This window comes from Ursus arctos, unplaced genomic scaffold, assembly GCF_023065955.2.
Source record: "Ursus arctos isolate Adak ecotype North America unplaced genomic scaffold, UrsArc2.0 scaffold_9, whole genome shotgun sequence".
Taxonomy (NCBI): Eukaryota; Metazoa; Chordata; class Mammalia; order Carnivora; family Ursidae; genus Ursus; species Ursus arctos.
In genome coordinates this window covers 79,331,578-79,475,756 of record NW_026623111.1, presented here as the reverse complement: position 1 = coordinate 79,475,756, position 144,179 = coordinate 79,331,578, and the positions used below count along the sequence as shown (strand labels likewise).

Sequence of the window (144,179 nt, the reverse complement as noted above, 5' to 3'; positions counted from 1 at the left end):
AAGCAGAAAAATAGACATTTTTTGTATATTTCACAAACCCTAGCTTATTCTGAGTTTTAATAGTTTTATAATGAATTTTCTGGTTAGAATACTTCTTTATAGTCTTTCTTTGAAATGTGTCTCTTCTTCATCATTTGTGCATTCCTAGATAACTCCCTGTAGAGCTACACTGATTTCTTTAGAAGTCATCTTCTTTTTCTTTTTGAGGGCATTATTTATGATTGAATTATCAGAATTTATTTTCTCAGAGATTCCTGGTCTTTTTGAATTACCCTCTTCTTTTAAGTTGCTAAACATAGACTTATGGGGTTTTTTTAATGAATATTTTGAAGCTGCTTTCCTAAAGGTCAGTACACAGATCAGACTATACATTGTATATAATCTTCCTTTGATTTTTTTTGCCACTGTTTAAACACCAAAAATCACCTCTTCATTTTGTCTTGCAATGATTTTCAAAGTAGCATTCTCTATAGCTGCTTCCATCATCTTCTAGAAAATGAATCTGTTAGTGAGAAAAGTCAACAAGGTATCAGGGTTTTTTCTTTAAATGAAATGAGGCTTCCAAAAGACATCTTTTTTGTATAACGGCTTTAATACACTTCCCTGTATCTTTTGTATATTAGCTACATGCCTCTATCCCTGTATTTTGATTGCATTTTCCAACTCAGCCAACTGGTCTAATATGTTGACTCCTACAAGAGCAGTTGCTAGTGCTTTTGTCTTCCAGCATTTGTTTTCATTCAAATAACCTCCAAACGCATACTACCACAATAACCTCACAATTCCCCCACAGATGAATGCTATGATAACTTGGAGGAGACTTAGTTATGCACTCAGTGAGATTCTTACCCAAAAAATGTACGCAGGAAGATACTGGGTCAAGCCGAAGTGACCCAGTGTGACATACTGTGATCCACCCATATTTTAGGGCTGACCCTGGGGTGGGGATGAGATGAACAGACTTCATCATATAGTTTTCCTTGGAGTAAACCAAGCTTCAGTCCATCTGCTGGGGAAAAATTTGACAGCATTAGTTCAGACTGTAGTATGGAACTGGAAGTCAGATGGACAGAGAGAACCTTCAAGTCTAAGGAAAGATGGGAGAAGAAGGAGCAAGTATATCTTCTTACACACCCAAGGAGGCCACCACTTCTTTTTTTTTATGTCTTTTTTTTTTAATGTTTTTTTATTACATTATGTTAGTCACCATACAGTACATCCCTGGTTCCCGATGCAAGGTTCGATGATTCATTAGTTGTGTATAACACCCAGTGCACCATGCAATATGTGCCCTCCTTACTACCCATCACCAGTCTATGCCATTCCCCCACCCCTCTCCCCTCTGAAGCCCTCAGTCTGTTTCTCAGAGTCCATAGTCTCCCATGCTTCACTCCCCCTTCTGATTACCCCCCTTTCTTTATCCCTTTCTTCCCCTACCAATCTTCCTAGTTCTTATGTTCCATAGATGAGAGAAATCATATGATAATTGTCTTTCTCTGCTTGACTTATTTCACTTAGCATTATCTCCTCCAGTGCCGTCCATGTTGTAGCAAATGTTGAGAATTCGTTCTTTCTGATAGCTGAGTAATATTCCATTGTATATATGGACCACAGCTTCTTAATCCAGTCATCTGTTGAAGGGCATCTCAGTTCCTTCCACGATTTAGCTATTGTGGATAATGCTGCTATGAACATTAGGGTGCATATGGCCCTTCTCTTCACTACGTCTGTATCCTTGGGGTAAATACCCAGTAGTGCAATGGCTGGGTCATAGGGTAGCTCAATTTTTAACTTTTTAAAGGACCTCCACATTGTTTTCCAGAGTGGCTGCACCAACCTGCATTCCCACCAACAATGTAGGAGGGATCCCCTTTCTCCACATCCTCTCCAGCAATTGCTGTTTCCTGCCTTGTTGATTTTTGCCATTCTAACTGGTGTAAGGTGGTATCTCAGTGTGGTTTTGATTTGAATTTCCCTGATGGCTAATGATTTTGAACATTTTTTCATGTGTCTGTTAGCCATTTGTATGTCCTCATTGGAAAAGTGTCTGTTCATATCTTCTGCCCATTTTATGATTTGTTTATTTGTTTCTCGCGTATTGAGTTTGAGAAGTTCTTTGTAGGTCTTGGATACCAGTCTTTTATCTGTAGCATCATTTGCAAATATCTTCTCCCATTCCGTGGGCTGCCTCTTAGTTTTCTTGACTGTTTCCTTGGCTGTGCAGAAGCTTTTTATTTTGATGAAGTCCCACATGTTCATTTTATCTTTTGTTTCTCTCACCTTTGGAGATGTGTCATGAAAAAGGTTGCTTTGGCCGATGTTGTAGAGGTTGCTGCCTATGTTGTCCTCCAGGATTTTGATGGATTCCTGTCTCACATCGAGGTCTTTCATCCATTTGGAGCTTATTTTTGTGTATGTTGTGAGATAGTGGTCAAGTTTCATTCTTTTGCATGTAGCTGTCCAATTTTCCCAGCACCATTTATTGAAGAGACTTTGGGCAACTAATCTTTGATAATGCAGGAAAAAACATCCAGTGGAAAAAAGACAGTCTCTTCAATAAGAGGCCACCACTTCTAATCAGTTTAGTCCCATAAATAAAGATTTCGTTTCTATTTCCATAGTGTAGCCAAGTGCTCCATTCACCATGTCCTATTGATACTTGTGGGATAATATATATCACCTTCTATAATTTCAAGTTTACCTTGTTGAATATCCGTATCCTGATGCACAGTCATCTCAAGAAACAAACACTACTCATGGGTCTTCTGTTATTTTATCCTGAGAATTAGTGGACACTCTTGTCAATATTGTTCTTCCATACATTTTCATTGGATTGTTTTATTAATGCATCATCTTTCTTGAACTCAAGTTCAGCTTCAAACAATAATCAGCATAGCTAGTTGTTAAGAATAAAGAACACACCATCTATTTGATGGCATGCAGAGCAGACTAACTGCAATAACATCAAAAATCTCAGTGACTAAATACATAAAGGTTTGTTTTCTTTTTTGTAGCCTAATGTCAATACAGACCTCTGTACCCTGTGATCCTTAGGGACCCAGCCTACTTGGATTAAGCGGTCTACAATTCTTTAGGGCCTTGGAGTCTTCAACTGGATCTTCAGTGTCAGGTTGACAGATGAGTGAACAGAAAGAGTGTTCCACTTTTCATCACATTAACCTAGACATGTATTACTTTATTCACATACTATTGGAGAGAATTCATCACATGGTCCCCAATGAAAAAAATTTACAATGTACTTTAGTGGTTCTTGAAAGCCTTCATATATACACAACTTTGTACATCGGGTAAAGCAAGATGTGATCAATAGGTTTGAATTGTTTAATGTTTCTCTCCATCATCTCTTTAATATAGTAAAATTTAAAAAGCCATATTAGGTAGTTATTAAAAACCATATTAGGTGGGTCTCTCTAAATGTTTGTTTGAGTAAAGGAATCATCACCTAGCACGATAAATCTTTAAAATATGAAGATTGAAACATATTTTTCCTGATTATTCTTTTGAGTAGAGTACAGGTTCCTCCTCACAAGATTTCTTTCATCCTCCAAAGACATCATTTTATACCGGTAATGGAACGTGCTTTTGACTCAGACATATCTAGGCTTGAATTCAAACCCTGACACTTATTAGTCACATGATATTGGCCAAGTTACTTAAACTCCCTGAACTTCAATATCTTCATCAGTAAAATAGAGAAAATAGGTCAGTTATTCTGGGTTGGTTTAGAAGGATCTGAGAGCATGTGTGTGAACATCTGATATCCATTTAAGGAATGGTGTTTGTTTTCCTATTTCTCTTTTGAGTTACATTTTTCTTTTGAATAATTTTTAATTTTATTTTTGTGTGCTTTCTGAATTCTCTGACTCTTCCTTCTCAATTATTTCCTAGAGCCAGTGCCTTGAAAAGTTTGAATCAAATCTTTCACCTTCTCCTTCTATAGGAAAACCAGCTAGACTGTTTACATTAGTGCTCTTCAATCCAAAAAAAAAAAAAAAAGTTTCTAGAACATGCTTCTGGGAAATTGCTGAGGAATTCTGATGACTCTCAGCTACCTTTGGTCTCAGGTTCCCTGCAGCCCTTTGCAGTTCTGCTATACATTAACACAGTAAACGGTCTATTCTTTTTCTGCTCATTTAATGGGTTTTGAAAGTTTGACTTCTTCATTTTCCCTCCATGAAACTTGGGCTAGCCTTAACTATTATCAATTACTTTGATTTAAATCTCCAGTGTCTTGGGGCGCCTGGGTGGCTCAGTCATTGGGCATCTGCCTTCAGCTCAGGGTGTGATACCAGCGTTCGGGGATCGAGCCCCACATCAGGCTCCTTGGCTGGGAGCCTGCTTCTCTTCCTCTCCCACTCCCTGCTTGTGTTCCCTCTCTCGCTGGCTGTCTCTCTCTCTCTGTCAAATAAATAAATAAAATATTTAAATAAATAAATAAATAAATAAATAAATCTCCAGTGTCTAATGCCAAGGGTACTTTAGAAATCATGAAAGTGTGATCATCTTTTTCTTGCTACTAAGAAAGCTATAGTACACAATGATCGGTCCATGGAAATATCTGTCTCTTTATTAAGAAACATGCATTGGATGTAAATTCTAATTTATAATGTGCACTTCTTTAAATATAATTCTAATTGAAGCATTAACACATATTTTGCTTTCAACTACAGTTTTACATCTGAAGAGAGAAAAGGCTGAAAACTTACAGTCATCATCTCATAGTCAAATTTTATATTTTTAAAAGGCCTGACTTCATTGCTAATTAACTGTTCTTTAACATTTATATCACACGTCAATTTTTGAAATCTCAGTTATATTATCAAATATGTGTGCAATAAATCATTTTAGTTATGTGAATACTAATTTTAAATATGACTTTTTAACATTTAAACACTATTACTTTAACATAAAGTATTATTTTACATTGACATTCATTTGTCCAATTTTCTGGAGTAAGTCTTCTGTGTACACTCATTAGATTTTTCCATAGTATACTTTCTATGGTCCAAAATGGTAGAATTTAAAGAATTTACACTTGGAGACACAGGCACTATATTTTACAATCCTACTTAGTATTTTATCATTTGTAATCACTATTAATAAAGGAAGAAAACAAGCTAGTGAAATTTACATGATGATCTCTACCAGGAATTAAAGTTGACAGTCAGGAGAGAGAAGAAATGTGGAGCAAATGCTGAAATACTCTTGGGATCACACCTTCCCACGCTGCCCATTACAGCGGACCCAGGCCCAGAAGAATGAACTCTGTGATCAAAGAAAAAGAACAGGAGATTTGCATCTGGGTAGATAGTGATTGAATTCTTCAGTCTTCTGGAAAATTAAAGTGTGACCCAAATATACACTTCTGTGTTGTTTCCTTTGAGACGGCCAAGAGTATGAGATAATAATTCCAAGCGTCTCAAATACCAGGAGATGCCAAGACTGATGCATTGTTTCCTATTTCATGAGCTCGGGACAGGATGCTCAGCTCATAAACACATTTAGGGAGCTTTATAAGACAGAAAATCACTTACACAGCCTATGAGTCTCCATTTTTAATTCCCTTTCAAATTAATTTTATGACTTCTCAGGGAGTCTGTTCAATTCCCTACACAGATCATGATATTTTGATTAAACATTTAATGAGATTCTTTGCATAGATCTGTCTTATTTCCCAAGCTCCTTTATTCTACCATGTCTATTCAACTCAGTGGCCCACCTCTAAAATAAACTATTAAAAGAAACTCATTATCCTTTTATAGTTTTACATCATACAGTCTTTTCAGTCTGGTTTCCAAAGTCACAGGCATTTAAAAAATCTGTATCTATCCATTGTTGAAAGCCTACTATGTGCTAGTCAATGTGCCGAAGGATTAATAAGACAGAGATGAACAAAACTTGTGATTTCTTCTCTCAAATAAGTTACAGTGTATTTGGAAACCTCAAAAAAGGTATTTACAATATAAAGGTGAAATGAACACAAATTACTACAAAATACCTGGTAGATTAGTTCTTTCTGGCGCATAATATTTTTCGGCATGGTATGGATATAAATTCACTCAAAAAAAAGTATTCTAGATTTATCAAGTCAGTGCAAACGATAAAATTAGTCACTGCATGGTCCAACCCTGTGAGCCTCCTACCACTAAATAAATATACAGGATAGCATATGAATACATATACAGAAAGTAATCTTTGTTTTATATTATAATTATGGTGATAGTTATTAATGTGTCTGATATTCAATATTTTAAGCATATGCCAAAGATTTTTCTGTTAAAATAATGATGGAAGAAGAAATTAAACCATCTATGATGTCAAAATAGAGAACAGAGGATAGTGAAGAGGAAGCAACTAACTCTGCATGGGGCTGAGGGGTTAGGCAAGACTTGACAAGGGAGTCACATTTGCATTGAGATTCAAAGAATAGACATTTAGATTAGATACATAGCTGACTAGCTGGCTAGGAAATTAGATAGATAAATGATTAGGTGATAGATGATAGATGGATAAATAGATTAGTAGATAGACAGATAGATAGATAGATAGATAGATAGGAGTTCATGGCCAGAAGAAATCGGACAGAATACCCTAGTCAGTAAGAGTAAATGCATGAAAGTGTGAAAGATGCCATGGCAAATTTGGCAATGGTGAAAATAATTGGTTTTTGCCAAACTTAGAGAGCCATTATCATGCAAGCAAGGGAGGGTTAAGAGTGTGAACTTTTTTTTTTTTTTTTGGTCAGAGCGGCAAAAGATTTATAGATTTGGCTAAGCTGGTTATCACTGTGATTTTTGAAGGAGAATGTGGCTGAAGTAGGAGACCAATTACAACACCCTTGCAAAGTACTTTACCACCAAGAAGGTCAGATCGAATGTTTTGAAAAAGCAGAAATTGGCACAAGAACTATTTTAAGTAGAAGGAAAAAACATTGGTGACAAGAGGTAGGAGAAATAGGGGTGCTTGGGTGGCACAGTTGTTAAGCGTCTGCCTTTGGCTCAGGGCATGATCCCTGCGTTCTGGGATCGAGCCCCACATCAGGCTCCTCCGCTGGGAGCCTGCTTCTTCCTCTTCCACTCCCCCTGCTTGTGTTCCCTCTCTCGCTGGCTGTCTCTCTCTCTGTCAAATAAATAATTAAAATCTTTAAAAAAGAGAGAGAGAGAGAGAGAGAGAGAGAGGAGAAATAAATAAGAAACAAAAACTTTGGTGGGTGAAGGTTGTTGATTTATTTAATCAAAATAAGAAAAAACTCATAGATTTTATGGACAAAAAAGATAAAAAAAATAAAATTATGTACTTGTGTGTGATGCCTGTAACAATCTAAATAGGAATATCCAACAAGATATTATAAATATAAATTGGAGCTCAAAAAATAGGTTGAGGTTAGGTGTAATGGTTATTTTGCTGTGATAACAGAGTTATAGTTGAAACCGAATTGAGAGGCTGATAATAAGTCATAAAGCGTTTTTCACTAACCTCTGCTGTGTTTTCTGTTTTAGGCCAAAATCTCTTTTGATAAATCAAATTTTTAATTATCTCATTCAAATGGTACAGTATTAGAAGCTAGAGTACCATTATTTGAGTAAGTTAAACTTCTAAATTTTTTCCATCTCAGTTTCCCCATTGATAAAGTATTTATAAAACTATTTGTTTTACTGGGCTATTGAAATTTTCGAGAAAATATAAAATGAGGGAAAAAAACCTAACTAAAGTATGTTTGCAAGAGGTTCATTTTAAATTTAAAATCCAGATATATTGAAAATAAAAAGGTGAAAAAATATATGTTGTGCAAATAGTAAGCATAGAAAAGCTGACATGACTATATTAATATTGGACAAAATTATCTCAAGAGAAAAAGCATCATAAAGATATTACATAATGATAGAATGAAAAGCTGACATAAGAGAAAAATATACATTAATCCACAATCATAGATGGAGATTTTAGAACTCAACTCTTATCAATTGATAGGCCAGAAAAAAATCTGAAATGATACAAAAGGTTTTTTTAACATTATTAACTACTTCGAACTTACTAACATTTATAGAACACTTCACCCAAAAACTGCAGAACACACATTATTTTCACATGGACATAGATTGTTCACTAAATTAAATCATATGCTAGGCCATAAAACAAATGTCAATACATTTCAAAATAGTGAAATCATTCAGAATATGCACCGAACAGAGCAAAATTAAACTAAAATCTGGTAACAATATTACTAAAATTCAGTAATATAATATATCTAACCTCACCCAAAGTATTTTGATTTTAAACAGCACACTTTTAAATAACCCAGGAATCAAAAAGAATCACAAAGTTTCTGAAAATATTGTTAACCAGATAATAAAATGCACTATATCAATATATCTAGGGTGTTTCTTTAGAAATTGAGAGAAGTTTAACATCAGTATTATAAGTGTCCATCTTAAGAAGTGACAAAATGAAGAGCAAATCAAGCCAAAACAAAGGACAAAAAAGGAATAACAAGAGAAAAAAAAACTAATGAAATGTAAAAAAGGCAAACAATAGGGAAGATTAACAAAGATGGTAATAGGCTCTTCTGCAACAGAATTGAAAAAACACTAGCAGGATTGGTTGGCGGGGGAGAAAACTCAAATTACTAATAGCAATAATGAAAGAGAGGTAATCTCTATAGGTCCCTCAGACATTAAACAGATAATAAAGGAATATTATGAACAACTTAGGTCAATAAATTTGACAACCTAGAAAAAATGAACAATTTTCCAAAAGACACAAGTATTCAAAACAGGTTTTTAAAAATAGAAAATGTAAATAGCTTTATCTATTAAAGAAATTAGACTTGTTTTCAAGAATCTTCCCATAAATAAAATTTCAGATCCGGATGGTTTCACTGATGTTTCTTACCAATTATCTAATGGAGAAATAATATCAGTCTTCTACAAATTCTTTAAAAATATATAGGAGGAAGAAACATATCCAAATTTGTTTGGTGAGGCATGCTTAGCACTGTTACTATAACTTGGCAAAGACACTACAAAATCTAGAACCCATTACCCTTCATGAACACAGTGACCAAAAAATTTTAATAGTAGCAAAAATAATTCAGTAATATATAAAAGGAATAAGTAATTATTAGTTACTAGGATTTCTCCCAGGGATGCAAGCTTGGTTTAACAGTAAAAAATCAGTCAGTGTAATTCACTATATTAAGAGAATAAAGAAGAAAAATATATCTCAATAAATGCAGCAAAAACATTGGATGAAATTTAAAACACACTTATCAAACCTGGAATCAAAGGAAATTTCCTCAATCTAATACAGAGCACCTACAAAAATACCTCAACCCATCACATTAGTAGTAAAATAATGAATGTTACCCCCTACGATCTGGAAAAAGAGGAGTGAGACCTCCTTTCACCATATCCATTCAATATTATATTGGCAGTTCTAACCAACGTAATAAGGTAAGATGAAGAAATAATACCCATAAACTTAAGAAGGAAGAATTGAAACTCTCTTTATCATCAGATGCCATAATTATTTACATAGAAAATCTTAAGAAATTTAAAAAAACAGACTCATAGAACTCAGAAATAATTTTAACAAGGTCATAAGATACAAAGTCAATACAGAAAAATCAGCTGTATTTTTTTTATGCTGGAGGCAATAAATTGGAAAGGAAAAGTTAAAAATCCATTTAAAATAACATAAAAAATACAAAATACTTACGATTACATTTAACAAGAGATGTTAAATCACTGCACATTGAAAACTATAAAACATTCATGAGGCTAAAGATCTGAAAAAATGGAGCAATGAACCATGGTCTGGATTAGAAAACTATTGTTGAGGTAACAATTCTTTCCATTGATTTTAAAGTGCAACTCAATGTCAGTCAACATTCGAATAGGCCCTTTTGCAGAAATTCAACAACTGATTTTATTTTATTTTATTTTATTTTTTAAGAACTCCAAGATTTTTTTTATCAATTTTAAATTCCAATAGAATCAAGTTGTTTTATCTAAACATTTTTATCACATAACCGAAACATTGAATTATTTTTTCACAGAGTTAAATACATAAGTCTAGTTTAAATTCTAATACAAAGAGGTTAAAATACAAAGGATCTTAGATAGGCAAAATAATTTTTAATAAGAACCAAGTTGGGGGGTACCTGGGTGGCTCAGTCAGTTGGTTAAGCATCTGCCTTCGGCTCAGGTCGTGATCCCAGGGTCCTGGGATCAAGCCCCACATTGGGCTCTCTGCTCAGTGGGGAGCCAGCTTCTCCCTCTGCCTGCTGCTCCCCCTGCTTGTGCTCTCTGTCTCTCTGTCAAATAAATAAATAAAATCTTAAAAAAAAAAAAAAGAACCAAGTTGGGAGAACTTTACTATCTGATTTCAAGACTTTCTATGAGGCCACATTAATCATACTATCATGAAAGCAAAGTGATCAGTGGAACAGAAAAGAGAGTTCATTGATTTTTAACGAAGTGCCAAGATAATTCAATTGGAGAAAGAAAGTCTTTTTTAGCAAATTATGGTGGAACTGGCTAACAAATAGAAAATTTAAACATTTACCTCATCCTCCTGCCCCCACACACATAATTCAGATAAATCATAGATCTTAAATGTAAAAGCTAAAATCATTAAGCTTCTTGAAAAAAAAAACACAAAACAAAACAAAACAAACTTCATAAACTTGGAGTAGCTACTACTTCATTCAAGATGACAAAGAAAGAATTAACCATAAAAGAAACAAATAATAAATTGTACCACATCAAATTTCAAAGTGTCTGCTGACCAAACTAATCATTAAGAAAAGGAAAAGGGAAGTCACAGACTGAGAAAAACATATTTTCAATACTTAGAGCTGACAAAAGCCTTATATTCTGAATATGAAGTTTTCTTACAAACTGTTAAAAACAAAAGCAATCCAATTAAAAATGAGCAAAGAACTATTCCAGTTGTTTATCACTGAATAATGAGCCATACCAAACTTAATGACTTAAAACAAAGACTATAATTTATTTGCTCACAAATCTTCAACTTGAGCAAGGCTCAGAAGGGAGAGCCTATATCTGCTTCATGCAGCAATAGCTCAGATAGCATGAAGAGGGAGGGTAACTCCTTGCCTGGAGCTTGGAATCATCTAAAGCATTGTTCACTTAAATGTATGGAATTTGTTTCTAGATGGAGATTAGGTACGTAGTCGGGGCCGTTGTCCATAACACATTGCACCTGTCCTGTTCATGTGTCTGCTTGGCTTCCTCACAGCATAGTGCTTGGGCTCCAAGAGTACACAGCCCAAGAGAAAGTGGAAGCTGTAGGTTATTAAGGTCTAGGCTCAAAAGCTGGCACTGTGGAGCAAATGGTATCTCTTGTCTATTGTCAGGAGTAGAAGTCCGAACACGTCTGCCCATCTTGGTATCAGAGTTGCCAAGAAAAACACAACACAATCAAGCACTCAAACAGAGAAGAGGCAGAGCTTGGTTCAGTAATCGGTATCTGTAACCCATTGTTACTGGGTCCCTGCTACAGCCAATGTAGAGTGATTAGCCTGCCCACACCCCTTTTGTGTTGCATCAGAAGGGCCCTGTCTCCTCATAGCGGACAGATACAGCAGTGGGGTTAGCCAGGTGCTGTATGACACAATTAAGCAGAACTAAGGAGTACACGTTGAGCCTGAAACAGGGAAAGGTCTTCCCACACAAGGTAAGAAGTCCCCACAGGTTGTGAGGACGCTTCATCTCTTGGTAAGGTCTCTTTTCAGGAAGCTGTCATAGTAGATTGGTCTGACAGTCGCAGAGCCTAGATTCAATGAAGAGGCTATAGAAAATGTCACTTAATAAAAGTGCCAGAGAATTGGGGGACTACCTTTTAAAACTACCACAGCCCACACTCTACCCACAAATTACTTATATTCCTTTCACAACTAAAATAACTCACCACCTTCAAAAAAACCTTCGAGTATCTCATCTATTGCCTCATTGAACTCAATTGAAAGTCCAGGATCTTGTCATCTAAATGAGATACTGGGGAAGCTAAAGCAAATTTATTTTAACTTCTTACATATGATTTCTTTCAATACAAAGATCTGTGAACAAAAGATACAAATTATCTGCCTCCCACCTACCCCACATATATTGGGGAAAGAGGCTAAGAGTACTGCAATAAACGCCACAGACACATTCATCGGGGAAAAATATGTGAGATGCAGAGCAGCCACTGGTCAGTAGCAAGTGGGAAATCTAGCCAGCTCTATGTGGCCACTCTCGATTAGGGTCAAGTAACTGCTCCCTGAAAATGATCCTCCATAGCTCATGCCTCCGTTCGTTTTTGTTGTTGTTGTTGTTTTCCCTTATTTCAAAGATTCTGTGAAGCATCTCTTTAAGCCTTCCTCAGATCTTAGCAATGGATCTTAAAGTACTGCCCAGGGTTTGATCTTTGCTCTGAACTTTTTTCTTACTGTGAGGATCTTTTGCCATCTGGAAAGGCTGAGAATGAGGAACAGTTTTATTTTGAAATCCAGAAGTTCTGGCTCCTTTATATGTAAGAGTTCATGCTTTAACTCATTTCTCTTCTCTCGCATTTCATCATAGACAACAAGAGCACCCAAAGTGAATGTTTCAATATTCTGCCTGGCCATCTCTTGAGCTGTATGAGGAAGGGTCGGCAGACTGGGCCCTAGGAGATGGCGTCTATTCTTGTAAGTATCGTTTTATCGTAACAGTCATGCACATTTATTTGTGTATTTTCTATGGCTGTTTTCACACAATAATGGCATAGTTCAGTTGTTGTAACAGAGACCATGTAACCTGAGAGCCTAAAATAGTTACTATCTGACCCTCTAAGAAAAAGTTTGCTGACCCCTAATAAACCGGTCATGGAGTTCACTTGGCAAATTTGGCGAATTTCCTATTTTCCATGCTACTTTAGATGCTGCTATTGCCACACATCTCACCAGTTCATTACAAATGTTCCCTTTCCTTTAGATTCCGAAAATATTTTCTGCACACTACTTTAAACCATCACTGACAGGCTTCTAGATTCTCCTAAGCTGGTTCTTGAGGTCCTTATGATTTTACTCATGTCCTTTGCTTTTCTTTCACCATTCAATCACAAAGCCAACGCCAAATGTTTTAGTTTGTGCTGTGTAGCAATTAGTTTCTGTTTTAATGCTGCATAACAAACCATCCCACAGCTTAGTGGTTCAGTGCAACAACCACCATACATTTTGCTCATGAATCTGTAACCGGGTAAAGCTCAGGGCACACAGCTTCTCTCTTTTCCACTTAGTAACGGCTAAGGCAGTTCAAATGGGGCTAGAGGATCCATTTCCAAGATGGTGCACTCACATGATGCAAGTTGGTGCTGTTTATCAGAACGTATCCACATGGACCTCTCCACAAAGCGACTTGGGTTTCCAAGCTGCATGATGGCTGGCTTTCAAGAGAGAACATCCTTAGAGATGTAAGGCATATAGCCTTTTGTAATCTAGCCTCTGAAGTCCAACAGTGACACTTCCACCATATTCTGTCAGCCAAGGCAGTCATAAGCTTCACCCAATTTTAAGATAAAGTGACATACACCTCACGACAGGATTGTCATGAAGGCATTATATGATAAACATATATTAATGCTCCCATATGTTGTGGCTATTTTTGCTATTATTATTTTTTGGGAAAAGATCTGCTACAGACCTCAACAGATCCTTCACAAAATAAAATGGATGAGAAATAAGAACACACACAAAAAAGTGCTCAACATCATTTGTCAACAGGGAAGCACATGTTAAAACCCCAGTGAGACACCCTTTCACAACCACGACCACTTCACATGGCTAAAATTAAAAAGACTGATAATACCACTAAATGCTGGCAAGGAGGTGAAGTGATTAGAATTTTCATATACTGCTGGTGTTTCTTAGAAACTAGATATTTACTCAAGAGAAATGAAGCATTGCCCACAAATACCTTGTATAATTTTTTATAGATGCTTTATTCATAATAGCAAAAAAACTAGAAAAAAAATGTCCATCAATAGGAGAATGGATAAACAAATAGGGTATATTCATATGAGGAATACTATTTACCAGTAAAAAGTAACAAACTATTTACGTGCAACAATGTAATTAACTTTCGATGTAACTCTCAGAACATTATATTAAGGGAAAGGGTCCAGACACAAGAAAGTACATAGATTTGGGTGTGTGTATTAGTAGTTGCCTATGTGGATGAAAATTATTTTGGGGTGATGAGTATGTTGTATATCCTGACAAGGGGGTAATTGCCTGGGTTATACACTTACCAAAAGTTATTGTGGATTTTATTGCATATAAATTTTACCTCATTAAAATAGTTTCAAAATTTTGTGCATTTTAAAATATTTGTGCATTTTTAAATATTTATGTTATGTCATAGTAAAAACACTTTAGAGAAAATTTAAGATGAAGCTGTACGATTTTTAACATAAATATGGGCAAGATATATGTCCCGATTATGATTTTGATCACCCATGCCTTCTCTTTAAGAGCTATACGGATACCCCTGAGTTATTCTTGGCAGTTTTATATAATCTGATATAATTATAATTTGATATATAATTTGTTTTTGAATTCCCACTTTCTGTGTTATACTGAACTCTGAACTCTCAGATTTTCATCATCAACTACATCCTTTGACGTTGATATCCCAGCTTTTACCAATGTAACACTTTTCAAACATAAGGTGCCCAGGAATCTTACCAAACTGCAGGTTGTGACTCTGGAGGTCTGGCGTGGGATCTGATAGTCCTTTTTTCTTCTTCTTCTTTGTCTTCATCGTCATCTTCTCCTTCTCCTTCTTCTTTCTTCTTCTTTTTTGTTTTTATGTTCAGTTAGCCAACAAGGAGTCTGTACTTCTAACCAGCTCCCGGGTGAAGTTGCAGCTGCTGGTCCGGGGACTGCCCTTGCAGTCGTAAAGCTCTGGTGCCCACTGGTGTGGCTTTCCTCTCTGACTCTCAGTGCCCTGTGCTCTCTCAGGCATGAATCTTCCCTAGTTTCTGGCACCTTGAATATAAACTCTGACACCACCCATCAGACCACTTCCTATGCCAGGCCAGCCCCAGGTCCGACCTAAAGGCATTATTTCGCCTCTATTTACACGGAAAATATTTATCTCATTTATCTGGAGAATAAGCTTTCCTGCTTCTGTTAATTTTCCAAATACCTGAGATTTACTCTAATCTATATTTAATATTATTTTTGTGCATCTAACTCTTTGTAAGACTCATTACACCTCCTTGAAGTCTTAAACAGAGAATACTAAAAGTGACTGAATCTTTCCTTATTAACTCAGGGACATTATTAGCCTGTAATGCAGTGATACGCTCGGGAACAACTGAGATCTGCTTACCCCCACCTAAGGAGGTCCTAAGCTGCAATTCTTCCTGCGCTTTTATGTGCTTTTGGAAATAGCTCTTGTTTTCCTAAGTCCCTGACAGACTCTCAGCTGTTAGTTTTTATTATCACACTTCAGCTTCCCTGGCTCTAGCAGGCATCTTTCTTTCTTCTAATTGCTGTTTTGATTCAATTATAGAAACTTAAAATGAATAACCAGGCAATGGTATTATACATTTGTTTAAAGTACAAGTAAGAAGAGTTTAATGTGAGCATCAACTTCCTCGTGTAGGAAAATGCAGGAGCTTTAGTGTCTCACTTTCACCAATTTGGTAACTTAGAAGCTGATTTCGTTGGGGAGGTGTATTATTATTATAGGCTATGTTCTGTAACAATGTTGGTTCATGCTTGGTTTATAGACAGGTTACAATAGAATCAGCTGTGGTGTTCACGAAACATTAAGATTCTAGGGCACAGCTTTAGAGGAGCTTACCCGTTAGATCCTGAGTTGGACTCAGGAGTTGGCATTTAGCAAACACCTCGGGGCTTCTGGTGCCCAGCAAATTTGAAAAACCAGCTGTTTCTGAGGAAGGGCCATTCATCAGATGAGGATCACGGTATCTTCTTTTAATTTGCATTACGGTGACTCCGTATCTCCTGTCTTCTCCATTCTGGCTGGGTCTAACTCTGCATACTGCTCCAGAAGACTTGTTTGTCACCATTAGGAAGCTTCTTATCACGTAATGACTCAATCTTTTCCATTTCTTGGGAGTGGAAAATTAGACGGGAATGTGCTAACATACCAGAACTCCAAGCCTGGTCTGTGACCCTTCAAATTGAAACACTTACTGGATAGAGCATCTGAGCTGCAAACCCACAAACCTGCCAACAAATACAAGACGAAAAAAACAGATGGACAGCGTAAGGTTTGAACTTCAGCACCTTGTAGACACAAAAAAAACATTTCTAATTGAAAAAAAATGATCATTTATCTAACAATAACTCCCATCTGAATTTTAACAAGCCCCTAAAATTGGTTCATCTTTAATTCCCTTTTATCTAAAGATTCATGAAACATAACAAGTATCTACGATTTTGTCTAAGGTAGAAAACAAGAGAGAAAAGACATCTCTGGGACAAATTCTGGTGGAAGAAAAGCTCCCTCTCTACCTCTCCCTGTTCCTATTCCTTAGCAGTTGACAGGTATAGAAGAAAACTCACGGACTCATGCTCACCACCCCACCTTAGGGTCCTATATTGCCTAGATATCTTAGCACATTTTACTAAGAGCTTGATTCTCCCACTCTCTACAACGATTCAGTCATTCAACAAATATCCATTAAGCATCTATGAGCCAGGCATGATGCTAGCTGTTCTAGGGATACAGTAGTAAAAAAAGCAGACAAAAGCTCTCCTCTTAAGGACCTTTACATTTAGTGAGAAAGACAGACAATAAAGACAAAAAAAATTTTAAGTATATCACGTGACTTATAAGTACTAAGAAGAAAATAGCAAAGAAGGGCTGGGGATAAGAACTGCTGGCAGGGCAGTTGAGATCTTAGTGTAGCCAGGGAAGACTCTCTGAGAAGCAAGTTTTAAGCAAATCCTGAAAGGTACTAGCCACCTGGATGTCTGAACAAAGAGAATCCCAGGTAGAAGAAGCACTAGGTGCCAAGGTCCTGTACTGGGATCATGACTGGTGTTTTCATGGGAGGCTGGAGCTGAGTGAACAGGGAGAGAGAAGTGGAAAATCTGAGAGAGGAGACAGGTAGGGATAGAATTGAATGGTGTGGTGCCTTACATGTCTCACTAAGAATTAATTGGTATCTCTCCCTGAGCCAAATGGGAAGTCACGGGTGGGCTTGAGCAGTGCGGTATGCTCTGACTTGAGTGTAACAGGATCAGTCTCTAGCTGTGTTGAGAACAGACCAGAAAGAGATGAGGCTAGAAGCAGTATGAGTAAGTTGGAAGTTATAGCAATTACCTAGACTACAGGTGAAACGATTTATAATTCTCCACACTCTTGTGGAATCCCCAACACACCTTTTTCCACTTGCTCTTAACTGTGGTTCAGGCCACTGGGAAATCTGGAGCAGTCTGATGCGAACTCCCTCACCTTTCCACCACAAACATCACATCTGTGCTGAACCTCTCTCCCTTTCTTCTAATCACAGTGGGGGAAATGATCTTCTTCCAATGAAAGATAAGCAGTAAAATACACTGAGTGAGAATATTAGCTCTGAAAATAGATGCTTGAAATACTATTCTGTCTCTTACACTTAAATTCTCTGCAACTTGGGAAAATTCCTGGGTTCTAAGCCTCAGTTTCTTCATTTGCATTATGAGGACAATGATGAGAATTACTTCAGCAGATGGTGTGAGGAATAATAAAAGTAATAATAATAATAATAATAATAATAATAATAATAATAATATATTCCATCATTGAGAAGAGAGCCTGACATGATTAGAGCTTAACAAACTTAGTTCCTCCTCCATCCATGCTATGGAGCCCATTCTGCCTCCTAACTTGAAAACTACATCCCAGTGATGTCTCTCCCTTTCTTCTGCATCTTCAACATTTTCTTCCTGACAAGATCCTTCTCTCTCCAGCACAAAATATGCTCAGGGCTTCCCCCATCTAAAGTGAAAACAAAGCAAAACAAAAAAACTCTCTTGGACCCTTGACCTTTATTAGCTCAAGATTTAAGTACTGATGACACTGTATTTGAGAAGAAAAAAAATAGTGAGGCAGGTTAGCATATAGAGCAACATAAAGTGAGATGCAAACAGCCATCCCTTCACTGTAAGCTCTGAAGTGTATACATAGCAGGTTACTTAGCAGATATGACTACTTGACACTTGTAATATCTCTGGACAGGCGACAAGAAGAAAAGGGGCCCCTAGTAGTCCTGGGGAGAAAGAAAAGTGAGGGAACTCATTTGCCTAAGTCCCTTCTAGCTCTTATTTTCAACTGGGCAATGTGTGACCCTTTAGAGGTTAACTTCTCTGTTCTTTTGCTTCTTATGGTCTGGTACTCTTGGATGCCAGAGTCCGCACTGGAATCTGTTAGTGCAGTTAGAATTCATCCAAGTTCAGAAGTGAGAAGAGAAGCCAGAACACCCAGTGGTGCAACTGGTCAGCCTGGCTGCATAGAGTAGCCATGAGGAAGAGTGTGGTGCTCCCAGGGCAAGTTGACTGATGAAACCCAGATGAGGAGCCTGTGTTGGTCCAACAGAGTTGGTAGGCCTCCGCTGAGGCCAAGGATCTGAGAGGCAGGCAGTGCCAAAGGAACATGAGTCACGTAGCATTGATGGCTGATACAGCCTTATAGCTTCTCTTATTCCTGCCTCTTCAACTCTTTATGAACTTTTGAAATGGTTGTCTGTATACTGAGTCTCTTCTTTACATACCGTTAACCCTGAAATGCGGTTTTCAAACTAACCCTAACTTTATATTCAACTGGCCCCCGGTATAGCCGTGAATGACCTCCATGGTCCTAAACCCAAATAATATTCAACTCTCATCTTATTTGACTTTTCAGAGTCATTTGGTGACTAGGTATTTGTGTTCTTTTCAGATTTTTTCTTGTGGTTGATTTCTAGTTTCAGAGCATTGTGGTTAGAGAAGATGGATGGTATGACTTCAGTCTTCGTGAATTTGTTGAGACCTGTTTTGTGGCCTAATGTACATGGGGTGTTCAAGTTGCCTATTATTATTGTATTACTATCAGTTACTACCTTTATGCTTGTTGCTAGCTGCTTTTTATATTTGGGTGCTCCCGTGTGGGCTGAATAAATACTTAGTTGTTATAAACTCTTGCTGGATTGTCCCCTTTGTTATTCTGTAGGGTCCTTCATTGTATCTTGTTACTGTCTTTGTTTTAAAGTCTATTTTGTTTGATAGAAATATTGCTTTCTTTTCACTTTTATTTGCATAATAAATGCTTTTCTATCTCTTCCCTGTCAATCTGCATGTGTCTTTAAATTTGAAATGAATCTCTTACAGGGTCTTGCTTTTTAATCCATTCTATCACTCTGTGTCTTTTGATTGGTGTGTTTAGTCCATTAACATTCAAAGTAATTATCGATAGGTATGGACTTACTGCCATTTTGTTACTTGTTTTATGATTGTTTTTGTAGTTCTTTGTTCCTTTCTTCTCTTACTCTCTTCTCTTATGGTTTGCTGGCTTTAATGATATACTTGGATTCTTTTCTTCTTATTTTTTGAATATCTATTACCAGTTTTTGCCTTGCGGTTATCATTAGATTTATATACAGCATTTTGTGCATATAGCAGTCTATATTAAGTTGATGATAACTTAAGTTTGAACCCATTCGGAAAGCACTAAGTTTTTACTCCTCCCCACCACATATATGGTGCCATAGCCTGCATTCTTTTATCTTGTGAATTCCTTGACTGATTTTTTTATAGTTATACTTAGTTTTGCTGCTTTTATGCTTCTCACTTTTCTTACTCTTGTATGGTCTTTCCTTTCCATTCAGAGTCCCCTTTAATATTTCTTGTAGGTCTGATCTAGTGATCATAAATTCCTTAAATTTTTTTTTGTCTGAGAAACTCTTTATCTTTCCTTCTTCTGAACGATAGCCTTGCTAGGTAGAGTATTCTTGGTTGTAGGGTGGGTTTTTTGGGGGGGGGAGTTTGTTTTTGTTTTTGTTTTCTTTCAGCCATTTGAATATATCATTCCACTCCCTCTGGCATTCAAAATTTCTGCTGAAAAATCCGATGATAAACTTATGGGGTTTCCCTTGTATGTCACTGTTTTCTTTTCTCTTGATATGTTTAAAATTCTTTCTTTATCATTACTTTTTACCACTTTAATTACTATGTGTCTTGGCATGGACCTCCTCCGTTTGATTTTGTTGGGGGATCTCTGTGCCTCCTGGATCTAGATATCTGTTTTCTTCTTCAGCTTCAGGAAGTTTTCAGCTGTCATTTCTTCAAATAAATTTTCTGTCCCTTCTTCTCTCTCTTCTCCTTCTGGGATCCCTATAATGCAAATGTTATTATGCTTGATGGTGTTGTTGAGTTTCCTAAGTCTATTTTCATTGTTTAATTATTCTTTTTTCTCTCTCCTGTTCAGCTTGATTGCTTTCCATTACTCTGTCCTTCCAGGTGACTGATCTGTTCTCCTGCTTCCCCTAGTCTACTATTTAATCCCTCTATATTATTTTTAATTTTGTTATTGAATTCTTCATCTCCTATTGTTTCTTTTTTATGTTTTTCCCAACTCAAATTCTCCTTACCATCTATAGTCCCATAATATCCATTCCAATACTATCCAGAAGGGGAGGAAGAGAGATAGTGGACAGAGAGACAATAATCTAAACTGGTTACAGTTAAAACATCTTCCTTTTGCAAATTTTACAGCGAAAACGTAAAACTACATGAAAGCACTCCTAGGTCCCACCCAGATGACCTTGAAATTAGCATATGAAAGTGAAACTCTCTGAAGGGCAAATTTCATTAACTTTGTGGTAAATCTCCTTCTGCCACCAGATTTGTGTCTGGTGGAAGTCTCATCTATCAATCTATGTTTTTTCTTGCAGAATAAAGACTGGGAGAGAATGGTAGGGGGAGAGGAAGCCTGGCCTCCTGCAGAGTAGAGGCTCTGCATGGTCTCTTAAAAGGCCATTAGCCCAGAGACTCATATTTTGTCTTCTAAATCTTTTGTCTCCTGAAACATCAAGGGGAAAGTGAATTTATGTTTGATGTAGCAAGTGCTTCTATTTTTCATATTTTCATCATGAAGAAAATCAACAAAGGCTCTACTATTTCTTTTTTGGAGGTTAAGTTTTTCTTCTGGACACAAAATGATAGCCACCATAATAAGCACATGTCTAAAAAACAGAAAACACAAAGTTTTAGTAGGCTATGAGTTCTTTTCATAGCTCCAATGATACCTTCCTAATGTCAGTGTTCTCCTCTATATATAGTCCTTGTCCCCCAAGAGTCTCAGATCATTGTAATAATCAAGCAAATAATTTCCTTCTGTAAGACAACTACTCATCTCAGCCTCAGGTCTACCTATGAACAAATTTCCCCAAACACATATTTTACTATAATGCAAGTCTGAACTTAGTGAAATGTCTGAGTCTATAGTGAATGCGGCTTTGTTTTCTCTATCCCATAAAATCACTAAGTCAGCACTTAAGTAAATGGAAGCATTCCCTTTTGCTTTACTCCTCAACAACATTCCTACACTTACTAATGAGCTAGAGAGGACATGCGTAGGGCAAGGCTGCATCCTGAGTATTGATGGACCCCCTTATTTTGGAGCTGATCCAGAATGTCCAATATGGGAACACTTAGTAAACCCTGGGGAAAACAAATAAATAAAAATGAACACAGACACACAAATACAGCTATGTTTCCAAAACTTCAGCATTCATAAGAATTACATATGTGAGCTTCTCAATAATACAATTTTTAGGGTCTTTAGAGATTTTGACTATCTAGTCCAGACAAAATGTATGCTCTTTATTTTTTAACGAGAACTCCTGGTGATTTTTATACTTACAGTCTATCGCCACACTTCGAGAAGCATTGTGCTACAGAATTTCCAAGCTCAAGTTGATACGGGGACTCTTGATGGCTATTGCTTGGGTCAACACCAAATTAGGTTAAAGTCAATAGCTAACTCTATATACGCAAACAATGGATCATGGAACACTACATCAAAAACTAATGATGTACTGTATGGTGACTAATATAACATAATAAAAATTTTTTTTTTAAAAAAGTCAATAGCTAACTCTAGTGTATAAGTATTGTATTTTCTCTTTTTTGTCTTTCCACATCCAAAACTTCTTTCTCATTTTTGTTTGTTTGCGCTATATTTTTGGTCTTGTAATCCATTTAAACATTTTTAAATCCTGGATTAAGATCTTTTTCAGAAGTTAACATTGGGAATTGGGATAAACAATTGGTTTGGATAAATCTTGCTATTTTCAACGATTGTGAGCTATCCTTCTAAATTACTTACATCTTTCCCTTTTTCTTGACTTCTCAATAAACTATAAATGTCTTCCAAAATTTACACTCAAGAGAAAGAAAACCATTGGGAAACAAAGTAGCTACTAAGATTGATTGTGCCTAGCCTGCTGTGGAATTTGGCATGGATTATTTTATTTATTTTTGGACATAAATTATTTTATTTTATTTTTTTAGATTTTTTTTTTAATATTCATTTGAGAGAGAGAGAGCATGAGCAGTGAGAAGAGGCAGAGGGAGAAGCAGACTCTCTGCTGAGCAGGGAGCCCAATGTGGGGCTCAGTCCCAGGACACTGAGATCATGACCTGAGCCGAAGACAGACACTTAACCAACAGAGCCACCCAGGCGCCCCGACATAAATTATTTTAAAAAATCAAATCAGTTTTGGAAATTCAGAGCTACTCAATTCAAGACCAGTGTCAGTTATGAAATTTCTAGGATCTTCTTATTCTTGGAGTACAGAAGAAGAATGTAAAGAAAAATTTCTGGATGAAGCTCTTGATTGTAATGCAAACAATGGTTACCCCTTACATAGGGTTGTGGTACTGTGTGAATGTTGTGTTTTTACTTATGCTTCTCCACAATGTGCAATGAGTTTCCACCAAAAGTGTTTTAGATGTTAACAAGAGTACAGAACAAAAACCATCTTCCTTTAGAAGTAAATGATTTTTAAAAATCAGAGTTTTAATGGAATGGTACTTAAAGAAACAAAATAACTACCATCAGAGTTTGTAAAAACAAGAAAGCAATTTTAAAGAAAAATGTGAACTTTTTCATTTAATTTCATTAAATTAAATTTCAATTAAATTCAAGGCTTAGTGAGACATTCTTGAAGCTTAAAATAGTCATTTGAGGAAAATGAAGAAAACAAAAAAGAAGAAAGTAATACGTTCTATAGAATGCAGTGGATAATGAAATTCAGATTTTTTTTTCTTTTGTGACAGAGGCAACAACAACAATAAAAATAGAGATATTATCCAGCAACATGCAGGCAGGGCTTTCCCAGAAGAATGACTTGGTTGGGTCACTATGGATCAGCCAGCATCTGGTTTTTGGTTTCCTAGACCCAGAAATTCAAATTTGTCAGATCTGGAGAATTAAGTTAAACTAGTCATATCCAAAAGACACTAGATGTATAGAAAACACAAATGCTAATGTATTAATTTAAATAGAACATAATGACTGCTGAGTATCTGAGACACTTGCCTTATAGATCGGCATGTTTTGTTTTTTTCCAGGAGGAGAATTCTACTTGGGACAACATGAAATAAAACATGGTGTTTAATTAAACAGATGAGGCAGAATGACAGCCTGAATGGAATTACACCTTGATAACCATGTCTCAAATTTGAGTGTTCACAAAAACACCTTGACCAAATAGAAAGGGAAAAAAAATCTGAAACCACTTGGAATATAATCATAACCTCAAAAATTGGAAGTATTTTATTCTTATTCTATAAATCAAGATGCAAATATATTGAGATTCAGAATAGGACTCATGAAGGATTATTCAAGGCAGTTTGGAATGTTTGGGATTTAAGGGCTCAAAATCATAAAAACTAATTATATCTTCTCATGGGCTGGAGTCATTGCCACTTGAAAAGATCAAGCCAGATTTAATTAGCTGTGAGTTTGACAATATAAATGGAATTTATATTTTAATTCAAAGCAGTAAACATTCTGTAGAAGTGAGCTTCTGAAATATTGTTACTGCTTTTTAAAACTTCATTAAACTGATGTTGAAAAAGCTTGGTAGGAGTCAATTAGAAACACTTAAAGAATTTGACAGTGAGACTTTGGCATGGATGCCAACAGTGAGGATCAGAAAATTTAGCTGCTTCCTTTTAAATAGTAGCAAACACACATTTAAAAAAATATTTTTAAATAATGATCTAAATTAATCATTATTGACTGAGGATAACCATCCAAATTACGAGTATATGTATTTTTTTCTCATCTGTATGCCTGGCCCCTACCCTGGACTTCCTAAATAGAAATTTTATGGGTCAGGCTTAAACATATATGTTTTGTTTTGTTTTTAAAGAAAGAGAGAGCATGAGTGGAAGAGGCAGAGGGAAAGGGAGAGAGAATCTCAAGGAGACCCTGCTCTAAGTGCACAGAGCCCAACGCGAGGCTCAATCCCAGGACCCTGAGATCCTGACCTGAGCTGAAACCAAGAGTCAGATGCTTAACTGACTGTGCCACCCAGGCACCCCTAAACATATATGTTTTTGAAAAGATCAGTAGAGAAATTTTGATATTAAAATTCATGGATAAGTGTGGGCAAAACTGCTAGTGCTGTAGGGTCAAGCCAGTCCAGGATATCAGAATCTAAACCTCCTAAAGCAGGAAATTTGAATTCTATGGTTGGAAATGTGCTCAGATGCAGCACTCGCTGCTTGTGAAAGCCATGACTATGTCATTTCCTCTGACCAATATCTGGATTTAGAAGGATGGGTTGAATTGGGTCCCGGCTTTGTTGTTAATCCAAGATATTTTTATGTTTAGTTGTACAGGATGAGAAAATACTAAGTCAATGCTAGTTTAATGAAGTTGAAAACACTTTTAAACAATTCTATTTGGTGATGAAATGGAAATGATTTATTTTGAGAAGCTTGGTGCAAAGACCATTTGCATTTTGCTAAAATTGTTTGCATTCTGGCAAGGCAAGGTATTTAATAACGGCCATGTTCTTAATTATTAACACCCTGTTTCTAAACTATTTGCATTACTTTATGAAATATATTCATAAATTTCCAAAAACTGTAAAGACAGTATCTTATTTTTATATAGAAACTAATGAGTATGAGAATAGTTTTATTCAAATCATCTTTAATCTTTGAACCAAAGCTATCAGCTAGAAGTTTCAGAAATAAGAACTGTCGGGGCGCCTGGGGGGCAGAGCGGTTAAAGTGTCTGCCTTCGGCTCAGGGCATGATCCCGGCGTTGTGGGATCGAGCCCCACATCAGGCTCCTCCGCTATGAGCCTGCTTCTTCCTCTCCCACTCCCCCTGCTTGTGTTCCCTCTCTCACTGGCTGTCTCTATCTCTGCCGAATAAATAAATAAAATCTTTAAAAAAATCGTTAAAAAAAATAAGAACTGCCATTGTCATTCTATAGATGAGTAAACTAAGACTCAAAGAAAAAGTTACTTCCATTCTAATGCCATGTAACAGAACTGGAATGGGAGGAGTGTCAATTGCTTCAGGTAATTTACATATATGACATCATGTATTATTTCAACAGCTCCACAAGAAAATTATTTTTTTCACATTTTTCTCCTTTAAGGATTAGAGGGCTTTATTAACTTGCCCTTAGTCACATAGAAAAAATGGCTGAGCTAAGGCTATTTTCCCCCAAAGCCAATGCCTTCATGATATACTAACTTCTCTCAGTAAAATGAGGAAACCTACATCTCTAAACAACTGTCTGGACCTCCTTTCTCCCCACCCAACTCCTGGACTAATAATGAGCCTTCAACTGGAGCAATAAAGCTTCCATTGCATTTTATTGCTGAAGGAAAAATGGACCAGGTAAATGCAGGAGAGAAGTAGGATTCAATATAAGTCCTTCCTAAAAGTTTAGGATCAGAGCTGAGGGATCAACATACTTGACATAAAATTTAATTATTTTGTGTCAGGAACTCTGCTAAACTATGGGGATAAATGACCAAGACAAATGCTCTGCCATTGGGGAGTTTGCTGTCTAGTATGGGAGGCTGATGATGTCTACAAAGTAGGACCAATTTGATCTTAATTCTATCAAGTTAAGATTTTCAAGAGAATGTAATAAATAGGGTCCTTCACTGGTCACGATCGGCCTTGGTAATCAAATAACCTTGAAATAATCTCAGTGGCTTAATACAATAAATGTTTGTGTGTTGCTGAAACAAATTCAGAGCAGATCTATGGTTTGGAGGTGGAGGGCTCTGCTCCATACCATCACTCAGGGATCCAGACTGCACCATAGGAATCCATGGTCTCAAAGGTTGCCATGGAAGGGAAATATAAAGTATAGAAGATCCATGCTTTCTCTTTTATGCACTGTCCTGGAAGTGACACATGTTATTCTGCATATATCCTCTGGCCGGAACCAGCCACGTGAACCTACCTGATCCAAAAAGTTGGGCATTCAGTAAGCAGTAAAAGCGTGGCTACAGATCTCAGCCAGTTTGACAAGAGTCAGGATGGAGGATGCAGAACATCGTCATCCGGGAAATCTCTCCACAGTTTAGCAGAACGTTGATCTGAGATACAGCACCCAGGGGAAACCCAAACTAGAACACCCCCAGGTGGAGTCTCTTCTGAAGAGCGTTTCTGAGGTTAAAAGTCAGATTCCTGGGAGAGAATGACCAAAGAAGATTGGGAATGAAATATAAAGAGCAAGCAACAGATTCTTAAATCCCTGAGGTATAGTCCAGAAGCCATTAGTAAGGTAACGCTTTAGCTGAGTTGTGTGTGTGTAGAAAGTGGTTTATTAACAGGAATGAACCAGTACAGACACTCCATTTCTAACTTTAAGTTTATAGGTTTCTATGAATACCCAAAAGCTGTGCCTACAGTTGGCTTTCTTTATTTGGCAAAAGAGAGAGGAAAAAAAAAAAGTCCACAGTTTTTAGATAATTAACTTTAACCTCCATTTGTCTGGAAGTTTAGAAAGGAGAAGTAAATAAATCACTTCATCATGCTTTTAAACTGGTTCAGATCTGGTCCTGTGAAAGATCCCTTTGAGAATTACTAACCGGCCACCGAGATGAACAATGCAAAAAAAAAAAAAAAAAAAGATTTGGAAAACTAAGAACAAAAGCTAAAATGGGTGAGAAAAAAGGAGCAAAATCTAAACAGGTAAATTAGAAAAGCTAGATGGATCATTTATAGAGTGAAAAGTGACAGACCGGTGATGGGTAGTAAGGAGGGCACGTACTGCATGGTGCACTGGGTGTTATATGCAAGTAATGAATCTGGAACTTTACATCAAAAACTAGGGATGTACTGTATGGTGATTAACATAATATAATAAAAAATATTATTTTAAAAAAAGAAAGAAAAGGCGATTCACTCACAAGTCACAATTTTGTATGAACATAACCTGTGAAAAATCCCTGGTATACACTGCACACTATAGGCATCTTTTGACATAAGAAAAGAATATTTCCCTAAGATACTACTATTTCTGGCACACCAAAACTGAGACATCTGAGCAGAAATCTTGGTCATGGGGTGTATGGCAACAGCTGAGCAAAATGTAAAGTTAAGTAAACTATTAAAGAACTTTATACTTGCCTGCTTATTTCTGAGTTCATTGACATGTTCCATAACTTTATAGAAGTCATCATACCTATTCTTCATTAGATATAATCAAATGAATTATATTGCATTTTATTTCAAAAAAGTTCGGTTCAGTCAGTTAAGCATCGACTCTTGATCTCAGCTCAGGTCTCAATCTCAAGGTTCTGAGTTCAAGAGTGATCAGGAGAGATAGATCACTATCAAATTAAGGAGTGGGTTTGAGGTGAGAGAATTGTCTTTATATATTGAGGAGTAAAATTGTGATGAACCATTGGCGAATGTGAAAGATAAACTCTTTGGAAACTTCAAGAATAAGCTTGTCATATCTTCTTTCACTTGAGCAATATGAAATAGCACTGATTTGGGGCCACTAGAAGTTGATTGTAAAAGAAATACAGTAATTAAAGAAGATATTTTACTGGCATAAGTTTGGCCAAATGGTGAGGCCCACGCATCTTCAATGCTCATTGTCCATTTTGGCTCCATAGGAGGGGAACTTTATAGCTTCAGTATCATGGACCTTAAATATCTGTCTGTCTTCATCTCTGATCCCAATACCTTCAGAAGATTCCATGATTCCCATTTCAGATAGGCAAGTAATAAAAATAAGCCGTTAGTTTCTCTCTCCATTGAAGAAAGTACTTGATATTTAAAGTACCTTAAAGTGGAGCATGGAATGAATCCCTGAAAATAGGAGTTAGAAATCTGTTTAATCTGTTCTCAACAGTATTTTGGGATTTGCATCATCTGAATATTTCTTAGGAAATTGGTCAATCACTCTAGAATGAGATGGTTTATGTAAAATCCTAACAACCTAAAATATATCACTGAACTAAGATAATTTCTTTTAGCCTATACATTCTAGAAGTTTAAGGTTAAATTGTTTGCTTGTTTGTTTCAATATATACTTTTCTTTCTGAACTCTCACCTAATTCTCTGAACATTTATAGTTGCCATAGTGATTATCCCCATTTTTCCCCGGGTAAAACCAAGGCATAAAAAGGCCAAGTAACTCAGACAAAACACATATGATTAAGGGAGGGAGTCAGAATTTGAACCCAGGACTCATGTTCTCATCCATTCTAGATGGTTTTATTCAGTGACAAGCTGGCAGAGAGGAAGAAGGCAAGTATTGGAAGGAAGTTTAATTTAGGGCCTTCATAGTGGTGACAGTTGAATAAATTGTCTCAGCACCACAGGAGTTAACAAACTCATCAGCGTTGGAGTCTTCATTATACAATTTCTTCAGTGTCAATGATGGCAGTGGCAAGCCTTGATATGCGCACTACTGGGTATTTATCCCAAAGATACAGATGTAGTGAAAAGAAGGGGCACCTGCACCCCAATGTTCATAGCAGCAATGTCCACAACAACCAAACTGTGGAAGGAGCCAAGATGTCCTTCAATAGATAAAGATGTGGTCCATATATACAATGGACTATTACTCAGCCATCAGAAAGGATGAATATCTACCATTTACATCCATGTGGATGGAACTGGAGGGCATTATGCTAAGTGAAATAAGTCAATCAGAGAAAGACAATTATCATATGGTTTCACTCATATGTGGAACATAAGAAATAGTGCAGAGGATCATAGGGGAAGGAAGAGAAAACTGAATGGGAAGAAATCAGAGAGGGAGACAAACCATGAAAGACTCTTGATTCTGGGAAAAAAACTGAGGGTTGAGGAAAGGGAAGTGCATGAGGGGATGGAGTAACTGGGTGATGGACATTAAGGAGGACACGTGATGGGATAAACACTGGGTGTTACATACAACTAATGAATCATTGAATACTCATCAAAAACTAATGATGTACTATGTGTTAGCTAATTGAATTTTTTTTAGAAATTAAAATATTTTTGGCTCAACAGCACACCCTAAGATGAAAAGGCAAGTAAAAAATCTTGTAAAAATGAATACAAAATTGGGGCGCCTGGGTGGCTCAGTCGTTAAGCGTCTGCCTTTGGCTCAGGTCATGATCCCAGGGTCCTGGGATCGAGCTCCACATCAGTCTCACTGCTCAGCGGGAAGCCTGTTTTTCCCTCTCCCACTCCCTCTGCTTGTGTTCCCTCTCTCGCTGTCTCTCTCTCAGTCAAATAAATAAATAAAAAATCTAAAAAAAAAAAAGAATACAAAATAAAGATTTGATATCCTTGATATGTAAAGACCTCTTGCTAATCAACAATAAGCCAATGAGTCTGTAACTGAAAGAAAAACAAAAGAACATCACAAAAGGAGAAATAGAAGGCCAACAAAATGGAAAAAAATATTCACGTCACTAGAAGCCAAAGAAATGAATATGCAAGAATTGAGATAATACTTTTTGCCTATCAAATGTCAATTTTTCTCATGGTTTTCCTCTTTCTTTTTTTCCCCTATGATCATTTGTTGTGTTTCTTAAATTTCACATATGATGAAATAATATGGTATTTGTCTTTCTCTGACTGACTTATTTCGGTTAGCATTATACACCCTAGCTCCATCCACGTCAATGCAAATGACAAGAGTTCATTCTTCTTTATGGCTGAGTAATATATATATATATATATATACCTATTTTTTATCCTTCCATCAGTTGATGGACACATTTGGACTCCTTCCATAGTTTGTCTATTGTAGATAATGCTGCTATAAACATGGGGCTGCATGTATCCTTTCAAATCAATATTTTTTTATCCTTTGTATAAATCCCTAATAGTGCAATTGCTGGGTCATAGAGTAGCTCTATTTTTAACTTTTTAAGGAACCTCCATACTGTTAAAAATGAATTTGCTTAGTTGATGTTTTAGTTCTAATTTTTTTCATCTACAGATCCTGTCTTTTAAATAGACATCATATTCTATTATCAAGCACTCTTGAAATAGGCAAATCGCCTTTTTCATGGAAATGCCTACCAGTTAGGGCTGAGAAGTCAAAATGCTCTTGGAGCCAGCATAGCAACAAGCACGGTCAACACCAGTGGTGCCGCCGTGTGCTGAAAACGCCACAGTTAGAGCAGAACAAGGAGCAGGAAGTGAGGCAATGAGAGTGCTCCACTGTGAATTCATGGCCACACCTCGATTTATTTCTGGTAAGTGCATGTGACAACTATTCACATACATTACTATCTTTATACTCTCCAGGATATGCCAAATAAAGTAACGAGTCCAAAGGCAGTCTGTTTTAGAAAATTAATTACAAGAGAGGGTAAAATCCAGTCTTGCTTATGCACAAAATATAAACTTGGAGGCTCTTCTGAGGCTTGGTATAATTTAGGAAGAAACAAGCTACTGTTTGGGATATTTTGATCAGTTGACGCCCTAACTACTTTTGTAATGAGTACTCCTCAGCACAGTGCGGCAGTGAAATGTGTGTCTTCCTTGTAACCAGGTAAAAAAGTATACTTTTGGAGTACTTTTCATGGTGAAGCGGATAGATCTATACTGATCCACTGACACTCGTTTGTCCATGAGGCTTCATGGATAAAGGTTTATAAAGGATCATCGGCTGTGGTTAAATGTGTAGACCGTAGCTAAGGAGAAGTGTTGAGTTACTTGGCACACATGGGGATTATGGCTGTGCTATCACCGTGTCTTAGTCAATTGCTAGGAACATCAAAGACACCCTTAACATACCCGAGGTCTTTCCTGGTTGGCGTTCTGGTCTGAAGAATCTGTGTCTCCCAACCTCACTGACTTGTTGGGAGACCACTCTACCCCACTGCCATTTCAATCATATTTCTTAGAGAAGAGTATCTTTGCAGGGCGGGCAGGTTGGGTTGTTACAGGTTTCCCTCTCTATCTGCAAGTAGAGCTTTCCTGTGAAAACGTCCCTAAGTGGAAATGGTGTAAAGTGAAGAAGCAATTATTAATTTATATGGAGAAATTCTTGAGCATTCCCAACACCCTCCACCCAAAATAACCTTTTGTAGGCTTTTCTCGTGCCTTTGGACACATTGTGCTAATGGAAGCGCAAGATCGATGGAGATAAAGCCCAGAGGATGCCAGCATACAGCTCAAAGCTGACGTTGCTTGACGCTGCTGAGTGTGATCCCAGGGTAGGAGCTTGGCGGGACCCCTCTGGCTGCTCAGGGGCTTGCTGCCTCTATGCCAGCTCACCGCAACGCAGACACCGAACACTAGTTTCCAGAAGCAGGAGAGACTTGTGTCATTAATTTCTCTTTATTCTTCACCAAATTCCAGCAATAAAAACCAGGAATGAGCAGCGAACGGTCACATCGTTGCTTAACTCTATTAGAAATATCCTGAAACACCTGCCTGGACACCCCTAAGGAGTCTTTTTGCTTTCTCGAGAGCAGAGCAGGACCTATTTAACACGGTTTTTTGCACTTATCTCCAGAAGGTGGTCTTTGCTAATCTGGCTTTCAAGTTGGAAAAAAAGAAGAAAGTTGATTCCTTGTGGATTTTGCTCTAAACTTTAACCCTGAGGCGATTAATGCCTCTTTATCCAAGGCAAGTCTCTGGTTAATAAGGCCCTTTTTATAACCAGTCCGAAACACACTTTCAAAACAAAAGTTAGAAAGCTGTATGATCCATTCTCAAGAAAGATCTGTTTCTGTTCAGAACCCGCCCTGACCTTTTTGTTGAAGAAGAACAAAATAATGTAGTAACAAAAACACAAGTGGCTGCCAAAGGAAGAGAAAAAAAAGTTCCTGTAAGGGACTGAAACAATAAATCTCCTCTCTGCTGAACTCCCAAAGGGAGTGTGTGTATTTCCTCCCGTTCTTTATCAGAGCCCCCGAAATAAGTGGGAATGGGCCGCGGCTGCTCACATGCAGCACACCTTTTCCATTTGCTAATAAGGCCCTGCCAGGCTGGGAGGGAATTGTCTCGGCCTGACTCTGGAGAGAAGTGCCACTGCGACGATCCACGGGCACCATGAAACTCCTTCAAGTGACCATCCTTTGTCTTCTTCTGCCCAGTCTTTGTAGCAGTGAAAATGCCACAGGTACCATTTTCTCTTATTCCTCGGACGGTGTGGATCAGAAATCACTAGTACGGGACTCTTAGCCTCAGTTTACCTTCAGGGACCTTCCCCTGAAACTTGGATGCAGCAATTCATTTGCTGAGTCGAGTGTGTGGGTGTTGACTGGGAGTGTGTGGAGAGGATGTTTGTTTTCACTGAAAGGAAATGTTTGCTGGTGCAGGGGCCTTGCAGTGGATTTGATGGCACAATAAAGGTACTGAGAATACACGATAGTATTTTGGGGAGCAGAATCTGGGGATAAAATGCTGGTTACAGATGTATTCTTTCTCAAAAAACTCTTTCTCCGGCGTTAAGTCTGGAAATAACAAGACTGTCAAGTATGGGTGAAAGGCTGTAATCAGAAATACTGCATTGCAGATGCTGGCCTATATTTGTCCCAACTCTCTTTTGGTTTTGATAAATTGAGAGGCTGGATCAAGCTGCCTGGGGAAGTGAATATTAATATCTCAAGGGGGCACGGTGGGTAAAAAGGAGAGTCATTTGATTAAAGTTAATAACATTTGCTCTGGAAATAAGCACATATCTACCCATATACACACAACATTTTGCACAACATTTCAGAAATTTATAGACATAAAAATCCTAGCCACTGATTGCAATTTCAGAAATTCAGATAAAGGATATATATGAACCACTACAAGTCCTGACTATATTAACGACCAGTTGCAAGAAATTATTATATATGACTGCATTAGCCCTTTCTGAGGGATTCCCTGTAAGCAATTAAATTTAATGACTATTTATTAGGATCCTACTATGTACTCATCAGTGTAAGGAATACATAAGTGATTAAGACATTGTCCTTACCCACAGTGATAAATGTAGTGTTGGGAAAAACAAATATGTAATTCTAATACAAGGCAAATTTAATAAGTGTGAAAACCAAAGTACAAGCTATCATAAAAGAACACAGTTGGGAAATATTGATTCTGAGGAGACCTGGAAAACAATCAGTTCTAATTTTACTTTGCATGTGCTCTTTTCAAAATTTGCTGCCTACAAAAATTCTAATTTAGAATAATAGTGTAGGAAAAATTATGCACACTCCTCCAGCGATATTTATCATTAATTTCCAAAAATACATATATAAATTTAGAACAGATTCCCAAACACTTCAAAATCAAGTGTGATTGCTTATCGTGCACCTTGGCATTTCCAGAGTTAAGTTGCAGCACGTATCAAGGCCAGAAAATCTAACTTAGAAGAGTTACCAAGCATCTGATTTTTTTAAAAATAAAGAGTATTTATGAAGGGCTGCAGAAATCAGTGCATAAGCTTTAAGTAACTCTTCCATATGCATGGGAAATCCCAATGCCAGGAAAAACACTGCTCTCAAACAGGTGTCGGGTCAATATAAATTTGAAAGTCTGGGTTAAGGCTGCTCACCATTCCAGGTCTGTAAGCACCATCAACTACACGACTTTCCTGGCATTGTTCAACTCCGACTGGATTACGTGTCTTTCTGAAAGCAAAATGGAGTAGGAGCAATAGAATCAGCCTGCAAAACCTAGCCGTAAGGAAGAAGGAAAGGTGGAGGACAACCCAGAGATGACCTGGCAGGTTTTCCTAGTATGAGCATTTTGGGAAAATACCAACTTCTTTGACCTCATCGATAATGAGCCCAGCTCATTAATGGTGTCTTTTTTCTAATGAACTATTAACCCAAGTAGGATAATTTCTCATTTAAGCAGAGATAATAATTGCATAATGACTATCTCCTTCAACTTCTGCCAACAACCCTATCTGTTAACTTAAGGAAAGTGTCTGCAAAAACTACTCCATATTTCTGAGAAAAGGAAGCTGTAGCTTGAGAGGATACGCTGACCACCCGAGTGGTGCCTAGAAGGAACTGGAAGAGATTTTCCATCCAGGTGTATGGTTTTGTTACACCTGGCTCTGCCTGTTTTATGTTTCCCTTCCCAGATAGGGAGCAGGAAATGAAGCATTTCCTAAGCTGATTTATTAAGTTCTTTCCTTAACCCCCTGTACCGGAAACACATTGATTTCAAAGCTTTGTATGTTCCCCAAACTTAGAATTCTTACCATATTTCATCAGCAGAGTTGATTATTAAGGATGAGGAGGGAGGCATTTCATCGGCCTTAAATTCACAAGTTGTCAAGGAGATCCATGCTTCTTTGCATAGTAATTTATTCCTAAATAATGATCTTTTAGAGAAATTGACTACTCTTCTTTTTTCCTTCTGACATTTTTGTCAGTCTCAGATTTAAATACATACAATGTAGTCTTTTGTGCTCGTTGTGAAAATCAAGTGAATCTTTCTACACAGCAGTGAGTGACTTTCTATTACTTGGTTGGTGGTATAATATTTTACCATCTCCAATTTGGAAAGCTGTTCTTTTGAAATACGTAGGGGAGTTTCCTGAAAAAGAACTGTCATTCTTTCCCAAGGTTTTCTAAATTGTATTTAAAACTGAACAGCCCCCTCCCGTGGCTTTTAAGCCTAGATCGATGAGCCTTTGACTGTCAGGACAAGAGAAGTTAAATGAAGAGGGATCCCAAGAGAAGGGAGGCCCAGGAAAAAATGTACTTACCCAGCGCCATGTGCTTTTTGAACTTTATGTTAATTTAGGAAAGATTAAAATGTATCAGGCATTTGCAAACAGGAGCAAACATCATTTTACTGGTATCTGAAGAATCATTGCTTGGAGACATTCGTTTGTTAGTGATGGAACATTCAGTTTCGTGGGGGGAAAAAAGGATAGAACAGATTGAAAGACAGATATTATGCTAAATGCTATAGATTTGCAGAGATCAGTAAGACTTAGCCGTGGCCCTTGAAATGAGGGGGGAGAAAAGGAGTCTGGTAATTATGAGTTTGATTACATTGTAGGTTCTTAAGTGGTAAATAAAGAATGATCTGGAGCTTAGTTTTGGGTGTGGGGCATCAGTAAAGGCTTCATATAAAAGTGGAAATTATGATAAACTTCAAAATTTGAAAAAAGGTTTCAGATCAATGGAATTTCCTGAGTAGGAACATGAAAACTTCAGGATATTCTAGGGTACACAAGGAAGGAGGTCACAGATTGGACATAAATAAGTTTTGGAAAATAATGTTGGAAATAGAGCCTCAGGATATATGTTGACTACCAGAATGAGAGATATTGACTAGCTAATAGCCAATAGTTAAAATTGGATAGTTAATTAGCTTAGAGCCTCTAAACGTGTTTGAGTGTGGGAGTTAAATGATTGGGGCTATAAATTGGGAAGATTAATCTGTCAGCAGGATATAAATTAGACTAGTGCAATCAGGAGAGACAAAAGATAAAGAAAATAGTGCAAATGCTATTGCAAGTCTGAAAGTCTATCAATAAAATGAAAAGAAGGATCTGGGGAAGCGCTTAAAGGAAGTAGAAAGTTGGTGATTTGACATATTCTTGACTGGCAATGAGGAAGAAAGTGACTGTGATATACAGAGGATTATCTGAACACTAGGAGTAGGGAAACGGTTTGGGAACAGAGGGAGGGAAAGATAGGTGGAGACAGTTTAAGGAGAAAATGATATATTTGACTTCGGACATGGTGAGCTTGAAATCCTAATAAGATATTTAAATAGAGATGTTCAGGGTAAATTAAAATCCATGGGTAGTTGGAATGCCCCTGCAGCTGGATGAGGGGGTGAGTGTTCTTTACTCTTGAATCCCAGGAGTTCTTAGTCCTGTTATCGTAGAATTGATAACATAGAAAAACAATTTATTTCTCACCTAGATGCTCGTATTTCTAACTCTCTTATGGCACTTGTTTTCTTAATTCTATCATAATTATTTAAAGACATATCTTATTTCCTCTACCAGATTATAAGCACCTTGAAAGTAAGGGCCATGTATATTACCATATGTACTTCGTTTGTCCAATAACAGTTCTTTTTTTTTTCCTAAGATTTTATTAATTTATTTGGCAGAGAGAGAGAGAGAGAAAGCACAAGCAGGGGGAGCAGCAGGCAGAGGGAAATGGAGAAGCAGGCTCCCTGCTAAGCTGAGACCACCGCTCCCCCCAAGCAGGACTCCATCCCAAGACCCGGGGACCATGACCTAAGCCAAAGGCAAACGCTTAACTGACTGAGCCACCCAGGTGCCTCTGTCCGGTTCTAAATATATGATAAGGACATAGATGAATGTACATTTAAATGAATGATACAATTGCCTTCATTTTTTTCATTTTTAATTTCTTCCAATGACAATAATTTACCAGTTTACTGCCTTGTCCTTGTGAAAAGATTATGGACACATATGACTCATAGCATATAACATGAATACAAGTGGATTACTTTGATCCCTGGCTATGAAAATGGGCACCAAAGAGGAGGAAAGGGGGAAATGGCCTTTTTATCAAAGGTAAGCCAATTACCAAAATCTAGCCAGGAGAGAAGATGATAGGGATAGATGGACAACCTAGTACAGGTGATGGTAATTGACAACAAATCTGGGGAAAGAAACAGTTCTGACTATAATCCTTGGGAGGAAGAATACCTAAAAAGAATTGGCTCTACCTTTCCATTTGGGGCATAAAGTACTTTAGGTAATATCTTCTTAAAGTTAGAAATATGAAGGAGAAATCTTCTCAACCAACTTCGTAAAAATATACAAAATGGCTTTTTTAAAGAGCAAAGTTCACAAAAAAGGAAGTTTAAGAAAAATAAATACCACACATCATTAATTCATGTATTACTTTAGATCGCATATGAGTTGCTCTAAAACAGATCATTTTGGGGCGCCTGGGTGGCACAGCGGTTAAGCGTCTGCCTTCGGCTCAGGGCGTGATCCCGGCATTATGGGATCGAGCCCCACATCAGGCTCCTCCGCTGGGAGCCTGCTTCTTCCTCTCCCACTCCCCCTGCTTGTGTTCCCTCTCTCGCTGGCTGTCTCTATCTCTGTCGAATAAATAAATAAAATCTTTAAAAATAAATAAAATAAAATAAAACAGATCATTTTACTTATTACTTCTGTTTAGCTTCATCACTATCAGAAAATCTTACCTAAAATGAGTGATGTATTGTGGGAAGAATGAACCAATATGCAAACAAATCCAATGGGAAACTATTTAGTTCCCAAACCGTTTGTTTAACATTCATTTTTTCCAGGACTTATTTTTTTAATAGTCTCTGCTTAAAAGTAGAAGTGGTCATTCTAGAATTCCTGTTTTCAAGAGACCCATAACAGCTGTCACCAGTAAGTTCTCTGGTGATTTTATCTTGCTAATTGTAATTATTCAGATAATTGAGGGGAAAAGATGATGCATATATGAGGGTTTCAGAAAGCTTTTGTTGTACTGGATCATTGCCCGTCCTTTCCTTTTCATTGATGAAGGTACATTTCAAGCTTCAGGTAAATATTTTACCTTGTGAATAATTATCTAATTCAAGTAACTTCTATGCCTCTTTTTTTTTTAGTCATCACTTTCCAACTTCCTTTTCATCTTTGAGAACAATTTGAGATGCACATTTCTAAACACTGACTGTCAAAGCAGGAATGTACTCTAAGGGACATTCAATTCCTGTTAGTAAGTGCCTCCTTTCCTGTTACGGAATTCCTGTGGGTCATTATCGCTCTATCAGGGTAGGATAATAATGCCTGTTGGGTGTTAAAAGAAGCTCTTTCAGTTAGCAAACAAGATCCTTTTCGTACTGTTGCAGACACAACATCAGTGTCGACATGAAAAACATTAGTGACGTCAGTTACATCTAGAAAGGCCACTATATGGTTCCCAAATTTGGGACAACCATAGAAAAATCATTTTAAAAAAAGAAAAGAAAAGAAAAGAAAAATACTCGTCTAAACTTAAATAGAAGTTTCATGTCTTATAGAAATATCAGCAGAGATAATCATAACTAGGCTCCAAATAGAAGCAGCCACTGGACAAGTATTCGACACTTGTGTTTTTCCCAGTACCCTCTCTGGCTGTGTTTACTCCAGCCATTGCTATGGCAACCTGCTACGCACATGTCTAGCCCGACAGTACCTTGCCTCGCGTGAATATATATCCTTTATTTTCCTGTCTGCTGTTATTCTGATACCAAGGCATGTGTCACCTGCAGAGCCCCAGCTGGTACTGTTGTATGTCTGAGCTGGAAGTGCAGGGGCAGAAGCCCTCTATGAGACCTCTCTTGCCGGAAGGAGGAGTGGAGCCAGGGAATGAATGCTTTCCTCCTCTATTCCTGCTCCGTTTCACTGCTATAGTCCTCTATTCCTTTCCCTGACTTCACTCTCCTTTACAAACTGTCTGCACACGAGCCTTTGTCTCAGGCTCTGCTTTCTGGGAAAATCCAGGATTTATTATTTTTCCTGATAGGAACATTTTGGTTTGAACGATAGTGTATGTCGAGATATAGAGTGTGACAGTTTCTTGATACTCCAATTATTATTCACTTTCTTCCTCTTCATTTAAAAAACAAATGAAAAGTCTATCAATCTTCTGTTGAATACGTTCAACAATATTCTAAGCAGGCCCTGTTCTACAGCAATCATTTGCCTGTTTGCATAGAGTCAGTAATGACTTACGTTGTGAGGTTAGTAGCTGAAAATGCTGAAGTCATTGATTTTATTCTCGGGGTGCTGCTCACCCGAAATATGAACTGCTTTTTACACCTGTCTGTTCAGTCATGTTCTGGCTTGAACCCAAACTAGTGTCAAAACCCAGACTCAGTTGGATCAGGTCCAAGTTAACCCAGGTGAGTATTGTCACAACATCTACTGACATCTACCATTCAGACTCAGTTGGATCAGGTCCAAGTTAACCCAGGTGAGTATTGTCACAACATCTACTGACATCTACCATTCATTGTGCCTGGCCCTTTACACAGATTCCTTCCAGCACATTTAAGACTGACTTTATGATTCCCATTTTGACAATTAGGAAACGAGGCTATAAAATTACACTAGAGTGATGTGGCTTCAAATCAAACCAGAGGATGTTGTTCTTCAAAATCTTCCTTATAGCTTGCTACCTTCCAGGGTGGTGAGATTGTAGCACACGGAGTTTTTCTAATAGAAGAGAGGAAGGATAGGGACTTGCCACTTGAGTAATTCAGAAGCCAGCACTGCCTCTCCTAACATCTTCCACACTTTTATACCACAAACTAACGCCACAAAGGAGTGTCTGCTTAGTGACAAGGGTCCTCTTCATACTCTGGATTCAATTAATGAGTAGAGGATGCGTCGAAAGGAGTTGTAGGCATTTGCCTACCTACCCTTGTTAAGTTAGTTGGAAAAAAAATGTACTTGGCTGTGATATAAATGTGAGTGCAGCTAATATGGGACTTGGAGGAGAAGAAAAGAAGCAAAGGAAATAACTATTAGTGAATTAATCACTTAGTGTCACATTTATAATTCTTTTGGAGCCAGACTGCCTGGGTTCAAATTCCAGCTCTGCCACTTACTCTCTTTGTGAACTTGGGAAGTTGCTTCACCTTCAGCTTTCTCAGCTGTAAAATGGGATGAGTGCAGGGCCTACCTTGTAGGAGTGTTAGGGAGATCACGTGAAGAGATGTGCACAAAGCACCCAACACAGTGGCGTGCGTGGGAGGACTCTATAAGGTTTGCTTGAGTTTTGGAACTCAGAGCCCGATAGTTTCTTAAACCCCATTCCTTAGGTAAACAGCCTTATCTCCAAATTGACTCTAATGCAAAATCAGCAAATATTTAAATAATTGTGATGTTAATTCTCACAAAGTGAAAAACCAGCACATGAAAATTTTTCGTGGAAGAATTGGTATGAGATACTAGAAAGGTGATTGCCAAGTTATATTTTTAATCACAATATATACAGGCACCATTTGATATGTTCAGACTGTATTCTCTAAAGTGTCTTTCAGATTTGTAAGTTATTTAACTCACTAATCACTAAAATTTGTAAATAAAATTATATTGTTTGTAATGAGGATTCTAACTTTGTAGTCTGAGAATTGTCAAAATCCTCACATGTACTGAGCGCTGCTTAATCTGAGAGGTGGAATATGTTGGCGGAAAGAACCTTCACTTTAATGTGACAAGCAAGTTTGGGTCTAGCTCCTTAGTACGCTGAAATTGACCAAGATATTACATACTTCTTAGCCTCTGTTTCTTTATCTAAATATGAGAAAAATGATATTTGTTGACACATTATTAGAGTTACATGAAAATCAGAAAACCTATTTTAAGCGTTCTGTAAGTCATAAATTACTATTTAAATATTAGTTATTAATATGCAAGCTAACATTTAACTGACAGAATCAAGGGATAAGAAGGAAGACATTTCATAAATTTGAGAATTTTTCCTTATTGGCTGGGTCTGTAACTGCCATTCCACCCTTGCTCTTTTGGCTATAATACCTTTATATGTTTTTCTATGGCTGCTGCACATTCAAGAAGCCATGTGTTGGAACAATGCTTGGGTTATTAAAAAGCCACACACATAAAACACAGAAAACCATTTGTATCACACATTGAGCTTTTTTTTAACTGAAATAGGAAAAGAAATTATTTTTTGTGGTATGAATTGTGAAATCATCCTCTCGGGCATTTGGCAAGTGTGAGGACAACAACTCTGAGCTCTTAGACACTGTCACTAGGGCACAGAGGCCACTCCTGCACTGGTCAGCTCATGGCCATTGTGACAACTCCTCTCTCCAGCAATGAGACAACTTCAACTATCTCTCCCTGCAAATCCAGTTTTAAAAACTGGGACCCACCATTTTAAATGCACAGAATTAACTAATTAAAGATTTTTTAATAGTAATTGCATTTTGGGGATTAAGATAATGAAATTATGTGAATCCATAAGCTTCTTATTATTTTTCTTTTCCTCTTTCTTTTTCCAACAGCCTCATTTGTTGAGTACAAGGTTTATATTAATTAAAGTTTATAACTCTATAGATGTGCAAAGTAGAAGAAAGAAAAATGACAAAGCTACCAACCATTTAAAAACCTTTATTAGAGTCCATTTACAACCTAACTGAATGTCAATCTGTTGGGAACAAAGACAATGTCCAATTGATCTTTTTTCCCCCTGGACTTTCTTTGGACACGTACGTGGCGCTTACTAACTAGCTCTTGCTTTAATTTGGAGAACTGTATTTCTTCAAAAGTCAGCAGAGTTGGAAATATACAAGGCATTCTTGGATTTGCTTTCAGGAACTTGAAGACAATATTTATTTTCTATCCTTGGCCTGTATAGCGGTTAAATTGTGAGTGTTGTTTTGGGATACTCTCTTCGTTGGCCGAACTATTTGCTTTGCTTTATGAAATTGATCTTATTGTTGTATAAATAGCAGAAAATGCCCACATTTGGTTTATGTTGACTGTTCAAATCATATAGGAATGGTGTGACCATCAGAATGAAAGTGCTGAGTCATTCCTATCTCTTGCTCGCGAGAAACAAAACGGCATCCAGTAATTCTATGTATCATTCATTGGGTAATTCTGAGACACTGAGATCACTCTATTCCTCATCCTTACTGAAATGCAAAGTTATGAAAATGCAATTGTAAAGATGCATTGATTACAGATTTTACCGCTCTAACTCTGAGGTCTTCATTCACTATGTTGAGTAATTAACTTTATTCTAATCCTGTCCAGAAGCAAAGGCATTAGATAATTCAGTTATTCCCAGGTTTTAAAATTTTCATTGATCAGTAAATAATCAAATGCCCTTTGGACATTTGACAGGGAATTAACAGGTTTTTACTTTGCTAAATAAAGACTCAAAGCACCTACAATGTTTACATCATTTACCATTAAGTTACATAAAGTCGACTTTAGCTATAGGCATATATTTGTCAATTTAACATTTTTTTTTCACTGAGCTCTGACTAGTGTCACAAGCCAGCTCTGTGCAATGGTGGAGTTGACTGTTGGCTAAGCCAAGAGCCTTTGGTCTTAGTTACCAGGGGCCACAAGTTCTTGGTCTTAGTTACCCAGGGCCACAAGCTTGCTTAAAGCATTTGCTTAAAGCAAATGTTTTAGTCTCTAAAGTCTTTAATTTCCCCATCAGTAATAGGATTGCAGTTTGACTAAATGATACTGAAGTTTCCTTCCGGATCTACAGTCGTAAGATCTCTCTGTAACAAGCAATTTCTGTATATTTTGCCTCAAGTTATCTTGCTTCACTTTCATCCTGTTATTCCTAGATTTGTTCATTTTGAATCAAGATGCTCATTTCTATCCCCTAATGTTTGTTTCCTTCAGGAATTTTCGGATAGGCTGTAAAAAGCATCTGATTCTCACGTAAAGGATCGGTTCTCTGCCATGAGAGACATTTCTCAGAGTACACATCAGCAAAAGACACCTTTTTCCATTTTCCCTGTGGTCTTATTTGTATATAATTTGGAGACGTGTTGCTGGGAGGGAGTTTAAAAAAAAAAAAAAAGAGTGGAGCGCCTGAGTGGCACAGTCGTTAAGCGTCTGCCTTCAGCTCTGGGTGTGATCCCGGCGTTGTGGGATCGAGCCCCACATCAGGCTCCTCCGCTGGGAGCCTGCTTCTTCCTCTCCCACTCCCCCTGCTTGTGTTCCCTCTCTCGCTGGCTGTCTCTCTGTCAAATAAATAAAATCTTAAAAAAAAAAAAAAAAAAAAAGAGGACAGAGAAAGAAAGCAAGTAAGGGAGAGAAAGAGGAATTCATAGACATCCAGAAGAAGATTGAGAGTAAAGATGGGATTAAAGGAGTCCGAGAAGGTACCACATGCTGGGAGAAAGAGAGAAAGCTTCTGGGAGAGGGTTGGGTGGGGAAAGAACAGGAACGAGAAAGGGAGGGAGAAGGATATGTAACAAAAGCTCTAACAATTTGGTAAGAGCACTCCCCATAGGACTTCCAGCCACTTTTATAGACTTGGTACTCAGTAGGGTTCTTTCTTCTTCTGTTTTTAAAAGATTTTATTTATTTATTTGAGAGAGAGAGAGAGAGAGAGAGAGAGAGAGGGAAAGGGCACAGGGAGAGAGAGAAAATCTCAAGCAGACTCCCTAAGGAGGGTGCAGCCCAAGGTGGGGCTTGGTACCTCGGCCCTAAGATGATGATTCAAGCCAAAACCAAAAGTCAGAGGCTTTAACCGACTGAGCCATCTAGGCACCCCAGGTTTTTTCTTCTTATCATTAAATCTCATGCTAGTCCTTCATTTCTCCATCCATTCCATTTGCAAAATACTGCACATTTTTCAAAGTACTTTATTGATCAATTATCTCATTTAATCCTTGCCATTGCCTAGGGGATTGTACAAGCTGCTGTTTTGGGGCTCATGTCAGAGAAGAGCCAAAGGACACACACATAACTGAGATCAGTAGGTCTTAACATCTATTATTCATAAGAATTACTTACGGTGTCCATTAAAAATGGATTTTCCTAGGGCTCACCCCTATGATCCCAAGACTTCTTCCAGTAGAATCCAAACAACTATGCTTCCAGCAATTAATACAAATAATTTTTATACACTAGTACATGGACATACATTCTGAGAAATCCTGGACTAGACTCCAATTTCCTGACTAGTCATCTGAACTCTTTTTATTGCCACCTACCCACAAAATGATGAGGTGTTTACCTTTAAATGCCTTTAAAGTGCTAGGGTCTAGTGCTTGCAGTGAGAATTTTGGTATTAATTCAGTGTGATGTTTTTTTTAATACTAGTTTAGTATAATAAAAACTAGATTTGGCCAAGACGAATATTAGTTGAAGAGCTGAAATCTCCATAGGCAAATAGGTACCATCCCTTTGTAAGGAGATTCCTTACTCATTATAAGAGCCTATTGATTCCTTTCCATTCTATTAATCTTCTTCCTATTTTCACTAACACTGAAAGACCGTGGGCCTCTATCCCTTTGCTGCTCAAGATTAGCCACCTCGGATAATAGTCTGATTCGAGGGGCGCCTGGGTGGCACAGCGGTTAAGGGTCTGCCTTCGGCTCAGGGCGTGATCCCGGCGTTATGGGATCGAGCCCCACATCAGGCTCCTCCGCTATGAGCCTGCTTCTTCCTCTCCCACCCCCCCTGCTTGTGTTCCCTCTCTCGCTGGCTGTCTCTATCTCTGTTGAATGAATAAATAAAATCTTTTAAAAAAAAATAGTCTGATTCGAGAAACAGCTACAATATTCCCATCAAAGTTTCAAGTGGTGTCAGGATGTTTTTGACAATCCAAACACAAATATTTCTGGTTCCTAGAGAAGTGTTAGAGCCAGAGGAGCTTGAGAAGGTATGGAGAATTAAATGACCAATGTTAATAAATATCTTGGAACATGAGAAGAAATCGAGAAGCTGTGACATTACAAATCTCTGCCAGAGATGCAGGAAAACTTTAGTGTTAGAAAAGGACAAGTTGAAATTTGTCAACTGGTTTATCACCTGCCATTACTTAATAAAGTGGGTAAGTTACAGGAAGAATTCAACAGGCTCTCTTCCAGAGTTCACAAACGAGCATCCTCTGACATAATCTGCAGGTGTGCGGTTGCCACACGGTGTTTTGTGACAACAGGAAAATATTTAAAAATGAGAAAATTTCACAGAATAGCAACAAAGAAAGAAACTGACAATCTCATTTTCAGGTTTTCTGGTAACTCCAGGCCCCATATTCCCTCATGACAGTATACAGTTAAACCTGAATAATTCATACCCCTTTAAATTGTGGAATGTACAAACATATGTGCACTTAAATACTGTTCACCTCTCTGTCCAACCTCTGGGCATTGGGGTTAACTCCTTCACCTTTTTCATAGAATTTGTAGGATTTCATAGAAGCATTAAGTGTGTAATTTGCAAACATATCACCATGTTTGTGGTGATGCAATGGATTTTGGAAAGACAGGGTTCTGGGGCAATTTCCTACTATTGATTAGGCTTGCTAGCTCAATCTCGGAATTTTAAAGACATATTCCAGTCACCAATTTTTTTCATTTTTCGAAAATAAGAATGCTTTTATTGAAATATAGCTATAAATCGTTAATGTGGCACAGATTACTACTCTTTTCTTAGTCTTAAGAAAGCATAAAACTTAGAAAATGAGTTAAAGCATTTAGAAGCTACAAATCATAAAATTGATTAAAATTCTACTCTATTTTTGTTTCCCACCATCTCTTTACAATTTATCTGGTAAACATAAACTTCCTGCCTTTGATGAAAATATTGAAGGCCCACTGCTTTTTTGCTCACTCTTAAGAAGGAAACAGTATTCTATGGACAACCTAAGTTTTTGGCGTATATCAATTCCAAATTAGAATATGCAATCCAAAATAATAATTGAAAATTCTCTCCTATAGCTCATGTCTTTGTGGGATGGAATTCTACAAAGTGGGTTCTTTATGGTATCTCTGTTTTTCTGCTTCCTGTCCCGTCTCCAGTCCCTTTCTGACCATTTGGTGTTGGGAACAGAGTGAGGAAGGAGTAAGAAAGTTGAATGCCAGGTATTACTTGACCTGGCACCCTAAGTTGTGCCCAGAGCCTGTAGAGTGATGCATCTCCATGGGTTCTTCAAAGGTGTGATTTTGGGCCTCTTCCCCCTTGCAGCTCTTTGGTTCCTAAGAATGGATCCTTATTCTGGGAGCCCACTGGTTACTCCTTCCAAAGCACTAGTAATCCCGTGTTACCCCAGAGTTTCATGATGCTAAAAGTGCCCAACTCTACATAGCTCTGAGGAACAGGACACAAAACAGCTCTAAGTCCACCCTCTCACTCTCTCCCTTCATTTGATCCACTGGTGACAGTCACATGTATCTTTCTGGAACAATCTCTGCTGGGGAAGTCATGCTCAACATAGTAATAACTCCCCTGGTCTTACCCCAATGCAGCTAGCCAGCAGTCTTTCATTCTGTTGATTTTTCCAGGCGTGAGTCTGTCCCTTTGCCTTTCAGCTGTAAGGACCACATATTAAGGTAGGTTTTCATAGCAGGCCAGACAAGCTTTGCTCCTTTGGGGTGAAGGAATTGGGAATGGTATTCAAAAGAAGTATTCTGCAAAGACAGCCTGCTATAAAATAATATCTGTGTATCTCTCTCCACACTTTTATATTCTTTTTATATTCCAGAGTAAAAAAAAAAAAAAGGATTCAAGTGTCCACAAAGCAGGCTTTAGATATTTTATTTGAAAAATTGTGTATGATTATTTGTCTCACAACTTTGCGATTTCGCATATATTAGTAACCGAATAAAACTTTAATGTTCACATATTGTGCCAATCTATCCTGTGCCAATCTTTCCTTTCCAATTAAAGACTTGAATGTGTATTTTCTCAAAGTTTAATTACATTAAACTTTGTAAATGTAATTGTGCTACAAATCAATAGTATAATTAGAACGATAAAATTCTCTGTATGTTTAGAAATTAAAACATTTTTTATAAATAACCTATAGATTGTAGAAAAAATCATAATGGAAATTAGAAAATATGTTGAATATGAAAAGAAATAAAATATTTTATACCAAAATGTGCATGATGGAGTTAAATCAGTGATTAGAGGGAACTCTTATATGAATTTGCACATTAGAAAGGAAGAAATAAAAGGACAAAATAAACCCAAATAAAGTAGGTGGGGGAAAATAAGAAAAGTAAGAGCAAAAGTTAATGAAATAGAAAAGAAATACATAATGCAAAGAATTTCCATATGTAATAAGATTGCTAAGCTAAATTTCTGCCAATATTAATCAGGAAAAAGAAGAGAAGAAACAAACAAAATGAGAAAGATGACATCACTATAGTTGTTGCTAAAAATTTAAGTGGATATCATGAAAAACTTTATGTCAATAATTTTGGAAATTTATATAAACTGAACAAATTTTGAAAAAAATACAGCCTCAAAACTAAAGAAGAAATACAAAAGTTTGGTAGACCTTTAACCATTAAAGAATTGTGTTGGCAATTAGTAATCTTTTCACAAAGAAAAATCTCAGCCCAGTTGGTGTCACCAGAAAATTATACTAAACATTCAAATAAGAAATAAATCTAGTTTTACACAAACTTTTAGTCTCTTCCAGAGACTAAAAATAGAAGTTTTACTCCCCAATTTATTTTATGAGGCTAGCATATGGGTAAAATCAAACCCTGACAGGAATATTACGAGAGGAATGGTGTTGGCCAACCTCATTATGAAAAAGATTTAAAATACAACAAAACATTAAGAAGTTACTTAAACGTGCCCAAGCTGGGATTATATTAGCAAAGTGAAATTGGTCTAAAACCAGGAAATCAATCAGGGCACCTGGCTGACTCTGACAGTGAGCTAGCGGCTCTTGATCTCAGGATTGTGAGTTTGAGCCCCCCGTCAGTCATAGAGAGTACGTCAAAGAAACAAAACAAACAAAAAACCCCAACTAACTAGGAAATCAATCAACTTAATTCACTAGATTGACAGAATAAGGAGAAGAACATATAGTCATCTGAACAAATGCCAAAAAAACTCCTGTAACAATTCAGTATTATTCTTCATAAAAAACATTTAGGGAACAAGACTGTAAGGGATTTTCTTAATCTGACAGAATAACTTCAAAAACTACAGCAATTATCGTGCATAGTGGAGAATTGTTAGCTTTCCCTCTGAGAATGACAACAAGAAAATCTTGTCCAGTAATATTATTTTTTTTTAAGATTTAGTTTATTTATTTAGAGAGCGCAAGCGGTGGGGGGGGGGGGCGCAGAAGGAGAGAGAGAATCTCCAGCAGATTCTGTGCTAAGTGCAGAGCCCCACATGGAGTTTGGTCTCGCAACCCTGAGATCATGACCTGAGCAGAAATCAAGAGTTGAAGGCTTAACCGACTGAGCCACCCAGGGGCCCCCAGTAATGTTACTTTTATAAAACATTGTACCAAATATGCTACCTAGTACTGTAAAACAAGAAAAATAAATATTACAATAACTGGAAAAGAAAAAATAAGAACTTAGTATTTGGAGATGATATGGTATGATTGTGTAAGGAGAAAATCTACAAGAATTTACTGATAACTTATTAGAATTAAAGACCTAACTAAGGCTTCTTGATATAGAATTAATATATATTAATTGTATTTCTATCTATGCAACAGCTATATGAAAAGAAAATTTAGCAAAATACAAGTTACAAAAACATCAAAAAAGAACATCTAGCACCTACAAAGAGTTCTAGTAAAAGATAGGCACGATTTTTAGGGTAGACATGATTCTTAAAAGAAGAATAATGACATTTATTGACTGAAATTAAAGACTGAAGAAAGCCTTGAAAGTTAGAAAAATAAACCATGTTCATTGGGCAACCCAGCATTTAAGTGATGCTAATTTTCCCCAAATAGACCTAGAGATTCAATATAATTCCAATTAAAATCCTAATAAATTTTATTGTGGAATGTAAAAAGCTGATTATAAGTTTTATATGGAAATGCATTAAGAAACTCTTGACGGTAATTCTTATGGAAGAAAAACAAAAAAGGAGAACTTGTTCTATCAGGTATCAAGTCCCATAATAAAGATGTAGTCATTAAAACTGTCAAATTGGTGCATGGTAGAAGTATCAAGCAATGGTGGCATTGATGCCACATAGATTAGTGGATAAAATTGAGAGCACTTAAACAGACTTACAGATACATGGATCTTTGATATAGAACAAAGATGGTACAATGGAGCAGTGGGAAAGGATTGGACTTTTCGATAAATGCTGCTGGGACAATCAGGTAGGCACTGGGGAAAATTAAAATCAATTCCCATGTAACACCATACACAAAAGCCAAATCCGGATGAATTACATACTGATGTAAGTGTAAAATTTAAACTTTAAAACTTTAAGAAGAAAATATAAGAGAATATCTGTGTAACTTTATTCTAGGAAAATACACAAAAAACACTAACCATAAATGAGGGATATATATTCTGTTGCATTAGAATTAATTATTCTGTTTATCAAAAGAAATAAGAGCAAAAGTGAAAAGACAGGGCGCCTGGGTGGCTCAGTCCTTAAGTGTCTGCCTTCAGCTCAGGGCGTGATCCCAGAGTCCTGGGATGGAGCCCCACATCGGACTCTCTGCTCTGCTGGGAGCCTGCTTCTTCCTCTCCCACTCCCCCTGCTTGTGTTCCCTCTCTCTCTGGCTGTCTCTCTCTCTGTCAAATAAATAAATAAAATCTTTAAAAACAAAAAAAGTGAAAAGACAACCACAAAATGGGACAAGTTTATTTGACGTGGATATAACTGACCAAAAAAAGATGCATCGAGAATATATAGAAAAAGCTACAAATCAGTAAGGAAAATTAAAACAACCCAATCCCAAAACAAAACAAAAAATTGGCAGTCTTAAATAGGTACTTCATTTTTGGAAAAAAAAAATTGAAATACAAGTAGGCTCACAGCAGCACATTTTCTATGATAAAAGTTAGTGAAAGCTCAAACGTCTATAAGTTACAAAATTAATAAGTAAATTATGGTTTATTCATTCAATTAACCATAGGCAGCAACAATGAACATACTGTAACTAAAATCAATAAAATAAAAATCTTAAAATATGACATTGAACAAAACAAAAAATACTACATATTGCAATTTACATAAAGTTAAGAACAGTCAAAAATTTAAATTCTATCATATTCAGATGTACAAATAGACAGTAAACCTATTTAAAAAAAAGGCTACAAATGATTACCATAAGTCAGATTAGCTACAAATTACCTCTAGAACAGTGGGAGAGGGATGTAATTCATAGAATATTCTCTAGAAGTTTCTGCATTGCTGGGAATATTCTATTTCTTAATCTGGGTTATAATTACACCAGGTTCTGGCTAATATCTATTCATGATATGTATATTTATATTTTTACACTTTTCCATCTATGTTACCCTTTTATAATTATATCAAAAGTTGGGAGGAATGAATTAAATATAGAGCTTGAGCTTAAGAAACTTAAAATTGAAGCTGGGATCTATTAAAAGGGAAATAAGCTGTCTTATTGGGTAGATGATAAGACTCCTTAAGGTGTTAAGAGTAATTAGTATATAACAGAACCTGAATATATTTAATCGGAAAATCTTAAGAAATACCAAGAAAAAAAAAAGCTGTGGAGAGAAATATCAGCAGCCCTCTGAAGTATTTGATGACAAGAGTAATCTATTTTTAACAAATAAATCTCTATTGTCATTATTCATACGTTATTTGTCAATTCTCCATCCTCCACCCCCCCCCCCCGCTCCCCTCCCCACATCTCTAGTACAAATCTCTTAAGAACAAGGAAGACACTGTATGCTTTTTTTTGGACACTGTGTACTTTTTTTTTTAAAGATTTTATTTATTTATTTGACAGAGAAAGAGACAGCCAGTGAGAGAGGGAACACAAGCAGGGGGAGTGGGAGAGGAAGAAGCAGGCTCCCAGCGGAGGAGCCTGATGTAGGGCTCGATCCCAGAAAGCTGGGATCACGCCCTGAGCTGAAGGCAGAGGCTTAACGACTGAGCCACCCAGGCGCCCCTGGACACTGTATACTTTTAAGCTTTATTTTAGATGTTATCATTTTCCTCTCAATCTCATTCTGTTTTTCTCTTGAATTTTAGGTTGTTATTCACCCTTACTTATTTAGGGTCAGAAGCTTTCCACGTAGGACTTGTTCCTGCTCAGGTTTGTCCCCTTGTGTTGAGCTAGCTTTCTGTCAGATGTCACTACCTAGGATTATTTTAGCACTCAGAGGCACTCATCCTCTTTAATTTGATACACATTCTTTGATTTGTTAAGCTTGCTCTACTAGACTAAATGCTGGTCTGAGAACTCATGCCTAACAATCACCTCAAGATCTCTGATCCTAGGCGTGTCCTCTTTGAGAATGGAACCTGTCTTGTGAAGTCCAAATCAAAGCTTGCCTGCTATGCTTCTTGTGTTCAAGACAGGCTTTCATGCGTTGGAACAGTGTTTAATCCTCCTGAGGTCTTTAACTTCATTTAAATTCAACTTTCTCCAATCTCCATCTAATTCAGTGTAAGAAAGGACTATTTAAAAACATTTATTAAAAGTGTTTATGAGCAGGGGCACCTGGGTGGCTCATTTGGTTAAGAAAGTGTCTGCCTTTGGCTCAGGTCAGGACCCCAGGGTTCTGGGATCAAGCCCCCCACTGGGTTCACTGATCAGCGAGGAGTCTGTCCCTTGCCCTCTGCCCGTCCCCTCACTTATGCTCTCTCTCTTTCACTCTCTCTCTCAAATAAAAAAATAAAGTACTTATGAACAAAGCCAAGTGTTTTGTTTTCTATCGAATCATTTTAATACAGAAGCACATCTGACCTTATGATTTAATAACAATAATGCCATATTTATGCATTAATTAGGAGTTTACAAAGTATTTTTATATACATGATCTCTACAAAATCCTACAAGGCAGGCAAACTGGTATATGTTAGATATTTTCAATTTATTAATAGAGTTTTATATATTTAAGGGAATTTAACCAAATATATAAATAGGATTAAATGTTAAAAGGTCTCTAAAGTGATTGCTAAATTTGCTTATTAATAAATAGAATTATATCATTTGTAAATTGAACTTAAAACTTTAAGAGAGAAATAGATTTTTCATTCTATGAATTTAAAAAAATAGCTGAATATATACTTCCAAAGCTGAATTAACTTCTATAAAACATTTTCTACACATAAAATGTATGCTTGGGGACATTTTAAATGATTTTTTATTATATTATGTTAGTCACCATACAGTACATCCCCCGTTTCCGATGTAAGGCTCGATGATTCATTAGTTGTGTATAACACCCAGTGCACCATGCAATACGTGCCCTCCTTACTACCCATCACCGGTCTATCCCATTCCCCCACCCCCCTCCCCTCTGAAGTCCTCAGTTTGTTTCTCATAGTCCATAGTCTCTCATGTTTCATTCCCCCTTCTGATTACCCCCCCTTTCTTTATCCCTTTCTTCCCCTACCGATCATCCTAGTTCTTATGTTCCATAGATGAGAGAAATCATATGATAGTTGTCTTTCTCTGCTTGACTTATTTCACTTAGCATTATCTCCTCCAGTCCTGTCCATGTTGTCGCAAATGTTGAGAACTCGTTCTTTCTGATAGCTGAGTAATATTCCATTGTATATATGGACCACAACTTCTTAATCCAGTCATCTGTTGAAGGGCATCTCGGCTCCTTCCACAATTTAGCTATTGTGGACATTGCTGCTATGAACATTGGGGTGCATATGGCCCTTCTCTTCACTACGTCTGTATCTTTGGGGTAAATATGCTTGGGGACATTTTAAAAAGCTTACATTTACCAACTTGAAAATACGCTTACAGAGTTAGTATATTAAGTATTAGTACCATGAATATAAGATATATAAGTAAATTCTTTGGATTGGTGAGGGAAATAAATCATTGATTTTATGCCATCACTTAGAATAGCCCTAGTACATAGGAGGCATTCAGTTATCGTCTGTTAAGTAAATGAAAAGTACTCACTAAGTATTAATTGTGTGATTTAAAAATAGTATATATAGAAATTCTAAGGAGAAGGTAGTCATTGTAGACAGAACTAATAAATAAGGCTTCATGCAGATGGTACAACTTCAGCTGAAGTTTGAAGAAAAAAATTATCCACGTTCCCCAAAATTTTTATTAAATTTTCTAAAAAGGAGAAAAATGTGAGCAAAACTACAGAGTAGGAAATAAAAATGCCATATTTAAGAGATGACAAAGAAACCAGCTTATCTGTTGGGAAACAATGGGAAAGTTCAGTGGGTAGATTCAGGTTATAAATAAAACTTAGAAGTTTTTTTTTCCTAAAATACAGAAATTCATTTTTTAATATCTATAATTTCTGTGTTTGAAAGTAATCCAACAAATTGTTAAGTATTGTGGTAGCCAGTTTCCAAGATGGCCTCCAATGATCCTTGCTTCTTGGTATTCAAGCATTTGGGTGGAACATTCTCACACTTAATTGGGGCTGACTTGTGTGACTCATAGAATACAGTGAAAGGGATGTTGTGTGATTTCCAAGGCCTAGGCAGTAAAAGACATTATGGCTTCTACCTCAGTCTCTCAGATTGCTTTCTCTGGGGGAAGCCAGACATCACATTGTGAGAACAATCAGGCAACCCTGTGGAGAAACACATTGGAATAAACCTGACAGCCAGCACCAACTTGCCAGCACCGTGAATGAGCCACCTCATAAATGGGTCTTCCAGACCCATCACACCCTGAGCTGATTGCTGCCCCAGCTGCAATCTCTACAGACTGCTATCTTGTAAGAGACCCAAAGCCAGGATTGCTCAAAGCTGCTCTCGAGTTACTTCCCCACAAAAATTGTGAGAGATAATCAATGACTGTTGTCAGACATGTGTTTAGGGATGGTTTGTCGCACAGCAACGCATGGCTAATATAAGCGCCATCTTTCAAACTTGTAATACATTCAAGTTTTTGATACAATTTTGATTGATATTCAGATCAGAAAGAACACCTTGTGTCAAGGGAATTTTCCTAGATTTCAAGTTAAATTCTTTTCTTTCAAGCTACACCCACATTACATATTTAATTAATACCAACTGAACCTATTTAATTGATCCATTATTTACTTGCTCCATAAAGCCAAAAACATCTTTAGGATTATATGTCTTGCCTATTACAGTCTTAAAGTTCAGAGCTTTGATTTACCGTTGAAGAACTGGTGCAGGTAGAACAAGGATAATGCTCGATCACCCTGTTTGTAATATTGAAATAATTATAATAGCCAGAAATTTTATAAGCAACATAGTTTTTTCTATAATCCGACATAGATAATGTATTTTTTTAAAGATTTTATTTCTTTATTTGAGAGAGAGAGCACACACACAGAGGGAGAGGGAGAAACAGACTCCCTGCTGAGCAGAGGGCCAGTCACAGGGCTCGATCCCAGGACCCCGAGATCATGACCTGAGCTGAAGGCAGACGCTTAACCAACTGAGCCACCCAGGCGCCCCCCAACGTAGATAATTTAAAAATTATACACTGTAATTAATGGAAGTTATAATGTTATTTTCCATGCAAATATATTTTACTAATGAATTTGGCTTAGCTATCATTTGCATTTCTTGATGTTCTTACATGAGAATTGCTGTGAATAAACTATATTTGTCCATTTATATCTCTGAATATTGGTAAAATAATTAGTAATTCTTTTCATCTAGTGAAACATCAGAAATTTTAAGGTGAAATTCTTTTCACTTGCATTCATATATTGGGAAATTAGGTTAGAGACACAAATGATATTATAGAAGCAAATTTGGAAAGGATTAAATATAGTTTCAGATATTGTTTTCTCAGATTAAACAGTAAATCATTCCAGCTCCTATTTCTTCTACTGGAATCCAATTTCCATCTTTACTCACATTAGTTCCTCTTCTTTGACAGTTTTGCTCCTACTTGTTTAAAACACGGAGAGCAAGATTGAATTAATGTCGTAATAAGAATCTAACCACTTTATTGAGCAAAAGAGCACTTGTTACTTGTTAGTTATATGACGTGATCTATCACTACGCTTCTGTTTGCAAGTATGAATTTAAGATAAAATATTATATTAATTCATTCTTTTTTACTTGGAGTTTCCTTTGGCTTTACATCTTTTCCTGGTGTACTTTTCTTTATACTATTCTACTAAATTTGTCCACTCTTGGCTTTTGCTCTTTTGTTGTTCACTTTTATTTATTGCAACTCAACTTCATCTTGTAAATAAATAATAATTTATCTAATTAGTTTTATATTGTTAATTTCCTTATTATTATCCAAAATGTTTAAAATGCAGTTCAACATACTATCCTTTAAAAACTTGACTTGGATTATTTTTCAAGATGTAAAGGTCAGATTCATTTGAAAAGCTGTGCTAATTTTTTTCATAAATTGACTGTATTGTTTACTGGCTTATAGTTTGTCTAGTTTGTTGATGACAGTGTGATAGGAGACAAAAGTCAAAAGCTTTCCTCAAGCCTAACTTGATTGCTCTAGGCCTCTATGTAGGTCTATGGTATTTAAGATATTACATGATTATTAATCACCTACTCAGCCTTTACTTTCTACCTATATTATGAGTTCCTGAAATAATGCTGGGCTTTAAGCTTGTTTGACTTTGGTTCTTAAAAGAAGATGGCAACAATGTATGCTAGTATGAGGAGAAAAGGGAAGGACAGAAAATAATTAGGGCTGACTTTCTGCTATATGAAAAGGCTATAATTTGGTGCATTACAAGGCACTTTATAACTAATTAGGTGGCCTTAAGAGGCTTTCCCCTAAAACAGTATTTCCAGGGTGTATAATGAGTACAGCTGGTGGTGCTTGAGATCATTTGGGGGATAAATGTCAGGGGATTAAATAATTTGGACTCAAATCTCTATTATGCTTTTGGTTATCTCAGTGTATGTTTGGTGTTCTTATGTCTTTGCTATGGCCTAACACTCACTAATTTCACTTTTCAACACAGACTGTGCAGGATCAAGCATGGGACCACCATAGTTAATGGTATCTCTATGGAATATGACTTTTTTATAGTTTTTATTTTTCTCGTTAGAGATCTTACTCTTCTTTTGTGGTACCATTATAATATTTATTTTTAAAAACTGGATTAAATTTTTAAAAGTGATTTGACTTTTAAGAAAAAGAGTAAGGACCTAATAAAGTAAGGGGTACATAGAGTAAAGCCTATAAAGAAACTCACAAAGGTGGCACAGGTGTGGATGAAATTTTGGACACACTTTCCTCGAGATTAAACGTCCGGAGGCAACTCTAGCCACCTTTGGCATTTTCTTTGCCAGCTTTTATTCCTTGCTAGTACATTGCTCAAGTGAACAAGCGTTCTGAGGACACTCTGAGAGTTGGTGAGTGACTCTTCTGCACTTAGCAAATACATTGTACCTCAACCTTTGTCACCAGGGGAACATGAAGCACAATGCTTTCAAATGTTACAGAAGTCTCCCTGGAGGTAAGAAAAGTGCCAAGAACACAGAAAGTGCCCCCAAAAGTATTCCCAGATTTTGAAGTGACCCTGTATCAGGAAAATATCATAAATCCAAATTCATCCAATATTCAACACTCCTGAGGTCACCTAGGAGCAGAGATATGTTTACAACTAGTAATAAAGTGTAAAGAATAATGACTTACCATTAAATGGAGAAAATTTATTTCAGTATGAAGTTTCAACAAGGAGTCATACGTTCACTATAAATTCAACGCAAGTTTTTCACTTTCTAATTGTAGCCAATGGCAATTTAATTTAAAATGATAGAATAATTGCAACATTTTGAAAAGTCTGGCTATTCGGGAAAAAATTACTGACATTTGTCATTCAATTAATGTTTAGTAAGGGCTTGTTGTCAAGTACTGTACTAGTTGAAAATACACAGATGAATGGTAGTGTTATCTACTAGAATTGCTTGAAAATTTATCCTTCTGGTATATTTTACACAATGATTCTAAACTAATGACCATGTTTATACACAGCACCATATTTCTTAGGCATTCTCAATAAAAGAAACCAATTATATATTGATAAAAATGTGACATTACATCTATTGGTTTTCCCTTACTAATATTTCCGTTACTTTGTCAGGAAAGTAAATTTAATTGTTCTGGCACTAATTTGTCATCAAAACAGAAAGAAAAAAAAACCCAGTTTATGGGTGAATGTCAACTGTGATCTAATGGTAGCCTTCACACTTAGAAAATACTTTATTGCTCAACACTACTAATATCTTGGATATAAGTAATTATTGATGTTGCATTGAAATCCTTGTTCTGTAGAGTCTATTTGTCCTGATAATCTCTCCTCCCATATTTGTGAAGCAAACAATTTATAACCCACTCTGTCTGGAACAATTTTCTATAGAACAAACTTATGATTAACCTCTTCTCAGTAAATGCATTGTCATAATCATGACTTAGCAAATCTGATTCTCAGTGTAGTAAACAGCGTTTAATAAAATAAGGAAATCATTTTCTATAACTCAGGTGTCACCTGGATGTCACCACCCTTTGATATAAAACCATGTTCAGATTCAACTTATTCTCTGCTCTGGGCACAACAAGCCCAATGCCCCATGTTTCTGCAAATCCTTCGTGGCAGGGGGAGGATTAAGTTCTCATGTTCCCACCTTTCTTTCTTAGTTCCTGCATCCTTCAAATCAGGTACTCCGTTTGGTTTCTTGTGACCATTTCTTTAACTGCACTTTGGCAACCACTAAAGCACAGACGCCCTTTCTTTCAAGCATGCCCTGAAAGATCCACCTAACTAAAGCCTTGGTGGGTAATTGCAGACTTTGTGTGTAGTTGCTGATGTTACTGAAAGGCCAGGTTTTATGTAAGAGTGATGCAAAGAGTGAGTTTTAGATATCCTCAGTCTGAAAAATCCTTTGGACATTTACCTTCTTTCATGGCCTTTTCTCTCTCCTTTTTGCCTATGTCTTTCTCTCACTGTTAGGAGTAAAATATTGGGTCCATTTTGGCGGGCAGAGCAATTCAACTCTCTCCAGACCTTTCTCCCACATCTATTATAGCTCTGAACATCCTTTTGAATTTCCAAAATTACCTCTTGCGAGGGTATACCTGACAATTTATTTTTAGCTAAAAGCAAGTTTTCCATCCTAGGTTTTGTCTTTGCATTTTAGAAAAGATCTTGGAGTACTTCATTATTCTAGTTAAAATTGGACAACATCATGCAATGGGATACTACTTCTAAATAATGAAGTAAATTTGAGTTAATTGAGAAGTAAAAGTATACAATTTACTTCTTGTTCTTCTTTACTTTATATATGGATTTTTTTTTTCTCCTGCTGTCAGCAGAGCAGACACTTCCCAATGAGGCTTTGAGAGCATATTCTGGAAACATGTCTGTTGCCTACTATTAAATACAAAAATCTGTTGCAATGTTCAGTGTAGGCTCCTTCTTTTTCCAAAGGCTGCATCTGTCCCACAACATGCAGAGTTATTTTTAAATGTGTTAGATTTAATTAACCCACCACAAGTGACTCCTTTGATGACGTCCTAATGGAATGTTCTAAATATTTTTAATTTGGAAAATATACCGTATAAAAGCTAGACTCTGAAATCGGAAAGTAGACACTTTGACTACTTTCCTGTTCTTGTATAAATACATGATGGGCTCCTACTGGGCGTGTGGTTCAGAGCAGTTTTTCCATCTCCAATGTGGAGAAACTGTGGGGAAACAGATTCAGAGGAAGAAAAGATATGCTTTTGTTCTAGCACGGGGCATTGGCGTATGCTAGAGCCGAAAGGGCTCTAAATCCCCTGCTCTGTCACTCTTTGCTTGTTTGTTTCTAATTAAAAAGTATGAGTCATAGGTGTTTGAAGAGTGTCCCTAACTTTGTGTTGCAATGGATAAGACAAGATTTTAAATTCTGGCTGTTTTGCGATGCTATATGATGCCTTCAGCCAAATTAACAAGATTGTACTGTTATTAACACACTTAGATCCACCAAGAGGTGGTCCTCAAACTTTTTGAAGAGCAATACCTCATTTACCTGGAAAAATCGCAAACTACCCTCCCAGTAAGATAATATTTGCACCCACTAATTGAGGAAACAGAATGCTGCTCAATACTAAGGAACTATTTAAAATTTGTATTTTAAAAATATATATATTTTTTGGGGCGCCTGGGTGGCACAGCGGTTAAGCATCTGCCTTCGGCTCAGGGCGTGATCCCGGCGTTCTGGGATCGAGCCCCACATCAGGCTCCTCTGCTATGAGCCTGCTTCTTCCTCTCCCACTCCCCCTGCTTGTGTTCCCTCTCTCGCTGGCTGTCTCTATCTCTGTCAAATAAATAAATAAAATGTTTAAAAAAAATAAAAATAAAAAATAAATAAAAATATATATTTTTTAAATAGTAGCATATATGCGTGAGTTACCTTTTTCAAAACACAGACAATAATTAGTGTGTATACAGATTTTTGAAATTTTTATTTTATCTTAATTCCAGTATAGTTAACATGCAGTGTTATGTAAGTTTCAGGTGTACAATGTAGTGATTCAACACTTACATACATCACCCAGTGCCCAAGTGTGAATACAGGCGTAGTGATCCCTGGTAGAAACTCTGCAGATCCCAAGAGCGCCCAATAGTTGCCAGCATGCCAACAACCATGTGCCTAAGTACTACAGCATGGAAAAGCTCTTTCTTCTACTACATGAATCCAACTTCCCAGGTTTCTTTTTTCTATCCTGCAATCTTTCCGTTCTACTACTATAATTAGTTTCTTGAAAGAAATGGTATAAGGAGAATAGAAAACAAGAATAAGGAAAAAATAATTTATAAAACCTGGCAAAGTGGTTGTCAAAGTTAGGACTTAATTGGGAGAATCAGGTTATGATTTAGGGAGGAGCTTCAGGTTTTCCAGACTTTCCTAGCTCCAGCCTGCTGACTGTGTGGGACATGGCCCTGTAAGCAGTGAATCAAGTATTTAGGGGCAACGTAAGTCAGAAACATAATTTATCTCACCTAATGGTAGAACTCTAAAAGGTGCTTCATTTCATTGAGCTTTTTACCAGTATAAATTCAAGTGTAACCCAGTGATTAACTGCACGTCTCCCCTTTTGTGGTGTATCAATGGTTTGATCTGTACAGAAACCATATAGAGTAGGCTTCCGAAATTTTGCAAACAGGCTAACGAGGTTAAGCAGTTTGCAGAAAGTCACATAGCTGCTCAATGGTGGGGCCTGGATTGGACGGCATGGCCCCAGAACCCTGCTGTTGTTACTTGCAGCACTATACTGCCCCTTGCTTTATTACCTGGCTAAGAGATTACTTTCCTTTATTTAATGTCTTTTCTTACATTCACAGGGGATACTGGATATATACATCAAAAAATAATTTGATGCAAATAAAACTAAGAGAGCAAAATAGTTTTTGATTTGACCAAGGTAATGAGTGATTTTTGCTAAGTGAGACCAAACAATCATGTATTTACCATAACACTGTGGGCTGTACCCCTAAGGAAGAAAAGAAGCATTTCTTTTTACAACATTGCCGTAAATCCAGGACAAGTAACAAATAAAGTGAAAAAGACCCTTAAAAAAATCACACCTTGAAAAACCGTTCACAAATTCTCTGAGTCATTTGATATTACAATAAAAGTTGACTTTCTTCCTTTTTAATTTTTTAGCAAAATTGTTTCACACTAATGTTCTAGTCATGGACAAGATAAGATAAAACTTTGAGCTAAGAGATTTTGTTTTGATTCGATTTATTTAATAATCTCTGATGGATGAGGTGGTTGGTCAGCCAAAAATAGATGAAGTACTACTGATAATCCCTGTTTTTTACTTTTACCATTTTACGTACCTTAATCAGTTACATTTATTTTCATAACAATTAGCAATAATATAAGAGAAAAGCATAGTGAAGTCATTAATACTAAAGTAGTGGCATAGCATAACCACAACAGCAGACGTGACCGTACAGTTCTGACGCTAGCCAATGTTGAGGAAAAGAACATGAAAAAGGGATGAGAACATGTGAGTTTCAACAACTCCTTCTAACTCTGCATCTTGACAAGTCACTATCACTTACCAGGACCTCAGTTTCTTGATCTGTAAAGTGAGATAAGAGTTGTGTCTGTTCAACTGTTTTACAAAATTGTTGTTAAAATCAACTGATGTAATTGAAAGTAATTGTTACATGAGTTTGTGTCTTTGGGATCTCTATCATTTAAAGTTTTTTTGTCCTGGGGGGCCTGGGTGGCTTCAGTTGGTTAGGCGCCTGCCTTCATCTCAGGTCATGATCTCAGGGTCCTGGGATCCAGCCAGGCTGGATCGGGCTCCCTGCTCAGTGGGGAGTCTGCCTCTCCCTCTGCCCCTTCCCCAGCTCATGCTTGCGTGCACTCTCTTTCTCTCTCTCTGAAATAAATTAATAACATATTTTTTTAAAATATTTTAAAGTTGTTTTGTCCCTTCAAGCAAAGAGAAATAGCTTTTTTTCATTTTATTTTACCTCTTTATAATTGAAAGTACAGTCACTCAGCTGCTAACAAACTAAAGAGCATTTTAAATCATCCAGAGAGTTTCCTTTTACATTTAGAGAAGACAAAAATAAAAGTAGATGAAATGATTAATAAGATATCTCAAATTTAGCCAAATGTCATTTTCTGGCTTCAAATGCAATACTACAGACTATTTTTGGAAACACATTTGTCACTAGTTGAATATAGACATTAGCGCAGACACATGCACGCATTGGTGAGAGGGAGTTGACTACCTTATTTGCTATGGGCTCTATTCATTCATGTAAGAATTAATTCACCTATACAAAATATTTCTTCTTACGCTTGCTCTTCTATGTTGAAAAGAAAACTCTGAAACAAAGTATTCCCAATGCATATTTCAAACTTTGTCTTTCACATTGCCTTCTAGTTCTGGGTAGACCAACATCCTAAAGGGGAATACATTTAGTCCAGGTAACATTACCAGACTCAAATGAATGTAGTCATTGTTGCCCCTTGAAATACGGAATTCCCTTTTGGGCTCAGATTTCTCCCTGGTAGCAAGTTAATGACTCCATAAAGCCATTGTGTATGCCTGCTAAAGTACAAGTTTCCACTTGGTATATAGAAATGCAACTTATATTTTATGATTTGCCATAATGGATATTTACAGTGTAACTTAATCTTAGAGGTAATACAATTTTATTGTTGAAGTGAAGTTGTTCAATGGACACTTTTTATAGAGAGGAAACTGAGACCCAGAGAGGTAGAGTGGCTCACACCACATTGCACAGTTAGCTAATGTCAGAACTGCCAGGTCTGGGTCTTGTCTCCTGTCATGTAATTTCATGGGTATAAGTTACGATTCCAAATGAACGTAATCTGCTGGTCAACAGTGTCTAGTGAGACCTTCCCTTCCGAAGAAACCGCTCAGGACAGCCTATAGTTAAGACCCAAGATCTCAAGTGGCTACATTCTAAGTTCAGAGGAAAGCTGGAGGTGCCATTAGAGAGAGAATAGGACTGTGCTCTCCTTTATAATCACTGCCCCTCCGTGGAGCCCAGAGAAGGGACAAGGCAGTGCTGTTCCTCCCAAGATTGAGAGGGCTCCCCAAATTCATCCCCTTCCTGAAGTCATGAGATGGGCCCAAGAAACTTGCTTGTGAAGTTTGCTGGTGCCTACAAAAATGTGTGAAGCCTAAGCATCTTGTTTCCCTGAAAGATGTTTTCTTGAGCTGCCAAACCACAGTTCGTCTCTGGCCTGAGGGTACAGCCCGGAGGGAGGCATGGCGGGACGACAGTCTGAGTCCAAGAGTATGGCCGGGTTGTCCCTCTTCCCTCCTACTCCCACCCTTATACATATTAAATACGACTTTGTCTTTTTATACTTCAAGAAGTTGAAACTCCTAAAAGCCGAAGTCCACTTGTAATCGAGTCCACAATCTCAAATATCTCATTATTATGGAATATGGTTTTTTTTTTAAATCACAGTTATTTTTGTAAAGGGAAATAACGACATTGCTCCATCGTTTCAAGCCTGACATCTGGGCCAGTGGAAGAAATTTGCCTTGTACACTTGCATCCACTTGTCAGCCAAAATGCCTTGAATTCTCAGGTCCATTTTGCAGATATTGTTGTTTTCTGTTTAAGAAACTCACCAATGTGATACTGCCTTCCTGTTCTCCCCGGAGGGGCCAGGTGGCTGAGACACCTGTCCACCCGCTCGGAGCCTGCCGGCCTTGGCATTCCTCCCCACCTCACAGATGGCTGGCAACCTGAGAGATTCCTCTTTGGGGCACAGCTTTCTCCCACTTACCTGAATATTTTCCTCACTGTGAGAGATGAGATTTTCTTCTTCTTTATCTCCCAAATTCATTCCACCTAGGAAATGAAAGCATTTTCAAAACTTCGGTGCTTGCTATGGTATTTTGTGAGTCTTAATTGAATATATACTTCAAATTTAAAATTCTTTTTTCAAGAGTTGCCACTAGCTCAATGTTTTCATTGAAAATGGGATTTTCCTATTTTCCTCTCCCAAAAGTTTTTGCTTATAAGTGCCCCAGTATCCTCAATGTCCCCTTTCAGGTCTCATGTTATATGACCTCTGTTTTACTTGGCAGTGTTGACTTTCTTCTTCTATTTGAATATCCTTTCTTTCTTTTCTCCCATGAAACATTTTTTTTCCTTGATGTGCTCAATTATCTGATTCCTCTTGAAATCTTGTCCGCCAAGAAAGTAATTCTGATTATTCCTGACACATCACCTTACTTTAATTTCATTTAACATTGGATAGAACCAGCTCTGCATAGTATTAATGAGCAGCGTTTATATACGGCCCTCTAGCATAATATTAGCGTTGTTTCATGCATGCATAGCTTGAGTATCAAAATAAACTTTAAGTTCCTCTGGGAAAAATATGTTTTTCTATTTCTGCTAAGCCCCTAATGAAATAGATGCTTGGGGTCCCTGGGTGGCTCAGTCAGTTAAGCGTCTGCCTTCAGCTCAGGTCATGATCCTGGGGTCCTGGGATCAAGCCCCCTGTGGGGCCCCCTGCTCAGCAGGGAGCCTGCTTCTCCCTCTCCCTCTATCTGCTGCTCCCCCTGCTTTGGTGCTCTCTCTCTCTCTCTCTCAAATAAATTAACAAAATCTTAAAAAAAAAGAAATAGATGCTTAATAAATGTTTATTGAGGTAAACAGTTCATGGGTTAGTAATCTACTTATACATTTAAAATAGGATATTATGAAATTTTGGGGTCAGTGCAAATAGAAGAAATCATCAAAGAAACATCATAAGATAATAATTGTTATTTTGTTTTAATTGATAAAAAATTAACCATATTTAATTTGGTAGGCAATAAACCAAAGTGAATTTTGCTACGTTAAAATAGAAGGATCACTGTTAGTGTAAGATTGTTTTGATAAGATACTGATAATCAAAAGGAGTTGGTGTCTTGTCTTTCGTGAAGATGCTATTATGATGGGAATATAGCAAGTGGTACTGTATTGTATTTATTTATGTGTTTGCCTGTTTCATTATATTCGTACATAAATATATTTTATTTTTATATCAATTTGTAGTATATTATATTTTAAACATTTTCATTATATTTTAATATGTATTTTTGATTAGTGAGGAAAAATTGAAATTTTCAACTTAAACTTCACTTATGATTATTTATTAACAAATAGATAACAGGGTATCAGTTGAACAGAATTGTCATACTAGCAATTACTGACAAATTACTATGAAAAAAAGGCCCTCTCACCCTTAACATCCCAATTTATACACTACCATCACGTGCAAATTTAGGAAGTGGATCTATGTTCATTATAAACTGTGATGCATTGGGGATAAGCATCCACAAATGGTAACTGAACAACTGACACTTATTTTATTTCAATACACAATCTATATAAAGTTTTTAAAAGCCAGAGGAAATGGGAATGTATAGGAGGTGGCATTGTATGAAGGCAACTGTGAACTAGGGGAAATAATACACTATAAACTATTGAAATATGAAGTTACCTATTTTGCCTTTAATTCCATTAGTTAATCTAGGTTGTGAAATTATTACCTAATAATGATACTTTGAGGGTTATAAGACCATTTAGTAATTAGCATTTTGTATATACCCAATATATTTCTAAAAAAATCAGACTTTTATTTCCTTAAAGAGCTTAAAATTTTCTTCTGAACTTTTGTTTATGGTTAAAACTCACAAAGTAAATATTTATTCCTGTAGTTCAAAGAGAAACTTCAGCATTGTCTCTGTCTGAAATGTATTCCACATGCCCAAATAGAACTGGGGGGAAAAAAGATTTTTCTAAATTACATAATATAGATTGATCATTTAGGAATTAAAGCACCTTTTTTACTAATTGGTATTATGATCTTTTGAAACTACCTTAAACTCATACGTTTTCTAAGCTATAAAATGTAGGAATTCTGTTACAGTGGGATATTTTTTAAAGTTATTTTGAGACCTCAAGTGTTAGAATGCTCAGTTACTGTCATTCAGTATTCGTGTTGATCTAGAGAAACCATGATCTATACTCACTGGTAGTGGTTTTCCAGTGGACCTTAAATGTAGACTCGGTAGGAAAAAAGATAATTGGAGAGATAGCTTCTCATTATGAGGATGGATGAACTCTTTTAGAGACCACTTGTGAGTTACTTAGAAATGTAATTACAAAGCATGTCTAAGAAGATTGGAGTAGATGAACTAATCATTTGAAAAGAGGAGAAAATATGATAGTTGGTTTTCAGCCATAAGCTGAATTTTCAAAGTTCTTATGATTTCTGTAATTAAAATAGCTTTTTTTTTTTTAAATCCCAATCCTGCTTCATCCTTTTGAAGCATAGGAAACTAAGAGTGCTAGTATGTCTTGTGCTCTCTCAGCTGGTGTATGGTATAGGGTGGAATCAGGACAAAATGCCATCTGTTTCTCTCACAACATCCTAGGAGCAGCCCTATGTGGCTGGGCATAAGCAAAGATGTGAAATACAGGTCTCCTTGTTAAATTTATCTTTAATTACTTTGGAGATAAAGAAGAGCAAAATGCTACCTCATTATGTCTCGTGAAGAGAAAATACTTCAGAATAAGCCATTTTCCTCAATAGTTTATTATGAGATCAAATCAGACCTAAGAGAAATTTATAGAAAATGCTGTAAAAACATAACTGGTGGTTACTCGCATCCCAGTCAATAAAACCTTCAACAGTGTAGTTAGAGTAATTCTTTCCCACCGTAGCATAAGAATGTTTCTACTTGCAGAATTTTCCAACTGAGTAAATCTCTATTTTTATTTTTCAAATATAAATAGCTGTAGTAGATTGAAAATTGCTTCCAGAGCTTTAAGTCTAAACGTTTTACGGGTGTTTATAGGTGGACACATTTTATATGTGTATATATGTAACGTATATGACAAAATGATGGCATTTTTAAAGAAAACAACAGTGAGGTACTTTGTTTCCTCATCCTAGGTACATGAGGGTAAAACATCTGTGCATCTTCTACCCCTTTAATATCAAACCCCGTCAAAGGCAGAGAGCAGGCAGGGCAGGAGTATGTGGCTTAGCACGAAATTGGTAGTTAAGAGGATCTTCTCTGGGTTCAAAGGGGCCTGGAGTAAAATTCCACCTGTGTGACTTCCCACTGTATCCTCATCTGTACAGTGGTGATCATATCAGTATGGGCATCCTGGTGTTTTTGTAGGATTAAAGGAGCTAATTCACAGGAAGTGCTTACACAGAGCCTGGCACACAGGGACGCTCAGTATTTGCAGGGGTGGTTTGCCAGTCCTTGCCAATGGAGGGCGCTGTCTTTGTGGGTCAATGTGAAGAACTACTATGGAGATATTAACGAGCGCTACTGGATTAAGATTTTACTCAGGGAAATCACCGGGCGAATGTGTTGCAGTCTTCTGAGGGAAAACCTTACAGTACATCCCAATCTCGATCTTACCACACCAGTGTTAAAAAACATGCCTCCTTCACCTGGGGGGCCCAGCTGGTGAAGCGTCTGCCTTCAGCTCATGTCATGATCTCAGGGTCCTGGGATCGAGCCCCACATCAGGCTCTCCACTCGGTAGGGAGTCTGCTTCTCTCTCTCCCTCTGCCTTCCTCCCTTGCTCATTCTCTCTCTCTCAAATACATAAATAAAATATTTAAAAATTTTTTTTAAAAATTTAAAAAAATGTGTCTATTTGTAGCTGGCAGCAAGTCATTTTCTAGATGTGAACTCACTGATCTCACATGGTAACTTGAAGAGGTCAGAGACATTGGTAAACATAAAAATGGGACTTGCCATTCAGTTCAGCTGGTGTCCTCTCATTCTCCACCCCACCCATTTCCCCATCGCTGCTCCTACAGTAGAATTGTTATTTGGTCACTTTCCAGGGCTTCCCACTGACTTGTTAATCAAGTCCCAAGTCCCTGGTTTGGTGTTCAAGGTCCTTTAAGATCTAGCTTCCGGTATTGTGCCGGACAAGGCTCCTATGTCCTTTCATACCATAGAGCGATCCAGCCAAACACAACTGTTTGTAATTCTCTCAATTACCTCTCACTTCCCCTCCAGACCTTTGTCCGGGCCCCTTGCTCTAGCTGTGTGGACATGCTACTTACGCTTCCAACTCTAGCTCCTATGTCAACTCTCTCATAAAGGAGTCCTTGCTCATGCCAGCAGGGGGGTCATCCTTTACCTTGTAAACTCTTGCCCAATTTCTTGTCCAGTAGCTTTCAAATTTTTAGCCGGAATCACAATAGGAAACATATTTTGCACTAACAAATTATGTGAATACACATACACACGTACATGTGCACATGAACTTCATGAAACAATAGTTATCCTCATTATTTGCAATATCCCTCCAACGTTTCTTTTCTCTTTCATTTGGCAAAAGCTCTGACTGCAAGATCTACTAACTAGATCTTAACTACTCTTTACTTGTATCATAACCTGCAGTTTGAAAAACACTGATCTACACACCTCATACAGAATGTCCTTCGTCATTTCCTGTGTATAGGCATCGTGTTCCTTACCGAATGGAGACCTACTCACAGGTGATTCCGTGTAGAACCGCGTACAGTCTTTCACTAGATCTAATCGAGCCTTTCACATCGGTTACCCAGTAAGTGTTTTTGGAAGAGAAAAAGGAAAAAAGGAAGGGGGGAAGGGAGGAAAGAAATAAGAAAAAATTCTCCGGAGATGTTGATTATACTCAGAAATTGAGGATGCTACTATTTAGCAAGTCGACAGATAGGAATCATTTATTTATAAGTGAATTTTCCAGTCAAAGTGGTATGTGCTTCTTTGAATAACTTTCTTCAACTTCAGTTTAAACTTAAAAATCGGTGTTACATCATAGACTCTGGGAGGAAAGGAAAGATAGTGAGAACAAAATGACTAATACAGAAAAGATAACGTCATGCATGCTTGCCGTGTTCCTTCTGCCTGCTGGGAGAGTGAGGGGGGCGGTAAGAGCAAGGGTGTGAAGTGTATCCAGAGGTGAAAAAAGCTTTTGACTTGATTTCTGTAAAGCCTGTGAAAAGGCACTTCTGTCATTCCCGAATGTGCTGAACACATCCATACGCGCTGAATACACCGAGCAATTTCGTGTACTATCAACAGAGTCAGTGCCGAGTGCTAGCACTTCCAAGCACCTCAAGTCTATAAAAGGAAACAGGAAGTACACTCTTAGCGCCTGACATCTGAAATACTGCTTTTCGCTGATGTGCAAGATTATTGGTTTTTCCAGATTCAAAGAGGAAAATTTTGGATAAAATTTAACTGTGAAAATCATCCTAATGACATGTATTTACTGTAATGACATATCCAGTTTGACTGGGACCGAAACATAAGTCTTAGTCACTCAAGTCTATCTTCTGAGCTAATGTGCTGTACTATATATACTCTGCACAGAGGTACTAACAACACGAAAACAGTGCCCTCCGTGCACATGAGCACTTTGTCCAAGTCCTCTGTACACGTTTGTGCGTTGTTTTCTGATCTTCAACACAACAGTGAGTGTTCAGAGACGAGACCAACTAATGCAGGATTAAAAGGATTCTATAAATGCTAAAAAATTCAGTCATATGTAAAACAAATATTTCCATGAAGAACTGCGAATTAAGTCCTACATACTTCACTTTGAAAAATTACTAATATTTCAATGGGAGTTTTAAGAATTATCATTAAATATTTACTTTCTATTGTCAAAAAAGTATTATTAAAAATAAACATGCAATATACATACCAATGTAGCACCTTCATTTTGGTGCTTTTGATCGGTACAATCTAGAGAAATTACTCATTTGAAAATGCAGATTTATGGTGGTTCCATTGACAAAAATTTAAGCATGTCGCAATGTTGAATTTCTTAAAATGTATTGTCTTTCTTCAAAAAAATAAAATTTATTGTCTTCCTTTGGAATATATATAGAGGGAAAAATACTTTATATCAGGAACGATGTGCTAATACTGACATTTTACTACTTAATAATTTCAATGTGCTATGAAAATATTTAGTAAAACATCCACTGCCCAGAGAACATCCATTTAATTATTTCATCTGACAATGTTCGTTAAGTTGGCTTAAAAATATTGTTAAATTTCTCACTAGTTTTGTCAGATATCATTTTGTTTCAGAACTGTAGACCGCTCCTGCCAGCTATCTTGAAAATTCACGCCATTGGTGAGAAGCAGATGGAATTTGTGAGTGAATACTGAACTGAAGACTGAATCCATTACAATTAGAAAATTAATTTCAAAGCCATGCCTTACCCACTGGCTTAGCAGGAGTATGCATACAGTTTACTTTGCTTAAATATACTAATCTGTTAGTTGGCAAAATAAATGTAAACTTTAATGCAGCAACTTTAACGCAGTTTCCTTTTTGCAGATGTTAAACATTCAAACACTCCTGTATTAACATCAGCAGCAATTTCTCCAACAAAAGCATCTGTACCAACACCAACCGCAACGTCAAATCGTGTTACGGAATCGACAGCTGGAACGTCTATAGGTAAGATTAACTCTTAGTGAAATTTACTCTAACTTCAACGGATAAAATTAGTAGCATCTATATAATTCAATCACTGAAAAATAATTTGGGGTATTATATCTATTGTTATGAAGGTCTGCGACATTTCACTATTTTGAAACTTCCATGTTATTTTGGGTTGAATACAGAACCCTGAGATCACAGTTGGCTTCTTTGATGATATCCCTTTGGATCATTTCCTGTTTGAGAATAATCCTATTGTGACTGTTACATACACAAAGTTTATTTTTAGAGAATAAAAGAAGTACCATTTCCTTAGTCATAAAAATATTTTTCTAAATAGTCTAATTGTCCACATAAGCAGCACCTAATATTAACAAGGTGAAGCTAAATTAACAATACTGATCTTGTTAGTTACAGTAGGATGATAATAGATTTATTTTGTAAGGTTCGGTAGCAATGTCATCATTATTGTTACTGAACTGAGTGGCGACTGCATCGTGTTTTATGGTTCTAGGTATTCTTACTATCCATGAAAAGTAAAATGAGCCATTAGGGTCATTTGATTAAAAACCCAAGAGGTTATCAATCCAATGCATACTGCATAGTCCATCCTGCAACACACATAAAATGAGGCATACCATTCAGGTTCTATAATCAATGGAGAGAGAAAAATAGAATTACTTGTTTATCGTTTATGGGCAGAAACTGGTTAGAATGCTAAGGTCACAGGAAGACCTGAAAGTCATGTACCCTAACGAGGAGATAACTGAAATTCCTCCTGTTGTCTTCTTCACCTCTCCACTTCTTCTTCCTCATTTACTTTTCATTCTAAAACCAAGTTCAAATACATGTAGCGGACCAATGAGGGCTGGTTCGCGAGACTTAACTGAGGTGGTGATCCTCAAAGAAAAAGGGTCTGAGAAATATACTCCATTATTTGTGAAATGTGCAATTCTAAGATGACACCAAACCAATTCTCCTAGAATTTCTGTACCAAATGGGGAGAAAGCATTACACAAAGACAGCAGCACAGGGGTTTTGTTCCCAGAATGTGGTATGACCTATATCACCAACCGAGGGAAGCTCCAAATGACACAGTCAAAAAAGCCAGGGACCATGGAGCCACCATGGTCTTCTGCACTGTATATTTTATTTTATTATTTTATTCTATTCTATTCTATTCTATTCTATTCTATTCTATTCTATTCTATTCTATTCTAGTTTATCTTAAGAGATAGAAGTTTATTGAATACACAGCAAGGGAGCAGCAGGCAGGACAGCAAAGGGGAGACTGACTGCTCTTTATTTTATTTTTAAAAATTGTTTCAACCCTATGATTTCAGGGTTTAGGCAAAAGCATTTTCACACTTCTACAAAGTATAAGCATTTGCTACTTCCCTCTCTCTCTGTCACTCTCTCTGTGAGTTCCCAGCTGAGTTCTTGGCATAAAATTGCACTAATTTGGTAAAAGCATATTACTTTTGTAATCAAAAAATCACCCCAAAAGTACCAATAAAGAGAAGGTAGGTGCTGATATTGCGTGCTGACTCAAAGGGTTGAAGTTTTACAATATTTGCATTAATCCTTGGAACTTATGCTTTCTCAATGAGATGATTCCTAGCCCTGACCACAGTGTCCAAATCACACAGACCCTAACCATTATGTTAAATGACCGTGAAAGGGAGAGGTGGAGGGTTCAGTGAAGGACTTCAGGCAGAATTGTCATTTCTGATACCGGAAGTGCATCTTACCTGCCCTGCTTGGTAGGGAAACTCTACCTACTCATATAAACTGAGGAGACTATCCTAACAACTTTACCACTGGTGGCTCTTACAGTGGGTCACGGAAGCCCCTTACCTGAAACAAGTTGCTTGGAAAACACTTGAAATCAGAGTACACACACACACACACACACACACACGTACATAATTTCCTCTTAATTTCTTTTCTGGGCACTTCCCTGTCTTGCATAACCTGGTTAACAAAAACTAAACTCCAGTCTGCAGATGAGTTTTAAATTATTCATATTCAATCATACAAATTGTAATCGGCCAGTGAAGCTTTTCTTTTTATTACTTTTTATTATAAAAATGTCCAGATGTACCCACAATAAAAAGTGTTATAATTAATCTCCATATGCCCATCTCCCAGAATCAATAATTATCAAGATTTCACCATATTTGCTTCATTTTTCTTTTTCTTTCTCCTCCCTCCCTCCCTTCTTCCCTTCCTTTCTTTCTTTTCCTTTTTTCTCTTTCTCCATCTTTATTTGATTGTCAAATTTTTTTAAAATTTTTATTTATTTGAGAGAGAGAGAGAGAGAGGGCGGTGGGAGGGGCAGAAGGAGAGGGAGAGAAAGAAACTCAAGTAGACTCCCTACTGAGCTCTACACGGGACTCGATCTCACGACCCTGAAATCATGACCTGAGCCAAAATCAAGAGTTGAAGGCTTAACCGACTGAGCCACCCAGGTGTGCCAGATAGCATGGTCATTAGACACAATAAATGTATTTACCAAAAAAAAATACAACATGGAAAAACATCTCTATTTTTCTTTTAAGGCTTTCCAACCAGATTTTCTTGTTTAAATGTCAAAAGATATTTGATTTAATAATGCTTATGTCTATCTAAAGCACCTAAATGTTCTTTCTCTTGACGATGGCAGAAATTCCATCATCAAAAAAGTGGAAAATGTGCTACTGAGATGGGAACTCTTCTGGCAGCGACGTAGCCCCAGTAGCAGAAGTGACTGGCAGCTTTGCTCGGAGTAGGGTTTGCTTTCAGAGGTTTACCCTATTAGAGAGGTGGGACCCGATCTCTTCCTAGCTATGGATCAAGTGCATTGCCCGTTTTGCAATGCCAAGTGGCCAGAGTTAACATCAACACTTGGCAGACACCGAATCTCATCATCATGAGATGAACTTCTAAGACAGAAAAATAAACCTGAAATTTCATTCTTAAAACGTAATTATTATTCAGCTTGATTTTTAAAGCATTTAAAAGTCAAACTTTTTTAATTAGCTGACTTAATTTGTTAGCACTGATATTTCGCATTTCTGATACTAAAGAGACATTCAGTTCAACTGAGGGCAATAGAGGAGCCCAGTGTGTTTGGCCATCTCTTCCATGTAGGCTGCCAGTTATGGTGACGTTTATGATGCACCTCGCCCCTAGAAACTGACGAAGATAAAACTGCAAAGAAGGGACTTTTAAAAGGCAGACTTCTAAGTTTTCTCATAATTTAGTGGGAAAATAGCTTTGGGTACCACATTTTCTCCGTATCTTTTTTCTTTTTTTCACTGTCTTTGTGTGCCTTATTGAGTTTGAATTGAAAATGATTTACCTGGGATATCTTTGTACAAGATTTTTTGGTTTTTCCTTTTCATGGAATTTTGAAATGATCAAAGTTGGCATTTTGCTCTTAGTTTATGCTCACAAGATATAAAATGTTTACAAATCAGACATTTTTTTGAAACCCTGATGTCCTACATGGCATTAAACACAGTTCCAAAAGATTATTTGGGTGATCTTATGGAAGATAGTTTACTAAAAATTTTACAGAGTACAATTACGATATTTTAATGATTTAATCTTTTATAAACACCTGTTGACACAAAATTATATAATATCTCTAAATATAAATGGCTATAATATTCTCTTATTGTTTATATTAAATTCAATCTATTTCTTTTATTAACTAGAATAAGTACTTAATTATTGTTTTGGACATCAAAACAGAAATCACAATCCTCATTAGTGCAACATTTTACTTTTGCAATAATAAGGATGCATTTATGCTTCAGAATTTCGACATATTTAACACATAAGAATTTTATTATAAAGTATATGTAGAATGCTTATCCATATTTGAAAGTGAGTATTCATACATTAACAATAAATCTAAAACCAATTGTGTTCTGTTTCTGCTATAGATACAGTAACATTGGTTAGATACAATGATCATGGGCATGATCCCAAGATCACTGTTCACACACAAGCCCAGGAACACCAGAAACGGATGGCCATTTAGCTCTTCAGTTTTCCAAAGACCAAGGCTGAAATTGAAGTCAAATAGATTAGGGCTGATTGCTCGGGTCAAAGCTCAAATTTGTTAGTATCTTCCCTCTATCAAGCATGAAGTAGGATAGCTGTAAAAGAAAAGGGTCAAGGGCTTCAGAAACTCAAGAACTGCACACACTTGGTACTTTTTCTATTTATATTCATGCTTATTGTTATTTGTGTCCTAATTATTTCCTGTAATCATCTCTATTCTTGAATTTTCAAGTGAAATAGGAAACATACCAGTGAAACATATGAAACAAGGTAATTGTAAAAATTAATTCAGCCTGTTATTGGTACCAAGAATGCCAAGAGTAGTGCTGAAGTGAAAACAAATTCACCACGTCTGGCTGGAAGGGACACTTCATTTATATCATTACGTCTTCACCGTAAGATGGCATTCTGGGGCACCTGGTGGCTTAGTCTGTTATGCATCTAACTCTTGATTTGGGCTCAGGTCTTGATCTCAGGGTCACGAGATCCAGCCTACTTTGGGCTCTGCACTGGGCATGGAGCCCGCTTAGGATTCTCTCTCTCCCTCTCCTTCTTCCCTCCCCTCAGCTCATGTGCACTTTCTCTCTCTCTCTCTCTCTCAAAAAACAAACAAACAAACAAACAAAAAGGCATCCCTGTGAGTGGGCAATGCAAAATCTCAAACCTAGCTTTTAGGAATAACGTGTCCTTCGTTGGTTTCTTCTTTTAAAATATAACCACATATTGGGTACAGAAGACTTTGAGGAAGTCTTCAGTGCTTCAGCACTCTCCACATTATAATTCCCGGAATCTACCTATTAAAGCCACCTTCCATTTCTATAATAATCTATGTCCTCTAATAAGCAGTGAGGACAGAGGAGCAGAAGAGAAAACTTCTACCACCTACTTGGAGGCATTTGTCCTCAGTGATGCTCCAAAGGCCTTATCTTCCTTGTGATTCCTTAGTTTTTTTCTGATACACAGCTCCAGTCAGCTTACCCTTGAAAACTTTCTTCTGGACGGGTTTTAAAGCCTTAAACTGTGCAGAGCCAATTTTTTTTTTCTCCCGCAATACAGCATGCATACTTTAAGAACCAGGATTTTATATATGTCACACAGTAAAAATAGAACCCATGCCCTAATCACAAAAGGATATCCTAAAGTGTTTCAAGAAGGGAATGTTGACTATTATGGCTATCAAATTGGTAAGTCGTATTCACTACATAAAGCAAATCTTTGTCCTTTCCTTGGTCCCCATGTTCTGTATGAGTTCCAGCTTATCAAAAACAACATTTACTACATGTCTACAATATGCCAGGAATTATCCTTGATACTACTCAGATTAAAAAGGTGACTAAGAGTTTGAGACTGCCCTTAAGAGTCTAGAAAAGGGTCTGGAACAGAGTGGAAACTCAATGAATGTTTCGTAAAAGAACAAATTAATTAATTAAAAGAATTTGCAAGCTCCTTTATAATTTATGTAATTTTGGAAGTCCTAGTGTCATAATCAAATAAACAAAATGAAATATAATTCTGGGGGGAAAAAGGTCCTATTGACCAAGTTATTTTTCTCTCTAGGAAAAATAACATAATTTTAATCATGTGTTTTTTGCAATATATATTTTTTGCATGTTTTAAGATAACGAAGTAACAATCTGCAGTAAAAATTTGCTTTTGGGGCTTATCATAGAAAAATGTGTGTGTGTGTGTGTGTGTGTGTGTGTGTGCGTTTTCATCGGGTCACCTAATTCATTCAGTACTTACGTTCCTTACTTTGGACAAAAGGAGATGGGAAATGAAGAAAATTAAAGATAGTCAAAAGCTCACAGCACCACTATAGAGGGATTCTAGTTTACCTCCAGCTTTGAGTGACATTTATTTATTCCTTGACTGGCAAGATGAAATTGTGATTAATAATGTCATCTGTCTTATCAAACTAGGAACAACCAGTAAGAAACTCTCAAGTACATCTTCGCAGCCAACACATTCTTCGTTAACGACAACAGTTAAAGGTGAAGGTGAGTAATGATCATTTGCAATCATTTTTCTTGCATATATATAATTCATATACCATCATAGTCACTCCTTTGAAGTGGATAATTCAGTGGTTTTCAGTATATGGACAAGATTATGAAACCATCTCCACTATCTAATTCTGAAACATTTTCATCATTCCAAAAAGAAACCCCATATCTGTTACTAATCATTTTCCATTTCTTCCTTCCCCCACTGCCAGGGACCACTAACCTACTCTCTCTCCCTTTGCCTATTTTAGAAATTTCATATTAAGGGATGCCTGGGCGGCTCAGTCGTTAAGCATCTGCCTTCAGCTCAGGGCGTGATCCCAGGGTCCTGGGATCAAGCCCCGCGTCAGGCTCCCTGCTCTGCTGGGAGCCTGCTTCTTCCTCTCCCACTTCCCCTGCTTGTGTTCCCTGTCTCGCTGGCTGTCTCTCTCTCTATTAAATAGATAAATAAAATCTTAAAAAAAAAAAAGAAATTTCATTTTTAAAAAATCACATAAACAGAATCATATTGTATACGATCTTTTGTGTTCTCAGGTTCATCCACCCTCTAGCATTTATCTGTGGCTCATTCATTGTTATGGGTGACTAGTATTTCATGGTATGGATATACCACATTTTGTTTACTTATTAGTTGATGAACATTTCTGTTGTTTCTACTTTTCGGCTGTTATAAATAATGCTGCTATGAACAACCTTAAGTTTTTACGTGGCTGTGTCTTTTCATTTCTCTTGTGCTATGTATCTTAAAGTGGAATTGCTGAGTCACATGGTAACCCTATGTTTAACTTTTTGAGGAACTCATTTCCCGAGCAGCCTCACTATTTTACGTTCCCACCAGAAATGTAGGAGGGCATTAATTGTCCATTTTCTAATTCCTACTTGTTGCTGTCTGTCTTTTTCATCATAGCCTTTCTAGTGGGTGTGAAGTGGTCTCTCATTGTGGTTTTGATTTACATTTCCCTAATGACTAATGATGCCAAGCATCTTTTCATGTACTTGCTGACCATTGTATATCTTCTTTGGAAAACTGTTTATTTAATTCTTCCCACTTTTTAAAAATCGGGTTGTCTTTTACTGTTGAGTTCTAAGTACTTTTTAAATATGTTTTGGAGACTAGAGCCTTATTGGATAGATAATTTTCAAATGTTTTCTCCCACTTTGTAGGGTGTCTATTTTCTTGATGGTATTTTTTGAAGCACTATAATCTCTAATTTTGGTGAAGGAAAATTTATCTATATTTTTTCTTTCATGTAAAGAAGGTAAAACTTTATCTCTACCCATTTTAGGTTTTCAGCTGAGACACTAACAAGAAGACAGATTAACAAGATAAAAAACAGTTTATTAACATGGGCAGTGCACTGCACATGAGAAACCTGAAACGAAGAGTAACTCAAAGCAATAGTTTAGAATTTTGGCTTATATAGCATCTAGAACAAAGAACAGTAAGTTTGTAGAAAAATGACTGGATGAAAGAAAGTAGTTTAAGCTTCCAAGGGTGACAAGAAAATGGAAGGTAAATATCTGGAAGAAACCTAATGGAGTAGGGTTTGTTTGCAGATTCCTCTAGAGTCTTCTCTGGGCTGATAAGATTCTGTCTCCACTGAAAGGAGATTTTATATCCTGCCCTTAAGCAGAAAAGCCTTTTCTTCATTGGCTGCCTCTTAATTGGCTGCAGTTCAAAATAATTCTTATGTCTAAGAGGCATATTTCAGGGTGACATATTCTGGTTTCCTTCAGTCAGTGAGGTCAACTCTAAGAAACCATTGCTCAACTCAAGGTCACAAAGAGTAATGCCAATGGTCTCTTCTAGGAATTTTATGGTTTCAGCTTTTCTATTTAAGTCTTTAAATTTTGTATATGGTGTGATTTAGATGTCCAGCTTCATTCTTTCGTGTATAATTATCCAGTTGTCCTAACACCTTTTGTTGAAAGACTACTCTTCCCCTATTTGAATTGTCTTGGCACCCTTAATGAAAATGAGTTGGCCATAAATGGATGTGGTTTTTTTTCTGGACTCAAATATATTCTATTTATCTCTATATCTATTTTTATGCCAGAATCATACACTCTGAGTAACCATTTGTATTAAGTTTTGAAATCAGGAAATGTGAGTCCTCCAAATTTTTTTTTCTTTTTCAAGATTGTTTTCACTACTCTGGTTCACTTGAGTTTTCATATGAAATTGGGGATCAACTTCCCAATTTCTGCAAAATGTCAACTGCGATTGTGATAGGGATGGCATCATATCTGCAGATCAAGTTGGGAGTATTGCCAGCTTAAAGATCTTAAGTCTTCCAATCCATGAATATAGGGCACCTTTCTGTTTATTTTAGGTCTTCTTTAACTTCTTTTTATAATGTTTGTAGTTTTCAGTGTAGAAGACTTCCATTTCTTTTGTCCAATTTATTCTTAATATGTTATTCATTTCCATGTTATTGTAAATGGAATCATTTTCTTAATTTTGTTTTAGGATTGTTCATTGTTACTGTATAAAAATACAATTTATTTTCATATATTGATATTGTATCTTGCCACATTGTTGAATCCATTTATTTGTTCTAATTTGTGTCTGTGTGGTGTGTGTGTGTGTGTGTGTGTGCTCCTTTCAATTTTCTTTATATAAGATTTATCTGCACATATAGATAGTTTTACTTCTCCCTTTTCAATCTAGATGCTTTTTATTTCTTAATTTTTAGATGCTTTTTATTTTCTTGACATTTTGCTCTTGCTAGAACTTCCTAGATGTGAATTTTTCTATGAATAGAAGTGATGAGAGGAAACATTCTTGTTTTGCTCCTAATTATAGGAGAATGCTTTCAGTCTCTCACCATTAAGTATGATGTTATTGTGAATTTTTCAAATATGCCCTTATCACATTGAGGAAGTCCTCTCCTAGTACTAGTTTGTTGACTGCTTTTATCATGCAAAGGTGTTAGAATTTGTCCTGTGCCTTTTCTCACCATATTGAGATTGTTGTGTGGTTTTGATCCCTTATTTTATTAATGTGGCATATGACATTGATATCTGTACGCTGAACCAACCTTGCATTTCTGAGATAAATCCCACTTTGTTGTGGCATGTAATGCTCTTTACATGTTTCCGGATTTGATCTGTATTTTTTTGTTCAGAATTTTTGTGTCTATATTCATAAGAGATATAGGTTTGTGATGTCTTTGCCTAATATTGATATCAGGTTAAGACTAGCCTCCTGGGACAGACTAGGAAGTTCTTTCCTCTACTAATTTTTGGAAGAGTTTGTGAAGAATTGATGGTAATTATTCTTCAAACATGTGGTAGATTTTATCAGTGAAGCCACCTGGTCCTGAGTTTTTCTTTGTGAATTTTTTTTTTTGATTACTAAGTCAATCTCTTTGCTCATTATAGTCGTATTCAGGTTTTCTATTTCTTCTTGACTCAGTGTCGGCCATGGTTGGTGATTTCCTGGGAATTTTCTCATTTCATTTAGGTCATATACTTTGTTGGCATACAATTATTAATTGCATCGCCTCATAACCCTTCTTATTTCTGTCAGGATGATGGTAATGTGTTCACTTTCATTCATGATGTAGTAATTTGAGTCCTCTCTCTTTTCTTTGTCAGTCTAAGCATTTGTCAATTTTGCCAATCTTCTCAAAGAACCAACTTTTTATTTTATTAATTTCTCTATTGCTTTCCTATTACCTATTTTATTTCTCTTCCCTCTAATCTTTATTATTTCCTTTTCCTTCTGTTGACGTTGGGGTTAATTCACTCTTCTTTTACTAAATTTTTAAGTTGGTTCATTGGGATATTAATACAAGATCTTTCTTCCCTTATAAACTAAATGTTTACACCCACAAGTTTCCCTCAGCGTTGCTTTTGCTGCATCCCATGAATTTTGGTAGGTTGTATTTCCATTTTTGTTAATCTCAAAGTATTTCCTAATATCCCTTGTTATTTATTCCTTGGCCCATTAGTTATTCAGTTTATTTTTTAATTTCTACATATTTATAAATTTCTCCCCATTACATTTTTAAATAATTTTTCCTCTTCAGTCTATTCACTGCCTTCCAGAAGTTACCTCTCTTAAGCATCCAATTTTAAAATTTAATTTAATGTAATTTTAAAAATAAATGATATAGAGGCTATTCAACAGTATATTATAGATATCCTTGTCTCTGTTAACAAAGCACAATGAGCGTGACTTGCAAATGCTTTGCAGTTTTTTTCAAGGTACTATTTTTATGATAGTGCATTTGGCTCTTACTTTAAGAAATGTGTTATCATTTTTTAAAGCTAATTTTTAAATTATTATTTAAATATTATTATTATTATTTAAATAAATATTATTGTATTATTTTCCCAGATGGAAAAACTGGGTTTCAGAGAGGCTAAGCGACTTAGCAAAAGAAGCACAAAATTCATAGTAACAATTTGCAATTTCAAACCTGATAGTTTAGCTTTAAGTTTTTCTTTCCATTTAACTCATAATGCATAATCAACTATTTCTTAATGATTTGGTACTATCATTTTAATCTCGATTTTATACTTGGGTTTTAAGCAGTAAGCCCCCCAGGTATTAGTAAGGCTTATGTGGAATTTTTTTTTTCTTCCTGCACAAAATGGTCATCAGATTCTGTAAGTTTAACTTTTAAGTTTTTGCTAAATGTTCTTGTTCAGTCCCTGCTCTCAAGCTATCCTTTTGATGATATTGCCAGCCTAGCTACGGAGGTTCATTTCTTCTAAATGGGAAACACACATACACACGTGCACACACACATATTCGGATACAGACACAAACAGCAAACCTGTTAGAATTGTGTTTTAAAAAGAGTAAATATGTCCAGGTGAAAGGCCATGTTCTTGCATATAGTGTTGGTTCATTATTAATATCTGAATTTCATAGTAACAGTAGATCTTATTTCTGTCTACTCTGATATTCTTCATCTTTTAGTGTGGTTAACATTTTATGAACCTCATTATTAAGGAAGATCATTCTTATCTAAATTCTTTTAATTGGCAGATGCATTTCCATATAAAATTTTACATATGGAATATATATATATTTTATGATGTATTACTTGTCTGAAGCAATGTGGTGGTGGTGTGCGTATGTGGGTAGGGTGGACTTCTACCTGCTTCTCTCTCTTACTGCTGACAGTAGTCTGTGAGTCTTCCACACCAAGCCCTTAGGGCTTCAGCAGTGCAGTTTAAAATTGCCAAAATAAGGTACCATTATGTTATTGAAATGCATTCACAGTAAAATGTTAAAAAGTAATGTGCATTGTACAACCAGAAAACAAACAAAAACTCTTTTATACCCACCACCTGACATGGGAGTAACCCCATTGGTAATTGTTATGAACTATAGTTTTCAAAAGGGGCAGCTCAAATGTTCCCAAAGCTTTTAAGATCCCCATAAGCACTGTTGCCAGTTAGTCACAGATGTGTAAGAAGGTAAATAAATAGAATCAGTAGGTCTGGGAAAATGAAGGAGACAACCCTACCAATATTTGGTCTGGCTCCAAGAAACACTGTTAAAATAGATTTTTAAAAAGTGGAAAGTCAATATTTACTTATTAATGAACTCTCTAAGTAAGAGCAAGGGCTTAAAAAGAATCCCAAATCACTAGATCCCTCTGAGGTCACCAAACCACTGCAAACCACGTGATTTCTGAGGTGTATCAGCAAAGAGGCACTGTAAATATAGGTAAAACTTCGTACCTGGCCTGGAATCAATTCCAAATTCCCATATGAACTTCACTTGCTAAACTGAGTTAGAAAATGGCTAGATCTGAAGACACCTAGACACTCTGTTAGCCAAGGCCAAAGTGTCAGGGAACTCTTGGTGGTCTGCTCTGACTCGCTTTCCCTGGGGTTATTCCCAGGTCCCAGTTAGTCTAGCAAGAGGGAGAATATTGTAAATGCACAATTTCAAGGGACCCTTCATATCTACCTTAACTCACCATCTAAATAATATGGAAAAGGTAAAGAAAATACAAAATTCACATAGAAAGAAAACTCCCTCCTCTTCTTGTCTCCCATTAAGAGCTCTAGCCCTACTTTATCTGCACGGCCCTCCACCATCACCATTTTGTTTTCTTCAGCATCTTCGGCACTCCGCGGTAGCCCGGTCCATTATCCGAGTGAAGTACTGGAGGATCCACAGTTAGTTCTCCCTGAATCGTTCAGGTGTTTGGCCCACACCACTTCACTTTGTTGGCTCTTGAGCTTAGCTTTTGAATTTAGTTACATTCGGATGCGTTACTCTTCACTCCAAAAAGAGATCAGAAAATCTGAACAAAATCTTAAGAGCCTTTTTTTTCTAGTCTTTGTCACTGTTTTGATGCATCTCCATAGGACCGTTGGTATAAATATTTAGGCTTCTCACAGTCTTTCCATGAGTGGCTCTTTAATATTACCAGAAGTGATATTAAAGTCACTTAAATGAATCAAGACATTACTTTAATTAAGTTTATCCTAGACTACCCACTTCGCTATGGATACGAAATTTCTATGGAGCGCTAGCCTATAAAATGATCCCTGGAAATGAAGGTCCTTGGGCAATTGTTTTAGAAAAGACTACCCCCTTGGGGTTCCACAGTGCACAATAACATTTCTTTTAATCTTAGTAATCCTATCACAAAGACATCCGTTTGGCTTTTTTACAATCTATGCAGCTCCAGTTAATTTGATTACAAAATGTCTTTTCTTAAACATAAAACCGAATTAACATACCACAGTATTAGTATTCTTAGCACATGTTTTAGTAAATACTGACTTTGTCAAAAAGTCACTTATCCCATATTCTATTTCTGAAGACAAAGTGACCACACAAGCAGCTTTTGCTCTGTGCATTAAATAATACAATATTGTAATTCAAATTATATAATTCCAAGGGAACAAAGCTGCTTAATACCATGCCTTGCACAATTTAACTCCATAAACCCTCTCTTTCAAGTCAATCGTGAATCTGTTATAAACACAGCCTAAATTCCTAATATAAATAATACCCACATTTACTGCTTTCTCCCAAAAGTTTAATCTCATGAATTATACAAAATGAATCTCACATCTATAATTCTAAGGCGATTATAAAATGGTCCTTGTCCCTCAAATTCATTCTGCTCAGTTCTAGCCAATGGTTTTCACTCAAGGGTATGGTTGCCAATGGTTTTCACTTAAGGGTGTGCTTGCGGTGATGTTGTTTTCTTTGCTCTCACACTCTGGTATTGATGAGACTTTTCAAGCATCTCATGTGTTAGACTCATCTTATTCAAGTCAAATATGATTTTAAAATTCTTATATTTTGTCTTTCATTCATTCTACCAATACCAAAGTTCTAAGAACTAGAAGGACATGAATTTCAAAAACACAAGTCCTAGAAGTAAAGTCAATGCTATTTTGATGTTACAATTTAAATTAGTATTTCTCAAGCAAAATAATGTTTGTCAAACTTAATATAATATTATATGCATGGACTTACAGTACAATTTGCACCTGTAGACCAAAGCAGATTCATAGTGTTATCTGGGGGTAAATGGCCAGACAAAAAACCAAAAGAGAGTAAACCATAAAAGTTTAAAGAACAGCTCTAAGATTGGTTTCATTTTTCTGAGATGTCAGTCACTTCCTAGCAGAAGTCCAGAATCTAAGTGTGAACACAAAGTGCAAGTGGGAAAATTTTTCAAACAAGATGTTTATACAAGACTATAATTCTCATATCTTAATAAATGTAGGTCACCCATTTTCTTCTCTCTTGAGTCTAGGATTTGAAACGTTTCAGCATACTAGTAAAATTTCAAAATTTATGGTTGCAGCAATATTTGTCTCTGCATCTTTCCTTCTATTTGTTTTAGGTGCACCATGCATTTATATTTAAAAAATATTTTGGTTACCTTTAAAGCATTCAAGTTTCCTTCCATTGCCTACAGGACTCTGTAAAATTGACAACCTGTCCTGAGTTGAGTGTGAGTTCTCATTCTACCCTCATTTGTGAAGTATATTTCACATCAGTAATAGGCAATTCTCAAAGCAAACTCTTTGGCATTGTATCCCCAGCTGTTCCATTATTCTGCTCTCTTCTTTGTATTTTTCTAATCTGCCAGTTTCCCACATCTTACTTAAATATAGAGTCTCTTTTCCATGTCCAAGACTGTTGAGTCTGCCTCATGCTAGACAATCCTTTAGGCCAGCAGGATAGCTTTTTCATGGTTTTCTATTTTAACTCAGCAGAAGAATTCTCCACCAAAAATTTCTAAAGAGGAAATCCTGTTCTTATGTTTTCCAAGAATATGTTCTTGGAGTTCTGGTGAGAAAGAAAATCTTTACCCCCACATGTCCCTTCATCCTGAAGTGTTGAGTTTCTGCCTTTTGGGTGATCTTTTGTACTTCCATGTTATCACGACCAACAATGTCTGCTACAATAAGATATTTCTTTATTTTGCCAAGTATTTCTCTCTCAATTTAGTACTTGAAGATGCCTCCAAAATTTTGCCCATTTCAGCTCTTTCTTTCTCATATGCAGTGTTAATGCTATAGCCTATATTTGAACTTAGGTTTATATTTTGCTGGCATCCCAATTCCTGAAGGCTTTTTGTGTAAAGACATATTTACCTACCATCTCTGAGGTCTTCTTGCAAACTATCAGCTTCTCAGACATCAATCTCTCAACTGCACTAAGAATTTGTGTTACAGTATAGATGCTTGCATGCCATAGAATGGAAGCTGATTGGCACTTCTGGAAAACACCATCAATTCAGTCTTTCCGCCTATTGTGTGACAGAAATCTATTAGGCTGACTTCCTCCCATGTCCAGTCAGCATCATATGTAGCTAACAGTAAGCTTGCACCAACCAGCATGCCTGTCTTTTCTTCACTACCCAGTGTTCTCCACATCAGACTTTGGAAAGACTGAAAAGCAGTAATTATTTTGTTTTTATAATATTTGTGGATTAATTATAAATTGTTTCAAGTAATCTTATTCCAATGCTTTTTTCGAAATCTCAGGTTATCTTTTCTTTGCTGTTAATTTTTCTCCCCCCCCTTCAAAAAATGAACTAAGTATAATTAAAAGTTTATTTTATGGAATTCCTAATATCCCTTTCCTGCTGTCTCTTCCCCTTACCTGAAAATTCTTTCCCAGACAGCATGGGAACCATGGTACCATCTTCAACTACTACCACTTCCTTACCACCCCTTTTCTAGGGTAGCTGAGTGATTAACTTTCACATCGGAAGGCTTGGATTCAGATCCTGGCTCTCTCCTATTACAAGTTATGTGACAATGGGGAAATTAACTTTTCTGGGTCTTATACATAAAATTATGATCACAATTATTACTTAATTAATAGGATTACTGTGTGCTCAAATGAGATAAACTCTAACAGACATATAGAAGAGTCTAATATGCCTCTATTTTCTTAATGTAATTAACCTGATCGTCAAAAGGTAAATACCAAAATGTTGGATTTCTAAAACTTGATCAGAAGACTTTCAGTAACTAATATTCAAGTGGTAACTGAATGTTAATATTAATACTAATAAGACTGTCTATTTATTGTTTACACCCCTGATGGCTGCTCATTGTGTTTGCATGATTAGGAACCACAACCAGTGGTGTCACAAAGACTGAGTTGACTGTCACAAATGCAACAGTGACAAAGATTCCACTTTTAAATGCTTCTTCAACATTACCAAGTTCCCAAAACAAGAGTAAGTATAAAAATTTATGCTGAAATGTTTAACTTGTGTGGTGGATAGGATTAAATTCGGAGTGTTTTCCAGCCTATAGCCACCAAAAACCCTTGCCCAGCAGGTCTTCTCTAGTCTCTACCAAATAGGACGACCACTTGGCAACTTAGCTTCGTACTGTGGAAATTTATCCCTCCGTAGCCACAAATGGGTAGGTGCCAGGAAAGATCAACTCAGGGCCAAGCAGTAATCTATATCACCTGACACAAAAATGAGCTTGGTAACAAATTAGAAAACTTGGATGAAATGGGAAAATTCTTAGAAAGAAACAAATTGCTAAAACTGACTCATGAAGATAGGTAGTCTGAAAAGATATAAAAACAGTTAAAGATATTGCATTGCATTAGAAATTTTAAATGGTCCCATGAAGAAAATATTCATCGGGATGGCTTCAATTGTGAATTCCATGTATTTTCTATATATTTTCAAAAGAAATAATACCAATTCTTCTCAAACCCTTTCAGGAAGAGGAGGAGGGAACACTGCACAAGTCATTACTTGAGACCAGCATTATCCTGGTACCAAATCTAGAAAAGAATGAAAAGAAAAAGCAAGTAATGGAAACTATAGGCCAATATCCTTCTTGGACACTGATGCAACTATCCTTACCAAACTAACTTTGGTTACATGTAAAAAGGGATAGAAAAAATAAATCAGTGAGATTTATCTAGGAATGTATGACTGCTTTAATAAATGAAAACCAAAGACAGCAATGCACCATATTAGTAGAATCAGTAGATGCAGAAAAAGCATTTGACAACATTTAATACCCACTTTTAATTAGAAATCTCAATAAACTAGAAATAAAATGTAACTTACTCAAATTGAAAAGGACATCAATGAAAAATTTATGGCAAACATCATACTTAATAAATATTTTGTGCTTTCCTACTCTTAAGATCTTGAACACAGCAAAGATGTCCATTCTCACCACTTCTATTCAAAATTATAACCAAAGGTTCTAGATGGATAAGGTGATGATAGGTCGGTAGGTAGGTAGATAGATAGATCCATTCATTCAGATTGGAAAGGAAAAAACAGAACAGGTTTTCTTAGCAGACTACATCTTTATGCAGAAAATCAAAAAATCCACAATATAACTGCTAGAACTAATAGAGTATTTCCTATCACAAGCTATATGATACACAGAAATAAATCATATTTCTGTATGTTAACAATGACAATCCAAGAATAAAATTAAGGAAATAGTGACATTTACAAAACTTCAGAAAGAATAAAATATTTAGGAATATATTAACAGTAGAAGTACAAGACTTGCATATTGAACTACAAAATATTTCTGTGAGACATGAAATATCTCAATAAATGGAGAGGCACTACATATTCATGGATTGAAAGACTCAATATTTTAAGAAGGCAATTCTCCCCAAGTTGATAAATAATTGATTAATATATTAAATTCAATCCCTATCAGAATCACAGAATCATAGCAAATCATTAGAAATTGATAAGCTGATCCTAAATAATACATGGAAATGAAAAAGACCTAGAATCACCAAAAGAGTTTTGTCAAGGGAGAACAAAGTTGGAGGACTTACAAAAGCCAGCTTCAAAACTTACTCTAAAGCTATAGTAATCAAGACAGGTGTTTTTGAAATAATATTCATAGTAACATTATTCATAAATAGTCACACTGGGAACAATTCAAATGCCCATTAATGAGTGAGATGGAATATTTCGTTGCATTTTCCATTTGAAATGGATTTGGACTATTCTAAAACATAGGATATCATACAATGGACTACTACTCAGTAATTTAAAGGAACAAATTGGTGATACAGGTTATAAGAGTATAAACCCCAAAACCATTATATACAGTGAAATAAGCCTTTGACAAAACACCACATATTGTTTGATTCCATTTATATGAAATACGCAGAATGGGCATTCTTATAGGGACAGAAACCATGTAAGTAGTTGCCTAATGCTGAAGGTGGAACTGGGGATTGACTGCAGAAAATCACAAGGGAGTTCTTTGTGTTGAAAATGTTCTAAAACTGGCATATAGCGATGGTTACACAACTATAAATTCACTGAAAATGACTGACTTGTATACTTGCAATGAGTAGATTTTGTTGTGAATTTCTTTATAAAGCTTGGTTTCAAAACAAAAAAGGAAAGAGAATATTAAGCTAGGCCAATCAATTTTCCTTTCTGTGTAACGTGAACTAGAAAACCAAAACAAACCAAAGGGTGATTAGCTGTGAACCCCAGAGCAGCAAGGTTTCAGTAGAGAGAGTCTGAGACAGCCATGGTGACTCCTGGGCATACCTGTGGCAGGAGCAAGCAGACGTTATGAGAAAGTAAAGTTGATGGGAGGAATGGAGAAAGAATGTGGAGAGTTGAAGAGACCCCATGAGTGAGATGAAGTTATTCATGAGAGACAGACAGAGCTAGACCTACAGCTTCCCTGAGCTCAGACAACTTTCTAGCTCCAACCACCTATATCGTCAATACAAGCATGTCCTAAATCCTGGCCTCCATGATATGAAGTAATCAGTACTTTTAGTCAAAATATCCTAACTAGAAAAACTAGCCATCTGCCGTAACAGCCTTTTCACATACCATCCATTCAATAGAGGCGTTCTCGGCATATCCACAGTCCTTAATAAGAAGCAACTATAGATGACTTCCAGTCCCCAAGTCTCTGCCTGGGAGACGTTAGGGTAGGAGGAGACGGCAGGTGGCAGCTGTGGGTGTGTCAGGCCTACCTTTGCCTAGGGACACGCATGGAACATCCATTTCCCGTATTTCATTGTAATTCTCTTCAGCAGAACCTAAAGAACGTTACATAGAAGGAGCTTAACTTCATACCATAACTTTAAACTAATGATTTTATTTAATGAGGAGATCACCAAATAGAGGAATTTGAAGAGCTGGGTCATTTCTCCTTCATATGGAAGACATTTCCTTATGGGAATGTTTTGGCTTCTGATAAGTAGAATATTTTATAGGCAAAATATGTCTGAAAGGCATCTTCGGCAGACCAAAACCCCATCCATTTCATACCATTATTGTCCCACATATAAACAAGAATAAAAGTAAATATGTATCTGCAAAATGTATAGCACTTGAAGGTTAAACTCAAGTAATTTGTATTCTGCACTAATACCCACTCACTAAGTGACTGATGAGGAATGTCATTCAGGGACCATGGTTTATTAAAATTAGCACTTATACAGAAGTGTGTCGTCAGCCCCATGAGTCAATGAAGACTACTAATTTTACTTTGATTTATGTAGTAAAATGCCCACTGAATCTCTGTTCTGGGGACTATTGTATTTATTTAGCTTCTAAACACAGTTTGAAGTGGCTTTCTTCTAAGTGGGCTTTTTTAAATACACCCACAAAGCCATTTCTTGAAAATTAAGACACCCCAGAAAGCAAGATAATGAAATAAGGGTATTTACTGCTACCCTTTGCACTTGCCATCTGAGTAACCAGTTCTATACTAAGTCCTTTAGATATTTTGTTATAAAACTCCTATTTTTGGTAGCCATTCCTCCCCAGATCTCCTGGGTTCTTCAAGGTGCATCCTGTATGGAATCCACTTGATATAATGACTTGGCACACGTTTCCATTTGTGCCCGGTAAAACCGGGATCTAGCCCAGATTCCTGGTTAGCAGAGTAATGTTCCCTTTCTATCTCTACCCATCACACACATAAACATTCAAGAATTAGCGAAGCCAAGACAGAGAGAAGGAAAGAGAACAAAGTGATCTAAGGGAAGGTTGAACAGCTGAAGCGTCATCTCTCCTTTAAACACATGGCAATGGGCCCTTGGAGAGTGACTATCAAATAAAAGTATTATGGGTACATCATCTCAAGTGCAGATTTGATTTAGAGTAGAGAAGGGTTAGTGAGGTTTATTGTTTTACTCCCTGTAAAGGAACGGGTGTAGAATAGAAAAGAAGCATGTCCTCAAAGTATTTGTCTCTGATCATTTTCCATTCTCATTTTTTTAAAAAAAGATCTACTTATTTATTTTAGAGAGAGAGAGAGAACACGAGTAGGAGGATTAGAAGGAGAGGGAGAGAGAGAATCTCAAGTAGACTCTGAGCTAAGCATAGAGCCTGACTCGGGGCTCGATCCTAGGACCCTGAGATCATGACCTGAGCCAAAACCAAGAGCCGGACACCTACCCAACTGTACCACCCAGCACGACTCATTTCCCATTCTTCTAAATTTCTGTGTACTTCTCCTGTTTAACTATTTTATTCAGCCTGGAGAAGACACATTCTTAGAATCCTAGAACTTTCAAGATATTATCACTAATTTAGTGCTCTGACTTTACAGTTAAATAAATGAGGGGGACACCTGGGTGGCTCAGTTGGTCAAGCGCCTGCCTTCAGCCCAGGTCATGATCCCAGGATCCTGGGATCGAGTTCCACATCGGGCTCCTTGCTCAGCTCTCTGTGTGCCACTCGCCCTGCTTTTACTCTCTCTCTTTCTGACAAATAAATAAATAAAATCTTTACAAAAAATAAACAAATGAGGGCCTATTGAATTAATTAATAAATTTATTTGTTCACTACAAGTCTTTCAGAGGGTATCTGTGTGCCTGGCATGTCTCTTTGCTTCTGGGAATGGCCAGCAATCCTTTGCGTTCCTTGGCTTGTAAATGCACCCCTTTAATCTTGGATTCTGTCTTTACATGGCCTTTTTCTCTGTGTCTTCACATGGACTTCCCCTCTGTGTCTCCTCTTCTGTCTGTGCATTCTCTTCTTATACAGATACCTGGAATTATCAAGATCCTTAACTTAATTACAATGGCAAAGACCCGTTCCAATAAGGTCGTATTCACGGGTTCCAGGTGCACATATTTTTAGGGGTCGGGGGTCACCATTTAACGTACTCCAGACCAGATCCTGAACTCCCTTTGCCACACCTAGATTCTGTCGTCCATGCATTTGTCATTGCCTATATGCAGGATTACCTCCTTGGGGACTGAGCGGGGATTCAAAGGAAACGTCCATCATAGGAGTCCTGGCTCTCCAACAGCCACCCCATGGAGGGATCACGTGTAAAGCTCTGTTGCACAAGTACAGAATTTGCCCTCTTCTGGAGTTCCTTATTCCTGCTGAGGGCTTGAGAATGTGGTGCTCTCTCTGACTCCTTTTGTTCATTTCCCGTGCTGGCACATCCCGTTGGTTTCTGAGGAGAGGAGAGGACAGGAAGAGGAAGATGGAGAGAAGAAAGCAAAATGGGTGCTTTTCTTGCTAATAATTTGGTGATTCAGGTATCTGTAACTAGATTTCCAAGCAGGCACGGTACACATGGTAAAGACTGGCAGAAAGGGAGGACGATTGCTCTTTCTCTCTCTGGTGAATTCTCACTTGGCTGAGGGAAGAAAGTGGAATAAGTTGTTAGATAGAAGGCACGTTGAGATGAGCGCTATGCCAGTACACTACTCTGCCGAGCAAGGACTTGGTAGAAATACCCCTAACAGTCGTGCCCAGCCAGAGTTTTTGCTACCCCGGCATAGACAATATTACTGACTTAAAATCTGAAGGGCAGGTCTGGCTTTTGTCAAGTGTAAACAAATAACGTCGGTAAGTCATCACTAGATGATTAAGTAAGCATTAATAACGTTTATATACAGTGACTAGTTTACCAAATATACATCCTTCTTGCACAATTTATTCTCGTTCAATGTGGAATTTATTTTTACACGAAAAGCATAGATAACTGTACAAAAACCAAATAGACATTTTATTTTATTTTTTTAAAGATTTTATTTATTTATTTGACAGAGAGAGAGACAGCCAGCGAGAGAGGGAACACAGGCAGGGGGAGTGGGAGAGGAAGAAGCAGGCTCCCAGCGGAGGAGCCCGATGCGGGGCTCGATCCCAGAACGCCGGGATCACGCCCTGAGCCGAAGGCAGATGCTTAACGACTGAGCCACCCAGGCGCCCCAAATAGACATTTTAGATAAACTGGTAGCTGAACATGAGAACAGCCTATGCCTAAGCCTTGCTTTTTAAGGCACACACCATTCTTAAAATAAAAATTAGGCACTTCAATCACGCCAAGAGGAAGTTAGCTTGTTGACTATGAAGCATGATTCTGAAGTGAGATTGCTTTGGTTCAAATAATAGCACAACCATTTATTTGTACTGTGGCTTTTGGTAAGCTACTTAACTTCTCCATGCCTCAGTTTCCTCATCTGTAAAAAAAGCTATAAGATTACAACCTTATGGGATTCTTGTGAAAAGTAAAAAAGATAAAAGAGACAAAGCTTAAAACCGTGTCTGGCAAGTAAACACAACAAATGTTAGCTATTATTTTGTTAATAACAATCCTTATGCAAGCCAGGCAAAGTTGATATTGACGACACCAGTTTCCCAAACAAGGAAACAGGTTCAGAAAGACTAAATGACTTGGCTAGGGTTAAACTAAAAGCATGAAATTGAAACACTGTTATTCTTGCCCCCAGTTCCATAAACTCTTCACTACACCACGCTTGTTCTCATTACAACTATTTTACAAAAAATATTGGAAGGTACTAGAAAACAACTTGCTTTTAATTGGGCATATCACATGCTTGACAAGTACGTGTTCAATAATTATAATGCAAACTGGCTGACTGGCTGGCTCCCTGAACAAAAGCCTGTGATTCTAAGAAAGTGATTCTCTCGCTGTCGCCCACCAGGCCAGATTTATTCTTAACTGTGGTGTTTCTCATCCTGCCCTCCTTGTTTGCATGGTCCTAGTCTTTCTTCCCGCTTTTTCCCCTCCAACTGCTTCTTCCAATTCTACACATGCATCAAGGGCCTCGACAAAATTTTACCTCGGTATTGCCCACAGCTTAATGAGTGTCACGAGATATCTAAACCACCAGCACTATTATTTATTTAGTGCCTTCTTTAAACTGATGCACTTTTTATTCTTAAATTTGCTTGAAAAGAAAACCATCATAAATGAAAAACTGTTTCACTAGGCATCAACAGGAGCTATAAACTCACCGATATAAACCAATATAATTAAATTATAGCTAGATTTTGTTGATTGCCAAAAGCTTTTAGTTTGAGGCTTGCTCTTTCTTGTTTAAAAACTAAATCAAGCACGTTAGATATTAATGACACGTTTGCATTAGATCGTAAGTTTGAAAGTTCCTCATTGAAATAGCCAAATAAACTGAAAGAAGGCTGGAAAGGAAATAACTTTCTCATTGAATGTTTCCATCTTACTTAATGTTACTTTGCAGTACTGCCATATGGAACCCCTCCTACAATGCTGTGCATCTCATCCTTCGGAAAACAGTAATTTACCAGATTGCTGAGCATCATTCTTTTGTGAATTGCACCATTTACCTATGCTACTTATTTGGGAACTTAGAACATTTCTTACATGATTTCTAATTCGTTTGTATCATTTCATGTGGGCGGATACAAGAGAAATTCTCCGAATAACACAGTCTTAGTTACACACAAGTTACGTCTAGCCAAACAAGAAATACGAGTTGACCCTTGACCAACATGGGTATTAGAGGTGCTGACCCCCTGAGCAGTAGGAAATCCACGTAGAACTTTGGACTTCCCAAAGCTTAATTACTAAAAGCCTTCTGTTGACCTTGCAAGTAACATAAACAGTTGATTAACACGTTTTCTGTGTCATATGCATCATACACTATATCCTTACAATAAAGCAAACTAGAGAAAAGAAAATGTTATGAAGGAAATCATAAGGAAGAGGAAATACATTCATTGTACTGTACTATATTGAAAAAATCCATGTATAAGACGGCCCACACATTTCAAACCTGTGTTGTTCAGGGGTCAACTGTTTTATAACAGTTATAATGAGGGTCAATGCCGTGTATAGGTGAATGATAAGGAAAACTTGAATTGGTCATAGGAAATTATTTTTAGGCAAATCAGTAAAGAATTATATATGTAATAGATATGGGAATGGCTGTATATATTCTTTCTCCCTGCCTGTTAATGATATTTTTTACAGATAACTATATACAATAATATATGCATATATAGCTAGAAACACAATATCCTTTGTAAGATCCTTTAAATAAATCCTATTTGTCAAAGTTATTTGTTGTATTGCTGTTTAAGCTTTCTGTTTTAAAAGCTACTTAAGTGAAATTTAGCTTTGGATTAATGTGGATGAAAGTTTAGAAATTTCAAAGTTCATTTGCATTTCATAAGACGTCCATCTCCTATTACAGAATCAAACTCAACACCAGATTTCAAGCTGGCAACCACCCTGACTAAGGTTTTGGTCTTTACTAAGTGTCTAAGTTTGAGAACAGCTTGACGGAATACACTACACTCATTTGCTCTCTGACTTTGCTCGTTCACTATAGGTCAGAGCTTGGACTTTTCTCAAAACATGTGGGTTATGAAACTTACAAGTAAAACTCAAGAATAATTGCAAATATCTTCACATTTCATTAATTCACACTTAAACCATGTTCCATAGCATTCATCTTTATTAAGCTTTTATACCGACAGAACTGAGACCAAATTTGAAGTATCATATGAAAACATTTTCTTGTCTTCAAAATAGTATCTTTGATTTCAGACCAAAAAAGGCATAGATTCCAGTTTTGATTCAATATTTAAGATTTGAGCAGAATATTGTCCTCAAAATAACAAAATATACATTAACGTATAAAACATATAAAAGTCTGGATTTCTTAGTACACTCAATATAAAGGTTTTGAATTGGTATATATCATTTTTTTTTAAGATTCAGCTAAGCCTTAAGGCATAGTTGTTTTTCTTTAAATGACATGTCCCTCTAAAATTATTATGCATTTCTGAAGGCTGATTAGGGGCGCCTGGGTGGCACAGCGATTAAGCGTCTGCCTTCGGCTCAGGGCGTGGTCCTGGCGTTATGGGATCGAGCCCCATATCGGGCTCTTCTGCTATGAGCCTGCTTCTTTCTCTCCCACTCCCCTTGCTTGTGTTCCCTCTCTCACTGGCTGTCTCTGTCTCTGTCAAATAAATAAATAAAATCTTTATTAAAAAAAAAACCTCAAATAAAGAATAGTCAGAAGTTTTTGTCTGATACAAGTTTAAAATTTTTTCACTCTTAATGAAGTCTATCAGCAAGAACGGTTATGACCTGATACTAATAGCAAGAGGAACAAAGAGTTTTTATTTTCTTTGTATCCTAATCCTCTAGCAGCTGATAAATATTTTAAGTGCTTCTTCCAAATCTAGCATTATGCCATGTTCAAAAGTATTTTAACTAGTTATCAAAATAAAAATTAATTACATAGGCTTTCTACGCAGAGTAGTTTATTGGCTAGAAAAGCTGTCTTTTTTAGGAGAAGAGGATGGACATTAGAATGGCCAGACTTGATTTATAGTCATTGTCCCCATCTTGAGAAAGTAGTTTCACTTTTCTCAGCTAATATTTGTAGATCTGCAGAATGGGGATGATGTCTCCCTTGCAGACATCAGCAAATGATATAGGGAACTGATCATAAGAGTTTCCTTAAAAATGGTAGCTATCATTATCCAGCTGGCAATTTTAAATAAATCATTCTTTTTCCTTAAAAACTGAATTCAGGTAAGCAGTAAGCAGAATTTGTCTTATTTATTATTATTTTTATTTCCTATTCTCACTCATTCATTCCACGTTTTTACTAGAGACCTAGTGGTAGGTTCTGGAATCGTGGCTCCAAATAAAACACATAAGCTCTGTCCTTCTGCAGTTACATTTCACTGACAGCAAACACATTTTAAAACAATTAAATAAATGTCACTGTAATGATGAAAGTACTGGTGAGCAAATGAAGCCAAGTTGTAGACTAGTTTGAAGAGAAATAAGGAGACCACTTTAGGTGAGGTGGCTGGAGAAGACCTCTCTGAGTGGTGACATCTGAGCAGAGTCACGAAAGATAGAAGGAAACCAGCATGTAGCCTGAGACAGCACCAGGCGTAGGGAAGAGCAAGCAGAGAAGCCCGAGACAGGAAGAGCCCCATGATGTTATCTGCAGATCAGGGTGAAATGGGGCTGAATGGTTGGAAACGAATTGAAGAGCAAGGCAGGGGCCACGTGGTGTAGAGACTTACCAGCCATAGTAAGAGACACAGGGAGCCATTAGAGCAGTGAAGTTTAAATTTAAACAGATTTTTCCAGGTAGCTGTTGCAGGGAGAGAGATGGGTGCTAAATGATCAGTAGCCAATTAAATAGTGAGTATATTTGGAATGTATTTTGAGGCTAGAGCCCATAGGGGTGAAAAAAAAAAAAAAGGAGCATCAAGAAAGGCCACTATTTCTTGGCCCGTGTAGCCGGGCGACAATGACACCATCCGTTGAACCAAAAAAGCAAGGGAAGAGGCAGATTTAGGGGATACCAGTCAGGAGTTCTGTTTTGAGCATGTTAAACTTCAGATGCTGAGAGACGGTCAAGTGAACGCACAAAGGAGGCATGGATTTTTGCTTTTTGGTTTTTTTTTTTGAGAGAGAGAGAGAGCGCGCAGGGGTAAAAGGGCAGAGGGAGAGAGAGAATCTTAAGCAGTGTGGAGCCCAACTAGGGGCTCGATCCCACTACTCTGAGATCATGACTTGAGCCAAAATCAAGAGTCAGATGCTTACCCTATGGGACCACCCAGATGCACTGGCAAATGGGTATTTTGAACTATCATTAATGGGCTTACTTTTGTTTTAAAATTATTTTGTGTATTTTTCACATGACAGATTTGTTCACGGTACATATACACAAAGTTGTTAAAGTGATCTTTGATTATAATTTTCTCAAGTAATTTTGTTGTAGTAAAGTCATCTGAACTACATTTACTTTAAAGGAATTCCCTAAGTTTGAGTAACTGTTGGGACCTTCCTGAAACTTTCTCAAGTCAGGAGATGCGTCATATCTTCCTGGGAATACGACACATGGCAGTGCCTCTCATGAAGCCCCTCCCAAAAGATCTGAAATTGTCTGCAGTATCCTGGTTTATTGAGGATGTGAAGTTGGTCCAGATGCTTTAAAACAGGATTCAGCAAACTATGACCCACAGGCCCAATGTACCACCCCACCTATTTTTCTAAGTAAAGTTTCTTTGGAATACAGCCATATTTACTCCTTAGGTATTATGTGTATGGCTGCCTTTACACTACGATGGTGAAGTTAAATAGTTACAAGAGAGACTTAAGACCCACAAAGCCTAAAATATTTGCTATTTGGCCCTTTAAGAAAAAATTAGCTGGCCCATGCTCTGAATTTTTTCTAACCATGAAGCCTGTGTGCTTTTATGATTTGAAGGAAAGTGAATTAGAAATGAAGTGGGATCTATATCCATTTACCACTTGTAACAATTGTAAGAGCACATCTGGTATTCAATATTTACTTCTAGTGATTTTCTTTTCTTTTCTTTCCTCTAAAGCTGAGAATCAGAGTTCAGTCAAAACAACAGAAATACCAGGTAAGTTAATTTTCTTCTCTCTGAGAATATTTATGAGTGAAATCCCCAAAATGAGATAAAGGAGATCAGTCAGTGTGAGAGCAGGGGAAAATAGTGCAAGGGAAAACATTACATGGCAACTAAAATGTTTAGGAGAACTTGCATTTGAAAAAAAAAAAAAAAAAAGAGAGAGAATGCAGACCAGAACGTAGGATATGCCTGAATGGTCTGTGGCTGGAGTGAGTGGAACCAAGCCTGGTAAATGCATGAAGTCCTCTGCCCAGAACCCGCTGTTGCGGTCTGTTTCTGCGGCTGGCTTGCCCTCTCCTAGACGTATAGTGTGTCCGTGACTGTCTTCTCTGTCTGATCCTGCCAGCCTGATCCTGGCAGCCCGGGAGCTGATGTTAGAAACCACAGTTAACAGCCTAAAATATCATCACTCCAAGAAGTGCTCGTGTTTTGTTATCTGAAGTTTTAAACTGAATAAATTGAGGATGATGGAGCGGCAGGCATTGGAAAGGATCGCTGGGCAGGGGGAGATGGTACCGTTGAATCTTTCTGTTGTTTTGAAATCGTAATTACTTGGGAGACTTTTATTTTCCTACTTCCTACCTCGTACTTTTATAAATGACAAATCTTTTAGGTTCTCAATCTTGGTCACTTTTGGCATATATAAAAATGAGAAATATGTGAAATAAACTTAGAAGGTCACATAACTTAAAACAAGTCAGAAAAATAAAGCCATGAAAGTCATAACCCACTCTGTTTTCGCAACAAATGTGCTAAATGACCCTCACATCTGCCTTCTGCCTAATGTGCTCGAGGAACGCAAAACTGAAATGATTGTGCCGTTAGCTTTTAATTATTTATCTTCTACACAGTATATCTCATGAATAAAAATGTTATTTTGATACTAATCCTCTTTATTTCACCTCATCGCTAAAGTTTTTTATTCTTATTTCCATTTACCTGGCCTAGAAATGCACTAGAAAAAGCACTGGGAAAACAAAGCAAAACAAAACACAAAACAGTGCATCCAAGCAAACAGTGCAGCTTTGCATTGGCTGATGGTTTGCACTGTTCTGGAGAAGTCCGTACTTCCTGTTTCATGGACTGGTCATCCAGGAGAAGTTACAGGTGGAAGAGAATTGAGAAGCTGTCCAAATCATCAGCTCCTTTTAAGGAGGGTTTGTAGCATCCCTTACGAGATGAATTTACAACATGTCGGCTTTAACTATAGTTGATTTTTAACTATAATAAAAAGCCCATTTACACTATTTAAATTTTGAGGTATAGAAACTAGATCCCCTAAAACAGATAATAAACACATCATTGATCTGAACAATGGATTAAAAAGAAGTGAGACTGATTTTACAAACTGTGAGCAAAGTCAGTCTTAACTTCAGAGATACATGTTATGGGTAAAGGCTAAATCCAGACTCATTTAAAAAAAGTGTAATGACAAGGTGTTCATTGCACATCTGTTGACAACTGTAATTCTTTGTTTGTTCAGTCATTTGTTTGTTATCAAAGATGTTCGAATACCAAATTTGTGAAAGTCACCCATATGAGCAAGAATCGCATCTTACTTGAAATAATTAACATTTCTTTTCTAGGTAGAAGTTGAAGTAGAATTCTAGCGTGCAGAATTATTATTATTACTGCTTTCTTTTTATAAAAATGAGCTAATATGCATTTAGCCTTTGATTAGATCATACGTCATTCTCACATTTGGCATTTTCTTTCGTATTATGCAGCCAGCTTTCATTTTCTTGAAAAAATTATGTTTTCACCACTGACTTCAAAAACTATTATTAAGGGTATAAAAATTGATGATTGTTTTACATAAAAACTTTTGTGGGAATGCAAAATAAGTAAGGCAATTGTACATAAAGCATCAATTATAAGAAATTGTCCATAGATATAATAAAGAAAGATAGTCATAGTAGTAGGGAAATGATCAATCAAGGTCTGAAGACATGGCCATTCATTCCATTCAATAGAGGAAAGGTAGTATGAGGTGGATCGTTGTGTTTAACGATGCTAAGCATGAGGAATTCCTGCTTAATGTCTGAAGTCTGTGGGAAAGTCAAATTTCACCTACTGACTGTAACATATATGGTAAGACCACAAATTTAGTATGGTACTATACTAAATACACAGAACTGTATATTCGACCAACCACCACTAACCCAGGCATTTAATAAATAGTCCTTCTGTTCTGTCACATGTAAGACTAGCTAAGAGTTATGACTGATACCTGAAGCCTGCCATTAAGGGTTACCAAGAAACTAGTCAGCATGGTTAAAAAAAAAGAGAGAGAGAGAGAGAAGAAAAAAAACCTATAATAACTCCATAGCCATATAGGTCTACAATGATGTGTCATAGACAAACTTCAAACTTCTTAACCTCAGATTATGATTGGAGAAAGGAGAGATGGTTTTCTCCCTTTAGCTGTGGTTGTGTAATATATCAGATATAGGAAAGCACTTTAAAGAAGAGGAGGAAAAGGTTCATGAAAGAAGTGACTGTGTAGCTTCCAGATTATTCTGCCTACTCATTTTTCTAGCTCTGAGTTCAGAGCTAATGAGGAAATGCAAAGAAAAAGTGATTCAGGGCTATTTATTCCCTAGAGATATATGCAGGAATCATATGGCCATCACAGCAATTTTAAGCGATGATGGAATTCACTTTTCTTTAGCCTTATCATTTTCCACAGACAAGCAGAGCTAATAATGTGTCCTTGAAAATGAAACTCTTGATCTCTTTGATAACAGACCTTAGATTTGAAGAAAAATGGACCAACATGCCTCAGTGTATTGGGAAAGAAATAAACCATTTGCCCTCAATTTTCTGGAAAATACAACCAGATTACTCAGGGTTCTCCAGAGAAACCTATATAGCTGTGTATAAGGATTTATTATAAGGAGTTGGCTCATGCATTTTGAAAGCTGAGACGTCCCAAGATCTGCAGCCAGGAGACTGGAAGCCTAGAGACCCAGGAGAGCGAGTTGTGTAGTTCCAGTCCAAGGTCTGAGAACCAAGACAGCCAATGGCGTCCGTTCCAGACTGAAAGCCAGGAGGCTTGAGACCCAGAAAAAGCCAATATTTCAGCTTGAGTCCAAACGCAAGGGAAGACCAATGTCCCAGCTCAAGGCAATGAGGCAGGAGAGTTTGTTCTTTACTCCTTATTTCTTACTGAGGGAGAATCAGCCTCTTTATTCTATTCAGGTCTTCCACTGATAAGATGGGAGCCATCCACATTGGAGGGCAATCTGCTTTATTCAGTCTAATGATTCACATGTTAGTATCATCCAAAAAATACATAGTCATGGACATATCCGGACTAATGCTTGGCCAAATATCTGGGAACCCCATGGCCAAGTCAAGTTGACACATAAATTTAATCATTGCAACCACATTCCCACAGTGATCAGCACAACTTGAGAACGGTCTCATTGTACCCATCTTCTTCACTTTTTTTAACTGTGTCTCACAACCTCGATTGCATTGTAGACATTAATTTTGATGGAAAATTAGAAGCCAAAACAGACATTACAAGTCCTACCAAACCTGACCACTGGCCTTTGGAAAGGAGAACACTCCAGCCGGGCATGTTCATTGTGCTCAACACCCTATGTAATGCTTGAGAATCGGTTGCTGACCTCTAGGAATTCATATAACGTGAGGCATCAGTCCTTCTCTGCAGAAAGTTACTTATCTGAGTATTCTAACTTTGAATAACAGAATCTTGCCACAGTTGTTCAGGCAGAATCCACTCCAGCTAGAAATAAACCTGTCGCAAAGCAAGATCTAGAGGTTTACGGGTTTTTTTTTAACTTGGTAATTTTACAGCGTTTAAAAGGTCAGTTGAGAATAAAAGGACTCAGTAATGGAAGATGTCAATATTGATGTGATGGGGTCTGCCATAAAATTTCACTTAGGAAATTGTATAAATCTGGGCATAGCTAAATGGTTTCTTCTCCAGGTCAGAAGTCTGTGGAGTCCCCAAGAAGTGCTTGTGCCTCTCTAGTCTACACGAAAGGTCATGGGAACTCAGAGTCTCAACGGATTAGCTACCCAGCATTCACTTTAAGAACCAATACGTTTCAATGTTATTACTAATGGTGTGTGCCTTATAAACTCTACAGTGTGCTTTATTTAATATATTAGGAACAATTCTCTCCGTCTTCTTGTATGTACCTGCATGGTCTGGTTTGGCCCTATTGCAGGAAGGAGGTGTTTAGTCTGTCTTGATGGAAGAAGTTTGTCTCGATTGGCGTCTAAATTGAGATAGACTATATTTTATGTAACCAAAATAAGAGGCAGGAACTGGTACCTCATTCCTGCAGAAATGCAGCAGCAAGCAGCATAGTCACGTCCGACAGCACAGACGCCAGAGCCTGCATTCAAATCCTGACTCTGCTGCCTAGTTGCTGTGTGACTTTGGGCAAATCATTTAATCTCCCTGAGCTTCAGTTTCCACTTTGTAAAATACAAATATTTACAATGCAGTAATTGAATAAGTTAGTATGCATAAAACACTTAGAACAGTGCCTGACAATAGGATCCCAAAAGGGTTTGAAGATAAAAATCCTATTTAATATTTTCATGTCCATATTTTGAAATGCTTACCCTCATATTCTCAGAAAGCATAACACTGACACAGTTACATATTATAAAGCATTTCAGTGTTTTCAGGTCATATTATTCAAATTGTGACTTTAAGATAAGATGATGTTTCTATGTTAGGGAAAGGGTAAGAACGCTCTAAACCTTCAGAAAGCTGAGGAAAAAATTCATTGTTTTCATTGATAATGATGCCGTTAACAAGTCAGATGAACTTAACTCACTTAACATCTGTTGGTTACCTGGTGAAATGAAAAGGGAAAAGAAAGGCTTTTGAGTCCTACTTGGTTTATGTCTTACTTCCAAACCATAGTATTTCTCATGTTTAAAGCACAGGATTAAAATTATTTCAGAATAAGATTAGATGATGATGATTAACAGATGATTAACACAGTGCCTCATTCATTCTTTGGGTATTGTATACGGCTTTCTGGAAATTAATAACTATTCATATTCAAATCACAAAAAAAATACATCCTTCTTCAACATATAATTGTACAAGTTATGTAAAGTCAATAAATCTCCATTCACAGTTATCACTGGGTTAGAAGATTCTGTTTCCCAAGGTTAGTCGCATTGATGACCCAAAGCAAAGTGAAAGAAATTTGAGATAAAACTTTTTTTTTTTTTGCATTGTTTTAAGAGTACACCAAGGTCAGGGAGCCTGGGTAGCTTAGTTGGCTAAGCATCTGCCTTTGGCTCAGGTCCTGATCTCAGGGTCCTGGGATGGAGCCCTGTGCCGGGCTTCCAGCTCAGTGGGGAGCCTGCTTCTCCCTCTCCCTCTGTCCCTACCCCTCACTTGTGCGCTTACTCTTTCTCAAATAAATAAAATCTTAAAAAAAAAAAAAAGTACACCAAGGTCAGAAAGGTAAGGCCTGATGAGAAGAGAGAACTTCCCTTTTGATACTTTGCCCATTATTTAGACAGGGCATGCCATTATAGGTGAAAATACATTCTAGCTATGACAAAATCTGGATTGAAAGGAACCTTGAGAAGAATCCAACATCTTAAAGCTAGAAGAGACTTCAGGGATCGTATCAGCATATTCCCCTCCCAAAACATAGAATGGTACCAACCGTACTCATAGCATTTATTGTCCACACCACTTGCATGCCGCTTACTTACAGAAGAAACCATTTTTTCTCTGATAATGAATACCTGGAGTAGACTGTGCTTCCTTTCCCTGAGTGTCAGGATGCTCAGAGTCAGTTCTTATAGGAACACCAGGAACTGTATTAATGTTTGGTATTAATTCTTAGAAGGAACTTGCTGATTTCATCCATTTGCAGTGGTTCTGATTTCCTATTTCTATTGTATTCATCTTGTGGTATATATCATTGCTTAAGATCCTCAGATCCTTTTCATTAAGAGTTAGCTCTTAGGTAAAATTCAATAAGCAATGACATAGGCTCTCTTATTTTGATCCCTGACATATTATTTTGTCTTATTCTTTATTTCTTGTTTCACATCTCTCCACTTTGGGCTGTGCTGCTCACCTCCCCTACTAGAGTATAAGCTCCTTAAATGCGATAACTACCTCTTGTATTCCACTCTATTTCCTTCAATATCTCCTGTTGACCTGGAGTAGGTGTCTATTTTTTCTTATTGTAGAATGAATGAAGATATTAATGATACAATGATCTTAAACATGTACCTGTTCAAATATGAAGATACAAAAGGCATGCTCATTAATCGATTTCATCTTTAACACTAATCACTTCTGCCAAAAAGTTTGTTTATCCATAAAGCAAAGATTTATGAACCCCACTTCCAGACATTGTTCTAACATTTGGGAAACATCAGTGAGCAAAATATTACCCTTGTCTTCAAGTGTTTTAGTTAGAAGGTGGTCAATGTGTCGAGAGAGAATGCACAGCAGTGTAGAAAGGGGGGTTCACGAGGTGAAGAAATACGGGGACCAGTTTGCAGGACTAAAAAAAGTGGTCAAGGTAAGCTCTCCTAAAAAGATTTGAGTAAATACGAGGAAGGCAGCAAAGCAATCCGGGAGAGAAGAGCACTCAGGCAGTGCAAGAACTTGAGGAGAGGCCCAGTGCGTTTCAGCACTAGCACTGAGTAAGTGGGCCAGGAGATTTGCCAGGCACATTGCCTAGGCTTTGGAGGGTTATCGCAAGGACTTTGGCTTTTTCCATAAGTGGAATGGAGAAACATCGGGTGTTTTGAGCAAAGTAGTGACATGATTTGACTCATATTTTATAAATATAAATCTGAGAGCTAAGGAGAGACTCTCAGATGAAGCAAAAATAGCTTGGAAATTTTCCAGGAGAAGGGATGATGTTAGGGTGGGCCAGGGTAGTCACAGGGTAGGTCTCATGAAGTCTCCAAATTCTGTATATATTTCGGAGGAGAAACCAATAGATATTCCTGCTGATCCTGCATGTGGGATAGGTTATAAAAGATGAGGCAAAAATAGCTGTGAAGTCTTAGGCCTGAAAGATTGGAGGGAATGATTGCCAGATGGGAAGGCTGCAGATAAAGCAGCAGTTCAGGTTTGGACATGTTGAATTTAAGATGTTTATTATTTGCTGAGTAAGCATGTGGCTTTATGAATCTGGAGTTTAAGAATGAGATCTGGGCTGGAAATATAAATTTGGAGATCACTGGGATTGATGTATTTAAGCCTTGAAATTGAATGAGATCATCAAAGAGATTAGAGATGAGGACCAAATACTACGCCCCATGAGCCTCTAAGATTGTGAGTCAGAGACAGAAAGCGGAACCAGCCAGAGACCAAGAAGAATAAGCCATGAGCAGTGCTCCTACTGGAAGCCACATGAAGAAATGGTGTCAAGGAAGAAGGAATGACTTATTGTGTGAAATGCTGAAAAGTTATTTTTTAAAATGAGACATGAATCCATCAAATTGCAATTAAACACAAGTCCAAATTATTTACAAATCATAGGAAACAATCATTCAATTCAATTGAGTTTAGCCCCTCAGGTACTTAACTTTAAGTGTCCACATAGTAGAAAGAAGTGTAGGCAACATACGAGAAATAAAAACAGAATATATAGTTTTATTTTCTTTTTCATATGGAATGTCTTATCCTCTACTGCCAATCACACTTTTCTCCCATTAATATCTATGAATCTTACATACCCTCCTCTAAGAGGGCAACAGGGACTCCTCTAGCCTGAGTCTTTCCTCACAGGAGTTTCTGGTTCCCAGGAACAAGCCTGCCTTCATATCTTTGGTAGGCTTAGTCACTGGCTGGGAGCAGCCTGGGGGAGGCATGGCATCAGCAAGAACACAGCGATGAATTTGGAAAGCAGGTGGGGAAGCTTGGTCAATTACACTGACTATAGTTGAAGTTTTCTGGCTTGTAAACCCCGTTTGAATTACAACACAACAGGGGTGCCTGGGTGGCTTAGTCGGTTAAGCATCTGCCTTCAGCTGAAGTCATGATCCCGGGGTCCTGGGATCCAGCCCCACGTTGGGCTTCAGTAGGAAGCCTGCTTCTCCCTCTCCCTCTGCTGCTCCTCCTGCTTGTGTTCTCTCTCTCTCTGTCAAATAAATAGATAAAATCTTCAAAAAATTATGGCACAACGTATCTGTGATTAAATAATCATTATAATCACCAAAAGTCAGGGTTCCACAGTAAATTTATGTCACCTAAGAGTGCTATATACTCCAGTTATTCTAATAACTGGTTAGAGAAAAGAAGCATCCAAAAACACGGAGGTGTCTGAATTGTCTATTGCATATATTTTTACATTAAGAGTTTTTGAAAAAATGGGACAAGTTGACTTTGGTTGAAGAGTACAACTCTTTAGAGGCCTAATCACAATATAATAAAAATATTATTAAATAATATAATAATAAAATATTATTATAAAATAACATAGTATAAATATATTAGTATCAAGTACTTTTCTAAGCCATTTGAATTTAATTTTACCCATTTAACTTTACAACACTGTGGCACAGAACTATTAAAATCACCACTTGTACCTGTGGAAACCCAAGCACAAAGTGGTTAAGTGACTTGCCCAGTAGTCTACAGGAAACAAGGTCTATGGTCTGATTTGAACCCACCTACTCGGACTTCAGATTCATGCTCTTAACTACTCCACCACACTTCTCCTGAACCTCTCCTGCCAATGCAGTCTGAGCGCTAACGTAGCATAATTGAGTCTCAACGTAATCGACAGAGACCCTCAGCTCTGAACACATCATGCATCCCTCTACATTAGTCACAGAAAGCGTTCCCTTAGGGCCACAATTTATGAATTAAGTCAAGAATAATAATTTCATCGATATAAGCATGTTAATAGTGTTTCTCAAACCGCGAGTTAATTTCCAAAAGTGGGTTATGACCAATATTGGAAAAATTAAATAAAAAACAATAGAAAACAAGATAACAGAAGGCATCACACATTATAGAGGTAAAGTGTGTGTCAGTGTGTGTGTATATGTGTAGGTGTACCGGATTCAGAAATGATTTTTTAAAGATTTTTTTTTTAATTTGACAGAGAGAGAGGCACAGTTAGAAAGGAAGCACAAGCAGGGGGAGTGGGAGAGGGAGAAGCGGGCTTCCTGCTGAGCAAGGAGCCTGATGCGGGGCCGGATCCCAGGACCCTGGGAACATGACCTGAGCTGAAGACAGACACTTAGCAGCTAAGCCACCTGGGCACCCCAGAAATGATTTTTAAAATATTTATGTATTTATTTGAGAGAGAGAGAGAATAAGAGCATGAGTAGGGGGAAGGGCAGAGGGAGAGGGAGAGAAAATCTGAAGCAGACTCATGACTGAGTGCTGAGCCCAACTCAGGGCTCGATCCCACGACCCATGAGATCACGACCGGAGCCGAAATCAAGAGTCAGACACTCAACTGACTGAGCCACACAGGCGTCCCCAGAAATGATTTATTAATTGAAGGTTGCAGTTAAAAGAAAAAAAAATGGGGGCGGGGGAGCCTGGGTGGCTCAGTCATTAAGCGTCTGCCTTCGGCTCAGGTCATGATCCCAGAGTTCTGGGATCCGCCACACATCGGGCTCCGTGCTCAGTGGGGAGTCTGCTTCTCCCTCTCCCACTCCCCCTGCTTGTGTTCCCTCTCTCAGTGCCTCTCTCTCTGCCAAATAAATAAATAAAATCTTAAAATTTTTAAAGTCTTTGTCCAAGGAGCCAATAAATTCTTTCAAGAAGGTTAACTCTATTGCCAACCCTAGGGATCATTCGTAATAACAGTTGGCACTGGACAATCAACATGCGTTAAGTAAGAACGTTTGGACTTTCATCTAAGCCACTGAGGTCATATTCAGAATTGTAACCACTTAGCTTGTCTATGAGAAGGTAGTGAGATAGGGTGTGGAGTCTTGAAAATTAACCCTTGGGAAATCCCAGGGGGATTAATTGCCATTGGAAATTTCATCAGCCACCTTGTTCTCTACCAACACAATCAAAAGAGCAACGTCCTCACTAAAACACTTGACACAGGAAAAAGCAACTAAAAGTACCAAGGTTTCAGCTAGTTCCCACTCTTTCATTTAATATTTCTTTTTCTGCCTGTTGAGTGCACTAGCCTGACATTTTTCTTTGTTCTTATGGGCATATATCTAGCTTCCTCCCACAGATTTCTTGCATGGCAAGAACAGTACAGACTCTAAACATTATTCTTCCCCCACAGATGTCAAAAATGCATGAGCATGCAGTGCGTGCTGGGCTGTGGGTGGCAGAGGGAAAGATCCAAGGCAGTCACAGGCAATATCGATTTCTTTGATGCAATTATACACGTCCTCCATACTCCTAAGGGGGCCATAATTATAAGGGATGCCTCTTGCTTCGGCCAAGCAGCCAGCTCCATTTCACTGCAGACCCCCCGCAGCCAGAGCTCCATGTGGAGTTTGGTGGGAGTTACGGCCTACACACTACAGGAGCTTAAACTTGAGCAGGGAGACAAGGCAAACAGGTGTGATCAAAGAAAATCATTTTAAACTACATTGTTTGGAAAATAATTCTGTTTCAAAATCATTCTAAATACAAACTGTGTTTTATCCCAAATTCACAAGAACAAATACTATAAGCTCATAAAGCATTTACATATTGGTGTTTCCTTACGACGTGTTGAGATGAGTGGATGTGGGATAATGCATTTTTATTTGTAACTTTTGTTTCAGTCCTTCTGGTGGAAATGGCAGATGTTGACTTAAGCAAACAAATTAATAATAATAATAAACTTAAAATTAACAATTTCTTTGGAAGAAAAGAGCATGAAACAGTGGTGGAAATGCAACCAAGCCACAGTTATTCTAGACAAGGCACATAAATGTAGACAACTGCTGAGCTTTAAAGATGAAAATGAAGGAATCTTCCTTGATATCTTCCCCAATCCTTTTAACCAAAGCCTCAGTTGCAATCTTTTCTTCACTAAGAAACAGGATAAAATCTGAAGTCCTGTGCATTAATGTCTACTTTAAATATGTGTGTTAGGAAAGAAAATCTCTATTTCCCAAGTTGTAATATCTGAAATGTGACTACTGCTTTTGAATAGATTTGCATCCCACAAGAATTTCACGCAGCAGGTGATACAGACCGCAGCCTAGGATAAGAGACTCAGTCAGTTTTCCCGGCCAGTTCTTAAAGATGTGATACTGACATCCAGGTTTCGTGATTCCAAATTTATTCATCTTTACAGGAGGAATAGAGGAACTTATGATTTAGTGTACGATTGTGTGTATCGTATGATTCAACAGTAAACAGTTTTCATAGGTCTTCAGAAATGCAAGCTGTTAAAATCTGCAAAGCAATTCAGCAAGCGGAATTAATACCCTCATCTGACTGGATTTGTGATTTCCCTACAGGTAGCCCTCTATCTTCAGATGCGTCATCTCCTCATACCAGCACATTACCCTCCGTCTCAGTGACAACGCCAGGAAACAACTCCCAGTTGCAAGGTATGACTTCTGTGTGCATGAGCGTGGACATGTGCTTACTTGATCCCTTCTCACCAAGAAAATCCTACAAATCTTTTTTCAACAGCTTTATCGAGGTAGGATTGAAATACAAAACAAAACTGCACACCGGCGCTAAAGCGGGGACACAGGAAACTTTGAATGTGATACATAGATGTCTTACCTTGATTGTGGTGATAGTTTCACGGGTGAAGGCATTTGTCCACACTCATCAAACTGTATACATTAACTCCCTGCCAATCTCAATTTACAAAACAGAGCTTTTTTTAAGAATGAGAGAGGTTTTGCTTCCTCTTGAAGCATCACACCTGGAGATCACAGAGGCTTCCTTAAACGGAAGTGGAGGTAGGATAGTGAGGATTGGCATCCATCAACCAAGTGACTTACTGTTTTTCTTTCTTAAAATAATAGGTACTGAGGATGCAAAAAATGCAAGCTCTTCTTCCGCCAGCCCCTCTTACTCGGGTGAGTAACAGACGTATCTTCTCTCATGGTGACAAATATGCAAAATGTTCGAATGTGATAACAGAGAGGATTCGATTGTAGACAGCCTTTTATCAACTTTACTGAACCTGCAATTTCATCATAATCCTACCTACCTACCACCTGTTTTGAGGATTTCCTACTATCGCGCTGGTTGTAATGAGCACAGCTTTGGCATTTTTTTCTTGCCCTAGTGCTAAGCAATTACCACGGAGGGTCAAAGTGAATTGATGAGGCTATTCTCAGATAAGCCAAAGTGCACAGGCAGAGAACTCCATAAAAATGAATTGTTCACCTTCACAGAACTTTACCTCATGTTAAAAATGTCCTTTAAAGAAATGCTCCATTTTAGCAAAAACATATGTATATATCATGGAACATATATGTGTATTCTAGGACTGAATAGACAAAAATCCACTCATTTCCCTAGAAATTAAGAATAAGATGAATGTATGTGAAGCCGACGATAAAAGCTTATGTAAATTTAGGTAAAGCCATTCCATTCAGTAAGTCAGCATTGCATTTATCGACCTGCTAATACATGGCACTCTCATTTCGGGAGGCACTCAGATCTCCCTCAAGGTCTATTATGAAACAAATATTTAACTATAACACTGGAAGTACAAACCATCCTACAGAAAATTGGATAAATACGAGGAGCACATACGCAAGCAGATGAGAATACCCAGCTAACTAATGAATATGGCTTCTACATCCCTGGTTTGTATGACTATGACAGCTTTGTCTTTTCATCACTGTTGTTTTAACCTGTGCAATGATTGTCACAAAAGAAGACAGATGCTAAAAAACAAACCGGAACAGCAAGACCTTCCTCTGAATAAAAACTCATCCCAATTTACTGTCACAACACCACGCTCTCAAATGTGTGGGCACATACACACTACATCTTTCTTGAACCGTGGGCTCATTTTTAGAAATCATATCCACTCTGATATCCATTTGTGTCCCCTTACGCTATTTTATGCCTTTTCCAGTTTTAAGATATTATTATGGAAAGATAAGCCATAAGTGCACAGGCAGAGAACTCCATAAAAATGAAGTGTTCACCTTCACAGAACTTTACCTCATGTTAAAAATGGCCTTCAAAGAAATGCTCCATTTTAGCAGAAACGTACATATCATATACCATATATGTGCATTTTACGACTAAACAGAAAAAATCCACTCATTTCCCTAGAAATTAAGAATTTCTGAGTTTTTTAGGAAGCCAGCCTCACGACTAGAGCAGTTCCAGTATGGGATCTCTCTCTCTCTATCCCAGTAACATTCTTATAAAGTAGTCAAGAATATAATATGTGAATGTGGGTCTGACTATAGTCTAGAAGACATTGTCGGCTTCTCCAGTTTTCCATCCCGCACTTCTCCAGTCTCTAAGAAGGTGAGGAAACCAGCTCCCGTAGGCTTGGAACTTTATTTCAAAAGGCTGCAAGACTGACATCAAGTGGATATGTCAGAAATGACAACTAGAGTAAAACACTTGAATCGGATAAATCTTCTTTGCCGAAAATATAGTCATGTTTAATTAAGTGAGGTTTAAAGAAGGAAGGAGGCGTGCCTGCTTTTGCTCCGTAAACTCCTTGCTGTTAAATCCAGTAGCCGCTCTAATTAACAATGTCTTCAATACGTTTTAGGTATTATTTTGCCGGTGGTGATTGCTTTGATTGTAGTGACACTTTCTGCATTCGTCCTTGTGGGTTTGTATCGAATGTGCTGGAAGACAGACCCAGGTAGGTTAACAGGGTTTTGCTTCATTTTGTTTTCCGAAAGGCGAATATATGTTCAGTCTAAACTTGAATTTAAACTGTTACGGGGAGAGGAGGATTACAGAAAGAAAGAAAATGCCTTACTGCTTGATCACGGAAATAGAGGGGGTAGGGGCGGAGAAATCCACTGAACGCTGATGAGTGTAAGGAGTGAGGATTACCTGCGAGGGGCAGAGATTATCAAATATGGACAGATTCTTTTTAGTGAAGTAACCGCAGTTTTGTGAGTGGTCAGGGGATTATCGTAGTAACGAAGGCATAAAACCACAGACCTTATCTGTAGTGAAGAATTTTTCACTTCCATGTGACAGAGGATAGAGGTAAGCGTTGCTAGGAATTTCGCTGAGGGGCCCACAGTCTCAGGAAGAGCATTCTGTGACTTATGCCCTCCTGGGAGGCACAGCTTCCTTCCAATGGAGGTGTCTTCTGTGACTGTGTGTTCTGCTAATTGGTTCAGCTCCTCAGGATTGAACATGATTGCGATTTTTAGTGGGCTTTTAGCTTGACAATTCTTTATCCTCCTTAATCTCTCCAATGGCATTTAAAGTCTGTCCTCTTTTCTTTAAAATAGCACTGCTACTCTCAACGATAGAGGACAAACTGAGAGATGGTGGAGGGGAGGTGGGTGAAATGGGGGACGGGATTAAGGAGGGCACTTGTAATGAGCATCGGGTGATGTATGGAAGTGATGAATCTCTAAATTCTACTCCTGAAACTAAAATTAATTAATTAATTAGCTAATTAATTAAGTAGCCCTGCTCTCTTTTACATCTTCACCCTGTTTTTCTTTTTTTTCTTTTTGCTGTTTTAGCTTCTCCCTCCTCTTAAATATTTATGGTTTCCATAATGGCATTATATTTTCATTCTTTTTTAAATAAATTTTTTATTTTAAAATAGACTGAGATTTACTGAGAAGTGACAGGGATGGTTATGGAGTTCCCATACACCAAACACCCTGCTCCCCTTATCATTAATATCTTACAGTAGTATTGCGATATCTGTCACAATTAACCCATATTGACGCATTGTTATTCGTTAAACCCCTACTTTATTCAGATTTCCTACGGTCTTCATGCAGTCTTTTTTCTATCCCAGACACTTGAGCTTCTCTCGAACCCCCTTCAGTTCCCATGGCTTGGCACTCCCCTCTGTTGTCTTAAACATCGACCTATCTTTCCATTCCAGACCCGAGCCCTGGTTGTGCAACGTAGTGTCATGTCCCCATGCCTTCATCCATGCTATTCCCTTGCCTAGAACACCTCGTTCACCGCTTAACTTTTATAACATACCCAATCTCCAATCTATCCATGAAAGATCTAGCTCAAACAGCAACTGAGAGTATGTCTCTAGAACACACCATCTCCTTAAGAAGAACAGTGTTTTCTTACTTGTAATTGCACAGAATCTGTGGCATTATTCATCACATGACCATACGGTTACTTCTCTATGTGCCCACTGCCATTGCAAGATGGGTCTTAATTCTGTTGGGGCTGCTATCACAAAAATACCATGAGCAGGGTGGCTTCAACGGCAAGCATTTCTCGCAGTCCTGGAGGCTGAGAAGTCTAATCAAGACATCCTCGGACCTGAGGAACAACAAGGGCACTCTTCCTGCTCTCTTCACATGGCAGAGGGGACAGGAGACTCTCTGCGGGCCTCTTTTATAAGGGCACTAATCCCATTCATGAGGACTCCACCCTCATGACTTAATGACCTTCCAAATATTCCACCTCCTAACATGCTCCCGTTGGGCATTAAGATTTAACAGATGAATTTTAGGAGGACACGAGCAGTCCATAACATCAGGCAAGCCCTCCACGTCACACACCCCATAGCGTCCACATTGCATTATGCATAGCATATAGCAGAACCGTATCAGATGCTTGCCGGAATAAATTTTTAAATTTTCAGTAAAAGAGAACCTTCCCTTTCCTCACTTCAATTCTAAATATTTCACTAGCAAGAATATCACCTAAGTCTCAAATACTGTTAAGTAAAAATTGATTATTTTTATCTTTATTTTTTTAATATTTGTTTATTTGAAAGAGAGAGAGCACAAGCAGGAGGGGCAGAGGGAGAGAGAATCTCAAGCAGACTCCGCACTGAGTGTGGAACCCGTCATGGGGCTCGTTCTCACAACCCTAAGGTCACGACCTGAGCCAAAACCAAGAGTCAGATGCTTAACAGACTGCACCACCCAGGAGCCCCAAAACTGATTATTTTTATAGATATGCAAGCCACACTCTTCTTTAGCCCATGAACAATGCACCCTAGGATACTAAGGGATGCTGTTCCTGCGGCCAGTCCCTGACCGTGCACCACACGAGAGTTCAGCGCCCAAGGGTGACAGCACAAGGCAAAGGTACACGAAAAGCCAGTAGTGTTCATTTTAGCTCTTGTTGGAAAATAAGCAAAAAACAAATAAATGCTTTTCCCTTTGGGAGTTAGTGAATAAACTTCTTAATAATGTCTGAAATATGTCTCCTTAGTCAATTTCCAGATGGGAAATAGCAATTTTATAGATCAGTTTAATTTCTCTAAGTTTCTAAACCACCAATCCTACCTTTTATGGGAAATCGACCATCCCAGTTAAAGCCTGTGGGTGTTGAGTATGTAGGATAGGTAAAAAATTAATGTGCTAAATCCATTTGTAAAAATACCCTGTACTGAAAGACTGCTTTGCATAAGAAGATTGCAAATAAGTTATTTGAAAAGTTGACATTTTCTATTAAAGAAGATGAATTGGATGAATTGGATCATTCAGGGAAACAAATGTATAAAACTCCTACAGCTATGGACAGTTATTGTGGAGGCATATAATACTTTATAACAAAGTTCAGCAATTGTACAATTAGCCAATTCTATTTGGTTATTGTTAACTTTGCTTTCCAAACAGAATTTTACAGCATTGTTATTAAATTAGCAACATTAGACACCCACAGTTAATCTCTCTTCAAGTATGTGGGTGAGACTCATCAAGTTCAGAAAATTTGTAAGCCCTCGCTGCCCTGTGGAAGACAACATGATCCAAAGATTTCGGTATGAAATTAAGCTCATCCAGATAATGTTGACAGTAGTCTGAGCTTTAACCCAAGGAAGAACAGCATAGATGCAGAAGATCGTCTGTTGGTATGCATCTATCTGCCAATGAACCTGCATTACAGTATTCTAAGGAAAAATATTAAAACAGGCATGCTGGGGCGCCTGGTGGCTCAGCTGTTAAGTGTCTGCCTTTGGCTCGGGGAGTGATCCCAGAGTCCTGGGATCGAGCCCCACATCAGGCTCCCTGCCCCGCTGGGAGCCTGCTTCTTCCACTCCCACTCCCCCTGCTTGTGTTCCCTCTCTCGCTGCCTGTCTCTCTCTCTCTCTGTCAAATAAATAAATAAAATCTTTAAAAAAATAAAGAAATAAAATAAATAAATCAAACAGACATGCAAAAAAGTATCAACTCATTCTGAAATAGAGTTACAAGCATGACAAGTGATATCATACATAATGCTTAAAGTAGGAATAAAAACATGCTGTTAAAATCCTGCTGATGTTGGGAAGACAACGTTAGATGGAGTTGGTGAACAGCATATGGGCGCCATGAGTTACATACTAGGGATTAAGAGTCATGATGGTGTCTCTTAGCCAAAGTGACAGATATAGAATTAGCCAAAACATTCGTGGAACTCACGCTCTTTATAAAAGAACGATGGTCACCACCAGGAGAATCATATACAAAGGGCACATCCCAATAACAAGGGCTACATTAGAGGTGAAAGGAAATCCAAGAGACAGAAGCTGAGTAGCGATGGAATAAAACCACAGCAAAAGCGGGAACAAAACAGGGGGACCTGAAGCAACTACATTAGTTTGCCTGATGCGCCCCAGATGAATGATGCAAGGTTTGACCACCAGCGTATCCTCCCTAGTGTTCAAGGCTTTGTGCAGAACAAATCATTCTGAATTCTCACTCTGCACCCCAGATGTCTCTACCAGACCCTGGTGGAGCAGCCCAGCAAAACGAACAAAAGATTAGTTACAGTGAGTAGCCTCAGTGACATTTTGCAGAGCACTTTTGAGAGGCCGGATCAGTGGACTCCAGATGCCATTCGAAGCAATGTCTACATTGTCGTTCACCACAAAGCAGTGATTTGTGTCTCCAGAAAGAGCAGTGTATAAAGGAGAGCCAAAAATTCAATTCTCTGGTATAAAAAGGTAATTTGATACTTTGAGGAAATTTTTTTTCAGAGATACTGAAATAAACTGAGACATTTTCTGGTGTCTGTGGGATGTGCGATAATGGATAGTAGTTTCACATAGCAATATGAAACTATAAGATTAAAATTAGTCCAGAACTAAATTCAGTGGAGTTGGCCTACTTAGGACTATCCCATGAATGTATCCATCATACCTGAGGTGTAATAGGAACCATATCTGAGAAAAAGGCCAGTGGGGCTGCAGGGAGATAAGAAAGTTACAAAATGGCTTTATAAACATCTCTGCACAGAAAGTAGCAGGGGTCTTGGGGTTGTGTTTGTTTTGTTTGTTTTCATAGCCAAGCTTCTCACAGCTCTAATAACTATTCTCTCCTCCCCTAGGCACACCGGAAAATGGAAATGACCAGTGAGTAGCCACGTAACTTTTTTTTTCCCCAGAAGTTCTGACCCTACCATTTATATGGGGAAAAAACAAAAACAAAAACAAACCCCAAAAACATTAATCTTCTATTTAGACTCTTTTTGGTTTAGTTTTTAAAAGAATCTGTGTAAAAAGTACAAGAAACAGGGTTTGGCTGTTTGTCAGAACTCTGTCTGAATCAACAGAGAAATTCCAACAACTGGAAGGGAAGATTGTTCTTAAGCTTGAATAAGGTAGTAAAATGGGAAATCAAATGATGAAATGCAGGGGTGCGTGGGTGGCTTAGTCGGTTAAGCCTCCGACTCTTGATTTCAGCTCAGGTCATGATCTCAGGGTCCAGAGATCAAGCCCTGTGGGCTCCGCACTCAATGAGGAGTCTGCTTGGGATTCTCTCTCCCTCTCCCTCTGCCCCTGCTCCTGCTTGTGCGCGTGCTCTCTCTGTCTTCCTCTAAAATAAATAAATAAATAAAAGAATAAAGATGAAATGCAAAGATAGAAGAATAAATATAAATAACTATAAGGAAAAATCTCATAGAAAACATACCTAGAGTTTTAAAATAGTTTTCCCAGTGAAATGTTCAGTATGTTTATCACAGTTAGGGAATAATCATGCCTGCACCTTGAGACAGCTCTAAGTGACTTTATCTTAGTGACAGTAGATGGTTATTCTATTTCGACATATTAAAACAAAACAAAACAAAACAAAAAACAGTTGTTACCAATCCAGCCAGCTGTTACAAACTAGGTTCCATAAAGAGACAAATTGTTTTAATGTCAAAAACAAGTTTTGTAATTAAGGCTTCTTTGTTGACCCGAATTTGCAGCCTCCCTTCATGTAGCTGTTTTTGTATGTTCGTCAAATTGTGGACTTTAAAAACAATATCCCTAGATCACTTATCCTTTATTAGAAATACTGTCTCTTGAGACGTCCAAGGAAAGTAACCTGGGTTTGAAACTGTTTAGAATCTGAGAAAGATAGGTGGGAACTCCTGGTTAGAATAAGTCAGACCCATGGGGCACCTGGGTGGCTCAGTCGTTAAGCATCTGCCTTCGGCTCAGGCTCAGGGCGGGATCCCGGCGTTCTGGGATCGAGCCCCACGTCAGGCTCTTCTGCTGGGAGCCTGCTTCTTCCTCTCCCACCCCCCCCCCCCCGCTTGTGTTCCCTCTTTCGCTGGCTGTCTCTATCTCTGTCGAATGAATAAATAAAATCTTAAAAAAAAAAAAAAAAGAATAGGTCAGACCCTGCACTGCCGTAGCCAGGGCCTCATGAAAAGGGATGTCCCCAAAACGTAGCATGAGCCCAAAAGGCTTGGAAACATCCCTATGTCTTCCCTTTCATAATTCAGGACTGGAGACCTGTGCGTTACGGACCTGTGAGCAATGTTTCACACAACCCGTTTCCGTGCTTGATTTATCTATCATTGTTTAACAGTGTGGCAGACATTTATTGGCTTGATTCTAGAAGTAGAAAGCTATAAAAGTATACATATGTCTGTATGTAAAAAGACAGGTTTTGCCATAGAAACACACACATACACACACACACACACATATATATATATATATGGCATATATACACATATATATGCTTGCGTATCTTCTTCATTCTGCTTATATCATGTATACTCTCTTTCACAAACATACAATGCTAATTACTGTGGTGTTGACTTATGTTTTCTGTTCCCAACAGACCTCAGTCCGATAAAGAGAGTGTGAAGCTTCTCACTGTTAAGACAATTTCTCACGAGTCTGGTAAGCTCCCAGATTGTTGATTAGCTGAAAATGGTTATTTCAAAATCTAACTTGGATTTTGTTCAGGTGAAACACAACCAAAAAGCATAATTTCTCTAGAAACAGACAATTAGTAACTCCCCCACAATGCAGGAAAAGTATACGGAAAAGATGAGTCCTGGAAATACTGTTTTTGGTAAAATCATTGGACTATTATACTTTTAAAGGTTGCTTTTTATAATATGAATGTGTTCCAAGAAAGGGGTGGTGACTCGAGACATTTTCTACTCTGCGGTAGTAGCAGAAAGAACATTAAATGTACTACATGGTTTTTATTATTGCTGTTGCTTTGTTTCATTTTTGGTAATGACTATCTATAGTCAACTGGAACCAGGATTCATTAGATAAAATGTAAATCCTATTTTGTATCATTTCATATAATTTTAATTGAACTTCCCAATGAGGAGAAAACACAATCTCCCATTGATCAAATTTACATTTCTTTTTTCCAATTTCCTAGGTTTTTAAATTGGATTTGAAATGTATAAGTTTTTCAAAATATAGGTGTGATTTGCATGAATTATTGAGTAATGAAAAATGAATGTTAAGTAACTTTTAAAAATGAAAAAGCACAGATTTTGTTCTTGTTCTGAGTAGACCAAAGATTTAAAACCTCAATATTGCAAAACATATATAAAAAATAATTATTAGCCCTACAAAACAATCCAAGTGGCTCTAATTTAAATATCAAGTTACATGACTGCATTTACAATATTAAGTCCCCCATTTTACCTGTACAAAATAATCACAGAATACAGGTAGTTTGTCAGGTGAAAGCTATGGAATAATGAGCTCCATTGTATATATGTAGCAAAAACAATTTTGTCAAACAAAAAGCAATCAATATGGTCCCAATTCAAGAGTAAGGTACCAAAGGCTGAATGTGGTCCCAACTTCAGGTGGGAAATTCTAACGAGAACAAACTACAGCATATAGACAGAAGCCTTGAAAACTGAGGGTACCCAGAATCTTCAGACACATGCCCAGACCCGTCATGGGAGTCATTTCTCTTACGAGAGACATTCTTCATTCTTGTATCTCTTCTGCTCTTCAATGCACACATTTCCTTTATTCCCACACAGTTCTCTTAGAGGTAACTATCTGAATGGGCAAAGGAGTAACATTCATTCATAGGATAATTGGAAACCACTTACAGGTTTCCCCTGGTTATTCACCAGTCTTGACTGAGTTGCCAAGCCTATTTTACCAGGTCAGGGAAGTGCGGCCTACATGTGAACCAGTCTTAAGTAAGGATCCTGAATGTGACCACACCATTTGCCAAGAAAAGTTCTCAGAATCTGCCTGTGGCTTGCAAGAAAGCATCACAATAATTTCACACACTGTCATTACTCCTGTGGGTATTTAACAAAACACTCTGCAGCCTCAGGGCTCTCCTAGCTATGGGAGACCCCAGCTCCGTGTAGGAGCCTCTGGCTATGTTTGCGAGGAGAGGCCTGGGATGAGGACAACCTGCCCTACCCCCCATTTCTACCATGGAAATCACAACTGACACCAGAATTGAGGGTTGAGGGTGGGAAAATTCCAGAGAATCTTGTTTTTTGGTTGCAAATTTAATATCTGAGTCTTCTTTAAGGCCCAGGGAAAAGTCGACACAAACTGGCTTCTCCCACTCCCATAATCATTGCGGTAACAAGGGACGTAGACTACGGGGGGATAGTTAAGAAGACCCTTAATTCTCTAAGATTCCTTTTCATCATAAGTAAATTTTTAAGTCACAGGTCTAAGGAGGAAATATCATCATGGAAGTAATAAAATCTATTCTCTGGTCTTTTTATTTCTACCAACCTTACCTGAGGAATCATACCTCTTTTAATGAAATAACCTCTCCATGGTCAACCTAGCTGATTACCATGGAAGATATTTGGTGATAGGGCAAAACTGCAATTGCTCATTCACAGTCAGTTTCAATAGCCGAGAATTAAGAATCCAAAACATAATGATCTCCAAATGCTGTCTGTACAACTGCAAGTTTTACTAAAGTCTGGTTCCTGAAACACTCATCACCAAATACCTGTCCACTTCCTTTTAAAAGTATTCAAATGTGCTTTTTTTAAATATAGCTCACTATACTCAACAGAAGTTATGTTGTTATAATTATTTTACCTAAACATATTTTGCATAACTATGACATTTTTCCTAAAATAGAACTAGAATAAAATCTTAAATGAGTAGGTTTGAATTAAATGCACAGGCTTAGCTCAATGTTCCACTATCTCCTATATAAAAATTTTTAGAAATCTGAAAAATATAGAAAAGAATTTGACAGAACAAATATCTGACTACCCGCCACTCAGAATTGATGATTGTTACACTTTATGTTATTTGCTTGTGACCTAAGAAATGTGGTGTTAATGCACCTAGGTGGAAACAAAATGAAATTTGAGCTTCAGTGGTCAAAAGAACGCATTGGATTGGTCAGTGCTTTAATTTATCAGCTCTGGTATTGTATCTCAGAATAAATTGTGCCATTTTGGAGGTCAATAAATCATGTTTCCCAGGAAACAGAGCTCTGCAGCAACCCACCTTCGGGGCAAATGCCAGTGGATGCTAAAATGTCTGGGTTTCCAGAAGCCTCCAAGAGCCATGGTTGTTGTTCTGGTCATTTTCTCCTAATAAGAGAGTTCCTTGCTCCAAAACCTCCTCTGATTAGGCCATCATCCACATTCCTTGCTTTCTTCAAGTGTGTTCACTCTCGAGCAAGTTGTTTTGCTGAAATTGTAATCCATAAATGTTTAAAATTTGATTATTTAAATTAGGAGTTTTCTTTAACGTAAAAGAAAAAAGGTTGTTAGAGTACAATAGGAATCTGCTTTCAGAAACAAATGAGCACCAAACACAACCGATCAAGGAGTCCTTTATGAGAACATACAAGATCCCACTCAACTTTGGTAAGAAATCTTGCTCAGTTAAACATCTCCACGATCGACGGCAAAATGTACACGTGACGATGATGCATCTTGAAATGATTCCCATTTACGCACACCTCAGAAAGTGAATGTACAATGTCTTGTTTTTAATATCAAAGACTATAGGATTATGAGGAAAAATTGCTTAAATCAATTAAAGAATACATGACTTCACAGAAGAAACAAAGCATAGTATCTTTGAATTTAGTGTTAAAGCACTACTTGATTTTGAACCATTTGGAAGAAGAAAAAGAGAATCTGAATTCAGTATAATATTCCTCTGCTTAGAAAACTGGTAAGTTTGTATTACCTAAGATAAAGTTCAAACACTTTAGCGTGTCTACAAAGGCGCTTTGTGATGCGCCAAGACTTCTCTTGCTCAGTCTGTGAACCACTTACTAACGCATATTCTCCAGACACCATTCATCTCCTGCCCCTGTCTTCCTTGCCGAACTCAAGCTCTTCCGAAGGGGGAGATGGTGCCCTGGTCCCTTTTGTCTCTCCTTCCCCTCCACCACTTCACCATTATGGTAATTACACATTCTTAGTAAATTATTAGTATGCCAATACTAATTAGTATGTTATGGTAATTATTAAATGTACAGTCACTTTTTTTGCTTATTTATTTTCACAAATTAAAAAAGAAATGTGAAGTGTGAAGATGAGCAAAAAGATCAAAAGATTTAGAAAATCATACACAGATTCGGCTTCTGTCTTCTCAGCCCTTCAATGTTTGGCCATTCCCTACACTTTCACCGAAGCTTCCTTGACTATCCTCGGTGTACATGGTCTTTCCCTCTTCTGAACATATTTTTTTCATTTGGCAAATCAACATGTATCACTTGCCTTGTAATATCTCTTCATGGCTTACACTGCCATTTTAACATTAGACCATATTATGCGTAATAGAGAATAGGGAAAATTGGAGAACAGAAAATAATTTAAAATTACTTGTGAAATCCAACCCAATGCAATCACCATTGGCATTGGTGTACTTCTTTACAGTGGTTTTTTTCTAGGTATGTGTTTCATTTCCTTTTGTCATAGACATTATTATTATAACTTATCGGATTCATATTGTAATTGAATCTTTCTCATATTTTCTATTCCCAATTAGACAGAACATGAAAAGAGATATTAAGAATTGGAATGATTTTCATATGATTTGCTTTAGATGACTCTGACAAACAGTAGGGGTTCGATAAGTGTTTATTTTGTTCACTTCTCATTCCTCTACTTCACAGCCATGGATTCCAGGAAGTGCTGTGCTTTCTGGAAAATAATGATAGTGAGCAAAGAGTTGTTCTGGAAGGCAACTGGGAGGGTTGTCGCTCCATACCTGGCATCTCTCAGAGCTCCCCACATCAGGGGTTCTTAAGGGCATCCCAGGTTTTTTCTCCTTCTTGGTCTCTGGCACTATTTATTATCACCGTAATAGTTCTGGTGACAGGTGACATCAACGGAGTTCCCAGAAACAGGTTTCTAAATGACAGATAAAAGCTGGAGCAAAACAGTGACATTTATTCTCAAAGCTGGAAACGTGGGCCCATATTGCTTTTGTATAGTATGACTGATGGTGATACTTGTGTCTACCTGAAAGACACAGGTAGTGTGAGATGTGTTGCTCGTGGATGCAGGGCCATATGAAAACACTTGGGATCTTCAGCTTCCCATCAGCCTAGGTCAATATTTATATTGGCCGATGGAATAATATGTTATTTTGAGTAATATTCCCTGTGCTGCTCTGTGTATCACCAAAGGGTTCATGTTGGCCTCTAAATTCATTTTCACAAAACTCTCACTCAATTATTTAAAGAGAGGACTCTAGAATGGCTTCCTGATAAAATGGCACTTTAAACATATAACATAGTTTTACTTAGGCTCAGGGAAAAAGCAAAAATCTATACCTCATTCCCTAGGGTGCCTCTCTCATTAACTCACACCCCCCCCACCCCCAGGGAGTTAGTTAGCATTGCTCCTTTAGGGTGAAAACAGATGATGGTAGAAAAAAGCTCATAAATTTTGTTGAACAATTTCCAAGCGATACCAAGAGACAAGTTGTGGTTCTAATGACATTCTTGCAGGGAAATTGGACTTTCCTGGAAAAATAAAAAAAACAAGTCAAGAAGCTATATTTTCATCCTTATTCACTCTCTGAGCTTATGGATCAAAACATATCTTCTGTTTGTAGGTGAGCACTCCGCACAAGGAAAAGCCAAGAACTGACAGCTTGATGAGTCCTCCCCACACCTGGGCAATAAATACGTACGTTTTTTTTTAATTTCATTCACTGAGATGCTCATTAGTATCTGCTTTGTTAGAGTGCTGCAGCTTAGATTATTTCAAAAGATTTTTACAAGCTGAAAAGCTAACGGATTGTGTCAGTGAAACCATCATTGTCTATCTGTCTAAAAACAAACTCCAAGATTTTTCCAGAGAAATGCTTATATTGGGGGCTGTGGAAGATTCTTCCAGTTGTTTGCCTACCTCAGAAATGACACAGTTACTCTGCCTGTTGGTCATGTTTTCATATAAATGAAGTTTGCCTTTACCTGGTCGGTGTCTACACACTAACAGTGGCAGTTAGACAGGGTTCTATGGCTAACGGAGGACCCAGAATGACAGTGCTTACAAATTTTCAGTTCCCTGCAGGAAAAAGATAGGATACAGCAGCTGCACTGAAGTAAGGATATGCATCACAGCCAAAGGCTGTTTCAGGGCAAGGGGTTCAGAGAAGGCAGATAGGAGGTCCATCTGTCCTCGCTCTGTAAAGACTATACCAGGATATACATTCTCTGTGGGTGCAAGAACCGTGGATATGTACACATGGCCCCTCAAACAAGGTGATCCAAGAAAGTAGTCTCCGTTGGGGTTTCTTATACCCAGCTGGTCCCAGGGGCATACTGTTGCTGTATAACTAGCTGAGGGACAGAGCCGGCCAGGGTCTCTATGAGAACAGATGCAAATGAACAATCTCATTACAGCAATTGTGAATCAATAAATAATTGAAACCTCCCAAAACTATGGTTATGAGCAACACTGTTCTTCTGCATGTCCTCTGTTTTGACCAGGAATCAGGGCAATGAGGACACATTTCTTATTTCAGTAAAACAGCTCAGGCCAGGTTCTTGCATTGTGGAATTAACCCTCTCAGTTTAGCATGGGATTGTCTTTTGCTTTCCTAGAATTGGGTAAGGAGGTCTTCTGATTTTGATTTAGTTTTCACAAGAAGCATTGATTAAGTGCCCTCACAATTAGCGCTTGATGCTTTTTAGAACCTGCAGAAGAATTTACCCTTTGTCAACTAAGAGTAAAAAAGCAAAAAAACACAAATCAATATGTATTTGTCCAGAATTGACCTGACCACCCTGGCAGGGACTCTGGGTAGTGTCCAGAGGGCGGAATGTTATTGTTGTGTCCAGTCCCTATGCCTAGTACCCAACCACTAATACGGTGCTGTTACAGACACATAGAGAGGGCTCGTTGAGTACATGATGCTTGCCATGCTTCTCTGGCCAGTAGCAGGAGAGGAGACAGAGCAGTGCCATCCAGATGTGACCACCAGGATCACAATCCCATCCCTTTCTAGCCAGCAAAGGTGCATTAGAATGAGAGTAATCTGAGAGTCTGCCTATCCTTTTGCTATGGACACTTTTAGATGCAAAGTTTGAAAAGTTGAGAAATTTGAGAAGTTTGTTGAGACAGGTGGTCCAAACCTACCCAAGGCATGGAAAACTTCCTCTATACATGCTATGGTTTCTTGGCAACCTTGTGGCTAGTAAAATGATGCTTTCTAAATTATCAAAATGCTTAACTCCTAGTGACTAATCGTCCAACATGGAGGAAGACAAAGTCTTCTTTTCAGTCAGAAGGAAAAACTATACAGAGATCAGGAGTATTGGAGACCCAAACAAGCTTGACAAAATAAATTATTGTCCAGTTCCCATTCCTTCCCATTTTTTGTACTTTAAAAAATATGCCTAGCCTTTAATTTCATGTCTTTTAATTTGCAGAGATAAGTAGCTTTTGTTGCTCTCCTGTGTAATTTTGAAATTATGTAACAATGTTCTGAAAAGTAAAGATCGGAAAGTAAAGGGAAGAAAGAAGTTTGACATGTCAATTCTACTATTCATCTTACTTTTTTTCAGTGTATTTCTCTTGGCAATCATTGTACTTTGAATGTAGTAACCAGTAAGTAATGACTTTATTAGGCTATTAATGAGAAATCAGATATCAACTCAGAGATTCAGAATAAATAGGAATATAGTCATCAGAGCTAGAAAATTTGGGAATAGAAGTTGAGAAGTCTGGATCTGTATGCAACAGAAAACACTAATATGGAAAGTTCACAACGTTAAAAATTTTCATCTCAAATCAAATTCCGTAATAGTTTAACGCTTGCTGCTTCATATATTGATCCTCTATTTTGTGCAAAGCATTATATTTAATGCGATTTGGCAGGGCAGACAAGACTTCCAAAATACTTATGATCTATGATCCTTGCCCTCTGCAAAGCTTTGCCTAGTGGGAACGTGAAATCACATATAAGAAGTAAGATAATAATTAGAGAAAAAAAATTAAAAGCTATGTGAGCATGATTGATACTGATTTATCAATTCAAACAGATTCTAAAATCTCTGAGACTTTTATATCAACAAAAGGAAGATTGATAAGGGTTCAAAAAATATCCTTTTACTGAAGATGCATTGCTCCATTTAGGGATCATAACTTTTTAAGAATAAGGAAAGGATTATTTTAGCCTAAACTTTCCTGGTACAATTCACTTCGGTCCCAACTATTAGCTGGTACCACCTTCAAAATAGCTATTAATGCAAAAATAATCTGTGTTAAGTTTTGAAGGTGACCAAAGTCAAAGATTAGAAATATATTAGTGATATGCATTTCTATATGTTCTTGTGCTCATTTATAATGCAAATGTGCTGTTATTTTCTTCTGAGATTAATTCTTCCACGAAAAGGACTGGTAAGGATAACATAGCTAAAGGAATTGATTTGCCATCACAAAGAACTTCTGATAAGGCCAGACTTTCTATGCAAAAATGTGGAGCGATCAAAGTACATTCTTTTTTTTTTTATTGATCCCAATAAATGAATAAATTGATCCATAATGAGGATGGAGGTGGGGACATTAGCTAATAATGTCTAATGGAGAAAGATGTATAAAGAACTAAATACAAAAAAAGAAAAGAGAGAAAGAGTAAAAGAAAAATTCTGTGTGTATTATTAAGTAACCGATTAAAAGTTTTTTAAAACATAAACTATGTAAGGAAATTCGATGGAAAAGATAGGAATTCTATCACATCACGACTTAAAAAGTCCAAACAAAGAGATTATCATAAAGAAAATTATGAAACAAAAAACAAATTGGGAAAATGTTTGCTATAAATATGAGACCAATTAACTAATCTTAAATATACCAAAGACATCTATACAGATTAGGAAGTAGAAAAATGAGCAAAGGCCAGGAACAGGTAATTCATAGAGAAGGAAACAGAGATGGCAATATAAAATTACAGAAGAGTTACTATAGTCATTTAAAAAATGTGAATTAAGACCAAAAAAATTGTAACCTTCAATTTACTTAAACTTTTTTTTCCTTCCTAATTTTTAAAAGTCATACTGGTGAAGCAAATAAAATCAGATGCTGCATTTGAAAGTATAAATTAGGTTAATCTTTCTGAAGAACAGTTTGGTAGTACTTTCACTAAAGGACTTAAAATATTCACAATTGTCACCTAGTAACTTCACTTCTAGGAAATTTTCATAAGGACATTGTTTGAACTGTGATTAAAGGTTAATATACAAAGAATAGTAGCTAACATTTAGAAATAGTTTACATGTCTAGTGGTATGGAAAGTTCAAGAAAATTATGCTTCATCCAATCAATGACATTATACAACTTAGCAAAATAATTCTCAAGACAATTTTTAATTTCATGCAAACATGTCTAAGGTATATATTAAGTGGGGGAGGGGACAATTTTAAAACGGGACAGAAAGCACTTGATTGTTCCACAACCAATTCTGTACTATAGGAAGGGAGAGAGCTACTGTAACCCGCTTGCTCCCTCACCAGTAGGCTCTCTCCATTCTATTCCAAGCCTTCTGACAGTTTAAGAAGCAAAAAGAGTTTCAGATCAAGAACCAATTGTCTGGACAGACCAGCAGTTTATATGAAAGTCTCATCCCACAGGCCCTCATCAGTATGGAATGTTACCCATTTTCATTTTTCTCCCAGATACAATTCACTCTACTTCTGTCATTTCTCAATGGTACCATGATGATCTAAAAAACATCTTCGCAAACTTCCAGAAGAGCTTAACATGTTTTCAACATTTTTCTTACATTTTAAGACAAAATAGCAGGGGCTAAAAACAAAACATCATGAAAGAGACCTATTTTCTCATCCTAGTTATGGCCCCAAACAAAATTCTTTTTTTTTTTTAATACGCATTTTTCTTACTATGTTCAGTTAGTCAGCATATAGTACATCATTTGTTTTTGATGTAGGTTCAATGATTCATTAGTTGCGTATAACACCCAGTGCTCATCACAACACGTGCCTAAACAAAATTCTTAATACTGCTGTACACTGGGCTCCACATTTGTAAACCCTAGTACAGGAAGATATTTTCTTTTAAGACCATTTTGATTCTTTGCTTATAAAGTGTTGTCAGTGTTGAAGAATGCATTATGATAGTTTATTATAAAAGTGATCATTTATTCTTTATAAGCATCATAAATTTATAAAATTTTAGGGCTGTGAGACGTTCAGTGACCACAAAGTCATGCATTACCATTATTGAGGACAACACACTAAATTTAGAGAGATTGTAACATCGAAGAGGAAGCAAATACTGATATTGGTACATTCAAATTGAAACTTCTAACTAAAGAAAAAAATCATTAATGAAGCAAAATCCATCTCTTGAAAAAAGATTATCCATGTGGAGTATACGCTGATGAAAATGTCAGTTTGTTCCCAGTTTACTTGCTGATCCTTGAAAGAAAAAAACAGTGCAGTATTAATCATGAGCATTACCTTACTCACATAAATCCTGGTGTTTACCCAGATGGTCTGTGCTACAAACGCTTGACTTCACCTGGGAACTCACCTACGAAAGAGTCTGGGTCAGTTGAACAAAGAGTGACAGACATCCTGCTCTTTGCCAAGTACGGGACCAGGTATAAACAGGGATATGACATGCTGCTGTCCTCAAGAGGTTACAGAAGTGAAGGGAAATACACATGAGGAAGACAATTTTACTTTAATATGGTAAATAATAAGATAGTGGTATGTAAGTTAGACATGGCACCTTGAATTTAATGGCTAATTACTTAGAAAAGATGGCATTTGAGCTGAGATTTATAGGATAAGAAACTGCATGTATATGAAAGAAATTAGAAACAACGGGTTGGCCTAGGGCTGTGGCACGCACATCTGCTGCTAGGTCACTGAGCTGTTGATAACGTTCTATGGTGAGATTAAGTACAGAAACTGAGTATAAGCCTCTAAAAATTGTTATAGCAATCTGATATGGTTGCAATATGCTATTCACGTTATTGTATTTTTTAAATATCATTTTGCAACTGATTAGAAAATTTTTAAAAAAAATCTGGTTCTCACCATTCATATTTTGAGATGCAGGGGCCAAGAGGATATAATTCAATGTCAGAGAGGCTGGAAAATCGGGCTGAAGCAGTAGAGGGCACAAGATCATGGGAGGTCTTGTTTTCCACGGTAAATTATCAAGGACTGCAGAAGGCGAGAATAAAATGCTTACGTTTTCTAAGCAGAATAAAATGAGATTCTTTCCTCCTTCATTAATGCCATGCAGAAATTTCCTCATTTGGGGAAACCACCCCCATCCTGCTACCTTGGAGGTAAAATATCCAGGAAATCAGTTCCAAATTGGAGAGAGGGTCTGTTCCGCAGTCATGCCTATGATCATCGTGCTCCTTCTAGAGCTGTGCCATGCTCTAACATAAACTGGGCCATCTGTCAGTTGCAGATACTCTGGGAGGACATCAGAAATACTCTGTTCTATGATCCTTTCCATAGACTAAAGCTTGACGTGGATCCTGTGGCCACTCCCCGCTCTCCAAACCACTCCCCACAGAGACAGCCAGGGTCCAGCTTTCCCCCACGTGAGGCAAAAGTGTGACTAACCGTCCCTACCGAAGTCCCTGCCTCCACCAATCATGCCATGACAGAGCAGGGTGCAGGTCTCTACCCCTGGTACCAGGGCCCACCCCACCCAGACTCTTGGGAACTGGGAGTCCTGCCATCGACAGCAGGACGGCACCTAACCCCTGTCAGGTTAGGCCACTTCCCCTTTTCCGCTTAGGCACAGAAACCTCCAGCTCCTGCTCCTTGTGCGGCCGACAGAGAAAGTTGTTTATGCACTGCAAAGACGAAAACCCCAGTCACAAAACAAAGCCCTGGCTCTCTTTCTCTTCTTGTGAAGGAGAAGTGGAGAGTTGTCTGTTCATGCTTCCCCCTGATAAGCACACAGCAGCAAAGCATAAAAGTTGCCAATAAATATCTTCATTATTCACATTGTCACCCCAAGCAACAGATCTTGAACTGTGTCCCATTATGATAGGGTAGAGTTAAGGACTTTAATCAGAAGAAGAATATGATGAGATTTGTGCTGAAGACACATCACTGAGTGTTTAATAATGATTAAATCAAGAAGAGTAAGACTGGAAGCAACGAAGCTGAAAAACTGTTGCAATATTCCCTAAGTAAAGGACAAGGGCTTCGCCCATTCTGCAGGGACAGTAGACATGGAGGTGAAGAGGCAGAATGGACTAGAGAAATGTCTGGAGGGTAAACTTCTCCAGAGGTCATGATTGATTGAATGTGCACAGTGGGGAATGAGGAAGATTTGGAGTGTAGATATGTCCAGCATGAGCTTCCAGCATGAGTGCCTGGGTGGACCATGGAGGCTCCAGCAAAGATTAGAATTGTGCAGCCAGAGGGAACAGGTTTGGCAGGCAGTATACATGCTCCAAGACCCCCCGGTAGATGCCTGAAACCATGGATAGCACTAAACCCTGTACATACTATGTTTTTTCCTGTACATACATATCTATGGTCAGGTTTAATTTACAAATAAGGCACAGTAAGAGATTAACAACAATAACTAATACCAAAATAAAACAGTTATAAAAACAAACTGCGGTAAAAGTTATGTGCATGTGGCTTCTCTCTCTTTCCAAATACCTTCTTGTACTGTACTCACCCTTCTTATGATGACGTGAGAGGATAAAATGTCTGCCTGATGAGATGAAGTGAGACGAATGACGTGTGTTGTAACGTAACCTCGGGCTACTATTGACCTTCTGATCAATAGGTCAGGATGAGGATCGTCACTTTCCAGACTGAGGTTGACCATGAGTAGCTGAAATCAGGAGAAACAAAACCACGGATTGGGGCTGGGGTAGGGCTACAGAGTGTGTTTTCCCTTCAGACATGTTGAGTTTGAAGTGCTTGTGAGACAGTCACCTGATTCCACTGAGTGGAGAAACCTCAGCAAGTCACTAACATTTCTTAACAAAAAAATGGTCTCTCCAGCATCTCTACTTCTTCTCTTTCTTGGAATCTGAACTTTTTTTTCCTCCCCCACAGGCTTAATCTTCAGCTTCTATGCTCCAGGGATAGGAAGGGAGACTCAATCTGTGGACTCAATCCTGACTTCCAGTCCTGCTCTCCAGTCTGTGCCAGTCGCCTGTCCCAAAAAAGTGATGCCCAGATGACATGCAATAATTTCATAGAATCCAAAAGAAGCCGGGGCCTCTCCTGTCATTTGAGACGTGAAAAAGCACATATAAGCATATCTTAGGAGATGGAGTTTTAGGAAGGACATTTGTGAGCAGTTAACCTGATAGCCCAGGCAGGTGGGTTCAAGATGACATGACATTCCCTTGAGTTTAAAGTTTCCAGAGCCAGCGGTTCCTATCCATGGAGACGATCCTATTTTCTTGGTGTTCTTACATTACCTGATGTTCGTATTTATTGTTTTGTATTATGTTAATGCAGGGACAATTTGCAAGTGTATTATTAAATATTAGGTAGAAATCATGCCATGCCACTTTGTACATAAAGATATTTTATTCATATCTTCATGTGTTACTTTTAATAAATAATTACTATATTCAGCTCACTAAAAATATTACAATTTGACTGTGAAAATGGCAATGGTATTGTCTTCCCATAATTATGACTCTTTGGGGGCTGATTATTTGAATATGAGAACTCACTAATGAAAGGCATCTGTAATAAGTGAGAAAAGAACAAAGGATTCACAAATCAGACTCCATGAAAGGGAAGTCAGTTTACCATTTCTTCGGTCTTTCTATTTGTAATTCACACTATGTGACAAGGATATAAGGGCATTTATGACGCTCAGTACTGCATTCATTAAGATGGTAACAGGATTGAGATTTTTCATAATCCATTCAGTTGACAGCGTCTGTGCATTTTTAAATTTTTTAAGAAATGTAATGATTTGTTTGAGCAATCATTGTCAAATCTCCAGGTTGTAGAAACCAACACTTGATAAATACATAATTATGATATTATTTTTCAGTGTATCACTTTCCTAAAAATACCATACGATTATAGCTGCCACGCCATCAGGAGCAAATTCTTCTGCTGAAAGCTGACTGATCAACCTTGACCACTTCTTGGACACAAGGGATCAAAATGTCATCATGTTGGTTGAAGTTCTATGGAAAGCCTTGGAACTAACAAGCTGCCAGTAGCAGACAGCTCTTTAACTTAATGATTGCCTAAGCTGCTTTCAATGCTAAATTGTCTTAGTGATGTGAGCGCAGTGTAGTGGAGACAGAATAGTGTATATAAAACTGCTTTTTAAAATTGCTTTTTTTGCAGTGTATTTCAAAACTTCCAGCTTTAAGAATTATATAAATAATCATCTTGGTTTTAGCTTCCTCATGTCTGGATTATTTCTAATCAAGGACACCAAGCAAGCATATCTATATGACTGAATGGTATCTCTTCATGGTTCTTTGAGAAGAGAGATGGGGGACGTGGGGGCAGAAAAAAAGCAAGTAAGAAGGTAGAGAAAAAAGCGAGGATATCCTATACATACACTTCCCCTGAGGGATGCTTTGCCTATGGTCAACTCTAACCTAGAAGCCTTTAAATGGGAACAGCAAAGGCTGGAGCTGGCCAACCACAGAATATTTGTCCCCAGAAGGAAAATATTCCAACACCCCTAGAATGCTGTACTGAGCTCCTCGACAGAAGCCTTGTTACACAGAATGTACTGCAAAGAAACAAACTTTTCTGCAACTTAAATTACTACAAGCGATATGTTATTCTGGCTTCTAGAAAAACCATTTACTTGACTTTTCATAAGTATTATTGGAAGAGAGTTTACAAGGATCAGAAGAGGGAAAGCTTTTTAATGGTCATAAAAGAATGAAATTCGTTCTAGTTCAAGAATTTGCCATAAGGAATAGGCTTTATACTAACAAATACGGCATTAAATCTTTAAAACAGTCAAAGTGAAAAGAGGATTGAGGACTTTGCAGAGATGTTAGTGGCATTTTGTAGCACCAATATCTCTCGTAGATAATGTCTGCGTTTTTATAAATCAACTTAAAACTTCTGTTGAAGTAGGGTATTTTGTTTTCAAGCCAAAATGATCATTCATCAGATGTTTTTTTAATTATCTGATTTAGATGATCTACTTTTTATGCCTGACTTATTATAATCTTTTTATTCTGATATACAGGTCAAATGTCACTGCAACAGTAGAAGGGCTGTATTTAGATCAAAGCGAAACCTTCTTATGTATTTATTCTGCATGACAATATGAATATAATTTAAGTCTATCAATAGTCAAAACATAAACAAGAGCTAATTAACTGGCACTGTTGTCATCTGAGAATAAGCAGATGTTGTTGGCCGACACAGTGGCTGTGATCAGTCAGCAGAGAAAGACTTCTAAATTCCCCTTGCTGAGCTGAAATATTCCATTACACATCTGACAAATCTGTGTCTTATTTCTTGTCTACCTGCCATCGTGAGGATCAACTTAGGACATCGACGAACCTTCAATAATGAATATGCTAGCTCTCCCTGATTTTCCTCTATTGAGCCCTACTTGTGATTTTTCAAGATTTTGTGGGGTTCTGAAAAGAAAACTGGATATGTCCTTTAAAAGTTATGTTTTGAACGATACTAGTCTCAAAACTGCGACACTGTTAATTCTTACCTATATTCAAGATACCCATCATTGTGGATTAATTAAATAATAGTTATCCTGAGCTAAGAATTCATGATGGATTATTCATAGATCTTTCCTTAAAAATGTCTCCAACAGCACAAACTAGATTTCTCATGTTACCTTAAACGAGTATACTTCGTCCTTGCTTCAAGGGGATTTGTCCTGTGGGTGGACCTGAATATATTTTCTTGTTCTGAATACTTTTTAAGAGAAAAACAGTTGTGTTAAATAATGGGAAAACCTCTATCATGTCCATCAATGTTACATTCGTGGACCTGAAGTCAGAATTCTTCTGAAGTGATCATGGACAACATCATTAGTTGGCTAACACCATATACAAGACTCACTACGTGCCAGGCATTATGTTAAACACTTCATGTTCGTCATCTCGTTAATTGTCCCAATAATGGTAAGAAATAATTTCTAATATATTATTTTTCTTATTGTTGTTATCATCATAAGCATAAACATAAGCATATCCATTTTAAAGATATGAAAGCCAAGACAGGAAGTTACATAACTTACTCAGGTTGTACAACTAGTTTGCAGCAAAAATTTGGATTCCAACCTAAATCCCAAATCCCTGTTCAACATCACTATACTACTTGGTCTTTCTAATCTAAGTTTATTTATCTATAAAAAGGGGTGAAAGCATTATACTCCCGGCCACAGTTAAAAACAGGGACCAGATTCCCCCCATAAACAATTAAAACACTAAACCAGTGTTTCAGACAATGGACAAAAGACAGAACTGGACCAGGATCCATGAGAAGAGAGAAACAAAATTGTGAGCCTAGTAAAGACCTGACTTTGACACGTTTCAGACCAGCTGCATAGAGGAGGACCCCTGAGGAGAACCTGGGAGTCACGCTGGGTTGAGGAGACATAGGTTGGAGCAAGGGGACTACAGTAGCTGGAATTCGTGGAGCAGAGTACCAGGCCTAAGGAGCTACATAAAGACCTCCAAAAATCTGCATATAGGTGACTTTCTATCTGCTGCTAATGGAACTGTGCATACACTTAGGGTGAAATTCCGTGAAACCAGACAAAAAGGAGCTGTATGCTGAAAATTCCTAGACACCACACCAGGCAGAAAGACATTCAAGGTCTGACCAGCTATATTGGAAAAACCTCATTGATCACCTTGATTGATGACCCCACGCTTTAGTAGGGCGGGGAATCACACTTTAGTAGTCATGCTAAAATACCCCTAGAGTAAAGGTGACTTTAGATAAACCCTAGCACAGCCTAAAACCAAGCCCTGAAAGAATGAAAAAAACCCAACATATTTAAAGGCCTCCCAGAACAAGGTCTGACAATCTTTTATAAAGACAACAAAATACAGCAAAACAACACATCATCGACAACATAAATGTCCAAATAGCCATCATCTGATCTAAAATGATATAGATGCCCCCCAAAGAAGTAAGCTGTGAACAGTAATCATAAGAAAAATTAGTTAATAAAAAGGGACTCATAAAAGATAAAAAGGATGGATTCTTCATAACTAATTCCAACAGGCTAGTTTTATCCTGATAACTAAACCAGCCAAAGACATTCAGTAAAGGGAAAAAAAAAAACAAAACAAAACACCTTATGGGTCAATAGCTCTCATGAACATAAATACCAAAACCCCCAAACTATTCTATTAACAGAATATTAGCAACTAAAATTCAGCAAAATAAAAAATAGCAAGTGAAATTTATCCTGGGAATCCAAGGTTATCTGACATTTGAAAATTAGTCATTGTAATTCAACATATTAGCAGAATAATAAAGGAAAAAAAACCCATATGCTTACCTCAATAGATACAGAAAAAGCATTTGATAAAATTCAATATTTATTTATGGTAATATATTTCACCGAATTAGGATTAAAAGAGAACTTCTTCAATCTGATAAAGCACATTTATGAAAATCTGCAGCTAACTCATATAAATGATGAAAATAAATGCTTTTCCCTAAAATTAGAAACAAAGTAAACATATTCTCTCTTATCACTTTTTTCAACATTTTTCTGGGCTAGAGGTGGGGGTGGGGATTAGGTGCTAGCCAATGCAATAATGTAAAAAATAAAAACATGTATAGACTGGAAAGAAAAATGACAGAATCTGCATAAATCCTACGAAACCCACTAAAATGCTTCCAGAATTAATAAGCGAATTTGTTATGATTACAGAATGTAAGATTAATAAACAGAATCAACTGATTTGTTTAGTAACAAAAAAAGAAAATTGAAAAGATATACCATTTACAACAAATATAAAGTTCTTAGGGATAGATTTTACAAATTATGTGCACTCCATATGCACTTAAAACTGTCAGACTTCTGAAAGAAGTTAAAGAACACCAGATCATAGATTAAACTACTCAATATTAAGATGTCATTTCTATTTAAATTGATTGACATATTTATCAAAACTCCATTCTAAATCCAGTTTTCATTTTTTATAGAAATTGATGATAATTCAAAAGTTTATATGAAAATAAAATGAACTTAGAATTGCTAAATCTTATTTTTTTTTAAGAATAAACTTGGACTACTTACACTCCTGGTTTGGAAGACTTACTATAAAACTACAGTAATCAAAACAGTTTGTACTGAGCTAAGGATAGAATTTAATCAATGGAACAAAATTGATATTTCAGAAATAAGTAAGTATATGATATCTCCCTATACACACATGCATATATGGTCAGATGATTTTTTAAAAGGGTGCCATATTAATTCAATGGAGAAAAGAATGGTTATGGAACAATAGTTTACTCATGTGCATAAAAAACTAAAGTCAGCACTTACCTCGTACTACACATATACCAACTTGAATGTCATAAATTTAAACATAAGTCAACATCTGTAACATTTGCTTTCTATAGAGTCAGTAAAGATTCCCTAAATAGGACACCAAAGGGCAAAACTAAAAGCAAAATGATACATTGGACTTTATCAAAACTAAAACTTCTGCTCTTGAAATGAGCACTAATAAACCAAAAATGTAAGCTAAAGAATAGAAGAAAAAATTGGAATTACACATGTCTGGCAAATGGCTTATATCTAGAACATGTAAGGAACTTAAAAAACTTAAAACTAAGAAGTCAATCCACTAAAAACAGGAAAAATATTTGAAAAGACGATTCACAAAAGAAGATATATGATCTTCCAATAAGCAAATGGAAAGATACTCAATATCATTTAGTCATCAAGAAAATGCACATTTAAAACTACAAGGAGATTACCACTACATATGCACAGGAAAGGCTAAAATTATACAGGCCAATAATACCAGGTGTTGGAGGAAATATGGAGGAACTAGAACACTCATACACTGCTAGTGGGAATGTAAAATAATACAACCATTTGGAAAACAATGTAGCAGATTCTTCTTAAAAAAAAAGTTTCAAAAGTTAAATGCATACTTCTCATATGACACAGTATTCCACTTTTATGTATTTACCCAAGAGAAATGAAAACACATGTCCTGGGTATACAAAGACCTATAACCAAAGGTTCATTTTAGCTCTTTTCATAATAGCCAAAAGCTATAAACAATAAACAAATTGTGGTCGAGTCATACAAGGGATTACCAAACAGCAATCAAATGGAGCAGACTGCTGATACACCCAAAAAAATGGATGAATCGCAAAAACACCATGCATCATGTGGTAAAAAAGAAGCCGGGGATAGTGGTATGCATACTTTATGACTCCATTTCTATGAGACGCTAGAAAAGAAATCAGACCAGTGTCTGTCTTGAGCCAGGGATGAAGGGGGAGTGCCAGCAAATAAGCACAAGGCAATTTTTTGAGATGATAGAAACTTCTGTAGTTTGATTGTGGTGTGGGTTAGATGGTGCGCATATTTGCCCAAATTCAAACCGTACACTTAAAATGGTTATTATTTTAGGTATAAAATATGCCTTAATAAACCTAACTTTTAAAAAGATTTTATAAACTTTTTCATATTTTTTTTCTTTATTAAACCTTTACTTTGAAACATGATGGGAAAATTCTGTAAGTACACATGGCAAAATAAGACATGATCACAGTTAAAAGTGAAGACAATCTAACCAGAAAGCTTTCACGCCTGTCAGCCACTGTTGAAGCTGCAGTTGTGAGTCTAACACGCTCCAGGGCTCAAGGGAATGGTAATTAGTGTTCCTCTCTCTCTTCCTCACCCTCTTCCTCAACACAATCCATAACCTCCTCATGACCCTTCTGCAGGGCAGCTATGCCCTCACAGGCCCTTCCAGGGCAGCTGGGTGGCACAGTCGGCTAAACAGGTTAAACATCCTACTCTTGATTTCAGCTCAGGTCACAATCTCAGGCTTATGATATTGAGGTCATGAGATCTAGCCCCACGTCGGGCTCCATGCTCAGCGGGGAGCCTCCTTAAGCTTCTTTCTCTCCTTCTCCCTCTGCCTTACCCTCTTCTATCTCTCCTTCTCCCTCTGCCTTACCCTCTTCTAAAAAAGAAAAAAGAAACTCTCCTTCCTCCATGCTCTCACCCGTGTACCAGTGAGCGCACACTTGGCATACATACATCAGGTCAATGTCGTGGTCCAGGTGACCCCAGGACCCAGCAATGGCTGTGGTACTGCTCAGCACACACACAGCTCATTGTAGTTTGGTCGGGTCTCCACCAGGTACCACAGTGGGAGGCTGGTAATTAATACCAACTTTGAAGACAGTAGGGTACCAGTCCACAAACGGAATGTTTGGTCTTAGTGGTGGCAATGGCAGCATTAACATCTTCGGGAACCACATTGCCATGGTACAGCAGACAGGAAGCCATGTTCTTACCTTGGCCACACTTCACCACCCGGTTGTCTGGCTCAAAGCACACACTGGTGATCTCTACTACAGGGAACTGTTGATGGTAGGTTTTCTCAGCAGAGATGACGGGGGCCTATGTGGCCAGAGGGAAATGGATGCAGGGATAGGATACCAGGTGGGTCTGGGATTCTGTCAGATCAAATTCAGGGCTCCAGCAAATCTGAGGAATGCAGTGATAGAAGACACAATCTAGCTAATGAAGCAGATTAGTGTAGTTTGGGCACTCGACATCAAGCATTCTACAACAGATGTCCTAGATGGCCTCTGGTCTACCATGAAGGCACAATCACAGTGCTCCACGGTGATGTGGCTGGTGAGGAGGAGTTGCAGGGCTCAGCTACAGCTGTAGAAACCTGGGGGGGGGGGCGGGGGGAGTTGGGTAAATGGAGAACTCCAGCTTGGACTTCTTGGCATAATCAATAGAGAGTCCCATCAGCAGGGAGGTGAACCCAGAGCCAGTTCCCCCTCCAAAGCTGTGGAAAGCCAAAACACCCTGGACACCTACGAACTAGTTGGCCAGTTTCTGAATTTAGTCCAAGATATGGTCAGTCTTGCCAATGGCGTAGTACCCTTGGACATCATTGTTCGCAACATTTTCCTTGCCTCTGATGAGCTGCTCAGGGTGGACAGCTGGCGGTAGGCACCAGTGCAAACTTCATCCGTGACCGTGGGTTCCAGGTCTACAAACACTGCCCTGGGCACATGCTCGCCAGGACACATCTCACTGAAGCAGGTGCTGAAGGAGTCATCTCTTCCCCCGATGGTCTTGTCACTGGCATGTGGCCTTTGGGCTGAATGCCACGTTCCAGGCAACGGAACCCCAGTCTGGCCAACATAGGTAGAGAAGCACTGTGCATAATAGCTACAGGTTAGTGGGCACAGGTGACAGGAGCAAACACCAGGTACCAGCTACCGTCCCTGGCAAGCCGAGTCGAGGCAAGGAATGCACTGACTGAATGAATTTTTTTCTAAAAGGAGGGGTTATATTACTAAATTTCTGTTACGGACTGAATTGTGCTCCCCCAAATTTATATGTTGAAGTCCTAACCCAATAACCTCAGATTATGACTGAGTTTAAAGTGATCAAGTGATGATGTCATTACGATGGACCCTAGTCCAATATGACTGGTGTCCTTAAGAAGAGGAAATGAGGGGACAGCAAACATACGGGGAAAACTGTGTGAAGACATAGGGAGAAGACAGCCATTTCTAAGCCAAGGAAAGAAGTCTCAGAATGAAATCAGCCCTGTCGACACCTTAATTTTGGATTTCTTCCCTCCAGAATTGTGAGGAAATAAATTTCTCTCATTTAAGCCACTCAATCTGTGGTACATTACTATGGTAGTCTGGGAAACTACTAGAGTCCTGTAGGGTTACTGAGATAATTAAATGAGATTACCATGCACGAGGACACAAGCTATAATAACTTCTTCCCTTGCTGATTTTTCTTGAGACAACTGGGGTTAGAACTACTCATATTCATATTCAAAGTTAACTGGCAAGACTGAGATCCCTTTCTAACACCTGGGAGAATTTCTAAACCCTTCTAGTCTACCACTAGATTAGAACCTTCTCTATTTCTAAGTGTCATGATTCTAGTATTACCTGTTAATATAAATGAGCTTTTAGCAATGTTAACATTTATCGGATAAGCTGTTAAAATATTGAAATGTTTCAGTATCATTGATAAATAGCTTCTATCCTAAGCTTACTCCCTCCCAAGAGCCCCCACAGGACCCCTCCTGGTCCCTCCCCTGGGACCTCAGATCTCTCTCGGATCCAGCTCCTGAACGGATAATGTCTGACAGAAGTGAGGCCGTCTGTTCTTACATGTCAATGCCCCATGCCACACCTGTGATGAGATATTTTGACTATCACTGGTGTTAAGGATGTGTTTTGATAATGAGAAAAAAGGCAATAAGGATGAGTAATTTGAGAAAACTTTTTTTTAAAATACAGATTTGTTTGATTTCTGGAACATGTTTATTTTGTTGGCCAGATGTACGCCTGGACCACGCCAATTTAAGCACACTTAAATGTCTGCAATGTTTTAAGTTACAAAACCTTACTTGTACACTCAAATTTAGGGTCAGGTCTTCATTAACCTCCTCTAGGATCAGGTGTGTGTGTGTGTGAGAGAGAGAGAGACAGAGAAGGGGACAGGGACAGAGCACGCACATAGGCCCTGATAAGGAAGGAGATCTCTTGGTGTGCTGGCGATATATCGGCAGAGGAAGGGCTAACCTGTGCATGTTGCAGGGCAGTATAATAATGCTGCATTTAAATTCTAAGTGTAAACACTGCTCAGGATTTAGAACATTTTGCTTGGAACTAAAACTAAAGCAAATGAAAGCATTTCAAATAAAAACTGTCGGCCACGACCCTGCTGCTCCCATTGCAATGCCATTTAGTTATCTCAGAGAGCTTAGGTGATCGGATAGATTAGAGGAGGCTCAGATGAGGTTTTCTCTGGCTTTGCAGGAAAGCCCACTTACTTGCTGAGGGCTGTACCACTGTTTCTCATGTGTGCTTTACAAGAAGCCGTCTCTAATTAATGCCTCTATTACCTAAGACTTACGGTTCAGTAATGTAGCAGCTGAAACTCTGGCATCCGAGAAAATGTGCCAGTCTCAGTCCACCTTGTTATTGGGACACTCCCTAGAATGGGTGTGAATTTTTATTTCAAAAGAAGAACAGTTCTGATAGCAGTGCTTCCCACTCTGAGGAGGTTCAGAGTGTGAAGTATGGATCTGAAGTCAAACTGTCTGGATAGACAAGTGTGGGAAGATTTCAAAGGTTGAAGCTTTAAGAAACGTGTGTGGGAAGGGAACAGAAATTGAAATCGGCTATTAATACCAAATGCTAATAGTTATTATCATTATTATCATCAATAAAGTTTTATTACCACCTACTAGTCCAAAGTATTATTTAAGGCACCAGAGTGATGAAAAGACATCCTAGGTGATCATTCCCTCTAAGAATTTATTGTCTTACAAGAGAAGACAGCTTAAAAGGGAGGGCTTTTCTTGACCTACTGCTACCATGGGCAGGGAGGTGAAGTGAGGACAGGAGAGTAACATTTAGTGTTACGGGACACTGCTTTGCTCCCCAAGTGGCAGGTGGTGGGTGCAGCGCACAGGAGCGGAATGAACCATGAGCTCTGAGTTAGACATGAGCGTTAAGTCTAGTTTCCGCAGGTGAGACTCACAATTCTAAAATGGTGCTATTAAGGTTTGGAAAGGATTTAGTAAAATAATGTGTGCACGTCATTTAACACAATGCCTACCCTATAAATAACAATAACTGAAAACATCGATAACGACAAAAAATTAAGCAGCAGAGAGCTAATACGGACAAGTACGTAGGTATACAAGGTCGGAGCATAAGTAGAAGCCGTCCCCTGGAAAGGTTTTGCTTCTTTTTCTATAGGTATTGAGGAAACTCTAAACGTATTTCAGCCAAATAGTATGTTATGGGGAAGAAACAGTTAAGGGAAGATGCAACCAGAGATTTTTCTTTTTTAATTTTGCCTTTTGACATTCTTTTTCTTAATGAGGAAGGGAAAACACACAGTCAAGAATACTCCCAAAAGAATATGTGATTCGGATGTTTAGAATAGAAACTTCAAGTGAAACAATTTAATGACACGGAGTTATATTTCCTACTCTTAGTGTCTCGGTCTGTTTTAGGGGGTAGTTTTGGCCAAAGATCAAGAAAGATTCCCGTCCTTGCTGAGCCCAATTAATGAATAAGGTATTTTACTAAAGCAATAAAAGATTCACACCCATACAATATGTGCCCTCCTTAATACCCATCACCGGCATATTGCATGGTGCACTGGGTGTTATACGCAAATAATGAATCATGGAACATTACATCAAAAACTAAGGATATACTGTATGGTGACTAACATAACATAATAAAAAATTATTATAAAAAAAGATTCACACCCATAATATACAAACATTAGTCTAAATATTTCCAAAAAATCCCTTTATTTGCTACTTAATTAATAATCAGCTATCACCCACACTGGATTCTCAAACTCCATTCACCTGCGTCTCTCTCCTTAATTGTTTCAAAGGCCTGAGATGTTTGATAACTCCCTCCACAGTGCCCCTATCTTAAAAAGGTTAGATTTTTAAAAATTAATTAATCAAGGGTCAAGATCTACAGAGCCTTGGATCTGTCCTTCGAAGTAATCTGCCTGCTTCTTTTATCCCAAGGTGACGGACAATAATAACCAATTATAATCTGTACATTCCTATTATGGAGATCAGAAGGCAAGTTTCCCCTATTCTCTAAGAAGACATTGCACAGTTTCATGTAGGCAAAAATTCCCATGAAAGTGCGAGCTCCAATGATTTAAGTGAATCTTGTATTTGATGGTCACCTGATACATAAAGTGCCTGCTGGAACAGAAGGGCGTACTGCTTGCTCGCCCCAAGTGCAACTTTTAAGTCCACAGGGAGGAAGCCTCCACAGAATGGTGCAAAGATCCTTTGAGGGAAAGCAAACCTTACTTCTGGATTCCGCCGTGAGTACGCTTTATCTAATCATAAAAATCTAAGATATGTTCATAGGTTCTCAGTTTTGGAATTATTCAGTAGACAGAATTTAAGGTTGAACTCAAACATGGAAGATCCAAAATCATGGCGGAGTTGAAAGAAGTTACGGGATGAGGGAAGGCGGAGAGGTGAGAGATGCAGTAGGGACACTGATGCCTGTATTTCACACAAGGAGAAACCCAGAGACACTGTCAAAGTTAATGGAAAAAAGAATAAGTTTGATTATATTATTTAAGGTTAAAATGAAAAGCAATAAAAGCATTGAAGAGTGATATAGTTTATTTAACTTGGGAGGTCGTGTTTGTGAGCTAAATTCTCTTTGACTCATAGCACGGGGTCAATGAGCCACAATGTACAGAAAAAGATGTAAGTTTATTTACAATTGTAGTGATGAGCCCCAGAAGAACTGAAAACAGAAATAGTTAGGGTCATTATCTCTAGCTGGAATCTGGGGCAGAGAGTAAATGTAAATCTCAGTTTAGGCTTTGAAAGAGCTTTACCAAATAAATACTACATATGTATTTTTCTCCTTCAAAAAGTTTAATAAAACAAATATACATATAATTCTACTGCCTATATATTAAAAGGTAACAAAATCACACCTTATATATGTAATAATGCTTTACAAAAAATTTTACTGAAATTATGATTCCATTTCCACAACAACCTTGTGGTTAAGTTGGGCCCCTATTGTTAATTTTCCCCTTCTTATAGATATGGAAACACATTGTTGGCTCCCAGAAAGATAATTTATTACTGGAGAACATGCAGACCGTTTGTAAGTGACCAAGAAAGTTTTGGCTTTAATCCAGGTCTTCTGACGTCGGTTCAAAGCCATTTCCACAGGGAAGCTGACATTTTTTTGCTTTCCCGAGACTTGAAAAATTAGATGGCCTACAAACCCTGCCTGGAATTACCAAAAATTGTCATTATGTTAACAAGAAGTCATTCAGTCACCAAAAACTTAAGAGCAAGTTATTTTTTTCAACATCTTAGCTTTGTGAGAAAGTTTTGAAAAAAAGAATTTAATAGGTACATATTTGGAGACACAATCAGAATGTTTCGGGCTAACAGAATTATTAAGTCTTACATATTCACTGATACCTAAGCAAATTACGTCACTCAACCCACAATCCTATGACAATTCTTCTGAAGTCTAACCAATGCTATTCCATAGACATATGTGAGCCACATATGTAATTTAAATTTTCCTGGTAATCACATCAAAAACTAGAAGGAAACAGGGGCGCCTGGGTGGCAGAGTGGTTAAGCGTCTGCCTTCAGCTCAGGGCGTGATCCCGGTGTTATGGGATCGAGTCCCACATCAGGCTCCTCCGCTATGAGCCTGCTTCTTCCTCTCCCACTCCCCCTGCTTGTGTTCCTTCTCTCGCTGGCTGTCTCTCTCTCTGTCAAATAAATAAATAAAATCTTTAAAAAAAAAAACTAGAAGGAAACAGACAAAATTAATTATTTTAACATATACATACAAAACATATTTTTTGAGAACGACAACATAAATAGATTCTTTTTTTTCTCAGATGAAGTCTTTGAAATTTGGTGTGCATTTTACTAATAACCTATCTCAGTTCAGATTCACCACTTTTCAAATGCTCGATAGCCACTGTGTTTAATGGCTACAGACTAGGTCCAAATAGTGTAGGGACTCAATCCTGGGATTTAGTAACTCCAATATCCAAAACTGAAAAGGGGAATAGGAAGATAGAGCAATACTTTAAAATACCAAGAGTTCAGAGCCAGTCCTTAGTGATGAGATCAAATGTTTGTCAAACTATCCAGTTAATTCTTCAAAAAAAAGTGTCACCTATATCGTCTTTATCAATAAAAGCTACTTTAAATTATCCATCAGTGGCCCTGCTAGACAGTCCCACTCTAGTTTTTTCTTCTTGCAAAAAATTACCACCAGGTTTTTTGATTGAATATCCTATATATAAACTCAAGAGCTATTTGTGCTTGGTATCCATAGAGGGATTATTATCAAGAATACAGTTAAGGATGCAGTAGGACTATTTACCAACCACTCATCACGTTGCAAATTCATAAAGGGGAATCACCTGTGACTCTAATGGGGTCATCACTCCCTTGATCA

The 144,179-nt window shown here is 37.5% G+C and overlaps 1 protein-coding gene and 1 pseudogene across 1 annotated transcript; one reads left to right on the top strand and one right to left on the bottom strand.

Annotated features, from left to right (window-relative positions):
• The first annotated feature begins 32,373 nt into the window (after window positions 1-32,373).
• On the top strand, window positions 32,374-132,712 carry EMCN (endomucin). Its single transcript, XM_026509654.4, has 12 exons — window positions 32,374-32,639; window positions 69,935-70,057; window positions 76,012-76,089; window positions 85,677-85,787; window positions 97,203-97,241; window positions 108,669-108,761; window positions 109,191-109,244; window positions 110,915-111,010; window positions 115,633-115,657; window positions 117,363-117,424; window positions 122,582-122,655; window positions 130,044-132,712. The coding sequence occupies exons 1-11, from the start codon at window positions 32,570-32,572 to the stop codon at window positions 122,614-122,616; spliced, it is 786 nt and encodes a 261-aa protein (XP_026365439.2). The 5' UTR covers window positions 32,374-32,569; the 3' UTR covers window positions 122,617-122,655; window positions 130,044-132,712.
• A 4,108-nt stretch (window positions 132,713-136,820) lies between these two features.
• On the bottom strand, window positions 136,821-138,361 carry LOC125280951 (tubulin alpha-1B chain-like; annotated as a pseudogene).
• Window positions 138,362-144,179: the final 5,818 nt, after the last annotated feature.

Bases quoted from the DNA above. Each gene is read 5' to 3' on its own strand.
- EMCN (XM_026509654.4), top strand. From the start codon at position 32,570: ATGAAACTCCTTCAAGTGACCATCCTTTGTCTTCTTCTGCCCAGTCTT. The intron at 109,245-110,914 runs GTGAGTAACAGA...AATACGTTTTAG, and splicing joins CGCCAGCCCCTCTTACTCGG to GTATTATTTTGCCGGTGGTG. The intron at 115,658-117,362 runs GTGAGTAGCCAC...TGTTCCCAACAG, and splicing joins CCGGAAAATGGAAATGACCA to ACCTCAGTCCGATAAAGAGA.